The 111,144-nt window shown below is 41.2% G+C and overlaps 2 protein-coding genes across 2 annotated transcripts; both read left to right on the top strand.

The window, feature by feature from the left end:
* Positions 1 to 14,413: 14,413 nt before the first annotated feature.
* Positions 14,414 to 37,273, top strand: LOC103462100 (SMAD family member 6-like). The gene is made up of 4 exons (XM_008404626.3): positions 14,414 to 15,870; positions 18,400 to 18,453; positions 18,884 to 18,961; positions 36,268 to 37,273. The coding sequence occupies exons 1-4, from the start codon at positions 15,141 to 15,143 to the stop codon at positions 36,918 to 36,920; spliced, it is 1,515 nt and encodes a 504-aa protein (XP_008402848.1). The 5' UTR covers positions 14,414 to 15,140; the 3' UTR covers positions 36,921 to 37,273.
* A 24,983-nt stretch (positions 37,274 to 62,256) lies between these two features.
* On the top strand, positions 62,257 to 95,422 carry smad3a (SMAD family member 3a). Its single transcript, XM_008404627.3, has 8 exons — positions 62,257 to 63,140; positions 85,540 to 85,733; positions 85,864 to 85,998; positions 86,660 to 86,785; positions 87,892 to 88,104; positions 88,192 to 88,329; positions 89,741 to 89,885; positions 92,960 to 95,422. The coding sequence occupies exons 1-8, from the start codon at positions 62,938 to 62,940 to the stop codon at positions 93,081 to 93,083; spliced, it is 1,278 nt and encodes a 425-aa protein (XP_008402849.1). The 5' UTR covers positions 62,257 to 62,937; the 3' UTR covers positions 93,084 to 95,422.
* Positions 95,423 to 111,144: the final 15,722 nt, after the last annotated feature.

Below are 111,144 nucleotides of genomic sequence, written 5' to 3'. Positions count from 1 at the left end.
ACAAAAATGAAGTACAAACAGAAGAAAATAACTAGTTTTACCGCAGAACCAGATGCAGTTAGTTTTCAGCATCCTTGTGGAGGAGATTTTGCTCCACTTTTCTTCAGTGAGTCACTGAGGTTTTCAAACTTTTCGTTTTTGCAAAGTTCCCCGAATGTCCCACAGCAGGATTTCAGTTTGCTTAACGTTTAAACGTCGAATCTTTGCGCCGTCCTGTTGCAGACTAGCTGCTGCGTTTGTTGTCATGTTAATGGACAGACGGCGTAACATTTGACCCCATAGAACATGAAGGTATTCATTGGAGTTCATGTCTGACTCGGTCACCGCCGACCATGAAATATACTCTGATGTGCTAATTCACAACATTTGATTTGAAATGGGGCCACACCTCACACGCACTGCTTCTCTGTGTGACGTCATGGAGAAATAAAAACAAACCAGCCACGATGTTGGAGAGAGGATTGTGGAGCTCCTTCAATCGGGTTTGATCCTGGATTACAATTTCCAGATGTCCATCACGTGAACTGTGATGATCAACATCGAAGCAAAGCAATAAGATCATGAGAAGATGCTGGTTGTACCAACATAGGCTGAAAAACCACTCAGAGAGGAAGAAGCAATTACTCCAAAGGAAGCCAGATTCCACTTTGATAGTGGAGAGAAATCCTGTGGTGTAACGAAAGGCTGGAAGCGTCATGTCGTGGGGTTATTGTGCTAAAGGAAGGGTTGGTGCATGAAGAAAATGCTGAGATATCGAAGCAACATATCAAGATATCTGCCGGGAACAGGAAGCTTAGCCACAGTTGGGTCTTCAAAACTGACAATCACCCAAAACATACTGCCAAGTTAGATGTTAAGTTACTGAAAGACAACAAAATTAATGTTTCATATCAGTCTGATGGAAAAAAAAAAAAAACCTTTCAGGCAGAGCTGAAAGTGAACCCACAAACCTGACCCAGTTGCACCAGTTCTTTCAGGGAAAATGGGCCAAAATTCCAGGAAATGAACACGTAAAGAAGAAATCATGCAGCTTACAAAGCAATTCTGTACAACCACTAATGAATAGTATGTAAACTTATGAATCTGAAGGAAGTTAAACATTGTCTTAAAAAAATTCTCTCATTATTTAGACATTTAGGAGGTAATGTTGGCAATGTAACCCAACCCGAGCAGGAAAGACTTTGTCTGGTTTAACGTTGGAAAGCCAGAAAACAAAGAAAAAAGGGTTATGTTTGTACAGTTTGCGCAAATATCTGGTTTCAGTTGTAGCTATTAATAAACATCAATATACGATTCATAAATTCGGTTTTGTTGAAGTGCGAGGCCGGGGGAATTGGTTTCGGATTGCCTGAGACTCTCCTCTGATTGTTCTCAGCTGCGTCTCCATGGCTCTGTTGGGTCGGAGAGATTTTTGGTTTTCAGTGCAGCGTGACGCGATTTGATTTATTCTCCTCAAAAAAAAAAAAAAAAATCTTCTGCTGATTGTTCGTCAATAGTCGAATCAGCAATAATCTCCCACTTGCCATTAAGCTTGAAGTGCCGCGGCCTCCTGAATGAGCAGACAGCTTTAGTGGGTTTTCCACGCGGCGTGCAGACAAAATCTGTCAGAAATGATTATTAATTGGAGCGTCACATTTAATGGCAGTAGCTGCAACACTTCAAAACACTCATAAGTCAACACTCAGCGGCTCTTGAAACTGCTCGCCCATTTAGGATTAGTCGCTGGGACTGACAGATAAATGCGCAGATGACAGCTTAATCCCTAAATACTGAAGATATGTTAAACCTCTCAGTGCAGCTTCCGTTTTCGCCCAGTGACTTTAGCCTTATCCTCGAGGCAAAACGCTGCCTCCTCTGAGTTGCTCTGTGTATCCACTGTTGACAAAGTGAATCGAGTGATTAAGCCGCAGCTCCAAAGAGAGCCAGTGGGCCGGTAAAGCTCCGGTCTACTCCCAATAAAACTGCAAATTTGCTCAACAAGCTAAAACCTGCCGTGTTTTTTAGCGCCGAGTCTCTGGCACGGTGCGAGGACAAAACAAAAACCTTTGCTTTTATCCAGTGCAGAAATCTAAGCAGATCCCCTTTCTGCTAACTCTATACATTTACGCCCATATTCCCTGAAGAGCTCCCAAAATGCCTTCTCCTTGTTTTCCTGCGTCTTTTCCCTCCTTCGTCCCAGCCTTGCGGTCCTATACTGTCTCTATTATAGGGTTATAAACAAAGTAGCCAAAATTAGAGCAGCTCTGCATCCAGTTGTCAGGGCCAATCCCAGATGTGGGCTTTGAGATGGACCATGCTGCAGTGTAATTTAGACCTGGGGCCACTCACTTGCATGTAACCCGTCTTCCCCCCACCTCTGCCCTCCCTGCACACTCTCCCAAACACACAAAACCCCCGCATATGTTCTCCGTGATCGGGAAAAGCATGTGCAGCAATGTGCAATGTTGCTGTTTATGTCAACTGCCCTCCGAAGTATTTCTTACAATAATGCGCTTCACGGAGGAATCTCTGTGTTGCTTGGGCGAGGTCTTTGTTTACAGTGGCGATAAAACCCGGTTCATCCCGACAACATGAAATGAGGGAGTCGGAGTTGCATTCCTTTTTCCCTGCTTAGTTTGCGAAGCTTGGGGAGAAAACAAACCCCAACGACAGAGCTGTAGGTGTGGCTTTAAAAGTGAAAATGAATGCTGGCACGTTGAGAATCATCTGGGCTGAGATTAAAAGAAGACACTTAGGACAATTGAAATACATCTCTTTGTCTGGGTCCAACAAAACGCAAATATTCCCTTTGCGGATCCCCTTGGACTTTGCCGAATCAGACAAAACAGGAAATTGGAGGGCATTTGGGCGACAGTCGAGCCTTTGACCTTTGAACCCCCAGCAATCCCAGTCTTTGAAGTCCAGAGGGAGAATCACAAGCAATTACATGCAATGCCGAGAGCGTCCCCTTGAACGTTCAGCCCGCGCTGCGTAAACAGAACCGGAGCGCCTCGGAGTGTGTTTGGCAGAGCCGTGGGTGTCCTTCTAGGGTCCTTCAGCTGGACTCTGTTTTTTGGGCCTTGTTTTGTCTAAACCGACCCACCCACTGCGCGCCGTATGGGTTGCAGCGAAGCGGCGCTCGTGCTCAAACCGGTTTCTTCGATTCAAAGAAAGCCCTTTAAAAGACCAAAACCCAGCAGATGGTGATCCACTTTCTCCTCACTATTTCTAGAATCGTCATCATCCGGCTCAAAGATGACACCGGCCGGCCAGCGTTCACAGCTCTGGCCGGAGCCTTAAAAGGAAGCTGTCAAGAATTCCTGCAGCATTTGACTCCTGAGTGTGGGTGGGTGAATGTGTGCGTGTGTGTGCCTGCTTGTTTAACTCTTGTTTAGAGGACATGCATCTGTTTGCAGTAACTCTGTGGCAACCTGAGAAAAAACAAAACAAAAAAAAGAAACAGAACGAGCCTCTTAAGTTTTAAGGTGAGCGCTTTGTTTAGAGAGAGGCAGGTCACTTTTATGGCCACAGTTATGTCTGGAGGGAATTTACTGAAGTCAGCGTAATGTCCTGTGAAGTGATGGAGACATTTTGAGCTTAAGTCTTGGTGGCAAACGCTCCACCCTCTTGGGGATTAGGGGATTGTCACCTCTGCTAAACGTCTCACTTCGTCCCGCTGCCAGGCTGTCACCTGCTGCTGCTTGTCACCACCGCAAAACTGAATGCAGATCAATAAAGCCACAAAACGACACATCTGAAATCTCATCATGCATGCCACAGTTAAATATAGGTGAATTCAATAAATCAAATCACACCTCAACACCAGGCGCCGCCATTCGCCTTTCGAAAACATAAATTCATCTGTAAATATGGAACTGCGGCGTGCATAATGATGAATTTAATGGTGGCGTGTAAACACCTTGTTGAAAACGATCTATTCCTGTTTAACTGCTGCTGGTTAAAATGTCTGCTACTGTTCGAGCAAGGCGAATATGAGGTGAAGCAATCCCAAAAGGCCGTAAAGGTGAAAATTGTGTCTAGTGCATCTTTTATGTTTCATGGTGAGCTAAAAATGGATAGAATACACCCTTTGATGAAGATCACCAAGTTTGTTATTAACCAGTTTGGTTTCTTTGAGACATTTTTCATAGAGATAAAAGTGGTGAGCAGCTTAAAATAAACTACTGTTAGCAGTGTCGGGGTTAACTGAAACACGCACTATAATGTAAATAAACTGCGACCAATATAATTGGAACTTTTGTACATAAATAGTGAACATTTTTCTTTACAAGTGGATGTTAACAGCTCAGTAACAATTACAAATGTGCAAAAGTCTTTGTGGATATTCGGCTGTTTTCAAAAAAAAACAAAATTCCACTAAACAGGAAATGAAATTAAAATCACAATTGAATAAGCTTCTTCACGCTGTAAGTCATTACAAATAATGGTAGTGACCAATGGCGGTTTCTGATGTAGGCGCTCTGGATAGGACTGCCTCTGGCGGCGACAGATGTAAGCAATACCTTCCAATGACAGACAGAACTTTTTATGAACTGTGCAATGCTGTGAGAGCTCTGGTGGAGCCAGCCTCGCATTATCCAAAAACAAAAAAATAACCATCGTCCTCCGACTATTTCCTGTCTTCTCCTTCGTAGTTTTTAACTTTATTAGTAGTAACATCCGGCCGTTGATCACATGACTCGGGTGATGCGAAAAAAGTGTTACAATTGCAATTTTCTATTTCAATACAGATGGAAAACATCTGGCAAAACTTTGTCGAAAAAAAGTTTTTTCAAAGTTAGCATGTTTCCGTTAAGCAAATGTATTTTTGTGTTTAATTTGTGCAATTTTATGTTAAATGGAAACACAACTAATGAATTCAAAGTCTGCAGCATATAGTAAGTGATTGCATAAATATTGATCCAATTTAAAGTGACTGACCAAATTAAAACAGAAATCCAGCTAAGTGATGTGAAGCAGAGATCACCTGGGTGCAAGATGATTAGATGTGTCTGGAAGGTCCCTGTTTCATCAACATTCCTGCCACAGTTACAACATGAGGGCAAATAAAAACAAAACACTCCCAGCATCGAACAAGAAAAGGATGACAGAAAAGTATCAGTCAGGAGTAGGGAACAAAATGGTTCTCAACTCACAGGACATCACAGAAATTTTAGCTAAATTCATCATTAATGAATAGAGCTGGCCTACACAAAAAGCTAAACATTGTGATTGCCACTTAAACCATTTGAAGAGACCACACACAGCAGCTGTTGTCCTGGTTCTTTATCAGACATCTGCATGGGAAAGTGACACACCGCTGCAAAAAGCTCACCTGACGGGTCAATAATGTAACTTTTTTGTCCCTCACGTTTGGAAAACACTGAGCACTGCTCGTCGCCACAAATGCCACCAAAAAATCCTCATGGTAATGAGGATTTTTCAAAGTGTCAAATCCTGAAAAGACTGAAAGATGGGGGGACTTTATCTGCCAGTGCAGGAACTATAGAGTGACTTTCAGATGCATCCCTGCTTCAATATATTTGAATTAAAAATCTGGGCTCCTTCAGATTTAGGTTGAATTTAGGAATTGCTTTCTGCAAGGCAACAGCCTACCAGAGAGCTAGAACTTTATTTGATTCATCTTAGTGATCTTTGTTTCCCTTTATCCATCTTCTGCTGTTCTCTCCTCACTTCAAATCATCCACTGATTTGATGCAAAATACAACTTATCCTCGATCGGGAAATGATTTAGTTTCAAAAGCCACACAGCAATCCTCCCTCCAATCATTTTTTTTTTTTTTTTTTTTACTTTTTAGCTGTTTGATGTTTCATTGGGCAAAAAAATAAATAAAAGTGAGTCAGTGGATGACTGCAGGCTTCAGTAGTGCGAGTGGCGCCAGAGCCTGCATGACTCCCGCTGAACAAGGATCAGTGACGGACAGTCTCCATCGCAGCGGGTTCCCTTCCTCTTCCTTTGTTTTTGCCCCGCTTCCTTCCACGTTTTCTTCAGTTCTGTTCCCCCCCCCATTGAAGTCTAAACAAACTACAATGCTGTGAAAGTAAACAAATGCACAAATATCATGTCACACAACGTTGGCACTCACCCAACTGGGACCCAGTTTATGAGGACCCTAAAAGGTGCATGATTCTGATACATTCCCAGGAAGGGAAAACATGACATGGGGATATAGTGTATGAACATGGGACGTGACTGTGATGCAGTAAAATAGGTGTGTGTGTGTGCACGTGCGTGTGCGGGTGTGTGTGTGTGTTTCTTTCATTGAGCTGGCAAAACCAGGGTCTGTGCTTCATCAGAGAGATGATAACTTTACGTAACTGTGATTGTCATAAAACATCAGTATTAGATGTTGTATTTTCTGAAATGTTGGCTTTGTCTGTGTTTCCAAGCTGCTTTTGCGTTTGCCTTGCTGTTTGTTTTCATTCACAACACACCCAAATATGGGCAATAGACAAACAAGAGAAGATAGCAGAAAGTGGCATGCAACACAGCTCATCAGGAGGCCCCATCTGCACACAGCCAAGCAAACATGTTTTCCAGCAGCGTCTCCAACGATCGACTTGATAAGGGAGGCTATCGTCGAGCTTCACAATGTCCATTAAGTCTAACAGGATATACAATCAAGAGGAATCTACCAAATAATCTCCACTTCAGTAGAGTTCAGTAGAGAAATCTGATCCTTCCGATGATAATAATTTCCTGATGGAACATGAGCAAGTCATTTTAATGCTCTGTGTGAAAACAAAACAATAAGTCTGCATCGCCTGCCGTCGCATGCGACAGACTTTATCACGAGAATCCCAAATGTTTTCAGTCAGACTCAAATGCCGTGTTGACTCAGCGTCAAGCATTCAGCTGCGTGTCAATGAGTCCTCGAACGCGTCTTTATGCAATAAGACTTTCCAAATTTGTGCCCCGTGATCGCGCTTTTCCACCATTCGAGCCCTTCCATCCCCACCCACCTCATGCTATTACAGCACATGTATAATGGAAGTGTAGATTAATGGTTAATTTCCAGGAAACTTGTGTGTTCTGTCGCAAAGTGCTTTCCATTAATTAGGGACTCTGTTTCTCAGAACAGAGTACAGCGAGGAGACGAGTGATTAATGACCCAACTAGTGCAGTCAGCAGCCCGTTCAGACCCAGTGGCGAGCGCAAGAGTCAAAGCAGCAAAGACAGAGCAAGAAAAATAAATAATGTGGGCACCGGCAGAAAAAAAAAAAAAAGGTATGGGATTTCATTGAAAGGTTAGACGGGTTCAGTTTCAAAGCCAAGAGAGGTTTGATGTGTCTCCTCTGGTGCCAGAGTCCAGCAGATGTTGACGTCTGTGTTTAGAGCAGAGAAATGTTATCGAGGAAACTTCAGGTCCTTGACTTTCACTTTATCAAGGTGAGAAGTTTGTTCAGTTGAAGGTAAATGGCCTCCTGATGAGAGAAGATCAGCACTTTTACATCTACTTTGTTAGTGTATGGAAAGGTCATACAACACCATACCTCCAGGTAGATATTAGTTTACAGTATCATAAATTTTCAACATAATTTTTCCTCCTGAGTAGCAAGATGTATTATTTTTATTTTATTTTGTTTCATTTTTTTGCTACTATTTTGTCTAATATCTGTCCACATATTGCCAACTTCATAGTAAAGCAGTTAAACTAGCAAAATTCAACTATCTACCTCAGATTAGACTGATTTAATTTTACCGGTTAGACAAATTAATTGTTGGAGAAACATCACAAATCCTAGAAGTTGCATGAGGGAACAATAAGAGATTAAATGAACGTTAAAGCTGTGATTGCTTTATGAATGGAGGTACTTTGACCTGCAACATAATTGGTGCAAGTCATATCTCTGGCTGTCCTGCTATCTTGAGTGTCTGCAGGGAGAGTCGGACAGTCATGTACTATTCTCCTCCTGCAGCAGGATATTTAACAGATCAACATCACAATCCATAACACTCTGTGGTGACCCTGAGCCTCTACAGGGATCTGAGGACGGTCACCTGAACCCGGGCTTCAGTCCTGCAGTGGGCCAGTCCAGGGTCAGGTATAGTGCATAAATCTCCCTTTAGTGAACAAGAAAATATGGAATAGTTGCACAAAGGTTTAATAAAGTTAATAGAAACAAACAACGATGCTGAGATTCCTGTTCACACATTCTCCTCCAACAGTCAAGGGACTGCGGACGTGAATTAGCTTTTGCTATAAACTTTTAACAGCACATCAAATGGTGACATTTAGTTTGAGATGGACATTGTCCCTTTTTAAATAAAGTTTATTAAGACTCACTCGACGAAGCAACGTTTTACTGTTCTTATCTGACAAAAGTCAATCGGTTTAGTCTTCTGCTGCTGTAGCCCAGTATTCCCATGTTGTGCATTCTGAAAAGCTCTTCGGTGGCTGGGCTCCTGGTGGATGAGATCCGCCTGGAGTTCCTTAAGGCTCTGGATGTTGTAGGGTTGTGTTGACTCACGCGACTCTGCAATATCGCATGGACATCGGGGGCAGTTCCCCTGGATTGGCAGACTGGGGTGGTGGTCCCCCTGTTTAAAAAGGGGGACCGGAGGGTGTGCTCCAATTACAGGGGGGTCACACTCTTAAGCCTGCCTGGTAAGGTCTATTCAGGGGTCCTGGAGAGGAGGGTCCGTTGGATAGTCGAACCTCGGATTCAGGAAGAGCAGTGTGGTTTTCATCCTGGTCGTGGAACACTGGACCAGCTCTACACCCTCAGCAGGGTCCTGGAGGGTGCATGGAAGTTCGCCCAACCAGTCTACATGTGTTTTGTGGACTTGGAGAAGGCGTTTGACTGTGTCCCCAGGGGGGCCTTGTGGGGGTTTCTCCAGGAGTATGGGGTACCGGGCCCTTTGATACGGCCTGTCAGGTCCCTGTATGACCGGTGTCAGAGTCTTAGATGTTGTATTTTCTGAAATGTTGGCTTACTGTCCGCATTGCCGGCAGTAAGTCGGGCTCGTTTCCGGTGAGAGTGGGACTCCGCCAAGGCTGCCCTTTGTCACCGATTCTGTTCATTACGTTCATGGACAGAATTTCTAGGCGCAGTCGAGGTGTTGAGGGGATCCGTTTTGGTGGCTTTAGGATCACATCTCTGCTTTTTGCGGATGATGTGGTCCTGTTGGCTTCATCAGACCGTGATCTGCAGCTCTCACTGGAGCGGTTCGCGGCCGAGTGTGAAGAGGGCGGGATGAGGCTCAGTGCCTCCAAATCCGAGGCCATGGTCTGGCCATGGAAGACCCAGGACACGCTGGAGGGACTAAGATGCGGTTGCCCTTTTAACGTTTTAAATGCCTCCAACATTCAGCAATATGCTATTTCCCTCTTTTCCCTATTTTGTATCATTCTCAGTAAACGATAAAAAGGTTTGTAAATCTTAGCAGGTCAGTAGCATCTGAAATACTCGGACACCACATCTGTCACAAACAACCATGTTCAAAGTCACCTAAATCCTCTGATGCTCTCTGTGAATCTAAAAAGTGTGTTCATCACTTTCAGATGCCTAAAATACCCCGAATTGCTGCCACAGGCTGATTTGCTATATGCATTAACTAGCAAATTATCAGGTATAATACAGTAGGCAGTCTTTATATGTTAGTTTACTATATTCTAGTGGTTTCTGCAGGCCTGTGCCTTTTATTTAAACGCTGGCTAGTCCCTTTTAGCTGGAAAGAGGCAGAGAGAGAGATAAATGAGGTAGCTGGGTAATGTCAGTGACTGTTGGCAGTGATTGTGTGCAGGGATTCCTACAGACATCAGATTAAGAGGGCAGCCTGGCCTGACTCCAAAGGTCTGGTCCGGCATTATCTCCAGCACCCCGGACTGTTTTCATAACGGGGCCTCCCAGTCTCTCCAGTGCTGCTCTGTAAGTGGCTGGGAGTGGGCAGCTGGAGTTTGTGCGGGCCTGAATGTTTATGTATGCATGCATGCGTGTGTGAGAGCAGAATAAACTGCCGCCTTGGCGGGGCAGCACGCTGTCTGCCATATCTCTGGTGCAGCATAGCCATTAGGGAGCGATGAAGCCGATGACATGTAGTTCCTGTGACGGGCCGCCGTGGACCCAGACTCCTCTGCTGCTGCTGCTGCCCCTGCTGCTGCCGCCGCCGGTTCTGACGCTGCTGTGGGAGCCCACAGGTCTGCCGCTGGACAGACACAGAGACGCAGGGACGGAGGTTTATTTTGGGAGGTGGTTTGGTGCCGGACACCCTGTCTACTCTCCCACCAACCTTTAACACCACCGCCGCCGACACACCTCTTCCCACGCTCTTAACAATCACACACACCGACAAAAGCAACCAACATGCTTTTATTTGGCTAATGCAGTCAGAGTAATGGCCACTGATGGTCTGGGTCAGATTATTTTAAAGACTCCCATTTTTGTGTCCTCATTGTCAACAACTGAGAGAGAGCCCACTCACACGGCACCGTCCGCCGTTCAAAAACATCCAAGATCCTGTTAAAAGATGAGTGAAAAAAGTCTTAATATGATGTGACCTAAAGGCTTTTTTCCCCTCTTAGCAAAGCCCTTATCTGCATTACCACTACAAACTTAATTATGGGCAGTTCATAAACTTTTACTGAGACTTTGATCAAATGAAGCTAACATCGAGTTTTACAGGAGCAAAACACCAGAGGGGTTCAGTATAAAACAAAGGATGAATGTGTGGGGAAGTATGCCTCTCACTGGTAAGTGTGGTGGGAAATCTGTGCTGCTGTGGGAATTGCTTCTTTTTCCAAACACCAAAAGCTTACATGAATGCATGAACGTCCAAAAAATGCCATAAGATTTAAAATAACAAAAGGCTGCTGGCATTTACCAGACGCTTTCAGCGGATTGTTAATCCAAAGCATATTTCCGCCAGCAAGTCTAATAATCAGTCTTCTTCAATCCCCGTCCTGGATTCGTACTCAGGACTGTTTTCCTGCAAAGTAGCTGTGTTCAACTTTTAAGGTGTTTCTCACATCTCATTTATTTTGTTCTGTTTTTCTTTTTTACGATATCAATATATAACTCTGCTTCACAAAGAGCAGCGCTCATTACGACCTCTTTTATAACGTTTCTCATTTACGACACATTTAAAAGGCACAGACAAATCCAGTACACAGTCGTTGCTGCCAATGCTGTTATTTTTAATTGTACCACAATGTAATTGGTCATACCTTGAAAAGTGTGAGAAAACAGAGCTTTATGTAAAATTATTCATATCACCCTCATTCAGCAGAAAACTTCACTGGCATCACAACTGACTTTTAGAATGTTTTCCATTGATATTATGACAATTTTTGGAGATTAGCTTCACAAATTATCTATGAGATATAAATCAGGAATCTGACTGTGTCACTCCAAGATGTTAAATGTTGCTTCCAGTCTGAATAAGCATGTTTGTAAAACTAAAAGATTACTTTTAAACCTGAACACTTCTGCACTAACTCTACACTTGTACCCGAAATAACAAAAGTTAGAAAGCTCTTCCTCCCCCTTACGGACATATGGATGGTAATCTATATTATGTAAGGATTAACTCTCACAAATACCAAATTCCTTGGTGTATTAATACATTTTGAGAGCTATAAATGAAATTTCTGGTGTCCGCTCTGACCTCAGTGTGATCTCTGTAGACACTGAAACATGCAGAAAGCTCGTCCCACACGCTTCTCCTTAGCCTCTCTGCATCTCAGCATCCGATTGAGTTACACGGGGGAGCACATTTTGAACAGGTGCCCAGTGAAGCCGCACTCTCCAATACACCCTCTCCCATTGTAACTTGACCCTCCCTCCCACAGGCCTGGAACCTCACATAGTCGCAGATCGTGCACAGCACGTATGCATGACATGGAGTAAAGGCTTTTGACACGAGGTCTAGATGGTCTCCCTGTCCACACATGCTGACCCCCAACCTTCTCCGCCGGTCGGAGGCTGACGGAGGAGATCTGTGGGAGCAGTCATGTTGGCACAGAAACACGCCGTGAACTTGCTGGTTGAAATCCTATAACCCCCGGTTTAAATCCAGGTTGCTTATCCTTACCATTAGCAGCAATCTGAGGTCAAGAGTCTGATACAGGAACTTCTCAACATGTCCAGAAGGACCTCCTAGCCTGTGACACCAGACAACTCACTTTAGCAGATTCCTTGTGTGACGGCATCGAATAAGTGCTGATGATGTCACATTTTTAAATGATTGCGTTATTGAGCACATAAAAAAAAGATTCTGGATGAACTTTCCCTGTAAAACCTTCAATAAACATTTTATTTGTTGTGTTTTATAAAAAAAGCTTTCATCTTGTTTTTTTTTAATCTATTTATTCTTCTTCTTCCTTTTTTTATTTTATTTTTATAAATTTGCACAGCAGCAGGAAGCCAATCACAGCAACAAGGTCTTTGGTTTGAATCCCAGCCTGGGGTCTTTCAGCATGGAGTTTACATGTTTTCCCATATGGGTTTTTTCCAGTTATTCCAGCTTCCTCCCACAGTACAAAAACATGACTATAAGGTTAAATGGTCTCTCTAAATTGTCCTTATGTGAGTGTGTGTGTGTGTGCATGGTTGGTTTTCCTATGTGTATCTCTGTTGCTCTGCAATGGACTGGTAACCCTGACTATTTCCCAATTATTGCTGGAGATTTGGTGGAGATGGGCACCAAATTTATATATATATATATATATATATATATATATATAGTTTATAATTACACATTATTAAACAGGGTCCAATTGTGTAAATACAAATATATGCCATTTATGTATTTATTCAAATGCGTTTGCATACAGTTTTCTTGAGTTCTCTGGGGATTTGATGTGATATTTAGCTGCCGAGCACTTCCAGGGTGAGCTCAGCAAAGCGGGATGTTGCGTCTTTAAGAGTTAAGAAACTTGAAACCGTGTTTGCGCAACAATCAGAGCAGCTCCGAGCCGCCAAAGTGTCTAGACTGGCACATGATGGCGGGAATCAACCAATGGCTCCAGAGCTTTCCTCTGGGGCCCGGAGAGAGAGACACGGAGAGCGAGAGAGAGAGAGTCAAAGCAGACAGAGACACACGGAAGTCACGGTGGTTGGAGTTTCAAAGTAAAAGCACGATGTTTGCGTTTTATCGCTAACACCTCAGAAGGAAATTGAAAATGATTGATCTCCTAATGTTTATGCTTAACACGTGACTTTTGGGAAGCAATTGTCAGGACAAATTGCAATTATGCATGACAGTGGTAAACTATTTAGAGCGCTACATTTTTTCATTGTCTCTGCTTGTAGTAAGACCTTTTTATTAATTTGTAGCTCAATGTGAAGGGGACAAGTCGTAATCTAAAAATCAAGCTCAAATTCTATTTCCTATAGGGTTCCCTCTACTCTGAGTCCTACTCGTCTCTGTATCCCTTCATACTTCATTGAGAAAACGATTTAAAAGAAATATCCCACCGAGAAATTGAACTGGCTTCTCAGTTATTCCCATTAAGACTTTAATATGTCTGTTTGCATAATATAAACAGTGTGTAGTCTTATGGCAAATGCTACTGTAAGTTATTTTTTAAAACACACCAGATTGCTGACAACGTGATGCCAATACATGCAAAAATGTACCAAAGTTGCATGAGAATAGCTGATGGGATTTTTCCTGTTTATAACAATAACAAATGCTATTCTTTTTTTTCCTCTCTCATTTTTGTTTGTTGATTGGATTAAAAATCCACACACTCAAGAGCTTATTGTGTGAGTAAAGATATGACAGCCTAGACAGCAAGTCATGAGTGTGACTAGCATTGGGTGGATTATAATATCACCAGGTTAGCTGCCTTTGCGAATTTGACACTGAACAACACTGACCCAAATAGTTACTTAAAGTTTGTACTAACTGATCTGATTTTGGGCAGTTATGGTGCCCAGATGGTTTTACCTGTATTTATTTATTTTTTGGTGTTTCGTTATTTGCATTTTGTTCCAACACAGGATGTCTGGGCCCAATTATTAGTAACTCTTCACCCTCAGCACAGCCCATATGAGGCCCATATAGACTTATCTACTTGACGCATCAGTCAAAGATATATTTGACATACATATTTGTCACAACAAGTGGGCCACTCTGTCCCTTAACATGTTAGAGACAAGGAATGAATGCTAAGGTGAAATGAGAAATGTATATTATAAAGGAAAATATATTTAAATTTCTGCTAGCTTGTCTCTCTTTTTTTTTTTTTTAGTTTGTTGGTTCAGTGAATTATGTGAATTAAAAACTATTGGAGAGCAGAAACAAAACTCCCGAAATATTTTTGATAATTGATTTTTAAACCGCTTTACTTTGAAAATAAAATCGAGAGAACTTGCCTTCATTCCGTCTAGCTTGATTACTGGCTGTGCGCAGCAGCATGTTTGCGTGTGCCTGAGCGTGTGTGTTTGTGTGTGTGTGTGTCCTTGCTTGTGTGCGTGTGTGTGTGTGTTTGTGTGTGTGTGTGTGTGTGTGTGTGCATGAGTCTACGTCCGAAAAAGACTTGCAGGGGAGTGGAGAGTAGAGTAATTCCAGCTCTCTTAGAAACAACTTCTCTGCACGGAATCCGTCCGGTAGTTTGGCACCGGAGCGCCCGGACGTCTCTGCGGTATTCCGGGACAGTGGCAAAGAAGTTGCGACGTCCGGCGACTTATAGGAACGGGATTTCCAGGGCTGTGAAGATTTATTTAAGGCGTGAAGGAGGAGAGCTTTTATTACTATTATTATTATTATTATTTGCAACTCAATGCAAAACTCTAGAAAACTTTGGGTGCTTGCTTCTGAAGGTGTTTGTTACTGATGTAAACTGATTCTGTCTGACTATGTTTTGCGGACTGTGCGCTAGATCACCCGAGAGTTGGAGAGTTGAAGGTTTTGTCGGGCGGCTGGCGAAAGTTTTGGCTTAATTGAGTCGGCGACAGCAGTTCACTGGGCAGTGACTGTGTGCAGCCTTCTTCGGAAAGCCGATGATGTTCAGCGTCTGAGTTGAACTTTCGGATGCTGCAGGCGAGCAGGGAAAACGCGACCACCGGCTGCGCATGTGGTGCGCACCGTGCTCAAACTCCCCGTCTTTGGAAACAAACGTAAATCGATGCGGCATCCCCAGAGAGGCGGACGGGACCGACGGGACTCATCCAAAACTGTCTAGGTTTGTCGTATGTTCAAGTCGAAACGCTCCGGTCTTGTTCGGCGACTCTGGAGAAGCCGTCTGGTCACCGAGAGCGACGGGCGGGATGGAGGCAGACGAGGCGAGGCGGCACGGCACGGTCACTCGGCGAGGCTCCACAGACACGAGCAGAGGTCGGTGACACGCAGTGACGCGGCGCCGGGACTCTCCGCAGAGGCTGGAGACATGACGGAGAGCATTGAGAGGGACGAAGAGGAGCAATCCGACGACGACCGGGGTGTCATGTGCGTCGCGGGGCGCAGGAGCTCCTTGCCGGAGCAGGAGGGCGACGGGAGGACTGTGACGTGCTGTTTGTTTGGGGAGTGGGATCTTAGACCACGGAGCTCCTACTGGGCCCTGAGGAAAGACGCGGGGGCCCCCTGCCAGTGCGCACCCAGGCGCACCGGGCTCGAGGAGGACTTGGCGAGTACCGCTCACGCTTTTTTGAAAAGACTCAAAGACAGATCTCTTGATGCTCTGGTGAAGGCTGTGGAGACCAAAGGAGGGGTGCCAGGCGAGTGCGTCACCGTGCCGAGAACCGAGCTGCGGCTCGGCGGTCACCACGTCTCCCCCCAGTATCTGTTGTGTCGGCTGTTTCGCTGGAGCGACCTGCCGCTGTCAGCCCGACTCAAGCCGCTGTGCCACTGCCAGAGCTTCGGCTCCGGAGACAGCGCAAAGGTGTGCTGCAACCCCTATCACTACAGCCGGCTGTGCGGGCCAGGTGAGGAGGACAACAAAACTGGGGGAGGTGTATTCATGTGGCAGGGGGGCTTAAGTGGATCAAACAGACAGGTTGCAAATGATCAAACAGCGGCAAACATATTCAGGCATCACGGATCTGAGAGGTCCCCTCCCTGCAGGTCCAATTCTAGGTGGAGGTCCTGGTTAAAAAAAAAAAAAAAAAGTTGTTCGTGAAAGGGGTTTCACAAATTTAATTATACTTTAATCCACTTGAAGGCTGATGATGACTCAAGAGTATAAACGATTGCATGAATTAAATGGGTATTTCCAACAAATGAGCTTTGTTTGCCTGCGGCCTGCAGGAGTTATTGTTTGAAGTGTCAGTCAAGAGGAAAAAATAATAATAATCGAGTTATTGCCAGCAAATATTTCTAAAGGGTTTAATCCAGTCTTGTTGTTGATTTTTTTTTTTTTAATGGAGAAAAAAAAAGTCAGAAGTTACACTTTCTCTCATGTTTTATTGCTTTTCGTGTAATTAAAAAAAAAAGTTGAATCTCTCAGTTTTTACTTGGGCTCCTCTGGACATCCCAAACACATTTATAAACGACTTACCCCCCCCCCCCTTTTTTTCCTTTTTTTTTCATTTTGAAAAACTTTGCCTCCTTCCTACACAGTCCCAGCGCTCGCTCTCAGGTTGCACTTCGGCTCTTTTTGCTTTGACAAGGAGGTCCTCCTCTTGTTATTTAGGTGAAGGAGTGCCGATAATATACAGTTTGCATAGCCCTGGCGCCAGACTGACTCGCTGGGTATCTGACAGACTGAGGACTCCAGCAATTACTGGCTCTGCTCTTAAAGGGGCCGCAGCCACAAACCCAGGTCCACTTTGTGCTGAAGGGACTCTCCCAGCAACAGCAGCTATTTTACTTATGATTTCCGAGCTTCCTTTGAGAGAATCTGAATGGTATAAAAATGTTAGCTGTGCTGTAGTCAAAGAGATAAACGCAGGGAAAGCACAGCAATAAAGGCGACGAATCATGTCTGATTAAAAGCAATAAGACATATAGAAGATTTTGATGTTTAATATGAAAAAAAAGAATATAAAAGACTTGCTTTTAGCTTTTAGCATATAGCGTTGAAGATATAAAACTCAGCTGGCTGGTAAAATCAAACGTATTGAGAGATTCTTCGTGTTGAACAACTGAAAGTAAAGATCAGTTTTAGGACACGTTTGTTTTTAAAGAATGCCACCTTAGTCATTTTCAAGTACCACAATCTTGACGGAGACGTGTAAGCTGGTGACGGTTCCTTTGCAGTTCTGGCTGTTTTGCACAACAGATCATTTAAAGTCATTTTCTATACTGTGATCTTAGCCTGCTGTTAGGAAGTGCGGTCATATGATTCCAGTAAGTCGTACCTACCAGCGTTTCACAAGGGTCGACACGGGCCTAAATGGGAGTTTGAACCCTAATATGTTGGATTCGAATGTAATGCAATTGCAATATGCAATAATCATATACAAACAAATTAAATTATTGATGAGATTTGAACATTTTATGGTAATTCATCCATTATTCATGGACCAAAAAAAAAACAAAAACGCTCCTCTGCCTTGGTTTAAGTATGGGCCTTAAACGTTCTTTACACGTATTGAAGTAGAAAGAGATGGAAGCAAGTAAGTAGGAATGTAGTAAAGTGGCAAAGAAGCAAATTGACCTGGACCCTTTAAAATGTTGGACTTTTCAGTTTGCTGTGGCATATCATGAAAGCACAACAAAAACGAAGGAGAAGCGAGAAAAACAAAATCCTAGCTGTTGGTTCTGCTTGATTTGTTGGAGGATATTGTTTATTTGTGCGTTTCAGTTTTGCTCTCAGTATCTCAGCTGTTGATACTGTAATGTTTGAAGTTGGGACAAAAGTCCCTAAAAGCCGCGATAGAGAGTGTGAAAGTGTGGTTTTTCACCAAGCAAAACAAGAAAATCTAATATGGCTGCCTTTCGGATAAAGCTCGGTAAAAGCTGCAGTAAATAGTTGTTATATCTTAAAAAAAAACCTTTCACACAAACAGCATTATACTATATCTAGTGAACATGTTGCTGTAGTGCTTTGAGGAACTTAAAGCAGAGATGTATGTTGTTATTAACTTACATTGCTAACAGCTGTTAGCTTGGTTGCTAAGCTAGAAGCAGTCATTCCCAGATCCACATTGAGAAACGTATTTTCTCTGTTGAATCTGGTTCACTTGAGTTTGTGCTGGGAGTTTTACTAATTTTCCCTCATATATTTATCTTTTGAATAGTTTGCTTCAGGGAAAGATCAGTGTGCTTGAATTGCTCATGTTTTTTCATGCTAGTGCTCATTAGCTCTTCTTCACAGTTCACTTCTTTGCTTCAGCTATGCAAATAATTGAACCAAAATTTCCTTTAAGTACCTCTAAATATTCAAGTTAAACACAGTTTCAAATGGTTGGGTAGCTACAGTGCTGACCTTTTCTTCACTGCAAATGAATACATTTTGACTTCTATTTTACAGTGTTTATGTGCCATAACTCAATTTTTTGCTGTGTTTTCAGAATCACCTCCTCCTCCATATTCTCAGTCCCTTTCAGATGAACACAAGCTACTGGGTAAGTTTGGTGAAAATGGCCTACCACACAGCAAACTGGTGAACTAGCAGCAACGTGTTGTCACCGCCGTATTTGTAGTGTGGAAACACGGATTATTGTTGAAAAGCTGCCGCCGTTGAAAGTGACACCCAGTTATTAAGAGGAGAGACGGTTTGAGCAAGAATAGTTTGCTCTCCGGGAAACTCTCGGCGCAATCCCAAAGAGGGCTGAACTTAAAATGTGTAACTTAGCTCAACGTTTGGGAATCTGTGATATTTTACTTGCATTGTTTCTTAATTTATTTTTGTCACTGCAGACAAAAAAAAAATTCCAGGAGAGCGTTTACCTCCTGGCACTTTTTTCCTCTTAAATATGTTACAGGAAAGAAAAATAATCTGGATCTCATGTTTCTTTTGTGTGTGTGTGTGCTTTTTTTTTGTAAACACAACAGACTCAGCTCTGTCTTACACTGAAACTGCAGCCCCCCTCCTTCCCAGTCCGCCCCACATTATGCCAAGAGACTACACAGGTAAGTCACCTGCATTTTTTTACCCCGCAGAAGTATTTGGACACATTTGGTCAAAGGGGATGTTTTGGATGCCAAAAGTTACATCCTTGCTGAGGTTTTCCTCACAGTGCGGCAAAAAAAAAAGAAAAAAAAAGTTTCTGTCGTGTTGCAGAAGACAGACGCACACACTCATTAATGCAAACGTACATAACATGCCCCCTTCTTGGATGTTTGCACAAGGGGGTAAATTATATTTACTGGCGTTATCGTGTTGTGCTTCCCCCCGCCCCCCAACTATCTTCAAAGGCTGCGGGGACAACCCAAAAGGCCCACTGCATAAAGCTTCTATTGTGAGAGTGGCATGGAGGGCTTGGTGGGGGTCTGGGGGTCTCGCTATCTAGATGCCGCAGCAGTGTAGCATTTCTCTCTCTCTCTCTCCTTCCTCGTCTACGCTTTCTCCACGGCAAAATATTTCACCGGGACGAAGCTGCAACAAGATCCCCGTGCATACTCCCAATCCCTTTTGCCTCTCTAGCCACCCATCCCCCCCTTTCCCTCTTTCTTCCCTCAAATCCCTTCATTCCTCTCTGCAATTGAGCAGTGGAAAGAGGCTGGCACTTTGGGGGCGGGATGGGGAGCCGAGCCGCTCTGATGAGGCGGCGGTGTAGAGTTTTGTGTGCGAGAGTATATGTGGAACGAAGATGGGTGGGTGGGTAGCTGAGGACTGAGTTGGGACAGGAAACAGCCCCCTCTAGATGATGAAACTGGAGCTTTATTTGTTTACGTGCTGGGGTCGGGTGGAGAGGTCCTTGTAGCGTTAGAAGAAACCCACAAACCCACTCAATCAAGCCTCCCTGGGCTCACTTGTGGACGGTGTTGAAAGGTGAATGGGCACCTAGAAAGCCTGCGCAACGTAGTCACGGCACAGCGCGGCGTCTGAAGAAATGTCAGAGGGAGGTCTTTTCACTTGGCTAGGTATAGAAGTTCAGACGTCAAAAGTTTATTTTTTTCTGCATCAACAGTTTTGTTGGGGGTGTTTCTGCATAAAAATATACATTTGAGATTCAACACCTCTAATAAGATCCACATTTTTAAGTTTTAACTTAAATACTATACGGTCTGGACAAGTTTTTAACAACTCCCAATTTATTTATAGTTTCCTTTTAAGCAGCGATGCTTTCTAAAAGCGGCCATGACTAAGTGTCCTCTAAATTTTTGAAGTTCTCTTGTTTTTTAAGTGATCCCTGTAGATGTCCATGGCAGCTTGTAGCGCAGAGCATCCATGAACACAGAAGAAGTAGTGAACTAAATGACTATCTGCCGAAAATTAACAGTGAGCACATGGTGTGTCTTTAAGAGTTAGGACAAACAGTCATGCAAAAGCTTGAAACAGGACCTGAGAGATGCATCATCCCTCGGCTGATCTTGCAAAAGTAGTTTCACCTTCTACGTCTTGGTGAATCACGTTGTTAATGCTGAAGTTGCATTTGTTTTTAAAAGTTTGTTGAAATATTAGGTTATTTTCCACATATCTAGCTAAATAAATGTAAGACAATGTAAGACATTTGTCTGTTGCTTGCTGCTGGTAGCAAAGAACCGAAATACATCATTTAAAATCTACACTTTTCTAGACTGATCGTGCAAAGCGAGAGATTTTACTGGTTTATCCAGTTTAGTTTCGTAAAAATTAACAAACCATTTCATTATGTCAATGTAGCCAAGCTGTTTTTATCAGCTTATTTTTGTTGTTGTATTTAAGTGTTTTTATGAATTATTTAGAAGAAAACAATTGGAAAAATTTTTTTGCTTATTTTCTTCTGAAGACTTTAACTTCCGTCCAATTCAGATTCATGTTAATTTCCATTTGGAAAATCATGACTAAGCAAAACAGATCTTCGGTTTGTGGAGGCACTTTTGGAGTAATTTAACTGCATTTTCTTACAGCAGACCATTGCAGCTCATAAAAATGTCTTAGTATCACTTGGTTGTTAGAACTGATATGAAACGTCCGACTGGTGGTGGTCAGATTTACACATAGTCATCATAAGTTGTGTATAAAGTGACTAAAACCACAAAAGTAGCGTGAAATAACCAGAACTCGTTCACACTACATTGTAAATGGCTTGTACTTGTGTAGCGCTTTATCAAGTCCTAGGACTCCAAAGTGATTTTGACTACGTTTGACTACACATTCACACACACATTCACACGCTGATGGTAGCAAGCTACAGGATTGTAGGCACAGTTGTCCTGTAGCAGCCTGACAGAAGCGACTGCAACAACAACATAAAATTGAGGAACAGTGTTGGCATTCAGTCTTAAACAGTCTCATCTTGTTGACGTCCGAAGCACATTTTTAAAAAAAAGAGGCACAGTGGGAATACACTGAAAGCAGCCTTAAATCTGTACCATCAAAACGAACAAGTCCAGCTTCAGATTGTGATGTTTAGATTTCTTCAAATGGATTAGTAGGAAAAGGCACAACCCCACCAGGATGTTGAAATTAAAATAGATATAAGTTATGTTTTAAACAAGCCATGGTGCTTGTATTCCGTCTGTCTCTGCATCTGTGTGTGTGTGTGTGTGTGCGTGCGTGTGTGTGTGTGTGTGCGCGTGCATGCGTGTGCGTGTGTGGGTGTGTGTGTGTGTGTGTGTGTGTGTGTGTGTGTGTGTGTGTGTGTGTGTGTGTGGTCTCTGAACCGCTGACCCCCACACCAGAATACTGGAGCCGAGAACCAGAAATCAAGCCAAGAGCGTAAGTAGGAGCGAGACTTAGGTAAACAGAGGCAGCCAAGAAATCTGCATGTGTCTTTTGTTGTTCCCTTTGACAGGTTGTATGAATCTTATTAGGAGCCAGAGCCGGTCAAATAACAGGAAATATGCTGAACGCGCTGTGCACACCAACATGCATGGAAGAGACGACTGTCGCTATTTTAACAAAAGCCTTAATCTCAGATAGATGCTTTGAGAGAGTCACGGAATCTTTTATTGTGGAGGTAATCCTTGTGTGTGTCACCTTAAGTCTCCAATATTTTCTCAGAACAAAAACAAGCTCTGAATAAGCGCTGTGGCACCTTGGCATCTGTTTTATACCTTTAAAATCAGCCATCTTAGCCTTAAAAAAGGCACCGCAGGGCGTGGTTCATGCATACCTTTGCCCTTGCCTCCTTTATCGTTCGATCAGTTAACGTTCCCTTTAAAAACCGCAGGCCTGCTATGACATGGGAAAAATTGGAAGTTTAGTATGTTCATATCTGTGCGGATCATCTGTGTGCGACTCCCAACAAAATGCGCTTATTTTCAGTTTGTGTGTGTGTGCGTGTGTTTGTGTGACGGGGGAGAGACAGCGAGGAATTTCTGTCTGACTCTGTGATAAGATCGTCTCAGTGTGCTCACATAGGGGCCCTATCGGAACAAAACCCTCACACACACTCACACACACATGTTCTCCCATCACGCAATGAGCTGGGTGGGACGAATGGAGGGGCTTTTCTACCTTCACAGTGGACGTCCAGGTGAGAGCCGCTTGTCTTCTGGGCGCTGGACTGTGTTTAAAAAGGCTTCTGTTGCCGTTTCTCAAATTACAATGCCTCTCTGCTGTATTTAAATTTAGTCTCTCTTCTGATGTGATATGCAAATTACTGAAATGAGGGATGAAAATTGTTGGACTCACAATAATCTCAAGCGTTGGCACAGTTGTTAGTGAGAAAGGTGAATATGGTTTGTAGTAAATGCCAAATATTGTGTCAAAAAGAAAATTAAACTCATGTGTGATGGTTAGTGCAGTGGCTCACATTAATTATAGAATAATGAAGTGTCCTAAATAAGCCATTTCCATTACTGCTGTAATTTATTTTTGACATGTTTATTTTGACATGTTACTTTGACATCTGCTACTAAATCCAGATAACTTTTTTTTTCTCTCTGATGTAAAATTGAGCCCAATTTTCTCAATATAAGTGCCACATAAATGCACATCCATCCACCATTCATTATCTAATACGTTTATCTCTGTGGAGTATCAATTAGACTATTCATTTACCCTAAAAAAAGTGTCATTTATCCTTTTTTTTGCATGAAGATATACAAGACAAGGTGAAAACTATGTTTTGTTGGTGATACTCTAAATATAAGGCGTTTCACCAACAGGTTCACAGCTTGAGGTTGTGTACAAAAAGTATTTTGTTATCGCCTTTATCGCCTCCTTCTTAGTGTAAGTCAGCCATGTTGGCTGTTGAAGTTGGATCTTGTGAGCAGGATTGTGATTAGATAAGTCACTTGGAATGTGAGGTGATGCCTGTGAAACTAGTTATGATAAGTAAATGGTACAGAAATAAACCCCTTGATCACATTATTTACTTCTAAGTAAAAATATTTACTAGTTCTGCCACCTATATCAGTGTATAATCTCTTTCACTGCTTTGTATACGTGGACAAACACTGGATTCATTGTGATATTACCATTACACAAGGAAAAATAAAGCATAGCAAGTTTCTAAGTGAGACAACTTCCTGCAGCAGCTAGCTGTTCAGCAGTGCTAACGTTAGCTTGCAAACTGCAGCAAGAGGGAAATAGGATTCAGCTTTGTTGTTTTACTGTACATTGTATTATTGTAAGCAACTTGTTGGCTTTTATCTCTATTAGGATACATAAAACGATTTATTTTATGTTATTGAGGTATTTTTTTAAAATCTTTGAAGTTGTTTTTTGCTGTTGCTTTTAGGAAAGTTTCAATCACACGGTGGTTGCCTAAAATTCTGTGTTTAGTGCTTCAGGTGCGTCAAATCCAGTGAGACCAATCCACAAAATGCACTGCACTCGCATCCATATCCGGCCAAAAAAAACCCACAGGTTTCTGTGTGTGGAGTTCCTCAGAAATGTTTTATTAAGACCTTAAAGAAAGACACAACTCGATTTTCCTCTTTTTTTTTAATTAGTTCAATGTTAGCTACGTTCTGTGTATGCAGCGTTTTTTTTTTTTGTCCGTTTGCTGCATTTGTTGACATAATCCAACTTAAATGACTCAGGTAAAGGTTTGCAGACTTTAAAGCACACTGTCAAGTTAAGATTTGGAGAAGTTTTTTTTTTTATATTTTGTGGAATCAGCCTTCGCCTTCAGTTTTTCAAAGCGGTCTACAGCCTAAAAGAGCAATGCCTAAACAGTGGACATCTTCCCCCTGTTCTCATAAGCTCCAGACTGATCCACCTTCAGGTTTGGGTTGTTCAACATGTGGAAACAAGTAAAGCTAAGATACTTAGCGGACATTACTGTGGCCTGGATGAACTGAAATGAGGCTGGAGCGCTGCTCCCAGTCTGCCCTCGGTGATCATATTTTGGGGGATTGTTTGCTTTAGCAGAGCGAGGTATCAACCAAACATCCTGTCTCGAAGCCCTGTCTGCACTCGCTGCAGCATTAACCCCATGAATTGGGCCTTTGACTGATGTGGCACGGCCCAGGAATGTTGGGAAATGGGGAAGGTGGGGTCAGGAGTGGGGCCTTGAGGTGAAAGAAGTGTGGTAGGGGGGCACCTGGGGATCTGACTCTGGAGAGTGACATCAGATGTATGTATGAACATACTGCATTAACTCTTAAGAAACACACTAAACTGCACTGACATTCCTGGTCGAGGGCGGGTTTGGGAGTTTGACTGAAGCTGAGCTGCGCTCAAGAGTTTGGTTCAGTAAAGTGTGAAGCTCTCCGGGTCAGTGAAGGTGAACGTAGTTAAACAAGGTTCTGTAAATTATCTACCGAGGCTTGTGATTTAAAAACAAAATGGCTGGCAGAACTTTAAGACACATTAAAGGAAATCTGATTAAAGAGTAATTCAGGATCTTAAGACGTAGAAGGGAATCAGCGTGTTAGTGTTTCCAGGGAGAATCGTTTGTCGATGAGCCTCCAAACTGTTTTCTGGCAGGCGTACAACACTTGGTCTTATGCCTGACTGAGACACATTAGGCTATGGAATTTAACAACAAGCACTGGCCCATTAAACATTTGCCATTTCCTCAAATATTTTCCATCACAGTACTTCTACTCTAAAGGAAGGACAAACACAACCGAGGATGCGGCACACAATTTACTCCAAAATCAGCAGTGTCGCATTTTCCTCAGTTTTATATGTCCAGCCAAGTTTTTGATTTCATTAGCATAGTTAAAAGGTTAACTATGCTAACATTTTAGTAGTTGTGCTTATTCACTGCCAACACTTTATCTGTTCGCATTCTTGTATGAGGGAATTTGGCAACACGTGATTTTTTTTCTGCTGCGTTTCCCTTCACATGCAGAAAACATTACTTTTTACAGTTTCCAAAGTGAAGTTTATTTTCAAATATCCTTTTTTAATTTGTGAACATAACATCATCACATGTCCACTGTGTATTGAGAGCTTGCTAGTTTTAAGAGATACTTAACTTTCTTTTTACGTCTTGCCAGATTTGATCTGTTAAATATCGAATGTGAGAATAATATTGTGAACTGTTGAGTGGAAAACAAGAAGCAAATTCATGGGGAAACTTGTTAACTACGCTCTGCATCTTCCCCTACTACTTATTTTTCTAATGTGAAGATCCTCAGATGAAAAGTGTGAGAAACGTCCGACGATTTTGAGACAAATCACATAATTTAGTCATGAATTTCTTTACCCGATCGCAAAGGACTCAGTGCTCGAGATTAAAACAGTTGTTGTTATTGTCCCTAAGTCTAAAAATACTTACAATTTGGCACTAGAAAGCAAAGGTGGGCGTAAGTGTTTGCTTTAGATTTGACGTTATAAATGTAAAACCATGCATTTATAAGGTTGATATTTTTTCTTTTACTTTTTTTGAATGACCTCATTCTAATTATTTTGGCATGCGTTTCCACATTCACCCCCACTCTGTGATAAATGTTAATATTGTAAAAGACAATGCTTGGTCACATTCACACTTTGCATGACAATAAAGCATTTTGCTGCCACTTTATTGGGTACACCTGCTTATTGCTTCATTCCACAAGCGGTGAACTCGCCAAACGCATGACAGCAGCCCAGTGTATTTAGGCATCAAATCGGGGTAAACAAAACCAGCTCAAGTTCAATTCCAGGACTAGAACATGAAAGAAAATGGATGTAGGAGACTCTTTACATCGGTTGGTTGTTGGTGCCAGACGGGCTGGTCTGAGGATTTTAAACTATTGATCTACTAGGATAATCACACACAACCATCTTGGGTTTTCAGAAAATGGTCCAAAACAGAGAAAATATCCTTTGAGAAACAGACATGTGGATAATTAGTTTGTTAAAGTCAGAGGTCAGAGAAGAATGGGGAGACTCGCTGGAGGTTGAAAGACAACAGTGACACAAATAACTTGTTTCAGCCAAGGCACGTGGAATATCGTCCTTCAGCATACAACACAAACCTTGGAGCAGAAGACCAGCAAACACAGGCACACTAATTCACAAATTAGTCAATAACAAGCTGGAACAATGTTGCATGGTTTGATGAGTCTTGATTTCAGGTCAGAATCAGAATAAGTAACAGGGAAGAATTGAGCCGTCCTACAATAACCCAAACGGTTCTGGTTGGTGGCGGTGGTGTGATGGTCTGGGGTATATTTAGCTCCTAAGTACCAGCTGAGCATAAACTAACATGTTGCTTGACATTTCCATAACTACAGTGTACCACCGTCAATGATCCATAAAAGGTCACTTCTATTTTTGTTTCTTAGCTTCCTTTACCTTGTTATGATCTTGTGACAATACTGCTCTCATTACTGAATAAACTTTGAAATCGATCCATAGTTGGCAGCGTCCGTTGTTACTTCTGTGAACAGAGCGCCGCTGTGTGACTTAAACGTCACACAGCGGCTTGCGGGGTCACTTTGGCGTCGTAAACCGCTCAAACAGAAATCTCACTATGGTCTAATTCAATAAATGGTCGTATGAATGACCATGCTAACTTTGAAACTGAGCATCAGGACCTGCTGTGTGATTGACACAGCAGGTCTGGATCAAGAAGGGCTACAACTGTGACATCAACAAAAAATTGATAGAAGAAACCTTAATCATGTTTAATGTACCTACCTCACCATGACGCTGATCAGGCTAGTTTATCATTTCCTAATTTCTCTGGCGACCATTGAATGAGTTGGGGTGGCGTCATCATTCTCTAAATTGAGTCACTTAAGTCATTTGGATATTGGAGAGATTTACACAGATAAATCTTGTGTCTTTTTCTCGTACCTCTGGCAGTGACCACGACGTTTAAAGTTTGAGATCTTTCAACCCGCATGGTAAATCAAGTACCGTTCAGCCACAGCTCAGTCACCTTTCTGCAAGTTTGAACGTGATGAACAGTTTGCGTGACAAAGAGGTCTTATCTGTTTCTCACTTGCAAATGTTTTATTGCAATCACACTGTTGAGTATGGTTGATTTTAACAAGGACAAACAACCACAGACTTCTGCAGACTTAGACGTCCAATCAGAGAGTGAACAGAGGAGAGGTTGCAGCATCATCATTATTATTATCATGATGGGAGCTTAGTCAGTGTTCTTCTCTCCTTTACCTCTAGATGCTATCGTACAATTCTTATAATAGGAAGATGATCTGCTAGAAAGTAAATAAGCGTCTCTCTATTTTGTTCTGCTGTCTACGGTTGTTCTGAAAGCAGAAAATATGCCAAAAATATGGGCCGGCACAAGTATTAATACATGTGGTTCAGATTTTTCCAGGACTGAAAACAGAGGACGAATGTTGTTTGGTCAAAAACAGCGAGATTGCAATCAGAACTTCCCCAGAAATGTGATAATGCTGCCCACTCAGACAAGACGCCAGTGTTATCAGATTCCTTTACATCAATGAAAAGCAGGGTAAGTCAGAGGAAGAGGAGTATGGCGCTATTGCTATTTGATTCCTTGTGTTTCTGCCTCTGCTACTATAATACTGTAAAATGTGAGCGGATCAAGCCATTTGAAGTTGTAATGCTGATTAAATCTTCCAGCATTTATCCCCATTGAGAAAAACAGATTTAGTTGCATTTCAGCCTAATACTCGCATCGCACTATTGCGTGTCTGTTCAATGGTATAGCAAACCACGATGAAGACGCGATGTGCTATAGGAATCAGCGTTCACAGCATCAACTCACTATGCATTTATCTCTGTTTTCACAGTCTGATCATGACTTTTGGGACAAAATTTATGAATACTGCAGCTTATGCCAACACTAGGACTCCTATAATGCAGCAGTTATCCAATAATAACATTACTCATCCCTCTACACAATGCCAATGCATCACTTACCTCAGCATGCTGGATACCTAAAACTCAAAATAAAACTCACAAGATGGCCAACCATTATTGGTCTAATTATTATTAGAACATGTGGCATTTCTGCTGATTCTTCAGTGTGGAAAAATAACTAAAATGTGACAGTGACATCTCAGCAAAAAATATTATTATTATAAAGGTAGAAGAAATTCCACACCTCTGATCCTAGTACAAGCACACTATTCAAAGTGGGAGCACGTTAAAACAGACACGCGTGCGTCAAAGTCGTGACAGCGCTCGATGTTTCACCCTTTATTTTATTTTCAATACATTGGAAAATGGGAAACGCTGTGACAGCAGCCCGAGATCAAAAGTGAAAAACAGGCTTTTATTGTTAACTCACAGCAGGAAATAAAACATTTTGTCTTGTACTGACCTATCTATTGCCATGTTCTCTTATTTAAGTCCAGTTTTCTATTAGTTTGACCTGTTTTCGTTTTATTTCTTCTGATCAGCACATTTGCCATATGAAGCACAGAATATTTATTGCTGCTGTCAGCTGCCCACTCTCCTTTGCTGCCTTCGCCTCTCTTGTCCTCCCTCTTTACGTCTTTGTGAGTCGCATTTCTCCTCCCTCTCCTTGGGTCTATGTTGTCAGGCAATCACCATTTAAAATAAGGTTTAAATTACAGGACTGGCTGTGGCTTTCCCTCAGAGTTTTTGCCAACTCGCAATTTGGCCTTTAATGGAAGCCTGCCATGCTGCAGAACCTAAAGATTCTTTGCAGATGTCGACAGACTCTGAGTTTATAAAGCCCCCCCAGCTTCCCGCTCCCCCCTCCACAAAAAAAAAAAAATCTATGAATGCAGCAAAAGAATTTGAGCCAAAAGGTTAATGACCTTTTTATCACTGCTTCGGAACTTATTCGTCTAAAAGGCACATTAACAGTTCTTAGTCCTCTTAAAAGATCTGGAAAGGTCAAATGTTTGCTTTAGGGCCGGCTGTAAAAACATGTTTAAAAGTTCGTTCTGATCTGCGTCTCCTGGCTCATCAGCGTTGCGCCTTGCGTCTTTCAGTCCGCTCTCGTGCATCGGCATCGCCGGGTCGTTTATCCGAATAACGTTTGCAGAGGAATTTTATAATTCCTCCTTCGCAGCAGGACAAATGGATGTATTCCACCAATAAATGAGCGTAATTATGTTGTGAGGAGTGAAGGCCATATAGTGGGACCACGTGAGGCTCAATGAGAGACTTGTCAACTTGACCCTTGTGACTCTCGGAGCAGGGGGAGGAAGTGTTGAGGAAAAGGGCCTGTCCAGGAATGTGTTGGGAGGGGAGACTTGTCAACTAGCAGGCTCTCCCCTAGTCTCAGTCAGCAATCGTGTCTCTACAAATCAGCTTCCTTACACTTTTGTTGCACAAAATCAATACTGCATTCACAGATTCTACGCTTGCAACCTTAAGAACTGCTGACTCTCAACAAGAACGGACATGTGTCTGGATTAAATGAGTAGGCGTTCCATGTTTAGCATGTTTGCATATGCAGCAGAAGAACAAACAACAAGAGTTTGCAGAAATAATTTCCAAAGTACCACCTGACTTTGGACGTGATGGATGTCGATAAACACGGCGTGACAGCGGGGTTGTCAAGGACGCCGTTGTGTATACGTTCAAGCCGCGGCATTCCTTCAGGGCGAGTTGTTTGAAGTCGCAGCAGAAACGCAGGAAGCTGGTCACTTTTTCTCTTCCTTCTGGAGGAGCTTTCTGCTTCTAAGATCTGCCCAGGAATTTCACAGGGACGCGCAGCAGTTTTCCCTGCAGCTCGGCCGCCCTCCAGGCTCAAGGAACTCGTCCGACTCGCCGTGTATTTCTGAGCGCAGAAACGTCATTAGTTGCATTCTGTTCCATTACTGGGCCCACTTTGCAATGAAAAGCAAGAGAGTGGAGTGGGGAGGAGTGGGGCGGCGGGGAAGCAAGCGTGCAAGAATGTGCATGTGTGTTGGTGCATGTGAGAGCCTGGTTTGTGCTCGACTGTAAAGGCCTCGTCTGGCGATAAGGCAGCTCGCTGATGGCAGAGATAGTCGAGACGCCAGCTTAAATGTGGCTTGCTGGTTTGAAGTTGCCCTCTAATGATAGTTGTCTCAAACAACACAGAATCTACCATTTCTCTTCAGGCAGGGGAGAGTTTTTCTCTCTCCCTTTTTCATGATGTTTTTTTCCACTCTTTGAGTTTTCCACAGCAAGCGCGGCGACATAGGATGATAACAAAACATCTCGACTCCTGACAATGGTCAGTGGCTAAATCCTATCCTTCGCTCCTGTTCCCCCCCGACTCCCTCGCACGCCCCCTCTCCCTCTCCCTCTCCCAACCCTCCCACTTCTTTCAGCACAGTGGAAGAGTCTAATAACTGGAGGGGAATCTAATCCTTGGCACTGGATGAAAGACGAGGGTCTCCCTCCCTCCCTCTCTTTCTCACAGTCTCTTTCTCTCTCTTCATTTTTTCCGTGGATGCTGGTTATGCTTGGCAGGTTCTCTCTCTCTCTTTCACCCGGTCCACCTCTTTTTTTTTTTTCCCCTCCCTCTTTTCCCCTGTTTTCCTCCCAGACTCTCTACCTCTATAGGTTGGTGACATGATGAAGAAATTTAGATATAAAACTGCAGGTCAAATAAATTAGTATGTTCAACGTTTACTGTTCAAAATTCAAAATATTTGAATTTGACATGTGTCAAACTTGAGGCGCGAGGGCCAGATTTGGCCCGCCATGAATTATTACGTGGGCCTCTAAACTTTAGCTGGACACCTAAGTAGAGCAATTGTGCTCTTACATATTATTTTGTCACTCAAATGAAATCAGTTTTTGTCAAAGTACATCATCGTGACATGATTAATACTTTTTTAATTTTAATAAGAATGCAGACATAGATATCTAATAATATTCTAAGAGTTTGTTAATGAGCTTCATCAGTACATTCTGGCAGAAACTTCCCTTTAAGAACATTAATGATCACGATAAGGCCAAAAATGAAAATGAGTCTGACACCGTTGTGGATGGATCTCATGTCACTGAGTATAGAAATAAATAAATAGATAAATCCTTCTGAAGATGAACAATGCTGAGATGATTTCAAAAGCTCCATCCATCATGGATTCTTGCTGTAATAAGACCTTATGATGAGGTGCCAGTGAGAGAGTTGGAGAAAACCAAGTTTTCTTCAGTCGGATTCAATGTTAAGTAGCCGTCTCCCCTCCCACACCTGTTGCTGAGAGCGCTCCGTCAACTGCTTGAAGAGAAGAAAATATTTAGTTTAAAAGCAAACACAGGCACAAAGTACATTTTCTAGAAATATTTTTGGTCACAGAAAACACCCACCCTTATTTATACAGTTGTTGCTCAATGGAACAACAGTATAATACAGTATTTTCTCTTCAACCTGTTAGAGGCCATAATGAGTTGGTCAATACTCTGTCACTGAGAAGAGGAGAGGGAAAATGAAGTATTTTCCTATTTGGAAGTGGAAGTTGGTTCAAGAGTTTTACTGTCCGACGGGCTGACCAGATGATTTTAACTCTGAAACAGAGAAACCGTTTGACGAGTAAACCAAATGGTTTATCGGGACTGTGAACATAGTTCTGTTATTAGATTTTTGTCTGGAGTTTGTGTTCAATATAGTCACATATTTGATAGTTATGCTCTGTAAAGTGTTGGTTTTTGAATTAGTTGAAATATAGGTGTCTTCATTTTATGCAGATGTTGGAAACCCTGAGCCAATAAGGGTTCACTCACAAAGCAACTGGGTTAAATTATATAATCTGTGAACATTTGTAAAGTAGATTATGACCGATCTAAATAATTCATGTGGTTGTGTATTTTTTATATTCCATCATAAGCAACATACAAAAACTTATTCACAGATATTTAAATAGGAAAATGTGTGTTACATATTTTGATTTGCATTACATAAACCTGTGTTTGCCTTGGAGACTTCATGCTGCATTAACCAAGTTGAATTTCTCATAGCTCAAATGTTTTGCTTTGAGTTATTTAACGAAATTGCTTATAATTAAAAACAAAACTTGCATAACGATCAAAGTTTTAACCCAAACTGTATGTAATGTGTTGCTTACCAATGGTTTTGGTGTGGAGGTCTAATCAGATCGGTAAAGCATGCATCGTACTGTCAAAGTAGAAAACTCTTCCAAATGATAAAATAGACTGTTTTTATTACTTAAACTGCATTTTACCATTATTTCTTACACACAGTAGACAGTTTTTAGGTCAAACTGCTTTCACTTGAGCAGCAAGTAGCCCTTGGATGTAGAACCAGAGCTCCACAAGTACCATGATGCTCTCTGGATCACATCTTCTCATCTTCTTGCCCCATCCTCGTATTGTTTTTCTTTGTCTCAGTATACCACAGACTCTTTAAATTGAGACAGAACTCATCGTTGTAGGTAATAGCAGTGGAGTGTTGCACATAGAGGACAGAGATTACCCTGTTGTTATTTTGGAAGCTCTGCCTGCATCGTGCTCAATTAAAATGTTGTGGAAAACAGGACTCACCACTGACTCCTGTGGGAAGCTCAACATGTCCGTGATGTTTGAAGTCCAGCGTCTGCGGGGAACCGGCAGGAAACTGACTCTGTCTTGTGAACGTCGGATGCTAACGTCTCTAACCTCTAAAATCGTCTCAGTCCTTTTAAGAAGGTGACTGTTGTTCAGTGTTATAGTCATTTTATATATCTAATTAACCCTATTTGTTTGTGCAAAGCCGGTGTGAGGCGCAGTGGACGCCTCGGTGAGATTGGCACTAAGAGACAGCGATTTTGAAGTGAAATAACAAAGGCTACTTATCTAATTGGTAAACAGAGCTCTTAAATAGTGGTCGGCCTAAACGCTTGCAGGACGCTGTAATTGCTGCCAGCCCTGTTGTACAGATGCAGGCGTGCACGCTCACATCACAGTCACCCACGACTTTCTTTTTTTTTTTTTCCTCCTCCCCCCTCTGCCCCCGCCCCACCTCAACTTCCTCCACTCAAACATAAATACGCTGATAACCTCAGGTCTGAACCCCTCTTTAAAAATTCCATTGAAGAAGTCGGTTGCTCCTCCCTGCCTCCCTCCCTCGCCGTTCTCACACGAGCTTGTCATACCTTTAGTTGGATGATAGCCAGGCTGAGCGTGATGACACTGAGGCCGGTGCCAGAAACATTAAGCATGTCTTGCTGTTCCTCTGGGGCTGTCAAACACTGATGCACATCATGATTTAGAGCTTTGAACTTCTCACCGTAGAGGACCGTGATTAAGCTTTGTGCCCCTTTTTATTTCTCCGTGCTTTTTTTTTTAAGGTGCAAAAGGTGTTTCCAAGCTCTTAAAGCTTGTTTTAATACATTTGCAGGCTTTCTGAAAGGTTTCTGTTGGACTTGAATGCTTTTCTTAGATTCATTTCCTGTTCTATTGTGCTTAAAACATGATCAAAGTGAATGAAAATAACATCCAGCGAACATCGAACGGGACCTGAGTAATTCGTGTTTCTTCTCACCAAACAAAAAGAAAATTATCCACCAAACTATCGATGATCCAGAGCTCTTTCAATGGTTTCAAAAAACTCTGAGAAACACAAGACTTAATTTATTTTTTGTTCATGACTTTAATCCTGGAGCTTTGAAGTCCCGAACAGCTCCCTCACCTGAGGCACGCCATTTGCAAAGCGAGATATTTAGCTTGTTATCGAGTCATAAACTGAAAAATTAGGTAAAAACTCTTGAATTGTTTCACATGTCAGGGTCTAATTGTTGACTTCCTGTTGCACCATGCTTCTTTACAAAACGGAAAAAAAATGCTTTAAAAAAATCAGCTTGTTCTCTGTTTTCTTTGGGCATTAATTTGATCATGAGCTCATAAAGTCTCCCTGTGTTTCCCCAGACATGTTTGTGTTGCCTTATTACAGGGAAGAGCACGGCTTGTAAAAGTTTGTGCAATTCCTTGTGTGTGTGTGTGTGTGTGTATGTGTGTGTGTGCGCGTGGGTGTGGGTGTGTGAGAGAAAGAGTGAGAGAGCTGCTAGCTGAGCAGCCTGCTCTCTTGTTGGAGAGCTGTAAAACCTCCAGACTGCAGGAGTTGCCAGCCTGGAATTCACTAATGACACACGTGGGCCTCAGATGAGAAGTGCAATTTTGTGCACGGGGTGTTTGTGTGTTTGCACTGGTGCCGTTTGAATCAGAAGGCTCGGCCTGTACAAGAGTGTGTGTGTGTGTGAGAGAGAGAGAGAGCGACCCCCTGTCTCCCAGCCATCGCACTCACAAGAGCCCCTACGTTTTACCCTCAGACCTGCTGAAACGAACCTGGTCCCGTCTCGGTCCCGGTTTCACCTAAAAGCAGCGCGTTAATGAGAGAGCAGCCATCATCTGGCTCTTCGCGGGTGAAGAGGGGGTGTTATGTGAAAGGAATGGGGCCACAGGCACATGGGTCTTTAAATCCTCTGTGTCAATAGAGTCTCTGGAGCAAAATAATGGCATCACTCTGTGTGGGAGTTAATGTGAGCTGATAGCATGAGGGCTGGGGGGTCAGGGGTTCATGGGCTTATGCTAGGTTGACAGAGAGCTGAATGCTTTCGGCCCCCCAACTTTCCTCTCTGCCGCTCTAAATCTCCTCTTTTACCTCTGGACCTGAGGAAGGGTTGCAGAGGGTGATGGTGAGGGATGTCAGAAGAGGAGATGGGGGGGTTGGCGGAGGGGAAACCCACTTTTTCAAATCGAGACAGACAGGTGACGAATTGAAGTGAAACTTTTGACTGAGCGCAAAAGAAAACCGCGTGTCTTTAATCTTCCAGCTCTCTGCTAATTTTGCCATATGGGTTTTGCAGAGGAAAAAAAAAATCATTGGTCAAAATGGATCTAATTATGGCGATCAGTTTGTGGGCTTTTGTGTTCAAGTAATCGACGTTTTTCTTATTTCTAAGAATGATGAGAATATCCTGAATCTGCACGCATACATACAATTATCATGAGAAGAAAGGCAGATCCTAATCTGGAACATAATTAATTTTCTACTAATAAAGATATAGTTAATTACATCTGAAGGAAAGGAAACAGCTGATTGAAAACAAACCTCATAGGAAATTACCTGCTTGGAAAATGAATCAGTAGTTCTGCCACCCGTTTTGTCGCCCCCTTAAGGTCATGATAAACACTGCAGAGTGAAAGAACTTTTGAGATCCTGAGGCTAGATTCATCATTGAATTACACAATATCTCAGTGTTGGAATGTCTGGAATGTGCAGATCTGGATTAATATTGAAAATAGAAGTTTCAATATGGAAATATTGTGAATTTTCTGGCTTTATTCCTTGGTATTAAAAGTGTTTTTAATATTGACATATATTTAAATAAGTTTTATGTCAGACATAGTAATAGAGGCAACAAATAAATACACAGAAATTCAAAAATCTAAAGCCTAGATCTACCTGCAAACCTGTAGTTTTGCTACCAAACAGAGCATTGAAAAGACAGATTTTTATTTGTTCACAAATTATGCTGTAAAGAACCTTAGCGTAATATAATAATAATTTACATATTTTTAGGTAAAACAGCTACAAACACTTCATGTTTTTAAGAATATATTCTTGCTAATTTGTTGTGTGGAATTAACAACTTATAAGATAAAATCATGTTTTGATTTGTTTTTTTCTTTATGGTACTTTTAGTTTAAGTATTTTATTGAACTGATGAAAGTACGTTTTTTGATCTGTGGGCTCTGCTACTTTTAGAGAAGTGTCTCCACTTAAATGAATGAATTAAAGCAGAACTCGACACGCAGAGAAAGTAATGACATTCATTTGGATCGGGTGTGGTGAAGCAGCTCTGAAAGCTGCAGGGCACCGGCCCCTGAGAGCTGAATTTGGGGGCCACTGTTTTAAGTGATCTACATCTGGCGATTCAAAAAAAAGAAGCAGAGTATGTCACATTTTATATATACACACACACACACACCAACTTTGCTACCAAAGCTTTGCCAGTGAAACCTCTGCTGCAGTGACCGGATGACGCTGACGTTATCTCTCCCTTCTCTGTTTTCCCGTCAGACACTGGTACCTCCATCGGCTCCTCCACCTCCGGCGGACACCGCTCTCACTGGTGCAGCGTTGCCTACTGGGAGCAGCGGACCCGCGTGGGCCGCCTGTACCCGGCCTACGAGCCCTCACTCAGTATCTTCTACGACCTACCTCAGGGCACGGGCCTCTGCCTCGGCCAGCTCCACGCCAACGCCTACCACAGCCGCCGCGAGGACCCGGGCAGCCATGCCGCATCGGACCCTTACCGGCAACATAGCCACGGAAGAGGAGGGAGATCGGGAGGGAATGGCAGCGGCGGCAACATACAACAGATTCGCAGTAAAATCGGTTTCGGCATCGTGCTGAGTCGCGAGGCCGACGGCGTGTGGGTCTACAACCGCAGCCAGCACCCGGTGTTCGTCCACTCGCCCACTCTGGACCTGCCGAGCGCTCGTGGGCTGAGCGTGAGGAGGGTGATGCCCGGTTTCTCCCTCAAGGTGTTTGACTTTGAGTGTTCTAGCTGGATGACGGAGCACGGTGTGAAGCCAGAGACTCAGGAAGGGCCATGGGACCCCCACAGCATCCGGATCAGTTTCGCTAAGGGTTGGGGTCCCTGCTACTCCAGACAGTTCATCACCTCCTGCCCCTGCTGGCTGGAGGTGCTGCTCAACACCCACAGATAGCACACCGACACGGCCCGACTCACAGGAAGCAACCGGACTCACTACCCCAATTGTAATCTACCTAGATTTAATATAAATTTATATATTATATAAAATATATTTTACATGTAAATACTTGAGTCATTTTTACGATGCAATTATTTATGTATAGTGTAATGTGTATATTGTCAACATAAAAAGGAACAAGAATATGCACTTTGATTCTATATATGCATTACAGCCTTTCAGTGTCTTTTCAAATCTAAACTGTAAAAGTGACAAACTTGGTTTATGTTCTCAATATTTTTCAATTTTTTCTTAAAATATTTGCATCACACAAACACACACCTTGTCAATAAAGTATTTGTATTAAATGAATGCGTCTGTGGTGGTTCAAAAGCTATTAACTGAGCTAAAATATCATTATATTATATTATATTATATTACATTATATTGTAAAACAACTGCTATGTTGTTATTATGAAGTGATCATTTTCTCAGCTCATTTCACTGTTTCATATTACTTCAGTTGACTAATTTAAGATCACAACCAAGTATCTAAAATGTTTTATATTATTGCTTAATAGCCGCCTTCTCACATGTCAGAGTTATTTTTTACTTTGTTCTTCCAAAAGCAAACAATTTCAGACTAAATTGCAGATTTTGTAATGGATCGGATATTTCCATGTGTTTCCTTCACACTTAGTAAATTTGAACTCCTGCTGTTGGATTTGGAGACACATCTGGGTGAAAGTGGTTACACCCCCCACCCCCCAACACTTTACATTGATTTAATGTAATTAAGGAAGAGAATAAGTCCCAATCATGTTCAACAGAAAGATTTGATGTCTGCACTTAATTAACGTAGACTTTTAAAAAACATGAAATAAAGACGCGTTTTGTTCTCAATTCCTTGGTTGAATCAATAAAGTAATTCAACTGACAGACAGAAAACTGTATTTAAGTCCCAACAAGGTGATTCCCAAAGAGCACTTCCCTTTCAGCTGATGGCTCTCTCAGGTCCTGGTTTCTGATTTTTACTGGATTTCTTTCTGATTTCTTAAAGAAACAACCTCGATATGCTGGAGGTTTTATTCTGATGTGGACAGTTTTGTAAACTTGGCACTTCTCTTTTTTTGTGCACTTATACACTTTCCTCATCCTTTTTTTCAGGCATGCACTGCACAATCTGAGGGCATCGTTAGAAATGGGGACTGGGCAGGAAACTACTATAAAAGCAATCAAAGGAGCAAAGAAAAACACAAAGACCTCCAGAAAGCCTGGAGAAATATTGATCATAAACACCTTAAAGAAATACAAGGAAAGCTTGACTCTTAAGTAGCAAAGAATGAATAAATTATTATTTTCTAAAAGGCTAAAATCGGGGGAAAAATGCAACTTTGCATTTTTGTTCAACTTGAGGCTAACACATCATGGCAATATTTCAAGCATTATACATGTAAAGAAGAAAAACGATCTCGCTTAACACGTCCTCTTCTGCAGCCGCTGTCGGCATACCAACCTAAAAACAACCAGACTCCTTTGTTTTGTTTTTTTTAACATACAGGAAAAAAAAAAAGGTTATCTGGTTCAATCAGTTCTAACCACCGTGCAGCTTACTGTCACTCCACACACACGCAAAGCAAATGAAGGAATGTAAACTCATTTACTGAGTGGATTATAAAGCAAAGCCACATCATGAAAAGCTTTACAGGGCTGCTAACAAATCCCAAAATGCTTTAGTTTTAACGAGGACCTTCAGGCACGGCCATGATGTGTTGCAGATAGGAATTTTACAGTTAAGCTAAAATGCTAAGACAGCAGACACTTGGGCTCTTTAGCACAAGAGGAACGTGCATGTTTTATTCTGCTAGAAAAAACCAAACACTGTCCTTCTAGCGTTCTATTTAAAATCTTTTTTCAAAATCTATAATCAAGCTTTAACTATCATCTTGGCTTTAAAAGCACTGGTGGCGATGGAAAACAGTGAAAGGAAGGCGTCTCGGTGCCAGTGGTAAGGAAATAAAGCGCATAACTAAGAGATTACACAACAAACCACAGCATGGCGCTCAGGCGCGTACCCACTGCATCAGAAAGCTCTCTGTTCATAGCCTGATGGCATCCTGACAACGCAATCATTTATGGAAACTCGCATTGGAGCAGAAAGAACGAGATTAAAAAGGTAATGTAAGCAGGAAAAGGCTCTCAAAGCGAAACTCAGGACACGAGTCAGAGGAGAAAAGGAGCTGTAAGCCTCCCTGGGTTCAAGCAGTCAGACATTTTTTTTGTTTTGACCCTGGATCTCTGCGGGCTCCCTGCTCCAACCTGTAATTAGCCTCAGCCTAAAAAGCTACGAGAGTTTGATTACAAACTTGCAGCACTCCTGAGGAAAACTAATTAAGCATTTCAGTGTTCAAAAAATCTTTCCAGGGGCCACCATATACTTACATTCAGAGCTTAAAAATAGAGCTGCCGGCGCAAGAGGAACAGAGGCTAATTCAACGAATAAGCATCGACTTTTGATTTAAACTCTTATTTGCATAGCTAGATTTAATCTTTTCGAAAGTTTCTGGGGCATTCCCGTACCCCCACTCACTGAAGAAAATTCCAATGTATATTTCAATCCAGTCTCCTCTTTGCTCTTCCAGGAAAAGTGTGGGATTTGTGGTTTGGATAGAGTAAAAGGATTCAGAGGAGGGGCCTGTGGTGGGAGAGCGGCCGCTGGCAAGACTCGTCTAGAGCTTACCACGTTTCCATGCCACCCTGTTTTCTTTTCACCTGGGTCCATTTTCCGATTCTAATTGTTTTTTTGTTGTTTTTTTTTGTTTTATTCGGATTTACGGTCACGGAGGAGAAGAAATGGATCCCAGGCTCCGAGCGGTGGAGAAGGCTCTCTGGCTCTTGTCCTGGGCGCTGCGGTGGCTGCCGACCTCACAGTGACCTGAAGGGAAACTGCTTAATCCTGCCACTGGCTCTTGAACTCCACCCCTTCACTGTATAATTATCCCTACACAGCTCATGGCATTGTAATTATCTTAATGAGCGTACGAGACTTTTCGAATTAATGGAAAACCATTTTGTGTGTTTTTTTAGTCACAAATAAGGTGAGTTATTGCTCTGAAACGGCTGTTTTAATCAATAATGATTAGCTTGTGTTTTTCTGGCGCTAATTTTCACCTTCATGTGGAGCGGTTTCTATTCTGTGGGCTGAGGCCACCACAACGGCCTGCAAATTAAAGAGCGTGTGATGCCGGGCTTTCCCCTTATTTTCGGTGTTAAATTATAATTTGTGCATCGAAACGTTTTAAGAGGAGTCTCGTTTTCAAGCAATGCATGTTATTTTCTGTCTAATTTCCCTGTTTTTCCTCCATTACCCGTGGAAATCACCACGCATCACCGGACCATCCTGTTTGCAACCTTTCAGGCGCACAGGCAGCCCGGAGTCAACAGCTGTGGGACGTCGGCAAGTCGTAAGTCCATCCGGGTCATCGCAAAGTCAGCCATAGACAAATTGACAATGACTAATAACGGCTAACACTTAAATGCTGTTTTATTAAAGTTGATAAAGTGAATCTTTAAATGTTACAGCACTGACAGAGCGGTGTATATTTTTCTTAACTGTGGCTAAAGCTGCTGCTAGCTAGTTTACTCTCCGATCGGAGGCTGGTTTCTTTAAATACAATTGGAGAATGGTAAATTGACAATGACTGATGAAGGCTAACATGTAAATACTGTTTTATTACAGTTAATACGGAAAGTGAACCTTTTAACGTTACAACACTGACAGACAGCGGTGTATATATTTTCCGAACTGTGGCTAAAGCTGCTGCTTGCTGGTTTACTAGGCTGTTTATTTTATACACAGTTAGAGAATGGTGGATTGACGATGAGTAATGATGGTTATCTAACACTTTAATGCTGTTATTATTAACCTTACCTTTTATTATATCCTTAAGATAATGTGCATTCGTGAATTTTTCAGTCAGGTTTTCTGAGGCAAAATCACACCGGAAGTAAAGAAAGATACACCGTTTCGAGTTATGGCGGCCATTGTCTGACGTCACTGTGAAAAGGGTCTAGACTCTATTTGGAGTCTAGATACCTTCAGTTCAAAGGAGGAGAACGGCACAGCGTCACCTTCCTAAAATAACGGTATAGGTTAATTTTGGCCAAATGATGATTTGGAAAAAAGAAAAAAAACGTGGTCCGTTATTTTAGAAAAGTGAGTATATGCTTTTGACTAAAACACTAGATGGATGTCTTGATTACAAGATGGAAATATTGTCTTACTGGAACAAAAATAACCTAAATTGCTGGTCAACCAGCAGGTGATTTCTGGTATTTTTCTGTCATGTAAAATTTTACTTTACAACATGATAGATCCCAATACAACACAACATGATACAATATGCTATACACATATAAAATAAGACATACAATGCAACTTGATTCATTACAATACATCAAAACACATATCAACATGGTGGTTAGGGTTGTGATGAGGCCTCGTCCCACGAGATCTTAAAATTTCTCGTTCGTCGTGAAACGGTCTGGAAACATTTAGCTGCTATAATTAGTTTGACTTTACTAGGAGAAGTGAGCTTTGAGGACACCCCAGCTGCATTTAAATAGTTTCTATGGCAACACGTGCACCCAGTAGAAACTATAGGCGGCAGGAGAGTCACAGAGAGCACAAATTTAGACATGGCCTTGCAACTAACATGAGTACCATCCACAGGCACCTGCCGAACCGCCACAGCCACACCAAAGATTAGAAAAATAAAAAAGTAAAAGAAGTACAGCAATTATAAGATGTTTTTGCTGTGGATTACCTGATGACTAAGTTTCTCTCTGTTGTCCTTCCTACTCAAGCTGGTCTCTGTGTAACACTGGTCATGCAACACATCTCCATTTGCAATGATTGGCCAATAATGCCAGATTGTTGTATAGTAGCTTGGACATTTCTATCACAAACTCATGGAAATACAGTTAGGAAAGGATGGAACAAAAGTGACTCGTTTCAAGAGTCTCCAGATAAAAACTTCTCCTCTCCAAAACAGAATATATCAGCACATCTGAGGTATCCCACATTTTACCTGAATGAGCCATAAGACAGCAGGAACAATGTCATTTGAACAGAAAGCCTGAAGATGCTTGGTCATACGCACAATGCAATGGTTGATAAAAAACAAACATGGCATTTCAGCACAAACATCTCACAGCATGGAGGTGGAGGTGTGATGATTAGCGTCATGAAGGTGTTATCTCCTCTGCATGCTAACGTTTTGTTATGAGGTCATCAGTTCAACAACTAAAGCTTTAGCTAAAGTTTGGTGAAAAAAGAAATGTTCAGCTGCACTAAAAGTCTTATTCACAAAGATTTACTTTTTAAAAACAAATCTTTCCCATTTGGTTTCATCTTTGATCAATGATCATGTGGAGTCTGTTTTCTGTTATTGTACACAAGCTGGAAGAGGGTGTACTTTCTTTTTGCCATGTGGCAGTTCTTGCATGAAAGGCGTAATGGGTGAGTCTGGGTGAGACTTTTCTTCTGCAAGAAGCCTAATCTGCAAAACAACTAACTGAATAGAAACACAAAGATGTAAAACTTTTATTGATCTTATATTAATTGATCTAGAGAGGCTAACAATTTTCAAACTTGTCTGGATCTAAAATAATGTTTTTTTTATCTTAAACTGGGTTTTCAGTAATATGAATTTGAGCAGGGAAGTTTTGAATTACAGATTGACAAATCCAGTCCAGACTCCTTAAAAACAGGAAAAATTATGTTTTTTTTGGCTCTGGTGGCCTTTATTTGAAAGTTGGACAGGAAAGAGGGTAATGAGAGAGAGGGAAGACATGTGGCAAATGTCACCAGGCTGGGAATCGAACCTGCGACCACCGCCACGAGGACCAGGGCACAACTCAATATGATGTTTAACTAGACTGCACCATCAGGCACAAGTGGTACACAGCAACATTTTCTTACAGTACTGACTGAACATGAAAAGAAACAATATTGCAGAGTCATTAAGTGAGCAATTTAAGATAACTTTGTATTTATTACCATTTCTTTCACTCTTTTGATGCCCCCTAGTTGCTGCGCCCTGAGCAGCAACTGGGTATTGAGAACCTCTGCTACTTTACATACAAACCTCCTCATTAAATATCTACGGAAGCCAATTAGTGCCAAACCTCTAGGCAGTACTGATAATGCAGCACAAATGTCAGAAATAAACACTCCTCACTGTTGTTCTTCCTCCTCATCATCATCATCTTCGTCTTGACAGTGTTTTGTCACTTTGCTTCTCAGAGCAGACAGGGATCAATACCTCAGCTGTTAGTGAGATCTCTAGTGTGTGAAACCACAGCCAGCTCGAGCATCTACTCACTGCTCTGTGGCTGATTTCACGTCAGTATTTATTATTGTCATCTTCACAACCAGGCGGCCATGACAGACAAGTCCTGAAGAGTTTCTCACAGCTTTTAAACCAGGGGATTAACATCTGTCCATCAAGCAAACACTCATCTATATATGTTTATATAGAGCTAGGCGACATTTCATTCACCACCCAGTACCTTGGAGCACAATGTCATCTTTTTACCTGTGTTTCCATGTCAAAACATAGCACTAATAAATGATGTAATCAATGTTATTTGTCTATAAATTTAACAGAAACTGTGATATACGGTGGACAGGCCTTAACCTTGTAATAACATGAAAAGGGGCATCTGTCTTTAGCATCGACACTCCATTCCGTATAAGTTTAAAAAGTTTGTTTTATAAAACTGAGCTTACACTAACTTTTGAGCTCCAGCTGAAGTGCAGAGTAACATATCCCATACTGCTGTGCACTGCAGATCAGCTGAAAAAAGGCTCATAGACTTTTTTACTAGCTTACAAGGAAGAAAAATGTTGAAATAAACTCTGAAGAAGCGCCGCCCGTCACTCTTATTCATGTAACGCTGCAACAGTTGTGAGTATACAAGCAGCATCTCTGTTAGCTGGGAACCTGAGCAGATAGCTTGACTAGCTAACCCGCTAATATCTGCTGGGTATGTTTTGACGAGTTGAACAAAACAAGCCGGAATTTATTCTGAATTCTGTGTCATAATCAAAATAATGTGGTAGATATTTCATTTTCAGTCCTATTTTTGTTTTTTTTTAGGGATTTTACATTTGTGTTTTTAATTTTTCTGTAAATAACACATAGCCATGAGGACCTCATGAAGGCCGTGCCATAAGAGTTGGAATGGAGAAGAACCAGGAATTCGTGAGCTTCGTTATTTCGATGTTGAAGTCACCAAAACTCCCCTGCTGGAGCTAAAGACTCTTATATTAGAATCATCACCATTCTGGAAAAAACACCCAACTAACATGCAGTAAAGTCCTCAAAAGATAAAAGCTCCCAGTCATTTTCCCTGCTTCCCAAAACATCCTCTTCATGAGGCTTTGTTTACAACAACAGTTTCTTCAGTCAGAGGCTTGTTCAAAAACCGCCGTAACACAGACTGCTAGAGGGATACCATCCCTGCCCACAGCCATCAACGTTCACAACAACTCTTTGAAGAAAATTGGATGAGTTACAACCACATTTAATTTCCCATTGAGGGATTAACAAAGGGGTTTTTTGAATTTGAATGGAACTGAGTCCGGTTTTGTAAAGTACGCTTCTGATTTTTGTAGATCCTATTCTGTTGTTATGAAAGAGCTAAGTGGATCCTGGAGTTTGTAATTTTACCTGATGAGTGATAAATGGAGATGTTTCTGTGTTTTTCTTTCTTAAAAAAAAAAGTCATGCTTCACTCACTTCATCATTTGTAAGCCGACCCTGATGTTTATCGGGGGGAGGGGGTTGTTTGTGATATATCTAACATTTAATGCATGAAATTAGGGTTAACTAATTACAAACCCGTGTAAACATCGCTTGTTTGCGACTCGCGAAACTGAGTAGCAATTTTAGCAGGGTTGTCGCCTCCTGTGACCTCATTAATTCATGGAAACGTGCAATATCATGACAAAACACCATCGTTATGGCTTCCAAGGAGCCGGCTTGGGTTTCGCTGGAGACCATTTTCTGTCTGCATTAAGCTGTTAGGAGGAAACTCAGCACTGTACACATCTCAGGCTCGCCCTTTCAGCAAATGACTGAGGTGCTGTTTATTTTCCAGCCTGTCTTTGTTTTGTTACTTTAAGCACCATGTCTGTCAGCCGTAGTGTAATTATATGGAGACAGAGGCGCAGGAGGGGAGGGGGGACGGAGACAGCCTTCCTTTTCAGTGGCTGTGAGCCACAACCAGCACAGCCTGAAGCTGCTTGCCTTTTTGAAAAGCAGCCAAGAGACTCTTCAGCTCCCATTAAACCCTTTAGATCACCCAAAGAGTTTTCTTTTCTTCTAATTCACCTCGCAGTTTTCATAAGAACCGATCTGAACTGAGAGAAGAGGATAAACTGCGCATGGCAAACACAAGAGCTAGCCGGCGTGTGATTTATGAGAGAAATCAGGCTCTCGCGCGAAGCTTGGCTTCAATAATTACCTGTCAGGTCTTAAATTGTCCATCACTGAACTTTTTAATAACTTGTGAAACATTTACAAACATTTCTGGCAATTATGCAGATCCGCCTTAAGGCACGTTAGTCCAGTCCGGCTCCAACACACTGCCAGTCTCGAAAAAAAATATATATATATATATAAAACGTCCAACCACAAAAATGAGAGATGGTATCTACTGCACATCAAGCAGTTGTTGCTAATTACTGCCCCCAGAAAAGAGAGCTGTGAGCCGCGCTGCTGCCGCGTCTGAAGCTGAGGACTATTAAGTACTGACTCAATGTTAATAAATGGTTTTGTTTAAATAGAAAATGTCATTTGGTTAGATGAGAGATTATGAATTTGTTTGCTGCATAAAATACGATTTCAAAGCAGGTTTACAAGGATCAGGACTGGCAGAATGTGCATGTGTAAATGCACTCGATTAACTCATCACCAACAAGTGTGACTTCCTCTATAAAAGCAGGAGCTTAGGCATTTTGCTGACGTGGAGCATAATTTATGAGTTTGTTCAATTGTAAAAACAGGTCCGTGGAAAGCTTCAGATACCGCACTCATAACCTTTCACATCATTTTATAACCACAAAGTTCAATGACTACCGTTGGCATTTAGTCAGACCAAAAATTGATACAAGATGATACAGACGCACATTTTCACTGGATTCAGGTCTCGGCTTTGAGAGACTAATTCTAATCTGGCAGCATGTTTTGGGTCATTGTCCTGCTGCTTTCTGTAAAGTTAAAATGAGCCTCTTGGTTGCTTTTCTGATAATGAAATAAAATTTTGTACAGCTTCGATCTATTCGCTCATCACTTGTTTGAAAAAAGCAGATATTTTCACTTAATTTCATGTAGGGGGATCAAAGTAAAATGTGTAAAAAAATAAATAAATAAAAATATATATGCATTGAAAAGTATTGTTTCAATATGAAAAGGGTGCCTCCCATTCTGTCTGCCAGGGCGAACATGGCATACAACGCGATGGGAACAGACTCAACTAGCTTTTCTTTAGAACCGTTTCCATTTTCCATGTAGTTCAGTAAACTTATGTCTCCTGTAAAACCTTTTTTTTTTCTTTCAAACAGTTGTTTGAGACACTTGCGACGCTTTCTACATGACGCTTTCTAAATTAACCTGCCAAGTCAAAGAGTTGTGAAGTTTAGTAGTGCATAGCCGGTGGCTCATTCCTTCAGATGATTCCTGTCAGTTTAAAATGCTGCACCAGTAATTTAAGGCTGCGGACCCAGATCAGCACTCGGTATTTAGCAATCCAAAACAACATCTAAAGCACTGTAGGCCTCACTTGCCTCAGCTACGGGCAATATTCATGAATCAACAATAAGAAAGAGTCAATTTTATTATTTTATTATTTTAAAAGGGACAATGACAGTGCCGAGGTAAAAGAACAAACAAAAACACAGAAAATATTCTGTGGACTGCCAAGACAAAAGAATGGGTTTTTAAAACATGTAAGCTTAGCCGCATCAGGCATAAATCTGACACAGTACTTCAGAAAAAGGCCATCATATCAGCAGCTGAACATGGTGGTGGCAGTGTGGCTACATTGCTGCTACCTGCAGGATCCCACCGACTTGCCGTAGTTGATTGGATGAGGAATTCTTTTGAGCTGCTTCAGCAGCACCTGTGGTTCTGATCTCTGCTTCAGTCGCAGCTCGACTCTCAATGTTGTTCTTAAGAGGACTGTGACACTAAGAGCAACTGTTCCTCTGAAGGAAAGACAAAGCAGCGTTGAGAGGATCCTGCAGTGGCCACCCAGAAAACAAAAACATCACTTTATGCATGTCACTTTTCTCTGAAACGAGCTGACAGGACGACAAACTGAGCTTACATCTGAGGCTGGAGAACCAAGACGGGGCGGACACTCCTGAACTATCCCCCAGCAAGAGGAAACCCGAGCAGGGTCAGTACCGCTCTGGGATCGACCGCACTGGCATCCACCAGAGCCAAAACCTCATTCTGGAAGTTTGGAAAGCGGAGCGGAGTGACAGCATTTCCTGCATCCATTTGGAGTCCCACAATATGGAAAACATTTGAGCCTCTGAGAGGAGAAAAGTCAAGTCATGCGTCGGTTAGGTTGTGATTGCTCGCGGTGGTATTTTCTGGGTAAATCGGAGTTTGAGAAAAGGAAGCCTTTTATCTGTAAACAATAACAAATTGAACACGGGAGGGGCTGCCGGCTTGAAACTTGACTGTGTGGTCTGAGGAGTAGAATTGTCCTTTGTCAAATAAATGGCATTTAGATTTCTGTGAAAAAGAAAAGAAAAGAAAAACTCAAACATTCTCTGTGTTTCTGGAAAAAAAGAGCTGCAGCTATTGTCTGGGTGGCAGGGCTCTGCGCCAGCATAACCAGGCTTGATATTTACACGGACCACTGCTGAACCGCTATTTAACCGCTGTATGTTGTATACATTTCAGTGGTTTACAAAAACTAGCTACACCTATTTAAAAATATCCCGGGAGAACAAACAGAACATGTGAACGCTAAGCTTTTGTTTAACCTCTGAATCAGTCCTGATCCTCTGTGAGAACGATGGATAAACTAGACTAAACATTTCATCAGCTGCATATGAAGGCCTTGCAAAGTATTTGTGCCTTTTTTTTCTCCACAGGGATATGCAGTCAAAAAGCTCTTGGTGACTCTGGAGGAGCTGCACAGATCCACAGCTCAGGTGGGAGAATTTGAAACCAGGACATGTTTCAGTATTGCGCTCCTCAAATCTGGATGTTATGGAAGTGTGACCAGAAGAAAGCTGTTGTTGAACGAAAGCTCCTTGAAGTTCTTAGAAGGTGGTGGCGGCATCATCCTGTGGGAATGTTTGTCTTCAGCAAGAACCGACAGATGCAGCTACTCACAGGTTAGTACTGCAAGAAAAAGTATCAGAGGCGGGAAAAAATCTGATACTTGGGTGGAGGTTTACCTTCCAGCAGGAAAATGACCCAAACTATACAGCCAGAACTACCCTGGAGTTGTTTAAATCTGAGTATGGCCTAGTCAAAGCAGATTCAAAAGTGTTCATGCTGTCCATTCAGTCTGACTGAGGTTGAGCTATTTAGCAAAGCAGAATGGGCAAAACTTTCAGTCTGTGAATGAGTGAAGCTGATAGACGGTTCTGTCATGCAATAAGAACCCAAATGCAGACGAACACTGTGGTGAAAAATGAAGAAGATAATTAAAATAAACGACTTAAGAAGAGCAAATACGGATAAGGCAGGGCATGGAAGCAGACTGACAGGAGCCAGAGACAAACACTGGACATCCAGGAGCCAAACTACTGAAGGGCGAGATTGTTAACAAGAAGCAGAAGCATGTTCCTTTCACTTCATAATTGTGTGAAATGCTTATTTTTTGTTGACCAGTCAAACAAAATAAAATAAATGAAAAACTTGAGGGGGTACTCATATCTTTGCAAGTCTAGATGCAACACATACAGTGCTAAAATATTTGAAAGTACCTGCATTTTCTCCTTCGCTGTCATGTTTTCTAGTTTGTGTAAACTACATGGTCAGACAATGCCAAACTGTTTCCCATTCTCCAGGAATTGTTTTCTTTTTCTTTTATTTGAACTGTTTTCACACAAAAAAAATCCCAGATTAAGCCACAGCCTTCATATTTGTCTGGCAAGAGAAAAAAGGGGAAAATGTCAAGTGTTATAGTGCGGTGTGAATGACTCAACAGCAATTAGCTTGTTTTTGCTGCGTCTCAGTCATTTCTGTCTAGAGGTTTATCACATGGCAATTAGACTGGAAGAGACACTTTTTCCATGGTGATAAATTCATTTTCCCCACAAGATGCTTGACTGCAAGGAGACCTATTATGCTTCCTTGAACAAGTTAGGATAGGTCCGTGGGTTGCACAAAATATGTGCAATGCATTTTTTTTGCACAAAATCATTCCCAGATAATATCAGTCTGCTCAGTTCTGCCCATTTTAAGCTCCTTTCATAATAATGTTTTAGTGTGTGGCTGCACAGTGGTACAGTTGGTAGAGCTGTTGCCCTTCAGCAAGAAGGTTCTGGGTTCGATTCCCGGTCCGGGTCTTTCTGCATGGAGTTTGCATGTTCCTCCGTGTACTCTGGTTTCCTCCCACTGTCCAAAAACATGACTGTCAGGTTAATTGGTGTCTCCAAATTGTCCCTAGGTGTGAGTGTGACCTGTCCAGGGTGTAACCCGCCACGTTAGCTGGAGAGGCACCAGCAACCCTCCAGACCCCACTAAGGGACAAAGGTGTAAAGAAAATGGATGGATGGGTTTTAGTGCGTCTTGTCACTTTAAATCCAAACGAGCCGCTGCTGGCCACGCCCCCAAATGCGACATTTACGCTCGCACTTTACACGTGTGAAAATGGACGGACAGTTCGCCTATATATTTGACCGTACATATTAGACTCGGTGGCAGCAGTTTCTGAATGGTGAGTCAACAACAAAACACTCGTTGTTGACTTGTTTTCCAGACACCACAAAAACATTAACTTATTGGCAGAACACGCCTCTGTTGCTGTGTTTTTTTTTTTTTTAGCGCTTAGTTTGTTTCTGGAAACCCAAATGAGACCCAAATGGAAAGACGAAAACAGACAAAAAGTGATTTTTGCAAAATAGGTCTCTGTTAAGGGAAAAAAGGAAAACAGTATATCAACATTTTTTTTCTGTTGCTTTTCCTGCTTAAAACTTTAAGCACGTTTCATAGGTTCCTTATATGCAACAAATACACACAGTTTAATCAAATAGAGCCTTTGACTGTGTATGCAGTCATGGGTAAACCTCAGCAACAACTTCAAGACTTTTATCTGAGTTTATCAGTTTTTCACATCATTGTGGGCTGATTGTGGTCCGCTCTGCTTTAAAATATTATTCTTTTCAGGTGTTCGTTTCTGCATAGATGCTTTCTCCACAAATGATTCCCTGCGTTATAAACCTAAGTTGTGCTGCCATATTACATAAAAGAGGCTTTTTCTTGGCAAATCTTTGAACAGTGCGGTCATTAACTTTGACTTTTGACATGCCAACTGAGGTCTGTAGCGTCTAAGATGACGCTGTTTTTTCTTTTTCACTTGTTTTGTTTTTTACAGTTTCGCAGGTCATCTGTGGTCAGAAGAGAGAACACCAATTGGAGCTCAAAACCAAAGATTTTCTTTCACGACAACTTTGGCAAAGAGAAAGATTATATCGGCAGAATCAGAACCCAGGTTGAAATGTTTGAGAGTTGTGAGCAAGCTTTGTCTCTGTAGGAGACTGGACCTCATATTTTGGAGATAGTCTTGCAATTCTTCCTAGATTGGCAGGCGACAATAGCTCTCTAAACATCTCAAAGCATTTCTGATTTTTTTCCATTTTGGCATTTTATTAAACAATTTTTGTTCCCTTTGCTTGACACAGACAATTGTTGATCAACCAGAATGGATTCAAAGTACTGCGGTATTAGCTTTAAAACAGATCTGTCACACATAAGAAGTGGAAGATTTCACGTTTTGCATATTTCCAGACGTTGATGGGGAAATCCATCCACATTTGCATGAAAAGCGCTTCAAAATCCAGTCGCACAGTGAAAAGACAATTGGCAAGTGAGGACAACTTCTTTCTTTGCTGTAAAAAAGACCACATGCTTGATCCCTGCGACTTTATTTGGCGACATGATTAAACAGCCCCTTGACATAAAACGTGCAGGCTATCATTAGAAAACCCCAAACTATTGGAGACATTAAACGTGGCTCTTTCATCTTTTTTCCTTTCTTCTTTTCTTTCTCTTTTTTACACACGCAGACATTATTCCTCATATCAAAGCGCTTTATTGAACTTTGGCGGCTGGCTGAGGCCACAAAGCCTCATTGTCCAACCTCATCTTTTACCAGTCTGAAGCGCAGAGCCGTTTCTCATCCCGCGCCTTTTTGTCTCTGGTGCAAGGTGTTAAAAACAAAAAGTAAAAGGGTGGAACCGAGAGGTCTCGTCCCTGTATCACAAAAGCGGCGTTTCGAGGACAGTTTGCCGAGGCGACGTGTTTGAAGTGAAAGAGCTGATTTTCCCCTCCTACATCGTTTTGTTAAGAGACAACAAAACTCTCTTGTTTTTCTGCAGCAGTAACCAGATATATATATATATTTTTTTTCAATTGTGTATGGCTGTTGAACAGCAGCAGCAAGGGAGAAACTGCTGGATCTGAGTTCGGCTTTGTGCTGTCAAAGTGAATTAATGGGGAGTTTGTTTTCTTTTTTCTTCTCCCTGTCAGTCGAGCTGGGACTGAGGTGAGAAAAATGTGACGGCTTGTCAGTGTGGCGATGTTGCAGGTACCAGCCTGAGCCCCGAAGGGAACATTATCACGTCTGCTGATGTTCTGAAGATAGCAGAAGATGTTGTCAGCGCAGGCCCTGCAGTGCTGCTGTCGGCCTTTACTTTTACCTTAGGACCTCCCCTCCCTCTTCCTCCCACAGCCCCTCCACTACCGCGCTCTTTGCTCTGTCATGCTTTTCGTGCTTTTTAATTCTGCTTCCCTGGAAAGTCCAGAAAACCTAGACAACCTTGACACTTTGCCAGGTTTTTAAAATAAACAACCTGCAAACCACATAAGGGGGTTTACATTACACCTAAAGAATGAAGCGATGTTGTCCATATGACAGATATTATTTCAGTTTTTTTGTGCAATTTGAAATATGAATCCTGCCTAGATCTAGGGAGATAAACACGCCTTCTGAAATGGTCTGACATAGCCCTATAATTTTTTATTTTTTTATAAAGAATTGGTACAGTTATTGACTTTACTTAAAATGTCCTGAACACGTGACACGAAGTGGTTAAAGTGAAAATAATTCTGACCGAAAGTGAGAATTTTTTGTGTTTTTCAAACTATCAGGGATTCAATTTTAGTGACCAAAAGTGACATTATTTTTTAAATCACTTAACTGAAATGTGTTTTTTATTGGCAGAAATCATTCACACTATATCTGAAACTCGTTATCTTTTCTTCAGATGGAGGTCTTAGTCTTCTGAAGAACTCAGTTTTGGTATAAAAAAAAAAGTGAATTCAAGCAAGCATTATCAAGATAAGTAAAACTATACCAACAAAATACAATGAACACAGAACTAAATCTGCCAGGAAACAACAGCACTGTGGACAAGGAGAGGATTTCTCTCGTCTGTAACTGCACCCACTTATTGTAAAGTGGGTGCAGTTTAACTGGTCTTTTTAACTAAAACCCATCTGAACTGCGAGTTAGTCACATATGAAAATACCCACTCATGTCTGAAGCTGAAAAAAAGTCCATACATGTCTAAAAGAAAAAGAAAAAAAGAGGTGTTGCGATAACGCTGCATACGCTTACCTAATCTAAACACCAATCTTATAACATGTTGGCGTCATGCAAGCAGAAATAACAGGGATTCAGACACAAGAAGCTGTTAGGTTAACACACCCACAGTAATCTGAACATTGGAAATTGCATTGTGGCTCAAATAAAGCATCTAACTTTTCCTTCTGCTTTACATTATTGAATAGAGAGACATGGACGGATAGATGGACAGACCAGCAGGCAGACTGTCTGGCTCCAAAGGATGGGAGGGACATACATTCAGGCCCTCTGCTGCTGCTTTACCCTTCTTTCTTCTGTAGAAACACATTATTCAGTGGAGATCGGTAACATGATAATACAAACCAACAAGGACACATACAAAAATTATACTTTGCAGAAAAATATGCGCTTACGCAGAAACTCCACCGTCACATTTGATAAATTCAGAAAGACTTGTATGAGTTATGACTTTATAAACTAAGATAATTGATTTTTCCAGCTTCTGTCTTTAAGGAAAATAAAATTATAAAGGATTTCTTGTCACTGGAGTGTCAATTTTCTTTCCTGTCAATTCCGTAGTTTTTGCTGCCCTCTTGTGGCATAGGGTGGGATTTTATTTATTCAGGTCTGGTGAGGGAGTTTGAGAAGTGTTGAGAAGTGATGAGCTACATGACAAAGCTTTCCAGATAAAAAGCTTAAGACGACATCCCGTTAACCAAAAGTGTCCAACTTAAATGAATCTGTTGTCATTAAAACAGCTTAAAGGCTTACAGAGACAAAAAATACTTGTATACAAAATCATTTTACATGCTTTACACTGCCAATTTATTTATTGTAGTGCATACAATGTGGACACATATATCAAAAATCAAATACCTCTCCTAAACGTATTTTAAGTGAAAATGTATTTTTAAAATAAAAATTTCACTGCAGTAGCAAAATCTCACTTGTTAAAAGAAATGTATTTAGTGTGGTGGGAAAATGTAGCGATAAAAAAATAATCCATTATAGTGCGAATATGTTTTTCTTCAAAAGACCCTCAGTATCTTGTTAGAGAGCTTGGCATCATGGACTCCTTGAAATATACGGTTCGAATAACAATCTGATGCCTTCTAATTACAAATAAAAAAAAGAATAAAAATTGGTCATTGTGGTGTCATAATCCGGAAGAGTGGGTAGTTTGCTTTGTATTCTGTCTTGTCTGTGCCTCGCCCTTCTCTGTGCAGAAGCTCTCCTGCATGGGTGGGGTCGTCGCCTGGGACCAGTCACACCTGAAGCTTGTTCTGTAATCCCCAGGTGGGTACTTAGGCTCACCGCTCCTCTCCTTCAGATGCCTGAAAGTATGTCACAGCCACGGTAATCAAAGTGTCTTGTTTCTGTCCCCAAGTTGACCTCGCTGTTTCCAACTCTTAAAGTTCGCTCATCTGAATCTGTCACACTCGCTTGCTGCAAGAGAAATAGCTATGTCTTTGTCAAAGTATTTGCTTTCTAAAAAAATTTTAAAAGTACAATCCAGGCAGAGAAAAGTGTGCAATGCTGCAAGACTATGTCAGACGGTTCAAAACAAATGATCATGAGAAACCAAAACGGTTTGAAGTTTAGAGAATGTGGTGAGGTATAGCACAGGATTTAGTTTTCTGTGAAACGGGATACTACTTTCCCTCTGTGGTAGCCCAGGGACATTATATGTCAAAGGGTGAATGTGAATCAGCTTTGGAACAATGAGAAATTGCATCTAGCACAAGAAGGGCAATGGTCTGTGACCAACGCACAGTCTTCAATGCCGTTTTAGTGGATTTGTTGTCTCAGAAATGCAAATGACTCACTGTTGTTAGTGTTGCAGATGATGAATTGTGCAATTACCATTAAAATACCCAGATTTTCTACTTCTCAACGGTATTATTTCGAAAACCTTGAGGTCTGGCAGATGGGATCATAAGGAGATTTCAGATATGATTAAGGGAACGACTGGTAACCCAGAAGATCATGGGGATTTGTTGTGGTTTATTTCCCTCATTACAGAGAAAAAGAACTTAAATATTTTAATGCCATAATGAGCGCAGCTCCTACTCTGTTCTGCTTTACATTTTTTATGTCTTTTCCAAAAGCCCAGAGGTCTTTGTGATCATTGTGAGAGATCTTAATGCAGGTCTCTGACAAAGACTGAGGGACTGGAAGGGGCTTCAGTAGATTTTTGGTCAAGGCCCGACAATTTTTATGAGCTATGTTTGTTGTTGTTTTTTCGTGATGAGCAACATAATTGTAAGACGTTACTTTAAAACATTTTTATCTGCGGTAGATTTAGGACTAATATATCACCTAACACCATGGTTCAAGTTCTTTAAGTTTTAAGCTCACACTACACAACATGTCGGCACAATTCCTTAAAAAAATTGAAAACTTTTCTATGGAACATCAGCAATACTTTATAATATTGAGAAACTGATAAACAAGTTGGATGAATACTGTAAATGTACAGCCATTCTTTACTGGAAGATCTTCAGAAAACCATCAAGTGATGATTAGTTTAGTTAGTAGGACAGATAACAGTACATTGTTAAAGCTTCTGTTGTCAAATGTAATCTTGTCTTTAAAGGCTGTTATACTCCTTCATTAAACACAAACAAAACACATCCATGAAGGTTGCATTGAAAACATCGGAAAGCTGAATTATTCTTCAGTTGATCTACTATATAGCATATTTTCATCTAGTTTATGTTTAGTAATCACCTACTTATAGATAACATTTTATTTCTGCCAAACTCTTTTTGTTTTTTTTTTTAATACAGGTTCAACAAAACATGTGAGAACAAACTGAGTCACCACAAATCAAAACAACAAAATGCACAAATGGAAAACATTTTTTTTAACTGGTTTTAAATGTAACTTTGCAAAAGTTGTAATACAGTAATATTAACTCTAGAGGGTGCAGTCGATGTGTGTTTTGTTTAAAAGGAGCGTCTTGCCAATGAGAAAAAGGACTGGGCTGTGAGTCACCAGTGATTTTGTCAGACAAAAATAAATTTTGCATTTGGAAATGAAAGTCCAAAATTCTGACAGCTCTACATGTTTGTCGATGCCAGTTTTGCTGCATGGTGGTGGCAGTGAACCAGACTTTGAGCAACTGGTCAATCTTCCCAAGATCCTCCCAAAAGAGCGAGATGGAGAGAGGCCTCTAGTCCCTTATTCTATTTGATACACTGACACACTGATTTTACTGATGACACAGCTCATAACTCTAAGCAGTTTATTTCTTTATTTTAATAAATCATCCTAGGTTGTTTTTTTTGTTTCCTTAAATCAACATCTCTGTGGGCTTTGTTACAAGTTGTGGGTGTGTGAGACGGGAAGAAGACTGGAGAGGCACAGAACCCTAGCTGACTGAGGTCCAGTGTTTCTACAGTCACTGATTATTTGAGGAGTCGTATCCTTTCCTCATCTTGGTCAACAGTGTCAACTAAGACCGACTTTACACTGTAGTCCAATGTAAAGTCTGTTTACATTGGGCTTTACAATGAAGTCCAATGTAAACGTAGCCGACTACCAGGAAGCTTTAGAGCATTTCATGCTTCCCTCTGCTAATTGTTCTTGGTGGTTCCTACAATGGCACTGCCTGGAGAAAAGGAGGGAGCAAAGTGATCATCCAATGCCAGAGAGCGCTAGTGGATTTTTCCCAGTCAACTGGGGTCTTGTCCACATTGTAGGAGGCTCCAAAAATTGACATCGGAAAGTCTTGTTGCATTGCGTGGTTGATTTTGGGAAGCTCAGCCACAGCAATGGATTCCCTCCTGTCTTAAACTCTTGAGCCTGAGGAAATATTACATAATACCGCACAAATGTGTTAGGCTGGCAGCAAGCAAGCAAACAAATGTAGTTGGTTTTGACCTTCAACTGCATTAACCTGGGTACAATCAAATGTTCTCTAGGTACTGTTTGATTTATCTGAGGTGTGCAGCGGTGTGGCAAATCACCTACAGTTGGACACGAAGATAAAAGGCAAGTATTTCTTTGCGAAGCTGTCTTCAGTCCCCTAAGACTCCAATGTCTCCACCACCTACTCAGTTCTATCCATCCATCCATTGTCTATGGACAATGCAGGGTTGCGAGAAGGTGGTGCTTATTTCCAGCAGTCATTGGGCAAGAGGTGAGATACACCCTGGACAGTTTGGCAGTCTATCACAGACACACACAGGACAAACAACCATGCACACACACACTTGCACTTTAGAGAGGCCACTTGACCTAATAGTCATGTTTTTTTTACTGTGTGACAAACCTGGAGTACCATGCAAACTCCATGCAGAAAACACAAGGACCTTCTTGCTGCTCCATTGTTCAGCCCCTCTAGTATGAATCATTCATTCAAATTTAAAATCAGTGCCATCAGTGTAAAGGTAGAATTGTATTGTTTTCTAAGAAGATCACATAACATGTTTTCTTTTATTTATTTCTTCAATCTATTGTGCTCTTCTCCATTAATAATAACTGCATGTCAGAAACCAAAACGATAGTCTTGGTGCAAGAGTCCTCAGATGATGCTGACTGTCATGCCTTCAACAGGGAACTCTACTCTCTCAGGGCTTGAACAGCCGTCACTTACAGTGACTAGTGACTAGTGACTCAGAGGTGGATCAGAGTGGGCTGTCAGACAAACCTGGGGTTTTCCTAATCAGTCATAGCAGGAACAAGAGGTTATCTCTGGGATTATCTTCTTGTGTGGTGAGTCAACACCTTGGAGGTGGGATAAACCAAAAGTTTTTTTTTTTTTTTCAGATGAAGAGACCAAGTTCACTTTGACCAAATAAGGGGAAAGGAAACACCTGCCTGAGCCATGAGTCATGTGTTTAGTACGATTTCAGCTCATGCTGTCTTAGGGAGAAGTGGCATCAGCAGAGTCACACATTGCTGATGAGTAACAAACACACGGCTCTGTTGTTTTGGACCATAACAGCTACTTCTTCTTCTTTTTCTTCTTCTTTTCCTTCTTCTTCAAAAGGGAAATCTCCGGGAACAAAGGCGATTTGAGCTGCCTTTTTCATTAGGTTGTTTCCTGCTTTTGCTTTGTCCTCTCTGTTTACGGTCACTTCATCCCGGTTTTAATTTTCGGGTGGGGCTGGGTGCATATGGGAGGTCGAGTCTGTTACAGGGCCAGAAAATGAACATTTACATTTGGAAATGTCCAGCCTAAACATATACAGACCATGATTAAATTCAAAGGCTGTTGTGTAAACAAATAAATAGAAATTTGAATAATAAAAATAGTTTTACTGCAGCCTCATGATCACAGTTTCTTACCAGTATCTCTGACAATATTGTTATTGCTGCTCCTACTTACAGTTTTACAGTCAAATTCAGATTGAATGAAAGTAAGTATTATAATTTTCATTTTTTTGTCCCACCAAAAACACCTGGAATTTTGATTGATTTATATTGTCTGGGATTTATGTCATAGATCCACTTAAAGTAGTGCATCATTGTATGTTGGAAGGGGGAAAAAATACACTTTGCTAACTTTTACATCAGTTTAATAATACTTGTTCTTCCAGTTCTGGTCTAGCTGATTTTCCCAATCAGTTTGACCAGTCAAAAATAATTTTTATTTTAATTTTTGAGCACTTTCTTCAGCAGTTGGCAACAACGGAGATGTGTTTTCGGCAAGTCCTAAAGCTGCATGGTTGTCTGGAGATGTGAGAGATGTTCCTCCCCTCTCAAGATTAAATCTGTTTATCTAAAGAAAGTCAATGATTCATTGGAATCTTCTTGAAAAGTTAAGTTTGTACTTGTACTATATTTATGCCTTAGGTAATATTGTGGTTGCAGTTTTTACTGTCTCAAAGCTTTGACTATAAAAAAATCTCTCCAAAAAGACTTGAACCATCATGACTAGACATTTATTACATTTTCCACCTTGAAGTGTGACATTTATCTTTAAAATGTTTCTGGATAAGCATTTTTGAGGTGATAGTTAACTCTATAACGTCTCCACTGTAAAACTAACGCATCTGTTAGGAGTAAAATTAAAAGTGCAAAACCAAAACCTCATTTGCAAATTGTGCAGTCTTAAACCAATGCTCTAAGTCACTTTTTGATTGAATTACCAAATCTGTCCTATGACCTGACTTGACATTTTTTTTGCACACTAGCAGTTTTCCAAATCTGCAAGATTGAACAGACATTTCCTCATAATTTCATTCACTCTGATAAAAACAAAAGAAAACAGAAAACACCAGTCCCTTCTGAAAAGAGAGAGAGAGAGAGAGAGAGAGAGAGAGAGAGAGAGAGAGAGAGTATAATGCTGTCACTCCACATTGCACTCCACAGTGTTATTTTAGTGTTTTCTTACGTAGCTTCTTTTGTTCAGACATGAGGATAAAACAGGAGTTCTTTCACCTGTAAAACACAACCCATACTTGTTTGAAATGACTGCAGCTCCTTTGGCGTTGACATAGGCAAATATGGAAGGGGTTTTTGTTGCTGTTGTAAAAAAAAAAAGATTTAACAACTGTCTTGCTTTGGATGCTGGTGTGGTGACTAAAATAGTTACTTCACTGCAGGATGTCCTCAAAATCTTAGCTGTGCAAGCCTTTCAGTAACATCTCTTGGAAAAGCATGCACTGGTTTTCTGTGCGCTGGCTGTGATTCAGGTCCGGCTGCATGTGTTGTGCTTCATCTCTCGCCTCCTGGGTTTCCCCCTTGACTCTCGTGAAGCAGGACAAAAGCATTGCGGAGGATTAAAAAACAGAGACGAGGATTTTTGAACATGTGCAGGACGGTGTGTAATTTTTAGCAGAGTTCCCATTCATGTGCCTTGCACTTGTGCAGGTTGCCTCTGTTGATCTAGCTGGGTGACAGGCAATTTAACTCAGAAGAAAAATTGCCGCCTTCCTGTTATTCATAGCTCAAAGAGTTGTGCAACGGCTTGAAGTTTCAAAAGGGTTGTCGCTGACGACATGAACCAAGAGCAGTTTCCTCTGCTCAAGTGGATTATCGCTAACTCTTTACCAGGAGCAATAAGAAATGTGGGGAAAATGTGTTTGGGAAAGGAATGCAAAGAAATGTAAAAGATAGATAAAGGAAGAAAAACTGTACAGACTCAAAGTGAAAGAGGAGGGGCTACATGTGCAGGAGTGTGTGTGTGTGATAGTGTGAAGGATGGTTATGATGTTGAGCCTGTAGTACACTGTGTACTCCAACATTGCTGGAGGAGCTTTCACGAGCTGTTGAGCGATTGATGGCTGTCTCAGCAAGAAAACACTGCGTCCTGTTATTTAAGCAGCTCTGTGAAAACACTTCTACATGGTGACAGAAGCAGGAGTTAAAATACACATAAACAAAAGTATGCACATAATTATCCACAGCAATCTGACGAGTTAGGAACTGGCACAGCTTGAATTTTAGAGGTTTGTACTCAAGCTGGCATCAAACCTGTCAATCAAATTTGTTCCTCCTACCCCCAATAAAATGTTTATAAGTGTTACTAATATGTTAAACTTTCTAAAACCAGTTCCGTTAAATTGATTATCCAATGTTGTTGTGTTGTTTAATCTGTTGGACCCTGTAATAAAAGATAAATTCACATTATGCTAAGCAGCTTTAACACAAATGCAGGTTATAATTTGCATTTCCAACCTGTGTAACATTTGGACCATATTAGAGATTATATTTGTGTCGATTTAAAATCTTTATTTACGTTTGCAAATATTAAGTTAGTGCCAAATGTTGTGCCTGTTATTTAAAGATTTTATTGTCTGGATAGTTTTTCACAGTTCTAGTAAACTTTACATTGAAAAATTTTGATTTTCTTCATGTTTTTTAAAACAATTTAGTCAAACACCAGCCGTCTACTTTCTTATCAGTGTCATCCAAAGACCAAGAGATTCTGTTCTTTGGAATGCTTCTTTTCCACTGGGACACCAGCTGACATGACACACACACACACACAACCACTGAGTCCCCTGAGGTTCAGGGCGGCACAATGTCATTATCATCCACCGGATCGTGCGTGGTCACTGCCCATTCAGCACTGCTGACGTGCCTTTTGTGCTCTGTAATTCTTCTCACTGCTGCCCCCTCCCACCACTAGAATCCCCCTTAAACTCTGTCCTACCACCCAAACACCAACCCACCCACCCGGCCATCCCTACTACAGCACATATGTAATCCCTTCCCCCAGCCCCGCACCCCTACATCCGCCCTGCCTCGCTCCGCACTTCTCCAAAACAAACCAGCTGTCCTGGCCGGTCGGGTCCCCCTGGGGCGTAAACAGGTGTCGAGAGGGCTGCGGGGCCTTAGCATGTATAACACATGGCAGCACGCTCCACAGTCCTTCTCCTCCAACCTGCTGACACACCACTGACCCCAGAGAGACTGAGTTTTACAGCTGGAGACTAGACTGTTTGTATGGATGAGGGTCTGATGATAAATTCAAACTATTCGTGGCACAGAAGCCGTCGAGTGAAAACAAATGTGTTCTGTGTTGCATGTAAAATGTTGGGACATAAACCTTGGGATTCATTGTGAAAATACTGCTAGGTTACCGAAATAGATGAAAGGAGAGGCGTCTGTCCTGGTGGCCCTGAAATATTTTTAGCACAAACTACACTCTGTGTGCAGTGGGGAAGGGGTGACTGCTGGACACAAGCGCATACCAAAGCCGCAGACCTGTGCTGCTTTCTTGGTTAACCTGGAAGGTTTAACCGGTTATCTGACGAACATTTGCACCCTTTGTGAGTCTGCCGCGTTTCATTAGCCTCAAAGAGGTGCCAACGGAGAGTGAGCTGCACTATCACAACGTCTTTTACATCTCTTTCAAAAGCTCGCTAATACGATTCCTCCTACATTTGCAGCAAAGACTAGCTTTTTGAAGGCTGGCGAACTAAAGCACCGTCCCACTACTATCACTCTCTCTCTCTCTGCATGGTGAGCCCATTACTGCTGCGCTCTATTGTACATCTGGCACTTGACTTCTTGACACCGCGTCTGCATGAGTGCATGCAGGAGGAGCAGGAGGAGGAGGGGGTGTACTTATGCACATGAGAGCGTGTGTGTGTGTGTGTTTCTGTAATTTAGAGGCTGAACCGAACTATAAACTAAATTGGCACCTTGTCGAGGCAGAAGAGTCTCTGTTTGTACACCCGACAAGCCGAGGCAAGTTAGCGTGTCATCTTCTGCCTTGTGTGCAATGACTTCTATCAACTTGCATCTGTGCTGCTTTTCACACACATGGAGACAAACAATCAGGGAAATAAAAATTCTTGGAAAGTTCTGTGCTCAGGTGTGTGTTTATAAAATAAACACAGTTAATTGGGTGTATTATAATGCAACACCAACAGTGTGAATGTCTAAATTCTGGTTTTAGACTTCTGGCCCTCATTTCGCCTATTGTCTCGAAAACGAAAACCGGCATCCAAGAGAACTGTGTGTCCACGCTTTTTGGAGCAATAAAATAAACACCTTACTCAGTGTTATATAAGTGATTCAGTCTAGCTGTGAGTGATTGTGACCGCATATTTAGTCAGCCACATGGACGTTCATCAGCATGAGAAGAAAAGGCAAGGATTGTGCAACATCAGCACAGCCCATTTGGCCAGCTGCTGCTCAGACTGGGCTACCACAGGTCTGCAGTGTGCAGTCTGAAGTCTGAATGGAGAGTCTCAGCAGCAGCTCCCGCATTTGCATTTGATGCAGACTTCAGTCAAGCGACCACAACACCCGCGGAGGCTTCTGAACTTCACAAAACTTTGCCGTCAGCAGATTTAAATTCCCAGAGACGAGGTAGTGTTGGCAATACAGCTTTCATTTTTGATACACGAGTTGCAGATGTAGTTTAGATGAGCTTTCAGTTCGTATTTGTTCCAGAAGCGCAGTGTAGAGCGAGTCCAGACGGACTACTTTTTCTGGCGGAGTAGCAGTAAGTCCAGGGCGCAACAGACTACCGGTGCACAGTCGGCTGTTTAGCTCGATACAGGGCGAAGGAGTGTGCTGCAGCCGGGGAGTTTTAACTTAGAGATGCTCTACAGCTTCGCTTCATAAAGTAAAACTGCTTTTCTTTTTTTTTTTTTTTTTTACTTTTTTTTCTTGCTAAACAACGCATTAAACCTTCGCCGTTTGGAGCGTTGTAGGGCCAGGTGGTTTTGGTCCAAACCGGCGGACTTCCCGACACTGGAGTGACTTGACTGAACTCTGAAAGATGTCAATTTTGCCTTTCACTCCCCCCATCGTCAAAAGACTTCTGGGCTGGAAGAAGGGAGAGCAGAACGGCCAGGAGGAGAAATGGTGCGAGAAAGCGGTTAAAAGTCTTGTGAAGAAGCTGAAGAAGACGGGGCAGCTGGACGAGTTGGAGAAAGCCATCACCACGCAGAATATCAACACGAAATGCATCACCATACCGAGGTAAGAGGGGGAGTCAAGGAGATGGGGTTGTGGGGATGTTGACCGTAAAGTTAGCAAGTCGGCTTTCAACATTTAATAACAGGTTCGTTACAGAAAATGAAGGCTTTTCTCTTCAGTCTAAGCGAACTATTCCACTTTGAACGTCACTTCTTGTGAGAGAAGTTGACCTCTCCAGCTCCTTTCTCGATTCGATATTTCAAACTCTTGCTACCTCTGCGTTTAATAAACATCAACATGGAGGCTGCAGAGGAGCTAACAGTGCTCTGTGTTTGCAGATCAGAGCCTAAATATCCTGCTTGTGGGCTCTTTGGGTATCAGTGTAATGCAATCATATGCACAGTGTATCTTCATTAAACTGAAACTGATCCCAGTTTTACTTTATGACATGAATCGTGTTGCCCAAACACGTTTTTGGTGTGTGCATAACCGGCCAATAGGACACATGCAATGCAAAAGCACTGATGTAGTCCAAGTTATATAACTTGGCCTTAATCTGGGACGCTTTCTAGCGTTGCTAGTGCGTAGGCGAGTCTGTGGAGATGGTTTTATCTTCTCTCCTTTCAGCGTCTCCCTGCAGCTATTTGTCTGTCAATACATCATTTATAATAAATAATAGGTGAAGTCAAATTACTGCTGCTGGTGGTTCAGTGACAGGTTATAAATCCCCTACTCCAAAGGCTGCCACAGCCATATATTATTGCTCAGAGTTATGCAAATCATGACACATTATCTCCTAGAAGCATGGCAAAATGTACAAATAATATACAGTTTTCATAATCAGACTGTTTTAGTTTAGTTACATGGGCCACACGGATTGGAGTAAATGCTTTTTTTTTTTTTTTTTGCAATTACAATGTAAGTTGTAATAACAAACATAAGTCAGCAGTTTTTTTTTTTTTTTTGCTATAATCACCGCTGCAGACAGTGCACAGCCTCACAAACACTCCAATTAAAACTTCCCCATTAATTTACTTCACCAATTATGTTAAGTACTGCGACTGAGCAAACAGTACACAATAATCATTGTGTTCAGTGGTGTTTTTTTCCTGGAGCAGAGCGTGCCCAAGTAAATCAACTATTCCTACTATAATATTAGTGTTTTGGGTTTGCAGATATCATCAATTAATTTATTGTGACTGCTGCAGGATGACAAATTATTAGGATGCATTCAGTATATTACCAACAGTGCAATGTTGCTCACCTGTAGTTGCAATTGGATGAGCAACAACAAGTGATGAATTCTAATAATAATAATAATAATAATAATAATAATAAAAATAAAAGTTGAAGGTCGCACCAGATGAGTTAAAAGGAAATTGCAAATTGAGGCCAAAGCATAAGTCTTATTCATTTCAGCTTCCATTTTGTTCACAGTGTTGAAAAAAGCAGAGCTTCTTTCAAGCTCAAGACGGCCTAATGCCAGAAAACGTTACTCTACATTAAATAAGTTTTGCTAAAACAGCCCCCCGTAAAGTTTGGAATAACTGTTTCATTTTGTATGACACCAAACGCACAAAAGGGATCTATAGATGAAGGCCGAGAAGCGCACTAGCGCTGCGCAGAAAGTTACAGAAAGGCATGACCAGGCCTTTCTCTGTAATAACGCTGTGTTTACAGGCTGAGCAAATTTAGAGACTTTCACCGCCCTTTCAAGCTGAATGAAGCCCGTAAAGACGCTTCTAAAAGCATCCTACGGTACAGGTTTTACCGCATTGCTTATGCTTACGAAGGGAGTATTAAACAGTTAGAAAAGACTTATACAAAACACATTTTATATTTTTTCTTTAAAATGAGACACCCATAAACACAAAATAACCATATATCTTGTGTATTAATGTAATCTCAAACTTTGTTTCAAGCAGTGTTGAACTGCAGCTAATTAAAACGAGAAAGTCAAGCTTTGACTCTAAACTACATCTTCTCAAGGATTTGTGTTTCTTTTTAGGTCTCCTTGTAATTATTTTAATTATTGTAAAAAAAATTTAAAAATTCCAAACCTTAGCTCGGGTCTATAAAATCTGGTTTGCCTGGGTGGGCCGCTCCTTCAGGTTTAATAGCATACTGTGTCAGATGAAATCCGAAGCCCTAATAGGGCACTCCTACATTCTCGGCCACCACAAGTGTGCATATCACAGCTACCAGCAGCCCGTGCCAGCATCCTGAGCTAAGCCTACCCAAAAAGTTAAACAACGTCCGCTATGGTCCAGGTTTCATGTTTCCCATTGCTAATGCGGAGAGGAAGAGGCAGAGTGCATTAAGATGACCTCAGACCAGAGCCGACTGTCACTTTGGGCCAACAGGGTCCCTGGAGAACTGCTGTTTCTATTAATTCCCCAAGCTGTGGCATGCTGACAGCAGCTGCCTGCGTGTTCAGGCCTGTCCGCGGGGAGGTCAGCTCCTATATCTCTGACACATGAACTTTGTGTCGAGGCCGATGCGCTTTGTGATGGTTTCTCGGTGATGCTGAGTGCGGAAGTAAGCCGGCGCTGCGTATCGATTGGGTCAATAAGCTGTATCAGGTGGTGGAACAGCAGAGCACGTCTTGTATCACATATCACAGGGAAGCGAAACATTTAAAGGAACAAGATGCGGAATACGACAGAAGATGTCTCGCTGGTTTAGTCGTTTTCTGTCACACTCACCAAACGGTGATTTGTTTTAACTTTAACTTTTGACGTAATGACTCGTCTGTCTTCAACCAGCAACTGGAGTATCAATGTGGGTGGTTATTATGGTCAATGAGGGTAGTTTATGGGAAAATACATGGGCATATCGCAATAAGCAATAAACCAGTTAATAAAATTTCCATTTGCATAATTTATTGTGTTTCTCTTTTCTCTTGTTTTCTGCCAAAGACTGTGTAACCAAAGTTTTCAATCTGGTGCTTTGGTCACAGCTAGGACAGTTTTGTTTACATAGACTTCATAATTCATTTTATTTGTTGATTCTGTTGTTTTATTTATTTTGCATATTTAAAATGTTGTCAAATGTTCATTAGAATTTAAAGTATCGAGCTTTGAGAATGTGTTCTTGCATTATTATGCCATTATCATTATATTACTTTAAAATGGTCTCAAAACAACAATATTGCCACTTACCACAATGACGTCTGGGATAATTTATCACCCAGATAATTTGTTACAGTGACAGGCCTATTAATAGGTTTACATAAGGGATAAGGCACTCATGGTATCTCAGTGGTTTACTCTTACTTTCATTTAAAGCTGGAACACGGTGCTTCAGACTTTGACTGAATCTTGCACAGGGGAGCTTCTTTTCTTGCTTTTTACATTATTTGAGTCTTGACAGCGAGCATTTTTACTTTTTTAAGACATCATAGGAAAGAAAGTGAAACCCAAAGCTCTTAACAAGTTTGAGTCTTACTCATTGGGGATGGGGTAATGTTGGCATTGTGGCGCTTCCTACTCTCCCTCCCGCTTTACTCTGTTTCTCCTCTTGATTTCTCCTTTCCTCTGAGTTGAAAACATGTATGAGTAACAAAAATAAGTTTGTAAAATGTGTCAGTCCGTGGTAATCTGCTTTATCACGATTTAGGATTAAATGTGACTAATGTCTTCCTCCTGCTGTTCATTAGCTAAAGCACTGATTCACAAACACAAGTTACACAAGCTGCTGAGTATTTGTAAATCAGAAGCAGATGGAAAATTGACCCAAACTTTGTTGGACTAGTCAGCAGCTGGTTGATGTTGATCCCGTACCTGCTTTTATAAATCTAAACGTGTTTGCTTCTTTTAGCTCTGGTTTTGATTTTTGTCTAAGTTTAAACTTGGAAGATGAGAATCGTTTAGCCTTAAGGAAGTCATTTTTTCTCTCCAAACCAAACCACAGTGTTTTCCTAACTTTGGCTGGGGAGTTATTGTAGTTTTGACTTCTCACCTTTTCATAACCCTCGTGGTGTTACTTTTGGGCTGAAACCTGTCTAAACATCACCACTGTGAAATTACCGCTTTAGAGCAGTCAAACATTTGAATTCATCATACAGTCAAACAGCATCATCATATACTGATTGGGTCTTACTGCCTAACACGGATGTTTAAGGTTTTCTTTGAGGTCCTTTTTAGAAAATGTTAAAACTCATTTAAGTTTGATTTGCTTCAATAGCAAACATTTACTAGTAACAAAAAAGTGCTGCAAAGTTGTGCTGGAAATGAAAGATTTCAATAAGGCAGAGCTATTAGTTTGGTTGAATTTAACCGTGAAGGGAAACAAATCCAACATGTCTAAATTCAACTATTTAGAATTGCAGAAATGGACTTAAAATGTATCTAATTTATTATTTTTGCTACAAATGTATTTCTGCTTACAGGTAGAAAACAAACAAACAAGGGCTGGATGTTTTTGGGTGAAATCAGACATTTATATTCAGGTGTGTTGGGTTTAGAAATGGCCAGATAGCAGCACTGACGACTTGGACACCTCCCTCAATAAGTAATTCAGTGTTACTTTTAGAAGGCGTGCAATAATTTCATTTACTGAGTATGTCACATAACCAACAGAGGAAATAAAATGTTACTTAAGCCAAACTATACTGTTAATCTAATCATTTTTACAATACATCATAGTTTTGTCATATTTCTTTCCCCTGATAACAATAAGTGATGGAATAATTGCTCATCCATATTAACTATTCCACCTGACTCCTGTCACTGGTTCAACATTCATCATAACAATACATTATCCTATAAGGTTATAAAGTTAAAATAGATATCTAGAAAGTTTGAAGTTTGCAGAAACTCTGATTACAAAACACAGATCAGTCTCACAGGTGAAGTGGTTCTTTCTAAATTGTTTCACCCTGGTACTAAATTGTTAATGGGGTGGACAGTTTTGAGATCTAGCAGCAGCTTATTACAGCAGGACTGGTGTTTTAATCATTTTAAAGAAAGTTGTCCTTTTTCAAGTAGCCTGTGGGAGCAGATTCCTTACTTCTGCCTGGCTGAACTTAGTTTGGGTTTAGCCCCTCAGGCTTCGCTGAGCATTTGTTGTGTTTGTATATATTTATCCTGGCAACAAGTGTGTGCAGTCTGATTCACATGGCTGCATGTCAGGACAGGAGGGAGATGAAGGGGGTGAAGACTAGAAAGAGTAAAGGAGTAAAACTGATGAAGATGACCAGAGAAGTGAGAGACTTTTTCCATAAACAGGGTGTCTGTGCGCCATTAAAAAGTCTTAAATACATATAACTAAAATTGAAACCCTAAAATTGTCTTAAATTTATATTTGAAAAAAAAATGCAATTTGGCCTTGAATAAGTTATCCATCCATCCATCCATTTTCTTCCGCTTACCCGGGGTCGGGTCGCGGGGGCAGCAGCTTCAGAAGGGAGGCCCAGACTTCCTTCTCCCCACCACTTCTTCCAGCTCCTCCGGAGGAATCCCAAGGCGTTCCCAGGCCAGCCGAGAGACATAGTCCCTCCGGCGTGTCCTGGGTCTGCCCCGAGGCCTCCTCCCAGTGGGATGTGCCCGTAACACCTCACCAGGGAGGCGTTCAGGAGGCATCCTGACCAGATGCCCGACCCACCTCAACTGGCTCCTCTCGACGTGGAGGAGCAGCGGCTCTACTCTGAATCCCTCCCGGATGACCAAGCTTCTCACCCTATCTCTAAGGGAGAGCCCAGCCACCCTGTGGAGGAATCCCATTTCGGCCGCTTGTACCCGTGATCTCGTTCTTTCAGTCATGACCCAAAGCTCATGACCATAGATGAGGATGGGAACGTAGATCGACCGGTAAATCGAGAGCTTCGCTTTTTGGCTCAGCTCTCTCTTCACCACAACGGACCGGTACAACGCCTGCTTCACGGCAGACGCTGCCCCAATCCGCCTGTCGATCTCCCGCTCCCTTCTTCCCTCATTTGTGAACAAGATCCCCAGATACTTAAATTCCTCCACTTGAAGCAGGACAACCCCCCTGACCCGGAGAAGGCACTTTACCCTTTTCCGGCTCAAGACCATGGCCTCGGATTTGGAGGCACTGAGCCTCATCCCGGCCGCTTGGCTGCGAACTGCTCCAGTGAGAGCTGCAGATCACGTTCCGATGAAGCCAACAGGACCACATCCGCAAAAAGCAGAGATGCGATCCTAAGGCCACCAAAACGGATCCCCTCAACACCTCGGCTGCGCCTAGAAATTCTGTCCATAAAAGTAATGAACAGAATCGGTGACAAAGGGCAGCCTTCACCGGAAACAAGCCCGACTTACTGCCAGCAATGCGGACCAGACTCTTGACACCGGTCATACAGGGACCTGACAGCCCGTATCAAAGGGCCCGGTACCCCATACTCCCAGAGTACCCCCCACAAAGCCCCCCGATGGACATGGTCGAACACCTTCTCCAAGTCCACAAAACACATGTAGACTGGTTGGGTGAACTCCCATTCACCCTCCAGGACCCTGCTGAGGGTGTAGAGCTGGTCCAGTGTTCCACGACCAGGACGAAAACCACACTGCTCTTCGTGAATCCAAGGTTCGAATATCCGACGGACCCTCCTCTCCAGGACCCCTGAATAGACCTTACCAGGGAGGCTTAAGAGTGTGACCCCCCTGTAATTGGAGCACACCGTCCGGTCCCCCTTTTTAAACAGGGGGACCACCACCCCAGTCTGCCAATCCAGGGGAACTGCCCCCTATGTCCATGCGATATTGCAGAGTCGCGTGAGCCAACACAACCCTGCAACATCCAGAGCCTTAAGGAACTCCGGGCGGATCTCATCCACCCCCAGGGCCCTGCCACCGAGGAGCTTTTTGACCACCTCGGCGACCTCGTCCCCAGAGATTTGAGAGCCCAGCCCAGAGTCCCCAGGCTCAGCTTCCTCAACAGAAGGCATGTTGGTGGGATTGAGGAGGTCTTCGAAGTATTCCGCCCACCGGCCCACAACGTCCCGAGTTGAGGTCAGCAGCACACCATCCCCACTATAAACAGTGTTGGTGCTGCACTGCTTCCCCCTTCTGAGATGCCGGATGGTGGACCAGAATCTCCTCGAAGCCGTATGGAAGTCTGTCTCCATGGCCTCTCCAAACTCCTCCCACTCCCGAGTTTTTGCCTCAGCGACAACCTGAGCCACATGCCGTTTCGCCCGCCGGTACCCATCAGCTGCTTCTGGAGTCCCACAGGCCAAAAAGGCCCGGTAGGACTCCTTCTTCAGCTTGACAGCATCCCTCACCGTCCATATGTGCCAAGTGCACATATGGACGCCCTTATACCTGAACATGGTGTTTGTGATGGACAATCCGTGACGAGCACAGAGGTCCAACAACGGAACACCACTCGAGTTCAGATCGGGGGGGGAGGGGCGTTCCTCCCAACCACGCCTCTCCAGGTCTCACAGTCATTGCCCATGTGAGCGTTGAAGTCCCCCAGTAGAACAAGGGAGTCCCCAGGAGGGGTACTCCAAGAAGGGTGGGTAATCTGAACTGCTGTTCGGCCCGTAAGCACAAACAACAGTCAGAACCCGTCCCCCCACCCGTAGACGGACGGAGGCTACCCTCTCGTTCACCGGGGTGAACCCCAATGTACAGGCGCCCAGATGGGGGGCAACAAGTATGCCCACTCCAGCCCGGCACTTCTCACCGTGGGCAACTCCAGAGTGGAAGTACGTCCAGCCCCTCTCAAGGAGACTGGTTCCAGAACCAGAGCCATGTGTCGAGATGAGGCCGACTATTTCTAGCCGGAACCTCTCAGCCTCGCACACTAGCTCCGGTTCCTTCCCCACCAGAGAGGTGACGTTCCACGTCCCAAGAGCCAGCTTCTGCAGCCGAGGATCAGACCGCCAGGGTCCCCTCCCTCGGCTGCCGCCCATAGCACAATGCACCCGACCCCTTTGGCCCCTCCGACAGGTGGTGAGCCCATTGGAAGGGGGACCCACATCTCCTCTTCGGGCTGAGCCCGGCCGGGCTCCATGGGTAAAAGCCCGGCCACCAGGCGCTCGCCATCGTGCCTCATCTCCAGGCCTGGCTCCAGAGTGGGGCCCCGGTGACCCGCGTCCGGGCGAGGGAACGCCAGATCCAAAGTTTGTGTCCATCATAAGGGGTCTTCGGGCTGTGCTTTGTCTGGTTCCTCACCTAGGACCTGTCTGCCTTGGGTGACCCTACCAGGGGCATAAAGCCCCAGACAGCATAGCTCCTAGGATCATTGGGACACTCAAACCCCTCCACCACGATAAGGTGGCAGCCCAAGGAGAGGAACTTGAATGATTAACTTGAATAAGTTAATCATAGATATTACATTTTGTCATGGAAAGACTATTTACTTTTGTTTATAGGTAAAAGTTTAAGTTGAGGCTATTGCTAGCTGTGCTGAAAAACCTTTGCTTACCAGCTAGCTTTTTTGCATCTATTAACATCATTATGGTTGTTTGTCTTTGCCACTCGCTCACATAAAACCTGGGCCGTTTTATGTAAAATATGCAACTTGTTTTTCTACATTTTGCTGTAATAAAGGTCTTCAAAAGTCTTAAATTTGAGTTGGTCAAACCTGCAGAAACCCTGATCTGACTGCTTACTGGTCAAGTGTGTCTCTGCCGCCATGTTTCTTTACTTGTTGGTCCACTTGTTAATTTCTTGATTTATGAATGACACTGTCTCTTTAACCCTTGTGCGTGCGAAGACTGAGGCAAACGTAGAGGACTATGGCAAATGATACAAGTTTTACGTGTGTGGGGTCGGTTGGACCCCATTTCTACATACAAGGGTTAAAGACAAGTTGGGGTTCCTAATTAGTCCTGATCGACCCAGAGGAAATTGTACAAATCTTGCGGTTAAGTTGATTTTTCTGTGTCAAGGAATCATGTTGCAGAAAGCACCGTCTGCTATGTTTGTGGTTATTATCTTTGATGCTGATTCAGATGGGGAACGAGCGAAAGCATGTAAGCAATTAAGGTGGAATGCAGAGTCCTTACGAGCAGCTCGGGATTCCCATGGTTCTGAGTGGCGCTGGAGGGGCCTGCGCATCCTTAGAACTGGGAAAAAGTGGATTTATCTGACGGAGATGAGACGGTGGGGATCGTCAGATGAAAATAGTGCAAAGAACATGTGAGGAAAGGGTTGAGTTAGGGACATGAAAGAGAACTGTGGAGCATAAAGCCATGTGGGTTAGGATGAAGTAGACAGAAGCAGTCTGCTTGGCAGCAGGCAGCTTATCAGACGGAGTCTGTGGCTGGAGCGGTTTGCGTGCAAAGAGAAATTAAGCGACTGATAGCCGAGGTAAAACTGGTTTGTTTTCCAACTAGACGGCAGGTTGACATGAAAAGAAGCGTGTCTACGTGTGTCTGGGTGACTACCATTAAACACAAACAGACACACACGCACAAACACACACACTGTGGCTATTGAAACGAGGAGACAACACTTATATACCTTCACCGCTTCATAGTCTGGATGCCTGAATGGCTGATGCTTATTAACTGTGCAACACTTGTCCTTTAAAAGGCTGCTGCCTTTGTCCACAATGTAACTTTGTGATTTTTATTTGCGCATCATGGCGTTTGGAGAATGTGTTTGTTATCCAATCGGAAGCAGCGTTTAAGGGATGTTGTTCAAGCTTCTGCAGAGAAAACATTTCATTCAATCTCTATTTTATCACTTAAAACACGTTATTGCCGTGCAATGTCTCATGACGTAGCAATCATTCCACAGTGTGACCTTTTTGGTTGCTTCAAGCCTCAGTCACTCGATAACAAGTCATTTTGGCATTGTGGTATTGACCCACAGTTCCTCTCTGTTTCCTCTGTTTCTGCTTTCAGCATCCTTGCTTCTCATCCCCTTTAATTTAATGTCAACACAATGAAAAGGAGAAGTTACAAGCTGAAGAAAATAAGATGCTTTTTGACTTGAAAAAGAGGTAATTGACGGAATCCACTGAGTCAACTATAAGCATAGTCCTCTTAAATTGCTTCGTAGGGTATTTCAGTGTTCACATACCATTACAGTTGTCAAATCTGACTTTAAAATAAACATTATTGTTGTTGTTGTCGCTATGTTGTTGTGATTTATCAATTTACCTTACATCAAAATGTTAAAGCATAGGTTTGGTAAAAGTGGTCAGTTCCTCTACCTTTCCCAAGCACTTTCAGTCAACACTTGCCAAGGTTTCAGATCAAGTCTCATACCTGAGTCATCCAAGACGTCGGCGATGTTTGACGTAGACGTAGTGTGCGACGGGTCACGGAGAGTTTACGTGCGTTTGTCTGCCTCGCCTGCGCGGGGCTCGCTGCTCTGATAATGACGGTTATCTGTTGACCTTTCAGTCTGATTTAGGATTTCTTCCATTGTTTGATTTGCTTGACAGCCGGCAGATATGGCTCTGAGTCAGAAGAGAAGCATAAACTGTCTGTGTTTTTGCTTCTAAAGTTTATTTCAAGTAATTAAATAGCACTTCAGCATCCTTGTGCGGCTGCTTCAACTCCAATCTATTTTCTTGTGGCTGTTTTTTTTGGTGCACTGATGTTTAAAAGTGGGTAGATTTATTTTCTTGTGTTATTTCAATACAGACAAAATTATCTGAAAAAAACGTTTATTGGTAGCTGTTGGGTAAACGTGTGAAATCTGATTTACTAACATTTGGAATATTTTTTTGTGATTGTACATGCTTCTGTGTGTGTGTGTGTGTGTGTGTGTGTGTGTGTGTGTGTGTGTGTGTGTGTGTGTGTGTGTGTGTGTGTGTGTGTGTGTGTGTGTGTGTGTGGGTGTGTGTGTGTGTGTGTTGGCGTGCACGCGCGCGTGTGTGCATGCATGGGGTTAGTCAGCTCAGAGGAATGCTCTCTGTGCCTGCTGGGGCTTTGAGGAGGGCGTGGGCTGCTGTTTGGTTTGCGGCTTGAAACCATGGGTGGAGGGGTTAGAGACAACTCTGCCTCGACTTGGCCCTGGCCGTCTCACTATCTGCGGGGGAGTGCACATGCATGAGGCAGAAGCACGCACACACACACGTGCAGTCACAAACACACACAGACGCGTTCAGCAGACAACAAATGCGCCTTTGTGCTCCACTGGCTGCTACTGCAGCTGCAGAACCTGCAGGACTACAGCTGGATATGTGTTACAAAAACAAAGTTTAAAAGGAGGAAGAAAGTTTAGAATGGGTCGGGGTTGGATGATAAATAGATTTTATTAATTAATCAAATATTGTTTGTTTTTTTTAGATTTAATTTTTGAAAAATCTGGACACCCAGAGCTCCCATCTTGCTTAAGCAAGTGCTTTTTATATTAAATTCTATTAATATTACTTTGAGTTCAGGGCAATTTAGTGACTTCTGTTCTAAGACTATTTTCTCATAATTTTAAAACTTTTTTTTCTTGTAAAATTGCATCTTTTATTAGGACTGCATTCTCTTAATTTAACAAAAATGTTCTGGCCCTAATACTCTTGTCGTACAACTCACAGAAGGGATGATTGAAATAGACGCCACTTTTTAAAGTATTTTTGGAGACTTCATTTTCAGAAGAGAAAGGTAGCGAAAAACAAAAATTTGTTGAAATCGGATGTGCTATGAAAAGAAATCTTATTTTTTTTAAAGTCATATTGCACCAACCTTAGAAACGGATCAATTTAGGAATAGATTGTCAGAAAAGTCTCGTAAATGTTGCTGAGTCGACAATAGGAGTCATCTTTCACTGAAGTTGAGATAGCGGGACAACGCTAACCTAAACCCTCTTCAGATGGATCAATGCAGAACTGCTGGCATTAATATTTGATGGAAAGATGTTTAAAAAGCCCTGTTTTGTTAAACTGAAATGTATTTTTAAGGTGAGAGCAGCACTTATCTGTGAGTAAGAGACCCAGAAGCGTAAGTAAAGCTGAGAGCTTCCTATGCACTTAACCATCAAGGACATCCATTAGCTGGAGAGAAGAATCGAAACGTGTATGAGTTTTAGTTGAGAGGAGGTCACCTGTGATTAGTTTGGTATTTCGGTGTAGAATTACTTTTTAGTGCAGCAGAAAGAATAGTCAGAATGAAGCAATTTGTTCTTTTAGTAGGTCAATACTAGACCTGTTTGACTTATTTTTTCTGGACTTCTGGGAACCTGGGGCTGCTCTGGTTTCCTCCCACAGCTCTGCAGCCTGCAGGCTGGGTGGAGTAGGGTTTATTCTCAGAGGTCCATGAAGGTGAACAGGCCGCTGTGTGTGTCATTTGTATAATCAACATCGGCCGAGTGCTAGTTCCTTGCTTGTAATTAGATCAGTGTTACTGTTACCCCACATTGGATAGATTAGGAATTTAATCTTATTTTGCCATCTAAAGGCACATTTTCTTCTTTTATGCTTGATATGTAAGATCTGCGCTTCTTAGTGGCTGTATCAGAAAAAACTAAATATTAGCTGTTGGGTGATGATGAGTTTCATTTACACTGGAAGTTGGATCTTGGATTGACATTACACATGTCTTGCTGTTGCATTCCAGTCTGTATCCTAGTCTCGCAATGCTTTAACCGGGCAAAAGCAGCAGAAGACCAAACTACCTGCCACCCCTATCCGTAAATATTAAACTGAGGCTTCAGTTTGCACAAGCTAAACAAAACTGTACAGTTACAGATTGGAAAACCATTACCTGATCTAATGAAAGCTGATTTTCAGCAGCAACATTCAGGATTCGGTGTAAATAACATGAAAGCTTTGCTTCATCAGTGGTTCATACAGGTGGTGGGGTGTAATAATGTGAAATGTGTTCTGAGTAGGCCTGTCACGATAAACGATAAATCAATTAATCGCACGATAAATTAAACCTATCGACCTAATTTTAATTATTGTCTTTATCGTTTCTTCCGGCCTTTTTTCTTTCTGTTGATGACACTGAATGAAAAAAGGCTCAGCTACAGTGCTCTCCACTGACCCTCCCTTCCTCATTTCCTTAGTCTAATGTCCAGCGCACACTACACAAGTTGTCGGCCCATTTTCAAACCCTGAGAGAGACCACACCATAGCCGACAGAAATCCTACTTATAACGGTTCAATCAGGTTCGTCGTGCCGTGTGGTGTCCAGCCACATGGGCACAAAATAATGGCTACAAGTCCATTTAACTAATTTTAAAACCAGGCATGCTTTACTATAATCTACCTGTGATGCATGTAGCTAGAGTCAGTAAAGTCCTGACTGAAGGAAAATCATTATAACCTATTTATGTCACCTTAACGAAGAACCGCTGAAAACTTACCGGGTTTATCAACTACGGTAGCAATTTGGCTCCAACTCCTTCTCTTGTCATTTCTATATTATTTGCACGAAATGTTGAATAAATATTAATGTTGTTTCCACATATCATCTCCAATGTCCGCTGGACTTCGGGTTGCGCCGTTTCAGCTGGTTGGGATTCCCCTCCGTAATTTCCAATCAGAAAGCACAGAGGAGAATCCGCGCTTTCTGATTGGCTACCTGTCACATTCAGCGTTAATCTCCCAGTCGGGGAAAACCCCTGATTTAGATCGGAGCGGCCACGACGATCTAACACACCACACACTACAGGATGATCGGTTACAAAATCACAAGCGGCAATCTTAGATCGGCCAATGATTTAAGATTGTCGTAAGGGGAAAATAGGGGCAAAAAATCGTGTAGTATGAACTACTGCAGTAGGTAGTCGGATGTGCTCATCTTCTCTATTTAAATCTAGTGATTACTTAAGGGCAATATAGTATACAGACTTAATAATCTGCACTCTTTTGGTTGAATGCAGTATTTATTTCCACTTTGGTCTTATGTTGTTTAGTTTTTATGCAAGTACGTTTTTTGTTAATGGAGGCTGAGAATCCATTTTAGTTTTGTTTTTGGTTGTTTTGTTTATTTAGTTTATCAGTTCCAGTGTTATGTGCTCTTTTGAAAATAAAGTGTATCTATCTGTGGCAGGAAATTGCGTGCATTATTAGTCATTTCCATTAAATGGTGTCAAAAGGTATTGAAACTATATTATCGTTTATCGCAATAATTTTTTAGACAATTAATTGTCCAGCAAAATTTGTTATCGTGACAGGCCTAGTTCTAAGCACTGTTCGGAACAAGCATTTGAATTCCCAAGTCACATTTCTAACTTCTGGCTTTCTGGGTAATTTGGCCAACTTGATTCTTTAAAATCAGATAAATGGAGAACATTATTATACTAGTCCAAGAAGACTTATGATTTTCTGTTATTTACTTATTGATTGTCAAAATTGTTCTTCTTTTGCTGTATAATTATCTGCTTCCTTTCTGATTCAGACTGATTAAGTCCTTTTGGCATTCGCTTCACATCTCTGTTAGCTCAGAAAATACTCTGTCTATGATGTAAGCTGTGCAGCAAAGTAAGAAAATGTTTGCTTTATTAAGCAAACATTAAAACAAGTTCAAAATATGCATAATTCTCGATTCTGAGTAGTTACACTCATAATTTGCAGCAAATTATGAGGGTGCATTCACACCAGCCCTTTTTAGTCCACTTTAGTCTAATGCCAGCTTGATATTCTGTGAACTCAAGACTTGCATGGGTAGGTGTGAATGCTCAATCGAACTAAAGAGGACCAAAAAAAATTAACTCTGGTCCTCCTAAAAACGTAGGTCTTGGTTCGGTTGAAGTGAGCTGTGGCGCTTTTCAAATGCATATGTGGAAGCAAGTGGACCGGAGACTGCTCCAAAAGCAGGAAGCAGACTGTAGCGCAGGGCATTATGGGTAAATACAATCAAAACAAATGCAAGAGTCTAGTGCCAGAGAAATGGCTTGCGGTCTTTTACCAAAGACAAAAGGGAAATCTTCCAACTGATAAAATCTGATGCCACTCCATTTTTGTTTAGATTTCATGAAGAAGGAAGTTCTTCATGAAGTTCACTCATGTCTTCTTCAAAGGCTTTCATGTCATTTTTTTCAGTAGTTCTTGGTGCAGCGCCACCACAGGCAAGGGGGTAAACAGGTTTTTCATATAGTTTGGTCCGTTTGACCCAGTCTGAAAGCGAACCGCACCAGATGAAAATGGGTTGCAATTTTGGTCCCCGACTGAACTGAGTCTACCAAACCGTAAGGCATGAAAACACCCATCAGTATTTCTGAACTTTAACTTTGTGCTGTGCTTCGCACTGGGAGTTGCTGACGGAGTGTGGATAACGCATCACTTCAAATGAATGAACAAACATTAATTACTGGAAACCAGTAGACACGGCTCCACCATTTCAAGCTGTAGGGATAAAACTTAATGTCTCTGCCATCTGTATGGAAAGATGTATGATTTGTATCCTCAATATAGCTAAGTAATTTATCATTTTGTTCAGATATTCTGCTCAGCTCATTGACCGTTTGCCGTAAAACGAATGGTTCCCTACCCTCCTCTGCCTCCCTGGTTTTTGCGTCCAGACTGTTATTTGTAGTCTAGCCTTGCTGATCGTCTGTCTGCTGGTTTTGTGTTTCACATTCGGGCCTCCTTCACTAGTCCCAGCACACTATGATATCACCTATGTGCCACAGTCAAACTTTTCTCTCACAGTCTACAGTCCCCTTACTCCCCCCACCCAAATCCCCCTTTGTTAGAAAAAGAGAAGTCTGATGGGTTTTCCAGAGAGAGTGGGTGGTGTGTTTGGAATATGTTTCTCTGCTTTCGTCTCACTGCCTCTGGAATGCTTTCACCAGCCAAGGTTCCTGCACTTCCTTTTAGCAGTGATGCTGATTGCTGCGGGTTAGCGGTGACAAAAAGGCGTTTTCTCCAAACTTTCTAATTGGAAATGTGATTTGAAAAGGAAAGGCCCTACATGTTGTTTCCAAAGGGCTCAGGTGACACTGGCGTTCTAGACAAAACATCTTTCCGATCGTATGTCTGTGCATGATGAAGGGAGAGGCTGCTGTAATACGAGTGTGTGTCTTATTTACTGAAAGACAGAAAGAGGGTCTGACTCATTGCTCTGGGATACACAGTGGCAGTCAGAAGTTTACATACAGTCATTATCTGCATGAATGCCATAGTAATTTGGGACTTTTACTGATTCTATTAAACTGTGGGGGTTTTTTGGGGGGGATGAGATGATTGAGTTGAGATGAGTTTTAAAAAATAAATATATGTGTAAATCTGTGCCAGGAAGCCATAACGTTTAAAACGTAACTATTTTTACCAAACAGAGTCGTTGAATTTTTCTGTCAAAATTATGACAATCCACTGCTTTATCAGAAACAACCAATCAGAACCAGGAGGATCTTACCACTGTCAATCACCCTCATGTACGCATTTTAACAAATATGTAAAAAAAAAATAATAAAAATTTACATACTGCTGCATTAAATTCCATTTCCTTTTTTAATAAAAAAATATTTTTATTATGTGTTGTATACTTCCACCCAAACATAGGAAATGCATCATTAAAAAATATGAAATATGATGACTTCTTTATTGTGACAGATGCTACTGAATTATATGGTTAAAGATGGCTAAGTAAACATATTTCATAATGTTCATTAGTAGATCTTGCACATGATAAATCCAAGTTCCTCTACACGTTGAAGACGGTTCAAAAAGTTCTCTATGATATTAGGTGACATTACATGCACTGTATTAGTGAAAGGATTTTATCTCTGGCATTATTTGTTATTGTTGTGATCCTGCTTTGTGATGAAGTTGCCATTACTCATGTGCACACCTTGGAAAAACCTGTTTACACATCCACCACTTCTAATGGTTGCAAGGTAGACATAATGCTAAATTACAATTAAAATAATAACTTCAATTATCCTGGAAGAGTAAAGGAGAAGACTTAACAATTTCAGAGAGCCTCACAGTGGAGACTCTGCTAATTCTTATATTTAACATTTTGTGAAGGATGTTAATGAGTATATACTTCGGTTGAAGTTCTCTGAAGGATCGAGCTATGCAGGGTTAAACTTTCAGTCAAATAGAAGTCAGTTTATCTTCACTGACATCAGATTCAGGGTTTCCCCCAGTGTACATAAAGCCTGGTGGGCCACCAGGTTTTAAATGTTTGCATTTTTTAAGATGTTATAGATGGTGTTCAGGTGTTGATCTTTCGATAACAATTATCGAGGGATATTTTCAAATTTCCTGTCAACTTCAAACATTTTTTAACTCAAAAACACAACGTGCCGCTGGATGAATAACTGCTCAACCACCCAACCGTCGGGCTTCGCAAATTTTCTTGAGATTGTTATTAGCAAATGGAGGTTCAGACGGAGAGACTTTTTAGAGAACACGAATGTTGCGAAATAGCTGCTTAAGTGTTTTGAACATCAGTGATGAGTTTCGTTTATCGGACCCAGACAGTCATTTCATGATTTATCTCTTCACATCTCTGAGAAAGCCTCTCTGAATTGCAGCTCTGTGGGTCATAACTTGACCGACTAATCAAAGACACATAAAATTCACAAAAGACACTCCAGCTTTCTACCCCCACCCTCGCCCCTCAGTCGGGGGACAGACGGCGCGCTCTTGAGGTGGGGGTCAGTCACAGACACTCTGAGCTGCCCTGAGCTGTTCAGACTTATTGTCCCTCACCCCCCCCACTCCACCTCCTGCTGTTTCCCATCACCCTTTTTGCTCTTATGGGGCAGAATGTGACTAGTAGTGATGTTCATGTGATTGTAACAGTTTTAAAAATCAATTTTACCCTTTGAATTACATACATTTTGTTCAGATTGAGCCCTGAAAAACTGCAGAAAAGTTGCGGATCAGAGTTTGTCATCGGATCCGCTGTGATCTTTCAGGGATCTGAGAATATAATTTGTGCATGAAGCTTGGCACAGTTGTAAAAAGAAAACCTATGTTAAAAGGTCCAAGCTCACGGGGAGGTGTGCGTTTCAGGCGACTGCCAACCCGAACACACTAACGCCATGTTTCTATGTTATGCCTCTGAGCACAACTGAGCAACCCCCCCTCCCCTCCTACCCCTCTGCCCCTCATTTCCAGCTTAGTGAAGCTCAATCTGCTCTGTCTGAGTCTGCTCAGTGTGTCAGCCAAAAACATGAAAAATGCATCCCTCCTCTAATCTTTATACGTCCACATATTTATTTTCTGTTTCATTTTTTAAGAGGTCATTGAAATTGGCGAGTTTCATATGTGTTAATAAAAACAATCCTAGTTATTTCATGTCACTCTCACCATTCACACAAACATGTAAATGTTGATGGACTATGAGGTCAGGTTGACCCTCAGCTTCAGGTCATGAAGCACACAGACAATGGCTTCGTTTTCCCTCTGGCAACAAATCTATATCAATTTGCTGCTTTCTGCGTTTTGGGCATCAATTTTGCTCTCGCTCTGTCTCTGTTGACAGCATCAGAGCTCCAGCTCTTGTTCTCTCAAAAAAAGGGAATCAGGATGCTCTAAAGGAGAAGTGACGCTTGTATGAGCTTCCGGGCTTCGTTTCTCATTTCAGCACAAGTATCTGTGCAGGGTACAAATTTAGAAGTTTTGAAAACTATGAAACTATGAATGAAAATTCTCCAAAGGACATTTTTAGTTTCATTAGTTGTTGTTTATATATATATTTTTTTCCTTAAACAGAATCTGAGTGCTCAACGCTAAGTCTAGAGAATTCTGTATTGTTCATATCTATTTGCAAGAGCTGTGTTTAATATTTATTATCATTTCCAGCTTTGTAGTTTTGTTATTTAGTCCAGTTTTTGAAGAGTCTTAAGACTCTGCAATTCTTAAACACAGTCAGTACATTACCACTGGTCAAAAGCATCAACATGTGCAAAACTTTTATTACAGTCTAGAAATTGTTTAATAAAGCAAGTTAATGGATTCCGTGTTAACATCTTTAAGTTGGAGGTTGTTGCATGATTGCAGTGATTCCTCTGTCTGATATCCTGAAAACACATTTATGAATCATCTGGACTCTGGTCTCAGATTCTATCTCATTGTTTCTAAAGATATTACCTAATTGACAATTCCTTCACAAAGTCAGACCTGGCTAGCGCTCTGCGTTTAATTACATAGTATTCAGTCACTGGTGCTTCAGCTGCTCTTTCCTAAACCCAAAGCTGGTCACATGACACCACAGACAGGAAACTGCAACAACCAACACAGTCTTTCATTTGAGTATCAGTGCTACGGTTGAAAAGAAAAAGATTTTTAAGTAAAATCCACATTTTTTTAAGATCAACAAAAATGTTTACGGCCTTGATTTTTTTTTTTCAGGGTCAAATTACGACTGGGAGGCTTGCTGAGTGTGTAAAATCACAGACATGGCAGCAGGAAGAATTGTTTTTCTTTTGAACCATTTCGTGGCACAAGTGGCCGTCATTGACAGCAATCAGACTGAGGATGGTCAGAGAGACGAAGAGGGTAGACATGCAGAAAATGCCCCACGGTTGGGAATTGAACCCCAGGTGGTTGCCTTAGCACATTGGACGTCCCTGGAATAGAAAATTGATTTTGGTCAATGACCTCAATCATTTAAAAATACAGCGATCAGGAAAAGCTGAATCTTGAGATTGGATCAATACATTCCTGCAATGTCTGCTGCCTGACTATGTTTCAACATCTATATCCATCTGGATTCCACGCAAATTATTATAAAGTGAGTCATGTCTTGATCTCATAACCTTGTTTTGTTTGTCTTCGGGGGCTTTATACCTTTGCCCTGGAAATCTTGAATCTGAAAAACATACAAACACACACAACAGAGGCCAGCAGGGAATTTGGGCTCACAGCCACCCCTCCTTTGCTTTCCCTTTTTGACATAGCTGGCAAACAGGGAGCCTTAAATCATCCTAAACTGTTTTGCAGGATCTGAATCTGTCTCGTTCTCTAAACAACAGAAGTGATTAATACTGTGCTGGAGGTGTTTCTCAACCAGGTCCCATTCAGCCTGTAATTATATTGTGTCTGTGGCTTCTGGTTGAATCAAACCAACCAACATATAAGAAAGAGGGTAAAGTGACTGTGCAGAGTAAGCAGCTGGACTCTTCAAGTTCATGGTTTCCTGTGTCGTCTGCTGGACATACCTGAGTTTACTCTGTTCATGCCTTCGAGGGGTTATAAAGACATCTCTGCTGATCAGCGCCGGCAGCTCAAATGCTAAATTTGAAAGACTGTCTGCACACAACTAATAAAAGTAAACAAAATGGTATATTGTTGTTTTTGTGTCCTGTAAACCTAACTACTGCTACTTAGCACTTAAGAAATGTGCAGCCTTTGTAACAGACTGTTTCAAGCCCACAAATCTCTCCTTGATCAGTACAGACCCAACACATGTAGTAATGACAACAGATCAACACTGTGTGACTAATGTTTCTATCATAACAGAGCGAGAGCAGCTTAAAATGACTTTACGCCTCTTCTTTCCCCTTTTGCACTTTCAGAAGGTTTGAGTTTTTGATTTAAATTTTTCGTCACTGCCCTTTATATGTGTTTTCTCTTGTGTCACGGTGACATTTGAGAAACCCTCCTCAAAGCCGCCTCATATCTGCATTGTCTGATTGAAGTAAATTATTTTCATAAGCCGTTACAGACTCGACTGACCACATTTATAAATATGGTTTGAAATAAACTTCCAGAGGTACGAAAAGGCCCTCTGTTCCAGAGGTATGAAAAGAAACTCTGTTGCAATCGGTCATAAACAACACAAGGTTATGAAATCTGGTGAAAGGAAGCAGACTCAATTATTCATCACAAAATATGCCAAACAGGATCACTGAAATAGAAAAGAGGAACAGCAGTCACAAGAGGATTCAGATTAACACTAAAAAAGTGTATTTTTTTTACAACAAATTTTTTAACTTTAGATGTGTTACAAATTTCTTTTAGCAGTTTTGCAAATGAAACTTTTATTGCAGAGCTTTGCACTTCAGCTCAGGTTGGGGATATTTTACCAACTTAGTGAAAGTTTACAGATTGTACTTTGCGCAGCAGCCACATTTATCACAATGTCTACCACAAACTGTAATCCAAAGCCAAACTCTGCACCGAGCTGAGTTGTTTGTCGTTAAGGTTCTGTGAGCAGAGAGCAGCCATATTGTCAGCCAGACTGTCTTATCTACCACATGCTAGACAGAGGAAACTCCTGGTGTTACTATCATGATCCCAGAAAACATTTTCTCACTGCTTCCTCTGCTGCATCAAACACACAGCAGTGCTGGCACATACATACGAGAGACAGAGAGAGAGAGAGAGAGATAAATTAAGGTATTGTTGTCTTGTAGTGTAAATTCATCACCAAGGTAACCAAGAAAGCAACCATAGTTAATTTAGTGACTGCATGGTTTGATTCCTTTTTTTTTATTGCCTCCCATAATGTCCTACTCCAGGACTTAGTTGTAAAAATCAGATCTCATTCAGTTCTATTTATTTGAGAACAATTTTTTTAGCTAAAGCTCCACAGACACACATCTTTTAAAGCACTTTTAAAAAACACAGTGTGAGTAAAAGGTTTTGCCATGAAAAATTGACACTCAACTTTACAGCATGGATTAAGTGGAAGTTGCCAAACTTTGAAGTAGAAAGACAGAAAATGTCCTGGTCTTTGTTTGGAGCTGATATTTGTCCCTATAAAAAGGTTTTAGTTAAAGCCGTTGACCCTTTGTCATAGTTAGTCTGCAGTGGGTGAGACAGTGACATGGATGCGGTCGTTGACTCTTGCATAATGTGACGAGCTTAGCGGCTATTTCATTTATTTATATTTTCTGCCACAGGTCATCGTGCTCAAAGAGAAGAGGCTGTACGAACCCATTGTGTCGATCAACAGCCCGATGCTATCTGCTGACCTAAATCCTTCTGCCAGTAGCTTTCTATCCCAGATGAGGGCAGATGTTTTACAAGACAATGAAATTCCTGTTGTCCATACTGTAATCTCATTTCCACTCTTTTATTATTAGACGCTACGTCACATGAAATGTACTGAGAGCCTGTGTTCTCATCAGGGGTAGGTCATTTTAGAGTGCTAAGCATCAATTCAAGACTGGTGTTTGCTTTGTTTAAAATGACAGACGTTTGCTTTATCTGGCACTTTAGTGGACTTTACAAGCTTTATCTGCTAGATGAGAGGAAGAAATATATTTCAGTGCACTGTGAGTAAGAGGGATAATTGTCATCTGAAGCAACTTTATTGATTTTTTTTTTGGGTGGAGTGTTCAAAAATCATAATGCAGCTGAAGCAGCATCCAGTTTCTATACACCACTAATCTGGAACAAATTTCCAGAAAACTACAAAACCGCTGAAACACAGTTTCTTTAAGTTGAGGCTAAACCCCATCTGTTTAGATTTACCTTTGATTAGTAGAATTGATCATCATATTTGATGCCTGATGACTTTGACAAAATGTAACGTTTATTGCTTGTTTCAAACATGGTGGGAGTTCATTATCGCTCCTTTTAGACCCCCGACAACAAAAGCAGCCAAAGTTTTACTTTTCTCATGAACATTTTATCTAAATTTAGCTCTAAGCAGGACGCGTCATTGACAGACTCCTTTTGCATCTCTCTGCAGGTCTCTGGATGGCCGCCTGCAGGTGTCCCACAGGAAGGGTCTGCCTCACGTCATCTACTGCCGGCTGTGGCGCTGGCCCGACCTGCAGTCTCACCACGAGCTGCGAGCCGTGGAGCTGTGCGAATACGCCTTCCACACGAAGAAGGACGAGGTGTGCGTCAACCCATACCACTACCAGAGAGTAGAGACGCCAGGTATGACTGCTAATCTTAAAACAGACCTGTGTTACGACACCGTGCTAATCATCCACTTTATTTTTAATTTTTCATATATTCTTAATGCAACTTACGTTCTGATCCGCATGTTTCTCCTTTTACGTCTCAGTCCTCCCGCCGGTGCTGGTGCCCAGACACACAGAAATCCCCAGCGAATTCCCGCCACTGGACGACTACAGTCATTCAATCCCTGAAAACACCAATTTCCCTGCTGGCATTGAGCCCCAGAGCAACTACATACCAGGTATCAGCGAGCTTCCAAAGTTGACTCACACCAAAGGCGGGTTTATGGTCTGTCTACACAAGCTTGTAAGACTCAGTTTGAGACAATCTGAGGAATTTCTTGAGTAGCCGATTCCCGAAGAAGAAGTCTTTTAGAACGTTTTACGTACACGAGACATTAGTAGTGTTTCCAACATACATTTTTAGCACATTTGAAAAGCTGTGATTACAACACCTTGATGAGATCTTTAATTTGAGACAGAAAAATGCAAGGGAACCTTGGCGCAGGGAGAAACCTCCTTTAGTTTAATCTCTGTAAACATACTCAACAGGAAGTTGCTCGTTTGATTTTTAGAGGTTTAGTTAATTGAGATTAGCTCTGTTTGCTTCTGAGATTTTTTATTTTTTCCCTCTGTCGTAATTCACTTAGATCTGTGCTGTTCATGGTTGTCTTGAGCGAAAAGGCAGAATGCATTAAGCTGTAGTTTCTTGACCTCATCTCTGTTGAACTGTAGTTGCAAAGTTAACAAAACTGTTAATTAAAAACATGCATTAAATTTGTTCGTCTTGATTTTTAAGGAATGATTATCCAGAAAAAATGTTGCTTCCTCTGTTAACTTTTGGATGAAGCGCATTAATGCCTCTGCGTCCACACGTCAACCTGTTCTCCTGTGTCCTGTCAGAAACGCCGCCGCCGGGCTACCTCAGTGAAGATGGAGAGACCAGCGATCACCAGATGACACACAGCATGGACACGAGCTCCCCAAACCTGTCACCTAACCCTGTTTCACCCACACACAGTAACCTCGGTGAGAACCGCCTGTTTGTGTGTTTGTGTTAGTGTTTCTTACCCCCCCTGTGGGAATTGTCTGTTTGGTTTTGGTAAGAGGAAACGAGGTGATGAAAGAGTCCTTTGTCTTTCACGCCCAAGCAGTTGCACAGACCAAGGCAGTGTTCGGTCCACAGTAAAGATACCCGATGTTTATTCTGTCGGGATGAGAAAACATCAGGGAGCCTGCCCTACTACTTGATTTGGCAGGACACGTTGAAGCTTTCAGAGGCTGCTCCGTGTTGCAATTTTGCCAGAAATAGTTGACTTCACTGAAAACAATCAAGGATGAGCCTGTAATCTTACTTTTTTTGTCTCTGGCATCCCATCTGTGAGGGTTGAGTTTCCTCGCTTTGTTTGGACAAAGTTTCTGGGAAGCAACTTATGACAGAGGTTTTTTTCTTCTCCGTCTGCAGCCAGATAGAGCCATTTTTTATTTTTCAGGATGGCCGCACACTCTTAAAAATACATATATCTAAAATTAAGGCCTTAAAATGTCATGAATTGATTAAAGAAAATGCAAGTTGGCCTAAAGTACATTAATCATAGGTCTTAAATTTTGTCGTGGCTATGTACTGTTTTTTTCTTACGGAACTTTTCAATCAGGGAAAAGTTTGAGTTGCGTGCAGATCTTGTCACTCATCGTGTCTTGAGGCAGTCGAGGCCAACAACTACAAGCTACTAACGTTAGCTAGCTACCGTTTAGCGTCTGTCATGGGTGAATATAAATTCATTGGCAGGTGGCTAAATGCTGGCCCAGTCCATACGAGAATACGTGCATACGTGCAGAAAAGCTTGGTAAGGCTTTAAGGCTGTGGAAAAAGTTGCTTCCAAGAGTCACAAAAAAACCCCAGGAATGTCAACTTAAGGCCCCTAAAAAAAGGATTTCTTTTATACACTTATAGGTTTTATTTGTATAAACTCTTAAATTTGAGTTGGTGGAATCCATAGAAACCCTGTTTCATTTGTCCACCTTCTTTATCTTTTATCTCCTTTCCTCTCTAAATTTGTGTAGCCATCTTCCTGTCATTGCTTTACATTAAATAAAAGCTACAGTGTTTACTAAGTGCTCTTCCTCTGTGTCAGACCTCCACCCTGTGACGTACTGTGAGCCGGCCTTCTGGTGCTCCATCTCGTACTACGAGCTGAACCAGCGGGTAGGAGAGACCTTCCACGCCTCGCAGCCCTCGCTGACGGTGGACGGATTCACAGACCCCTCCAACTCCGAGCGTTTCTGCCTGGGACTGCTGTCCAACGTCAACCGCAATGCAGCAGTGGAGCTGACACGCCGACACATAGGTGGGCCTCATCGCTCCCGTCTAAATCAATCCAACATCTGCTGTCGCTGTTAATGTCGCCGTGACATCCGTCTCTGTTCCCTCTAAGGTCGCGGCGTGCGGCTGTACTACATCGGAGGAGAGGTGTTTGCAGAGTGTCTCAGTGACAGCGCTATCTTCGTCCAGAGCCCCAACTGTAATCAGCGTTACGGTTGGCACCCCGCCACGGTCTGCAAGATCCCCCCTGGTGTGTGACAACTCCACAGAGTCTGTGGAAAAACTAAAGAGTGAATGGAGTGTGTTGAAGAAAACCAGGAGGAGGTGGATGGAAAAATTCACTCGTCACAGATTAGATCACAGACGCTGCTGCTCAGGCAGCCACGAACCTTTCACAGGCGCTCTCTGCGCTTTTAATTGTTCCCAAAAACTCTGCAAAAGCCTGGAATTTGATTTAAGTGTTTTTCAGGTCTATTTAACAGATGTTTGGAAAGAATTTTAAATATGGAAAATTCTTTTGTTTTCTGGACCTCGTTACCGGTCCATTGTTTTGAAATTCGGTCCGTTTGTGCCTACAACTATTGATTATTCTGACGATTAATTGATTAATTGGATAAAACGACTGGCACATTTTGCAGATTTTTCATTTAACCACTGAAACATTTTTATACGGCATTAAAACTGTACTAATGATGCAATCAACAAATAATTAAAATCATTTTTTTAAATGAGAAAAAAAACAAAAAAACATTTCCCAAATGCAATAACATAGAATTCCTTTAGTGAAGCTAAAGCTATGCCACGAGTTCTCTGTAATACATATTTACAGACAAATGTGTTTATATATCACATGCTAAATGTATTTGTATTTTGCACAGTTTTGGCTTAATTAGTCTGATTATGTTGTTTTTCCCTAAAATAAACTTTTTTGGGTTTATTTTAACAATTAATCAACTAATAAATTAGTTGAAAATTCTTTCAGAAATCGATTCATTCTGATTAATCTATTAGTCATTTCAGCCCATCTTTACACCATGTTTGTTTTGCAGGTTCTCTATTCAAAGTCTTGACCGCTGCAGAATTACTGGCCACAAATTTATAGTGAAGCTTTAACATTTCCAATTGAAAAAGCAAAAAGTTTACACAGTTCTAATTGTAAATGTCCTTTTCTAAAACACTTCTCAGTATCCATAGCAAAGCTGACAACACTGCAGCATCTCATTAGTGAAACAGTGATTAATCTAATCTAATTGTGTAAACTGGATGATGCAGAACAGATGCGGTGTGTACACATCACCCCCACTATAAAGTCCAAGTCCAGAGCAGCACTAATCCAAAAGACCCTCTCAGGTTTCCTCTAGTTAAACAACATTTTCCGTTTCAGTAGTGCCTGGATTGAGCCTGGATTTTTAAGTGTTTCTTAATACGTCAAAGCTGAACTTACTAGTTATTCGTCTTACTGGTAAATAGAACACAGTCGGGAAAAACAAAAGAATAAGTCAAAAGGAGAAACACTTGTCACTGCCAGTTTTATGCACAGGGTTGCTTCCCACATGCCAGCTTGTAATTATTTTCTGAATTTGAATCAAGCCAGCTGTAAGCGCTCGGGCTTTGGCTGCCTTTGGTTCCTTGACGTAACTCGGCTTGTTGTTTGTCTCCAGGATGCAACTTGAAGATCTTCAACAACCAGGAGTTTGCTGCCCTGCTGGCTCAGTCGGTCAACCAGGGATTCGAGGCCGTCTACCAGCTCACCAGGATGTGCACCATCCGCATGAGCTTCGTCAAAGGCTGGGGAGCCGAATACAGGTGAACCAGAGCTTAACCGACTGCTCAAATAGTTTCTTGTCCGAAAAGCATTCATGAAAACATCGAAATCACAAGTTCAATTGTGCATATTTTGGTAAAAACGGCTAAAACTCATCTATAATATCTGCATTCTTGCTGAAAATGGAAAAATTACTATTAAGGTAAAAGTTGCCCAAAAGTTTTGCATTTTCTACATTAGGCATTAAAGGTAGGAACAAAATACTTGGGTTTATTAAAAATGAATGCATGGGCTGAAACTGGATTTTTTTCATTTTTATTTTCTTGAGTTAGAAAAGTTGCAATAAAACAAACTTGTTGTTTCAACAGTTTAATCTTCACAGATATAAATATTAGTCTGGTTTTAATTACATTTTCCCACTTTATTCTAAACAAACCTCATCTTTGTCCCTGGAGTTTTGTTGACGGTTTTATGGCGATCGAGTTACCGAAGTGATAAATCATCTCTTATTTATTATCTCAGCTCTGTAAATGCTGCAGAGCGAGGATTAGCTCGCTGTTAGAGCCACCCTGTGTGTGTGTGTGCGTGTGAGTGCGTGTGTGTGTGTGTGTGTGTGTGAATAGACACAATAGGAACAGACTGTGAATCACGTCCCACAATCCAGCCGCCCCCACTCACACACATCTGCTCACACTCTGGTGAATCCGGTGCATGACATCACTGAGGCCTCGTCAATACAGCCAGGCCCCTTGCTGGCACGCCCGACTATTTTTAAACACACAAGCACACACACACACACAGACACATGTGCTATGTCAAAAAGAGATGTCAGACTTTCCCCTCCTTCGGTCCCCTCTTGTTTTTCCACACACTCTGACTCATTGATAGTGGGACGGATTGGTTGAAAGTTGGCGCCGACAGAGACGGTTTCCACCAGGGAAAGACCTTGGTGCTGCGAGCAACTGCTCACCACTCCTGTCCCGACCAAACGTTGACATGTGGAGACACTTAAAAACAGGACTCAGGTTACATGATCAAGCAGGCCTGCCTTTCTCTCTCTGCCTCCTACACACTCTCTGTTTTCACTGGTCATTCATTTTGAACCCGTCAGGCTCTTTTTGTTCCAGTAAAAAAAAATTTCGGGGGGAAAAAACATGCGAAAATAATCCTTTTTAGCATAAAGATTGAAAAAGTATGGAACAGAACAAAGAGCTAAAGAAAAGCAATTCATAAAAACAACCAGAGCGAAATGCAAATGACAGGAAAAGGGAAATGACACGTGTCAGAGTTGTCACATCTCTGCAGCGTCTTAAAAGAGGCTTTTGGCTGAGTGAGGAAACAGGTGTGGTTCTTCCAGCACTAATAGATCAAACTTTTATATAACACGCACACACACACACACACACACACACACACACACACACACACACACACACACACACACACACACACACACACACACACACACACAACAGATTATTGCAGCCGATCTTTTCTTTAAGCGTCTTCAATGCTAAAGTTTTCTCCCACCTTACTCCTCTTGTGCAACATTTTGGTTTGTGCTTTAAAACACTAGCTTAGTCTCTCCTCTCACACTGAGAAAATATTTATTACTCCAGCCTTTAAAAATGTGTGTAAATCTACCTGAAGTGATGACTGATACCTCTTTTTTGCTACTTTTTCTTTCTTCAGTCATTCAGAAAAAGATCGAAACATCTGCATCGAGTTTCTTGTAGAGCATTTCCTGCTTTCGGTGTGACGTCTGTGATTCATAGCTGAAGATCTGCGTAGGCTTTTAAGAAAATCATGTCGAACAACAGAAGCAGAAACAAGAAAGCTGAAACAAAGTAGCAAAGGAAGCTTTCCGCAACGTTATCGGACGTGTCATCGACTGTTAGGATCAGTGTGCATGGACTGTGGATCTGACTTTGAAGAGCGTTTGTCTGCAGGTCACAGCACATTAACACGCTTTTCTATTATGTAAAAAAAATAAATATAATATATAATTAAATGATTGCAGGCAACCTCCCAACTGTAAGTGCATAAGATAATTTATAGCTCAAAATCTTACTGCTTTTAGCCTGGCCCAGCCTATGCAGGACTATTCCATCATGAACAGGGATTCTTTTAAAACCTTCACACTATTTGTGAAGTAAATTAAGACCTTCTCAGTTGTCAGACTTGGGACTAAAATGTTCAATTTGACTACACATGTTTTAAATATCCATCTGAATCAAAAGGACGATTCTCAGTTTTCTCAAAAAATACATTTTAAAAAACATTTGTCCAGATCAGTTATATTTTTTAATGCTTAGTGTGTCTGCTACATAACACAGTATAACACAGTTTTTTTGTATAGATGCTAGTTTATGTTTCTTACTTTTTCAGGTTTTAAAATGTGAATTTAAACATTTATTAGTATTTTTTTCTCACTAACAGACTAAATTAACCCTTATAAAAAAAATAATGTGGCCATGTGCTTCTCCATCTGGTTCTAAAATATCAAACATCACTGAAACAGCTCTTTTGGGGCATTTTTACAAACAAAACAAAGCTATGAAACCCACAAACATGCTTTAAATAATCTGGATTTAGTTTTGGACTCACCATTTCCGATTTGACAAAGTTATAGATGTTAAAATGGATTGGAGATGTGCCAGTTCTGTTGCCACAAAGGCAGCATACATGGTTTGGACACACATTTTTGGTTATCTGTGTTATTTCATAATTTGTGGGACCAACAAATCATAAGACTCTGTAAGGCACTTTTTAAGCAAGTTTAACCTCAGCACTTTGTATGTAAATGTCCAGAAATACATAAAAACAGCAGTAGAAAATGTACAAATTTCTCTGCAGATTTGCAAAGGAAAACCTGAAGGAACCTCGTCGTCCGGCTGTGTGTCGGGGGCTCGCCCAGAGCTCTGTTTATGCACTGATCCCAGCTTTTGTTACTTTGGGAATATGCAGCCACCCACTGGGGAAATAGATCACGTGTCTCTCTTATCTCTGCGCAGAACTGAATAAAACTCTCTAGATTTTATTTGACTTGCCTCCAAACAGCTGGATCTGCAGGACTAACTTCTGTCCATCCTCTTCTTCCTTGTGTGTCCTGCAGGCGGCAGACAGTGACCAGCACCCCCTGCTGGATTGAGCTGCACCTGAACGGCCCGCTGCAGTGGCTCGACAAGGTGCTCACTCAAATGGGTTCCCCGAACATTCGATGCTCCAGCGTCTCTTAGGGACGTCCTTCGTCCACTCATTTCTCACACGCCACGTCCGCAACCCCCCACCCCCTTAGTCCCGACGTTGCATTCAGTCCCTCCCTTCATTCAGACACTCCTTGCTCCTCCCCCCACCTCCGCACCTGCTGTCAGAAGCACTTTTTTTGAAACACTTTTGTGTTTGTGGCAAAAAGGGGACGAAGTGCATTAAAGTCGTTAATAGGATCTCAACACATTGTCCGAGTTAATTTGATGGTAGTTTTCATCCGCAAGCCAGAAACTTTACTTTTTTTTTTTGTTCTTTCTTGCTTGATTGAAATTTGCTGTTCATATTTTTGTACAGATTTTAAATTGAACAGTAGATTTGATAAATAATTTTTATTATTTTATTATTATTATTATTATTATTATTATTATTGTTGTGTCCCAAATAGGAAAAAAAAAACATGTAAGATCATGGTAAATACATTTCACTTGACTTTCTTGTTTTGGGGCATTTCTTAGATTATGAAGACTTCTTTAGATGTAAAACAATGAAACAGACTGAAAGTGATTTATTTAATACATACGTTAGCACTGTCTGTAGGAATGTACTGCAAAGAGGGTAGAAATATTTGTTGCGATTTTATACTTTCATTTTATGCTGCAGCTCTTATTTTAGGTAAAAAAAACAAAGAAATTTTTGGTGTAAACGGCATCAAAAAAAAAAAAAGGAGTCAGCTTTGCTAGTTTGAAGATTTACACCAGCACATAAAATGTCAGTCAGTTCGCCAACAAATAAGTCAGATTGTGAAGGATTCATGAGGAGAGAACAGGAAGTAAAGCTCTTTAAAACATTACAGGAGTACTAAGACAGTGAATCTCACTAAAGGTCACCAGGAGGAAAAATGCACTTGTGTTTGAAAATAAATAAATAAATAAAATCAATATTCCAGCATGTAGAAATAGAGATTATATCTTTAACATGCGATACTTTCAGGAAGCCTCTACACTTTGCAGAATATGTTTGCATCATCTTCGATTATACATGTAATGTGTACCGAAACAGGACTTGAAAATGACGGACATTGTATTCTTCTCACTTTTCAATGACAGAGCTGCACACTCGTAAGTGTGATGTGAATACTCTGCAGAAAGCTTTGATGTGTTCAGAGAGCAGGAAGAGGCCTCTGCTTTGTTAGCGATTTAACTTTTGGTCGTATTTTTAGCCACGCTGACTTTTTGCACATTTAGGACTGGAGAAAAGCAGAAACATCTGGATCATTTATAACTGAAAGAGAAGTTAACCAACTCGTGAGAATTTCGATTTATTTTTGCAAATATTATGTGGGTTTTTTTTTTTTTTTAGCCCAAGTCCAAGTTGTGTGTTGGAGGATAGAAAACACTGCAGGCAGGTCTGGGTTGTGTTTTTTTTTTTTTAATAAACATGTTAACATGAGGCAGATACGTTTTTAAGCTTTTTATAAAGGGAAACGTGTAGTTCAACAGCAGCGTGTAAATAACAGTAGTGTCTTAATTGTTTCTTTTTATTATAATTTTCAGGTCTCTGTACATATACAACGTTAAGGTGTTTAATTGTGACCATTAACCTTCATAATGTTGATGGATTTAGAAGCAGAACAAATAACGAAAAAAAAAAAAGAAAACTTGGCAAAAGCTGTTGCTAAATTGTAAAAACAGTCACAGCTTTGAACCCATTTTCTTTCACCCACCCACTCAAGTGGAAGTGGATCGATTTCCTTCTGGTTCTATAACACTAGACAAAGACTCAGTGGGCGTGCATGAACAATATGTTTTTTTTTTCTGTCTTTATTTACATGAACCTGGCGCTTGATGTTAATGGCACCCCATTGGTGCTAATCTGCAACAGAAGAAAAAGCAGCGACATAGTGCCATTACACATACGCGGGCCGATCCTAAGCGATCATTTTTAATCTTTCAAACGTTCAAACTGTTGGGTTGTTTCAGAAACAGTAGCATCTACCAGTCTGGAACAAGCCAGCTCTCCGTAGAGCTTCTCATGTCCTTGAAAGCAGCAGCCCTGATTCTGTTGGGATCTTAAAACCCTTGTGGTTGATGTAATTACCCTGTAGGGAAAGTTTTGAAAGCAAATTTGTCCTTTTTTTTAAATACACTCTGAAGGTTATAGCTGTCGTGTTTGTTTCTTCCATTTCAAAGTTTCTGTTGTAATCATTAGTGGCAGTTTACGGTCCTAAATTGGTCTTTTTAGATTTCTTGTATACATTTTTCCTTTCCATTTTTTGCCCCCGCTTAAAAAAAAGTAGATGTGATGCTTTGTATTTTTTGTGTATTTCTGTTGATCTACAAATAAAATCTCAAACCTGAGCTGAAACTTATTGCAGACGCAGCACATTTTGTGTTTTTAGTTTATTTCTGAACTCAATCTAGAAATGAATTCAATATTAATAATCAGAGCTACCGACTAGATTGTATCACTCTATGTGCTGTGGATAGATCCTGTTTGCTCATAAGGACACAATAAGAAGTTTACAACCACTCATTGTGGACTTGATGACTCATCAGCCCCACCAGCACCAGACAACAGCCTGGGTACAACAAACAGAGCAAATTACTTCAGGTCCAGATCGTCCTGTTAAAGCTCAAACTTGTCAAAAGCTCCAAAAGCAGTGTTTGGTGTAGTCAAGGTTTTGCTGCCAGAGTTGTACAAAGTGGACAGAATAATGACAAAGGAGAGCCACCTAGAAAGTTCTTCAACTTTGCCTGAAATCAATGACGACGTTTTTGACTCAGTCAGCACAAATGAACACTGAGTTTGGAATGGATAAAGTTTTATCAAAAATGCGTGGATTACGCTTAAAAGTCCAGGCTTTTCACTTCTTACTTCAATTTTTATCTTGTTTGATCCTGCAACCGTGGAAACACAAAGGCTTGAAAAATGTAATCAAAGCCAAAAATATAATCTGGCACTCCTACCTTTAAACACGTTAAGTTAAAGACTGAGTACAATATTTCCTCATCTGTGGTGAATAATTTAGTCTCCAGGAATAAAAAAAACACTTATCACAGACCAACAGCAGACACTATTGCTTCTTACGTCTGTAGAGCTAGACAGTTGAATGCATAATAGCTTCTGTCACAAAAAAAAAAAAAGACTGACTTGATGTGGAACATAAAGGCTGGCTTTGTTTTGATGCCCTTCAGGTATAGACAGTGAAGTGCACTGCCAGACATGGTTTGAGCCAGTCCACCGTAGTCACAGTTTGTCTGCATGAGAAAATCAAATGAGAGAGAATAAATGAATGCATTCCTTTATATAAAAACCCCCCCCCAAAAAACATGAGACCATGTTGTCTCCATTAGTCACGAACACTGACAAATCCGTTAGTGCCTTTCCACAACGACAACAGATGCAGCATTGAGGGGCTCCCCCCTGCAGCCCATGCTTCACGTTCTTTGAATCGTGTTCAGGTATCATGTTCTTTCCTTTGAAAAGTTTTTCTTTTATTATTTTATTGTGACACGCCAACAAGCGACCCACACTCACCCAGAAACACTGCAGTTTGACAGAATGTGTCAAACTGCAGTGTTGCTCTCTGACATTGATGATGTGTGGTGCAATCAAAGTAATAAACATGGCTTTTTAAATTTTTTTTACTGTACATACTAGGACTAGGCAATAAATCAATAACAATATATATCGGGATAGACGCATGATCAATATCACATGTCTATGAGCATTTGGGTGAGCATAATGACTTAATACGAGCTTGTGAAAATCTGCCTTTAGGAAAATGCCGAAAATATTAGCATAAAGTGCTTATCATCTTCATCTGTCGTGTTTTTCTTGCGTTGAGCATTGTGCCTGGAATGAATCGACCATTTTGTTTACTCGTTTGTTACCAATTTCCTTGAACTCAACCGTTGACTTAAAAAGCTTGAGAACTTGCTACAGGAGGTACCAAACCACATTTCCTGGTGTCAGCTTCAGAGCCTAGTCCCATTTCTCAATTTATTAAAACTCATCGATCTCCGTAGATTCTGGTTCTTTTGATCCATCTTTAAATAATATAAGTCTATCCATGAATTGCTTATTTATGAAGTGTACAATAAAGTTGTCTTTATTTTTGATTATTTTATGCAAAGATGAGCCATTAGAGCTCCATGAAATGTTCGGTTTGGATTTCATTTCAAAATGTAAATTGTGAACTTCCTGTTCTGATGTTTCTGCTGCAGAAACCTGAGCCAAAACTCGATTTCATCCTCAGCATTCAGAAATCTGCAGATCATTACCACCTTCAACTGTAATCTTCAGAGAAACAGGCAGTGTTGTATAGTAACGAAGTACAAACACTTCACTACTTTACTTAAGTATGTTTTGGAGTACTTTATACTTTCCTCGAGTATGAACATTTTTGATAACTTTCACTTTTACTTCACTATATTTCCAAACTTAATTGCATACTTTTACTCCGATACATTTTCAATGTGTGGTTTAGTTACTCATTACAAAAAAGCGAGAGAGAGAAACGCTAGTGTTTTGACCCCCCCTACTGATTGACTGCAACAAAGTCGGACACAAATGGAACCCCATATGCACATGTGGTTCATGTCAGAAGCTGGTTCAGTTGTAAAGCAGGTTAAGTAATCTTGTGGTATAGGTAAAGCACCTAATTTTCTTAACTAAATTATGCCTGCAGGTGTATCTATTAGCAAGTTTAATTTTGCCTGCACTTGGTTGTGTACATTATTTTAAGTGTATTTGACAAGTTCACCAAAATATAAAAAATGTAATTCCAACTGCATTTGCCTTGTTTTATTTTACTTTTTACTTATACTTTTCATTACATTACTTGAGTGCATCCATTTTTATACTTAAGTACAAGACATTTCAGATACTTTAAGACTTTAACTCAAGTAACATTTCAGTTCAGTGACTTGGACTTTTACCAAAGTCATATTTTGGAGCGGTACCTATACTTTTACTTGACTCTGAGATTTCAGTACTTTATACAACACTGGGAACAGGGACTATTGGAACGTTTTTGTTTGATCACATTTGTTCACTTTTCAATCATTTTTTAATTCGTTTTGCATAAGTGCTGCCTCACACCCTCTGTTTTTAGTTCTCAGAGCTTTTTGCAGCAGGTTTCTCCACACCAGGACTGCTGTTCGGTTCTTTCTGTCTTCATGCTAGTACCTTCAATAGCTACTGAGGTTAGCTATCGAAGCTAACATTAGCATTGTTGGTAATTTACAGTGTTAAAACCCCCGATTCAGGTCAGATCAGGACGTTGTATTCCAACAGACATACACACTTTTGCAAGCCACTTTTACACCTGTTCAAAAATGTTAAGATTTTTTTATTTTCCGTTCATTAATTTTAAGTTAAAACTAAATCATAAGGAATATACAGACTTATTTTACTGTGCTCTGAATAGCCCTTCGCAGACAGCTTAGCCTTTTTACTTAGCAGCTTTTCAGAAGAAAGTTTGTGTTAAGGGCTGTAAGTGTGCCTATAAATGTGTCTGCTCTCTTTTTATTTCTTACCTTTTTTTGCAGCTAAAGCAGCTTTGTCTGCTCTCTCAGCCTGCACCACAGCTTCCTGCAGGATTTCTAGCTCGAGCGTCAGACAGTCCTTCAATAATTAACTCCAGTTTGTGGAGGTCAAATGCAGGGCAATTATGAAAGATTGACTCAGACTGTAAGTGTGCAATGCAGAGCTTTCTTAACAGAAACAGACAGACGGTCTTGGCTGTTAATATTTTACATTCCAGTAGCTCTCAATTATAAATGGTTATCAAGTATTTATTTAAATCACACTAAAGCTGTTTGACTTTGAGGATTATTCAGGATCCCTTTTATGTTTTTTGCATTTTAATAAGCAATTTGTCTAAGAAATATATGAATGTGACTGCTTTAGTAAACTTTACACTTTACACTTTAGTAAAATAAAATAGCAACATAAATATGCACATAATTTACTAAATCCACAAATAAATTAGTAAAGCTATGCATTAAACTTCAGTTAACGGTATTTCTAATATGGGTCAAATTTTCTGTTCTACAGTTGATCATAAAATAACTTAAAATACTCTTTGAGTTCTTATGCTGCTAAGCAGTTTGACTGCAGACAAGTCAGCTTGTCTGGATGTACCACCAACGTATAAATTTAATGTGTGTATGTAAGTTTCTTTAAATTATTCATTATTATGTAAAAACACATTTATTAAACAAATTGATTGGCGAAATTCAGGCTACGTTGGTCCTAAACCTAGCATTATAAAATGTACTAATATAAATGTTTCCAGTTGTTAGCAGCTTATTCAAAGTAACTGGACCTGGTTTGTTCTCTCATGCGGTCGGTGATACGAGTCCTTTGATTTTCAGGAACCTTACAGATTTAGTCGCTTACATTTAGGCACGCTATTTTAAACGTAAAAAAATTGAAAAGAAGTTTTCAGTCAACTTAATTTGTATACCACATATTTCAGCAACAAGGCCATTCAAAGTGTTTCACATCATAAAAACACAAAGTCATAGTCAAGTTTCTAAGTTACAAACCCTTTTTATTTTATCTGTCAGCATCTTTATGAAATAATTTCTCTACTGAGGCTGTGAAGAAACTGTTTAGCTCAACACTGCCATCTGTTGGCTGGTGTCAAATATATTCAATTACAGGATTTTTTTTGTTTGTTTTGTTTTTGCTGATTCTCTGTAACATTCAGGTCTACACGTATAATATAATATAATATAATATAATATAATATAATATAATAAGATCAAATTAGGCTTCTAATATCGTCAGAAAACTCCAAGCTGAAGTTTTTTTTTTCACTGATGCCATTTCATGAACTTCATTTCATCACCACACTTGTACTGGTTGGTTATTAAAAAGAAAGGCCAATTATTACATTTCGCCGAAGGGTTTTTGGTCAACATAACTAATAAATATATAAAAACATATTCTTTCAACATAATCTTGCTTTAAAACTGTTGAACTGTCTCTGTAAAGCAGGCACGTGCAGAGGGGGTGGGCTTGAGCACCTACCCCTAAGTGCCCTTTAGGTCAATTTTTTTTTTTTTTGGTATTATTTTTCTAAGCCCTCTTCTGACACATAATAACATGTACTAAAATTATTTATTTATTTATTTTTGTACAACATAATAAGCCCACCGGTCACCTTGTTACCTTTGACCTTTTGCCCGTGACAAATGACGCAGTTGCCTCTCGCTCAGTGAGATAAGGCGGTTAACTGGAGCTCAACGTAACGAACATTCCTGATTACAGATCAGTTTTTGGTGAATTAAAAAAAAACGTTTTTGATGAATAAAGTCAGATGACAGAAAACGTTGAAGCATCGTTTCTGCTTCAGCTCGGAGCCGCGGTTTAAGCAGAGAGGTAATGAAAAACAACAGACACTGTCTGCCTTTCTCTGAAGAACTACTGAGCGGGAGGAGACAGCCAGGTGAGGAGAAACTTCTTATCTATCGATGCAGTATTTTTATCATACAAACATTAGGCTGCTGTTGTTGTCCTATTAGCTAGCTGCTAGCTAACGACTTTGCTAGCAAAGCTAGATAACAAAAAAGCTTCTTCAGTATCTCTTATGCAATAGCGGCACATCGCCCGTCCAAAACCGATCATCTCCATAATGGATAAATGTCTTCTAATTTCCTTTGCTGCATAATATATATTTCATTTATTCTGGCGTTAGGTAAATGTATCTTGAAGGAGAATGGCACTTAAATAAAAGTACAACAAGAATATTCATTTAGAATAAAAAATAACTCACCCTGGACTACCATGATAAATATATTGTATGTAATAAAAGTGTGTCATTAATGAAAGGGATAAAACTCAATCCAGTCTTTAAGTAAGTTTAGGGTCTGGTTCGCGGAGTATGAAGTAAATTTTTTTCCCATTTATTCAATGAAAAAAAAAACTAACCTCAGTTAAGTAAAAATAAAAATGTAATTAAATCTTTTGGAATTGTAATGATTCCTTTAAAAGAAAAAGTTTTGTTTAAAAGACTTTTTTTAAAATTAAATTACTCATTTTTGTTTCGTGAACTTAAAAAGTTATTTGCCAAACATAAACTTTTATTTGCACACATCAGAAATCTTTTTTTGCGATCCGACGTCATGTGAGAATCACAAGCAAAACTTTGAGTCACAAACAAAAACTTAGAATAGCAAGCAAAGATTTCTGACATGCGCAAATAAGTTTGTTTTGCAAATAATTTTTTCACTTCATGAGACAAAAATGTGTGATTTTAATTTTTAAAGTTTTTTTTTAAGCAAAACTCAGTAGGCTTTTCTCATGGTGACATGCATTAACAATTACATTTTTTCTTTTTTCTGCAGTTCCACATTAAAGTTTGATGCAGCTCTGCTTTCCTCAATGGACCATCTTCATCTCCACTGCAGCAAACAGGCAGCTCCTTTTTATAGATTACTGTACACTAAAAGGTGGCATTGTGCCCTTGTTTATATTTTTAATAGTGTAATTCTGTAAAGACAAAATATGTCTGGTAGTCTAGCTCTGATTTACATATCTTGGTAAATTGCGGGTTTGAATATTGCAATACTTTCCTATAACAAAATAGACCTGCAGAAAGAAATAACTAATAAAATATCTTACATAGGCATAGTTGTATGCTCTATATAGAGATTTTCCTTAGCTTTGATTGTATATCTCACAATTTTATAATTTATCATTGTTTATTAATTAAACTTTGAAAGCTGAGAGGCTTTGTTAATATTCTGGCCTAGAATGCGGTTAGATGTGCCCTTTTTTTATTGAGCACCTGCCCCTTTAGTGGTCTCTGCACGGCCCTGCTTTACAGTGACCTTCTTTATTAAATCAGACATTTTGGGCTACCTGTTGTTGAGCCTCTGTTGTCTGAAAAACTTTTTTTTTTAAATGTAATGAGAGAAAAACTGTCCCCCAATCAAAGTTTTAAATGATTTCTTACGGTAAAGACACGCCATGTTTAGTTTAAAAGGGTTCTGAGAAAGTCATTCCTGCTTGTGTCACTACATATATAGACGGGAACACGTATCAGTCATCTCTTTATTGTCTGCAGCTTGTATTTGCTGCTGCTGCAATACCTTTGACAGGAACTATAAAAACAGAAGCATGTAACTCCACCCTCCATCTGTTGGCTTCCTGTCCGTTACTGGATGGGTTTTAAACTTCATCTTGTGGTTTTTAGTTTCTTTTTCTTTTAATGGCGTGGCTCAACTTATCTAAAGAATCTTTCAAGACGCCAAGATACTTCTCGATCCTAAACAGATGCTTTTAAATGTTCAGACATCAAAGCTGGAAAGTAGGAGGTCTTTGCAGTTGCTGCTCCTGTTTTGTGGACGGACCTACATCCCGGACACAAACTGCTCTGGGCTTAACGACTTTTAAACTTCCTTTAGTTTCAACTGTGTTTTATTGCATTTAATGCTCTAACTTCATTTTTTTTCTCTCTCTAAGTTAGTTCTACTTATTCCCACTAATTTCTCACTTTGTGGTTGGATTGTTTTGTGAGGTGTTTAATCATAATTAAATCAGTGTTTGTTTGGTTGCCATATAATTTCTTAAAACAGACGCTGACTCAGAAATACTCTCAGCTTGTAGTTCAGTGAGAACATTCTGACCAATTCAACTTTCGGGAGGATCAAACTTCCTTTTTTCACTACTATTATCAGTTTATTAGGTTTTAACATAAATCAAACAGAACACTTTTAATTGCTTAGCATTTAAAACTAGGATCCAAAGAATGATCGTTGTTGTTTGGTTGTTGTGTTACCGCGGTTACAGTCTGACGCTACGAGTTCAATCCTAACGTGGTTTGCGTTTGAGCTCGATGTGTTCACAAATAAATCTCATAATAACCTGCTTTCCACAGTTGCTGTTAAGCTCAACCAGTTAACCTTTGACCGCCTCGTCCCAGAATCCACCATTCTTCACTGAAACACTGCTGGTAGCGGCGATGTTCTCAACAGGAAGTGGAGCCCCAATCTCAACTTGAGGGAGAAAATGTAACAGGAAGCAAACAAATAATCTGAAAAGTTTTCCACCACCAAATACTACAATGAAATGTTGGTGAAGAATGATGCAACTTTACTGCACGCAGTCAAAGCCCTCCTTTCTTTTCTCTCCATCAGTGTTTCCACTTAGCACAGCAGTTAATGGTGATAAGGCTGTTGCTGTGGAGCAGTTTGGTCATTTATTCATGACTAGATGAACATGACTGATGTGATAGGGCTCCATCTATTGACAAGACGGAGAGAAACATTCCTCCGCTTGAGGTGGCGGGAGCAGACGCGTGGGCGAGAAGATGAAACGACGAGAGCCGTCAGCTCCGGCTTCCTGTGAAGGTCAACTCAAGAGTAGCCGTTTCTTGTTGGTAAACAAATCCATCTCTGCAAAAGGTCACCAGTCGTTTCGCGGCGTTTCCTCTCACTTTATCTCCTCGTCGGTTCCCCGCGCTTCCTCCTCCCATCGTCTGCTTACTTTATTTGGCTCCGGCTCTCACTTACTTACTTTCCCCCAGAAACGCCTCGTGTGTGTGTGTTTTTTTTGTTTTTTTTTGACTGTCAGGGGGCGCAGACTGCAGCATTATCAGCAATCTGTAGCCTCCAACCTGATTGCACGGCCGCGGGTGGCTACGCTACAGCTGTCTCTGGATTTGCCAACCAAGATGGGCGCCCAGTTCCTCCAACTGGCTGCTGTTGGCCCCACGCCCGCGTGTCACCCTCTCTCACACACGTAAAGGAGCCACAGAGCTGGCCACAGCCCATCCGCCTGTCAGGCGCACAGGCGCAGGAGAGGAAATGTCACGTTGCGAGAAGACATTTTGTGTCGACAAGATTCATAAGCACCTGGCCGGCGCTTATGTTCACCACAAAATAGGCATTTAAAGCGTCGAAATGTAAGGGAGGACGAGGGAATTTTTGCCCCTTGGGTAGTTGGCGTCTCCCGTTTTCCGACAATATGTTGCAAAGCGAGCTTTCCAGCTATACTTTCTAGATCTGCTTGCTTCTCTTATTTCGCACAGTTCCGTTTGCCAAAGTCCTGAAGAACAAGGAGACTGAGTGTAGGGGCTCTGAAAGCACAGAAAGTGTGAAAGAAAAGTGGAGGAAGAAAGAGGCAGCGAAGGAAACATATTTACTGACATCCATGGGCTGTCACCGCTCTGATTAATGGTGGCTGGAATACCTGGCTGGTGAAAAGGTGTTGTTGGGGTGTGGAGAAAGCCCGGGCGCTGACCCAGAACTAATAGCATTCGACTTGAACAAGCTGTCCAACCTGAGAGAGTTGGAGCTCCTGCTGGCGCCCGAGCTGCACCGGGCTGGAAACAAGAGAAATAAGAAAACTTTCAAACGGGGAAACAAAGTAGGCGTTCGGGTCCGACCTTTGAACTTTAAACACTTAGCCTGACTTGACGGCTCGAAATCACTTTGTTCACCCATCACACTACACACCTGCACATGCAATACTTACTCAACTTTTGAGCTTTAAATTACCATCAAGTGTTGGCATCTTTAACAAGCAGGGAGCATGGAGGAGTGGGAAACTGGGGGCCCAAATAAGATTCACCTCGCTTCCCGTGCTGCGGGTATAAACACCGGATGTTTGGATGTTAAAAATACACTTTATCATTCTGGTTTTCAACAAAAGGGAAATAAATATAACTTTAATGAAACATTTTAGCCCAATAAGGGTCAAAGGTCTATGTATTCAGTTATTCATTCATCTACAGCTGCTGATTGTTGAAGGTTTGCAGGGAAGCTGGTTCCTTTCTCCAGGTTGGGTACACCCTGGGCAGGTTGCCACCCTCCTGCCCCCAAATGCCCCACTGCTCCATCCTTTTATTTATTTTAATTTTATTAAAATCTCTTTAATTGCTTAAAGTATTTGTTGGGTAAACATTTTTTTTTGCCTTTGCTGGTTCTGTCATGCTTCCCCGTTTCATGAATCATATATGAATATTAAGTCAAAGTGTTGACTGGCTCGTGCCGGTTCTGTGCTGATCCGTTCGTGGTGCCGGCACGTCTAGAACGCTAGAACAAACTCCAGCTCTTTTCTATTCATTAACAGCAACGTTTATTCGGAGGGTTTTGTTCCTTTATCTCTCTCTAACTCCCATGTTCCACACTTCTGTTTATCTTACCTTTCCCAACAATTTCCATTCAGCGTTTCAATGTATTTAAAAATGCAATGAACATATCAATCCCCCCCCCCACTTCCCACTGTGATGATCACTAAAAGGCTCCCACAAGCTCCTCCTCACGTTTCCCCACCACAAAAGCAAAAAAAAAAGAAGAAGCCGCCTGGGTCTTGCATGAAATAATCTGCAGAGTGCTTGCCAGGAACATCATCCTGCCGAGGCTGTTTTTGCTGAGGGCAACAGAAAGCCCAACAGCTGGGACATAATGAAGCTTTCAGGCACTTGTTCTCCCATCATGTAGCGCCAGCCCCTGTCTGCTTCCACCAGATGTTCCGTGTTTTCCCTCCAAAAGCCTCTCCTGCCAGAATCATGGGGACAATCACGAGCATTGCGGGAACTAGCTAACTCCACAGTCAGTTCATGATCGTAGGGTAATAGCTGGGTTAATTGCTTGTTTTGTGTTTACTGGGTGAGGCCCTGTCACTCGCTTGTCATATTTTGTGCTGTTGAGTTTGACACAAATCAGAGGTGTTTTTCCTCAGCCCCCGGTCTGGAGTCGGAGCGGTATAAATAAACGAGAAGAATGGCGGAGGTTTCTTTGAATGTTGCACCTGTGACGATGGAGGGCTGCATTTTTAAAAGTCATCTTAGATTAGGATGTCATCCCAGATTGTTAGGGAGCAGATTATTAGCTAATTAGAAATGACTTAATGTAGGAATTGAGTGGAACCCCATGCTTGGCACTTGAATTTATCACTTTAAAACTTATAATTAAGAAATAAATACCAACAAGCTATAAATTGGAAAACAGCACGGTGACTGTGTGTTGTACGTAAAGATGCTTATCCAGTGTTTTTCTCGTTAATCCGTGCACACTGGCAATGGAAGCACAGCTGGATAATAAAGAGTGGATTTCCACTGCATCGTTTCTCAAAGCAAGTTTTGGAAAGTATGAAGGCTGAAAGGCAAAAAAAAACTGCTTGCGTGAGTTTGGGTCGATGACATCACAAGAGGCTCAAGGATGGAGTTGGCCAGCCGGCGTCGGCCGAGTTGATGCGTTTGGGTTGAAACGGTTTTTATTCTGATAACTTTAGCGGACAAGAATCAGTTTGTGTTTCCGCTTGAATATTTCCATCTGATTAGTGTGAGCAGCGGATGACACAACCCTACGGCTAAATGATGCTAATGGAACTCATCAACACGTTATTTATTTACTTTTTTTTTTACGACTTTCTCAGGACCAAGAACGAAATACGGCCACTTCACTTTGCTGTCTGTGTTTCATTGTTGCCATATGTTCCTGAAGTCCATTCTGTTTTCTCTGGCTAACACTGTTTTGTTGCCACCGTACACACCATCAGTAAACACCTTTGAAGGAAGATCAGAAACGTGCAAACATGGAAGAAAATCTTTATGAAAGACACAAGCAGATGCACTCAAACGAATCTGATTTATTGTGATGACACAAGAGGCAGCAGAAGCTTGTTATTTAGGGGTTAGCTTTTATCTTAATTAAATAATGATATCGCACTGTATAAAGAAAACTGATAATTACATGTCGTGTATGTGATCAACTTTATTTAATGTGAGCTTGACTGACTCTACAAACGACACTACAAAGTTGGAGATTAACAGCTGGTATAGAAGAACTCAAGTCAGTTTGTTCTCCAACCCGACATATTATATCTTCTGCCTGTTTGAAACAGCTGATATGAAACGGACAGATTTTACGTTGTTGGGATATTTAGGGGATCACGCCAAAATTGAAACATCCTCATAAAGACATTCTCCAATATTTGGGTTTTAGATCCAGTTGTGTTCATTCATGACTGAATTATTTATATGTCAAAGTTAAATGTCTGGTGAAAATAGTTGTGTCTTGGACTGAAAATAAGGGAATAACAAGGGGAAAAAGTCCAAATAATTATTTTTGAAGGATCTTGAGAAAACCTGAGAAACCCCTGATCCACATCTCCTTTAGAGATCCTACTTAAATCTGACTCTTAAAGTTAAAAATTATTTTCTAAAAATGGAAAAAATGTTTTTCTGTTTGTTTTAAAATGTACTTTCCGACTAACCACATCAGTTAGACTCTTCTATTCCTGTGTTGCAGACTGAATTAATTGAAACTTTTACATGTGTAATTAAATCATATCATTTATGTTTCTCCCCGGTCCTGCAAAACTGATCATAGTCAAACCTTGTTTTTCTTCCAGGGAAATAAAAATAAATAAATAAATAAAAACATATCACTTTGGGCCATCCTTTCACTGATCAATGCACTTTTAGCTATTTAACATCTGGCGAGCCACTGGAAACTGGCTTATATGGCAACACTGTGTTGCCATCATCCTCCCGTCATTAGCTTCCTCCATTGCCCCGGGGTTCATGATGTCGTTAGCTTACATAGAGACGCAGTAAAGTGGCGTTACATGACGTTTCGGAGCCTCTTTTATTGGAGTAGCCTGCTATGCAGCCGGCTTGTCCTATTTCATGGACACCACAGGGAAATAAGACCTGATGGGAGTGAGGGCTTGACGACATGAGGGTTGAAATTTCTTGCTAATTTAATTTGGGGATTTGAAAAATAATAATAAAAAAAATAAATAAAAAAAGAAATGTTCAAGCTTGCAAAATCTTTCCTGCTGGTGGTCTAATGTTTGCGTTTATGAGTGGATATGCTAAAACCGACTTGTTTGTTAACTTAATTAGTCTGAAAATGTGTGTTGCGCACATGGCAGATGAGCCATATTTTTGTTTTTTGCAGCTTTGACCCCTCAACGCCTCCCCTCCAATGTGACACAGAAAGTTTAAATGAGAAGTGGAAACTTGCACCGTTGCTGCAGTAGTTTTAATCAAATGTGCAGTCAAAATAATTAGACTCAATGACGGAAATTATGTAGTTGTAATTACAAACAGATGGGCGCCTTTATTTGCACTTAAGGCGACAGTGTGCATGGGAAATGCGGTGTGAACAAGAATAATTAAGAAGTTTAAAGTCCTGTTTTCCCAACTTGTGGTTTAAATAATCAAGAGTATGATGTACATTTGTTTCAAATTAATTATACGAACGCTTTGCCGAGAGCGGCCACCGCCTTTAAAAGTGAAAGGACAGAGGAAGGAAAACTTTTTTGTTGTTCTTGTTGTTGTTGTTTGCTTAAATGTATAGAGACTTTGTTTGTTTTCCAGAGGGAGGCAGAGTGTAAAGGCTGCACCGCCTCATGCTGGGACGTTTCACAACACCCGAGGGCTCAGTGGGGAGACGGTAACTCATCAACCGAGTCGGACGCTACTGTCAGCCGTTCTGCTGGTGTTCACACAGGAAAACATTCTGCGTTTATGAGCATTTTAAGGCGATTTTGTTTGTAATTTGTTGGTAATGACAGACTTATGATGCAATTAGTAGATTTTCTCCAAATAGAACCAAATTTTCCTCTGATGAGCATTCCCTGGGATGAGGGGGGAAAAAAAAGATTTATGTAGGGTGGAAGCATGCTTTAACGCCATTCTAGATATGCTCAGGCACTGAAACAAAGGCAGGATTAGAGGTGGGGTGCTCTCAGTCAACACAGGTGAACGTGTGCGCAGTTCCTTCGGTGACCAACAGAGGGCACCAGGAGCTGCTGTTGTGTGAAAGTATCCTATCCTCTGCATCTGAGCCCTGCCGAGACCTGTGAGCGTTGGCTCCCAAAAATATGCTGTGGTTTGTGAAAGTCTCTCTTTAAGCAACCACCATTAAACAGCTTGTGTCTTATTTCCACCCTCTGTGATTCAGCAAACCTGCGAGTGCCGCTGTGCTTTATTTATGCTGCTGGATGACAGTTTTGCTGATGGGATGAAAAAAAAAAAGAAGAAAAAAAAAGTTATTCCTCCCCATCATCCCCACGTTTCCTCCATTGGTTTTGGTGTTTGTTTTTTGTTTTTTTTTTTCAGAATGAATCTGTGCCAGAAGAGCGGCTTAGATGAATCACTGTTAGTGGAAGCTGCTGTGGGCTGGCGCCACAGACAGAAGGGAGAATTCCACGTGGATCAAATAAATACAGATGTGAAGTAATTAGTCGTATTCCCAAGGAGCCGATTGTGAGCATGTTAAAGATGTTTGGGATCAGCTGGCTTTCCCACAGGCAGCTTCAGGGTCGGTTCTAATGGGCACAGGGAGGAGGCGGGTCGCGCGGCCCACAAGACTTTTTTTGATGAGTCATGTGTCCAACATATGCAGGCCGAGAGGTCGGGCACCTGCAGAATTAACATGACCTTTTTGGACTCTAATTTGAAATATTTACTACAAAATGTCGACCCCAGCAATGCAGATACATCACATTTCTATATCTGTCTGCAGCATAACTTTTTTTATGTACAGTCGGTAAGTTTGACGAGATGATGAAGGTCGTTGATTATGACAAAGAAGAAGAAGAGCACAGAGCTTATAGTTTAAAGCACAAAACAAAATGACATGAGAATAAGTGAATAAATGAATAATGCAGGTCATAGAAGTGTGTCATTGTCTTTTTAAAATTGATATTAAATTAAAGAGTGTCTGGCTGGGTGCTGGTGTCCTTTACGGTGGAAAAGTGCAGAGTTGTCCTCATTTATTTGTATTTTGCTTTCTAGAATTCAGAAATTCTTACGTTTTGTTTTGTTGCTGTTTTGAGGTTTGTTTATTCTGTATTTCTTAGTTTTGTCTTATTAGATCACTCCTTTTTTTCAGTTTTACTTTTGCTCAGTCCTTTCTTCGTGATTCTAATTTGTTATGTTTATTTCTTGTGTTTAGTTGTTCTTTGCTACAATAGTTTAATTATGTTTCTTAGATCTAGTTATTCTTTAGTGTTAGATTTACACACCTGCAACCCGTTTCTAATCAGCCATCTGTTCCCTGTTCACATCTCCAGTATGTATGCATTTCATTCTCAGTTCCTCCTTGCTGGTTCCTCCCATTTAATCCCGTCAAATCCCATCATACCTCATTAGTTCTTGTTTCCTTTTCATGCTCCTTGTGCTTTTGTTTTGATGTTTTTGTTCTCCTCTGGCTCCCTGCATTCCCTCTGGTTTTTTGCAAGTCTGTTGTTTTTAATTAAAAGTTTCAACATGATCCATGCTCTCAGCTCCAATCTACATTTTGGTCCATCCATAAATTCACAATTCATGACATTTTTAAAAGTTGTCCTGAAGCAGTAAAGACATTGTGAGTACATACAGTTTCCTGAAAGGTGTCTACATATTAAAAAACAGAAAATTAATTTTTTTTTAAAAAACTGAAAGCAGCTAAACAAAATTAGGAAACTATGGATCAAGACTAAAATATCTCAAGACCTTTTTGCACATTGCAAAGGCCAACCAACCAACCAACCAACCAACCAACCAACCAACCAACCAACCAACCAACCAACCAATCAGTTTAAAAATTATATGGCAGCCAATGAAATAGCAACACAACTCTAATTCAACCAATGTGTAGAGCACACTGCGTATGACGTCACCAGCATTTACGCCCAGGTGAGATAATTCATAAATCAAATTATTATATGCAGAATCAGGATCACATACATTAAAAATAGTGATCCAAGCTTTGGTCTCAACGTTTGCGTCAAGCTGTAGCAGACTTATTTCATTCAACATCTTACAACTAATCTCACAATGGAGAGGTGCAGATTTATTTACTACAAAGAGAACTATCAACACTGCTATCCAAGCGCATTCCCACATCAGCATGGCATCAAACCTCTGACCAATCAGACAACACTGCATAGAGCTCTACTGAAATAATTTGAGCTATGCAGGTCTGGTGTCGAGTTCAGCAGGCACATGCCTTTCTACTAACAAAATGAAGCAGTTTTTGTCATGAAATTGGCTCAATAAGCACCAGTTTTGGCATCTCACATGAAATATGTCAGACCTTTAAAGAGTTTTTCCACTGGAAATATGTGCACTGACTA

This window comes from Poecilia reticulata, chromosome 3, assembly GCF_904066995.2.
Source record: "Poecilia reticulata chromosome 3, P_reticulata-male-v2, whole genome shotgun sequence".
NCBI classification, from domain to species: domain Eukaryota; kingdom Metazoa; phylum Chordata; class Actinopteri; order Cyprinodontiformes; family Poeciliidae; genus Poecilia; species Poecilia reticulata.
Note: the sequence above shows the minus strand (reverse complement) of the source record. Positions and strands in the feature narration are given on the sequence as shown.

Coding starts and splice junctions, on each gene's coding strand:
- LOC103462100 (XM_008404626.3), top strand. CDS start 15,141: ATGTTCAAGTCGAAACGCTCCGGTCTTGTTCGGCGACTCTGGAGAAGC. Junction 18,454..18,883: donor AGATGAACACAAGCTACTGG/GTAAGTTTGGTG, acceptor TAAACACAACAG/ACTCAGCTCTGTCTTACACT. Junction 18,962..36,267: donor TATGCCAAGAGACTACACAG/GTAAGTCACCTG, acceptor TTTTCCCGTCAG/ACACTGGTACCTCCATCGGC.
- smad3a (XM_008404627.3), top strand. CDS start 62,938: ATGTCAATTTTGCCTTTCACTCCCCCCATCGTCAAAAGACTTCTGGGC. Junction 85,734..85,863: donor CCAGAGAGTAGAGACGCCAG/GTATGACTGCTA, acceptor TTTACGTCTCAG/TCCTCCCGCCGGTGCTGGTG. Junction 88,330..89,740: donor GGTCTGCAAGATCCCCCCTG/GTGTGTGACAAC, acceptor GTTTGTCTCCAG/GATGCAACTTGAAGATCTTC.